The sequence below is a fragment of the Ranitomeya imitator genome, chromosome 6 (genome assembly GCF_032444005.1).
Source record: "Ranitomeya imitator isolate aRanImi1 chromosome 6, aRanImi1.pri, whole genome shotgun sequence".
NCBI classification, from domain to species: domain Eukaryota; kingdom Metazoa; phylum Chordata; class Amphibia; order Anura; family Dendrobatidae; genus Ranitomeya; species Ranitomeya imitator.
Window position 1 is genome coordinate 305,829,184 of NC_091287.1, and position 144,179 is coordinate 305,973,362.

General features: G+C 43.1%; 1 protein-coding gene across 1 annotated transcript; it reads left to right on the forward strand.

The window, feature by feature from the left end:
- Positions 1 to 10,058: 10,058 nt before the first annotated feature.
- On the forward strand, positions 10,059 to 87,723 carry RPP40 (ribonuclease P/MRP subunit p40). Its single transcript, XM_069730714.1, has 8 exons — positions 10,059 to 10,261; positions 35,631 to 35,775; positions 57,093 to 57,161; positions 61,777 to 61,872; positions 61,959 to 62,084; positions 71,270 to 71,462; positions 71,654 to 71,788; positions 87,355 to 87,723. The coding sequence occupies exons 1-8, from the start codon at positions 10,145 to 10,147 to the stop codon at positions 87,551 to 87,553; spliced, it is 1,080 nt and encodes a 359-aa protein (XP_069586815.1). The 5' UTR covers positions 10,059 to 10,144; the 3' UTR covers positions 87,554 to 87,723.
- The last annotated feature ends 56,456 nt before the right edge of the window (positions 87,724 to 144,179 follow it).

Here is a 144,179-nt window from a genome sequence, read left to right on the forward strand (position 1 = left end):
CTAACCCTAGCCCTAACTCTAACCCTAGCCCTAACCCTAGCCCTAACCCTAATGGGAAAATGGAAATAAATACATTTTTTTAATTTTTCCCTAACTAAGGGGGTGATGAAGGGGGGTTTGATTTACTTTTATAGCGGGGTTTTTTAGCAGATTTTCATGATTGGCAGCATTCACACTCTGAAAGACGCTTTTTATTGCAAAAAATATTTTTTGCATTACCACATTTTGAGAGCTATAATTTTTCCATATTTGAGTCCACAGAGTCATATGAGGTCTTGTTTTTTGCGGGACGAGTTGACGTTTTTATTGGTAACATTTTCGGGCATGTGACATTTTTTGATCGCTTTTTATTCCGATTTTTGTGAGGCAGAATGAAGAAAAACCAGCTATTCATGAATTTCTTTTGGGGGAGGCGTTTATATCGTTCCGCGTTTGGTAAAATTGATAAAGCAGTTTTATTCTTCGGGTCAGTACGATTACAGCGATACTTCATTTATATCAGTTTTTTATGTTTTGGTGCTTTTTTACGATAAAAACTATTTTATAGAAAAAATAATTATTTTTGCATCGCTTTATTCTGAGGACTATAACTTTTTTATTTTTTTGCTGATGATGCTGTATGGTGGCTCGTTTTTGGCGGGACAAGATCACGTTTTCAGCGGTACCATGGTTATTTATATCTGTCTTTTTGGAAAAAATAAAAATTCCTAAATAAAGAAAAAAAATATTATTCCCATAATTACATTTCTTTATCTAAATAAAAAAAACAAACAATAAAAGTACACATATTTAGTATCGCCGCATCCATAACGACCCGACCTACAAAACTGGCCCACTAGTTAACCCCTTCAGTGAACACCGTAAAAAAAATGGGCAAAAAACAACGCTTTATTATCATACCGCTGAACAAAAAGTGGAATAACACGCGATCAAAAAGACGGCTATAAATAACCATGGTACCGCTGAAAACATCATCTTGTCCCGCAAAAAACGAGCCGCCATACAGCATCATCAGCAAAAAAATAAAAAAGTTATAGTCCTCAGAATAAAGTGATGCAAAAATAATTATTTTTTATATAAAATAGTTCTCATTGTATAAAAGCGCCAAAACATAAAAAAATGATATAAATGAGGTATCGCTGTAATCGTACTGACCCGAAGAATAAAAGTGCTTTATCAATTTTACCAAATGTGGAAAGGTATAAACGCCCCCCCCAAAAGAAATTCATGAATAGCTGGTTTTTGGTCATTCTGCCTCACAAAAATCAGAATAAAAAGCGATCAAAAAATATCACGTACCCAAAAATGGTACCAATAAAAACGTCCCGCAAAAATCAAGACCTCACATGACTCTGTGGACCAAATATGGAAAAATTATAGCTCTCAAAATATATAGAGACGCAAAAAATATTTTTGCAATAAAAAGCGTCTTTTAGTGTGTGACGGCTGCCAATCATAAAAATCCGCTAAAAAACCCGCTATAAAAGTAAATCAAACCCCCCTTCATCACCCCCTTAGTAAGGGAAAAATAATAAAATTTTAAAAATGTATTTATTTCCATTTTCCCATTAGGGTTAGGGTTAGTGTTGGGGCTAAAGTTAGGGTTAGGGTTGGGGCTAAAGTTAGGGTTGGGGCTAAATTTAGGGTTAGGGCTACAGTTAGGGTTGGGGCTACAGTTAGGGTTGGGGCTACAGTTAAGGTTAAGGTTGGGGCTAAAGTTAGGGTTGGGGCTAAAGTTAGGGTTGGGGCTAAAGTTAGGGTTAGGGCTACAGTTAGGGTTGGGGCTACAGTTAGGGTTAAGGTTGGGGATAAAGTTAGGGTTAGGGTTGGGGATAAAGTTAGGGTTAGGGTAAGGATTAGGGCTAAAGTTAGGGTTGGGGCTACAGTTAGGGTTAGGGTTGGGGCTAAAGTTAGGGTTTGGGTTGGGGCTAAAGTTAGGGTTAGGGTTGGGGCTAAAGTTAGGGTTAGGGCTACAGTTAGGGTTGGGGCTACAGTTAGGGTTGGGGCTACAGTTAGGTTTAAGGTTGGGGATAAAGTTAGGGTTAGGGTTGGGGATAAAGTTAGGGTTAGGGTTGGGGCTAAAGTTAGGGTTGGGGCTACAGTTAGGGTTAGGGTTGGGGCTAAAGTTAGGGTTTGGGTTGTGGCTAAAGTTAGGGTTAGGGTTGGGGCTAAAGTTAGGCTTAGTGTTGGAGCTAAGGTTAGGGTTAGGATTGGGGCTAAAGTTAGGGTTAGGGTTGGGGCTAAAGTTAGGGTTTGGATTGCATTTACAGTTGGAATTAGGGTTGGGATTAGGGCTAGGGGTGTGGTTAGGGTTATGGTTGGGATTAGAGTTAGGGGTATGTTGGAGTTAGGGGTGTGGTTAGGGTTAGGGTTAGGGGTGTGTTGGGGTTAGGGGTGTGTTGGGGTTGGGGTGTGGTCGGGAGTAGGGCTAGGGGCATGTTCGGGTTAGGGGTGTGGTTAGGGTTATGGTTAGGGTTGGGAATAGGGTTAGGGGTGTGTTTGGGTTAGGGTTTCAGTTAGAATTCAGGGGTTTCCACTGTTTAGGCACATCAGGGGCTCTCCAAATGCGACATAGCACCCGATCTCAATTCCAGCCAGTTCTGCGTTGAAAAAGTAAAACAGTGCTCCTTCCTTTCCGAGCTCTCCCGTGTGCCCAAACAGGAGTTTACCCCAACATATGGGGTATCAGCATACTCAGGACAAATTGGACAACAACTTTTAGGGTCCAATTTCTCCTGTTACCCTTGGAAAAATACAAAATCGGGGGCTAAAAAATAATTTTTGTGGAAAAAAAAGGATTTTTTATTTTCACGGCTCTGTGTTATAAACTGTGGTGAAACACTTGAGGGTTAAAAGTTCTCGCAACACATCTAGATATGTTCTTTGGTGGGTCTAGTTTCCAATATGGGGTCACCTGTGGTGGGTTTCTACTGTTTAGGTACATCAGGGGCTCTGCAAATGCAACGTGACGCCTGCAGACCAATCCATCTAAGTCTGCATTCAAAACGGTGCTCTTTCCCTTCTGAGCTTTGCCATGCATCCAAATGGTAGTTTCCCCCCCACATGTGAGGTATCAACGTACTCAGGACAAATTGGACAACAACTTTTGTGGTCCAATTTCTCCTGTTACCCTTGGGAAAATACAAAACTGGGGGCTAAAAAATCATTTTTGTGTAAAAAAAAGATTTTGTATTTTCACAGCTCTGCATTATAAGCTGTAGTGAAACACTTGGTTGTTCACAGTTTAACACATCTAGATAAGTTCCTTAGGGGGTCTAATTTCCAAAATGGTGTCACTTGTGGGGGGTTCCAATGCTTAGGCACATCAGGGGCTCTCCAAATGCGACATGGCATCCCATCTAAATTCCAGTCAATTTTGCATTGAAAAGTCAAATGGCGCTCCTTCCCTTCCGAGCTCTGCCATGCTCCCAAACAGTAGTTTACCCCCACATATGGGGAATCGGCGTACTCAGGACAAATTGCACAACAACAATTGGGGTCCAATTTCTCCTGTTACCCTTGGGAAAATTCAAAACTGGGGGCTAAAATACAATTTTTGTGGAAAAAAAAAGATTTTTTATTTTCATGGCTTTGTGTTATAAACTTTAGTGAAACACGTGGGGGTTCAAAGTTCTCACAACACATCCAGACAAGTTCCTTGGGTGGTCTATTTTCCAATGGGGTCACTTGTGGGGAGTTTCCACTGTTTAGGTACATCAGGGGCTCTCCAAACGCGACATGGTGTCCAATCTCAATACCACCCAATTTTGCATTGAAAAGTCAAATGGTGCTCCCTCTGCCATGCGCCCAAAAAGTGGTTTACCCCCACATATAGAGTATCAGCATACTCAGGACAAATTTCACAACAACTTCTGGGGTCCAATTTCTCCTGTTACCCTTGGGAAAATAAAAAATGTGGGCGAAAATATCATTTTTGTGAAAAAATATGATTTTCTATTTTTATGGCTCTACATTATAAACTTCTGTGAAGCACTTGGGGGTTGAAAATGCTTACCACACATCTACATAAGTTCCTTAGGGGGTCTACTTTCCAAAATGTTGTCACTTGTTGGGGGTTTCCACTGTTTAGGTCCCTCAGGGGCTCTCCAAATGCGATAATGGCATCCGATCTCAATTTCAGCCAATTTTGCATTGAAAAGTCAAACAGCGCTCCTTCCCTTCCGAGCTCTGCCATGCACCGAAACAGTGGTTTACCCCCACATATGAGTTATCGGCGTACTCAGGACAATCGTTCAAAAACTTTTGGGGTCCAATCTCTCTTGTTACTCTTGATAAAATAAAGCAAATTGGATCTGAATAAATTTGTTGTAAAAAAGGAAAATGTTGTTTTTTTAAACATTCCAAAAATTGCTGTGAAGCACCTGAAGGGTTAATAAACTTCTTGAATGTGGTTTTGAGTACCTGGAGGGTGCAGTTTTTAGAATGGTGTCACTTTTTGGAATTTTCTATCATATAGACCACTCAAAGTGACTTCAAATGTGATGTGGTCCCTAAAAAAAATGGTGTTGTAAAAATGAGAAATCACTGGTCAAATTTTAACCCTTATAACTTCCTCACAAAAAAATTTGGTTCCGAATTATGCTGTTGTAAAGTAGACATGTGGGAAATGTTACTTATTAAAGTATTTTGTCTGACATATCTCTGTGATTTAAGGGCATGGAAATTCAAAGTTGAAAAATTGTGACATTTTCAAAATTTTTGCCAAATTTCCATTTTTTTTCACAAATAAACGCAAGTCATATTAAAGAAATATTACCACTAGCGTGAAGAAAAATATGTCTCGAGAAAGCAGTGTCAGAATCACCGGGATCCATGGAAGAGTTCCAGAGTTATTACCTCATAAAGGGACAGTGGTCAGGATTGTAAAAATTGGCCCGGTCATTAACATGAAAACTGCCCTTGGGGGTTAAGGGGTTAATAGCAGTCTACAAATATCTCAAGGGCTGTCACACTGTAGAAAGATCATCTTTATTCTCATTTGCACAAGGAAAGACTAGAAGCAATGGGATGAAACTGAACGGGAGGAGACACAGACTAGATATTAGAAAAGCTTTTTGACAGTTAGGGTGATCAATGAGTGGAACAGGCTGCCATGAGAGGTGGCGAGTTTTCCTTCCATGGAAGTCTTCAAACAGAGGTTGAACAGACATCTGTCTGGGATGATTTAATGAATTCTGCTTTGAGCAGGGGGTTGGACCAGATGACCCAGGTGTTCCCTTCCAACTTTACCATTCTATGATTCTATTAGCTGCATGTGTGCCTCAGTTTAGTAACACTGATAGGAGACTCATTGGGATTACTAAGGTAAGGCACATCTAGGGTTGCCATCTTGCTGGTAGATTACTAGCATAGCCGGTATTTCTACTCAATAAAATAACCAATACCGAAAAGAACCTTCACAAGAAAACCAGATAATAAAATACAAAAATAATCTTTATTGAAAAACACATAAAAAAACATACAAATACTGGGACAGTAACCACCGGTGCGGAAAAAGACACAGTGGGACCCACACATGGACCAACCTCACAAAAGCAGTATAATATTGACTATGTCAGGCTAGCTGTAGATACAATATACATTAATCTCAGTAAAATAACAACTCCATTAATAAGCACAAATAAATATAAACGGAGAAAGGCGCCTGAAAAATAACGCTATAAAATATGCAACATATGAATGCAACATTGCGAAACGCGCGTCGGGTGTGGTGGGTCCCCGGGTTCCTCCTCCTGGTAACTATACTGATACTTTACTCCGGTTGCAGTACTGCTTATATGTTTTTTCAGGCTGTTGTATTCATATGTTGCATATTTTATAGCGTTATTTTTCAGGCGCCTTTCTCCGTTTATATTTATTTGTACTTATTAATGGAGTTGTTATTTTACTGAGATTAATGTATATTGTATCTACAGCTAGCCTGACATAGTCAATATTATACTGCTTTTGTGAGGTTCGTCCATGTGTGGGTCCCACTGTGTCTTTTTCCGCACCGGTGGTTACTGTCCCAGTATTTGTATGTTTTTTTATGTGTTTTTCAATAAAGATTATTTTTGTATTTTATTATCTGGTTTTCTTGTGAAGGTTCTTTTCGGTATTGGTTATGTTTCCCTTCATGACCTTGTTAGGGATATTATTTGGTGTTTCTTACTCAGTAAAATAGCAAAAGCTACTTAATATTTGCATTGTCAAAAGTATGTAGTTACTACCTATATGGCTCATTTGTCAGGCCATCCAGCCCCATAAATGTCAGCACTAGGTAAATTGTTGGTATAACATCAAGGGTTGTATTGGGCCTGACCGCAGATAGGTGAAAACCATACAGTGCCTTCTGACATAGAAAGCAGAGGCAAATACTCACTTAGGGCTCTTTCACACGTCCGTGTCTTCGGTATTTGTGGTGGCAGTTTTTACATGTACTGGATACACTGACACTCGTAGACCCATTCAAGTGAACGGGTCTGTGTACATGTTAGTATGTTTTCACGGCCCACGTGTCCGTTTTTACCATCAGCATGAGCCTAAAATGTCCCGCACACGTGCACATGGATAACACACATGGATGTCATTCGCGTGACACACACCGCTGCCAGGGAAGAAGCGCTACAGTAAGCACTGTTCCACGGCACCGGGTGCAGATGGCTCTCATCATTCTCCCCTGCTCTGCCAGTGATCAGTGTGAGCAGGGGAGAATGATGAGATATATTCAAGTAATAACAATGACTATTACTTTCATCAGCCTTCACCTGCTGCTGTTAATAACAGTGACAGCAGGAGGGGCTCATCAGCCACTGCTTGCGCTATGAACAAATGAAAAACCCGGCATGGGTTCCACTGTATTTTCTATAACCAGCCAGGCAAAACTCACAGCTAGGGGCTGCCACCCTCAGCTGTCAGCTTTAGCAAGGCTGGTTATCAAGAAAAGTGGGGTCCCCATGCTGTTTTTTTTTAATTATTTAAATAAATAATTAAAAATTACGGCGTGGGGTCCCCCCCATTTTTGACAATCAGCCTTGCTAAAGCCGACAGCTGGGGGCTAGTATTCTCAGGCTTGTAAGGGGCCATTGATTTTGACCCCACCCAGCCTAAAAATAGCATGCAACAGCTGCCCAGAAAAGGCACATCTATTAGATGTGCCAATTCTGGTGCTTTACCTGGCCCTTCCCACTTGCTTTGGAATGGTGGCAAGTGAGGTTCATATTTGTGGGGTTGATGTCAGCTTTGTATTGTCCGGTGACATCAAGCCCATGGCTTAGTAATGGAGAGGCGTCTATAAGACACCTCTCCATTACTAATCCTATAGTTACATGGTAAATAAAGACACAGCCAGAAAAAAGTATTTTATTAGAAATAAAACAAAGCACAGTTTCAATTTTTATTTAAAAATAACAAAAACAGTTACAATCACCTATGCCTATTACACCTAATCGTTCGTCTCCTGTAATAAAACTAAAATAAAAAATGCCATTATACAGGCTTCCAGCACCGAACAGCTTTAGAAGGCTATCATCCTGTAGATTAACCCATATATGCAAGTTAGGCTGGTTTCACATTAGCGTTTGGCTGGGCTGTGGATGGCTGCATACTTCCTCCTTTCTTCCTCCCTTAAGCTCCGCCTACGCTCCGCCTACTCTGCATGCATCCTGCATACCTATCTTTAACATTGGGTACTGTGATGCAGTGACCCATGATTCAGCCAGGGGGCGCTGTGTGGGCTCCTCAGGATAAGCATGGAGGCACAACTATTTGTGAAACAGGGTCTTGCATGATTGTAAATGGCTGGTATGTGTGGCAGAAGGAGTCTGCGCTGGAAGGCTACGTTCACATTTGCGTTGCTGGGCGCAGCGTCGACGCATACCGACGCATGCGTCATGCGCCCCTATCTTTAACATGGGGGGCGCATGGACATGCACCATTATGCGTTGTACTGCGTTTTACGACGCATGCATCATATAGACGCACAAGACAGGGTGCAGAGGACGCTACTTGTAGCGTTTTCCCTGCGCTGAAAGTCTTGATCTGTAGGGTCTTATGACAACTACTGCGTTGTGTATTTGCGTTGTTGGTTGCGTTGCGTCGTGTCGCCGACGCTGCGCCCAACAACGCAAATGTGAACGTAGCCTGAGCCAGTATTGTTGTTTTAGGACCTGTAGTCCCACAAGTATTTGTGTAGCTTTAAAGGGAGGCTTACAGGGTTAGTTGGAGAGCTGGGTGGGACTAACTAACCACACACACCTCCCACCTATGGGGGTGGTTACAGGTACATAATGTGAGCAGGGTTTGGGTCACATATTCAGAGTGTCTGGACCGGAATGGTCAGAATGTGAGGTCCTGGATGGCCTGTGTGTAGGAATGTCCTGGAGTGGACTGGATTCCTGGAAGCACATGGTGACGCCATGGACTGATGACCTGTGTGTTGGAAGTGCCTGGGACTGGACTTCCTGAATAGCACACGGAGAGGCTGTATCTGCAGAGCCTGTGATGGCCACTGTGTTGGGGAAGCTACCGCTTCTTCTGCGGGTCTGGACTATCTGAAGTGCCCTGTTCACAAGGACAGTGATCCCAGAAAGGCAGCTTCCCTGGGAACCAGGACGGACAGGAGTCAGTGTGTGGAGCAGGAGCTCCTCTAAGGTAACTCCAGATACAGGGGGTTACGGGCAGAGAAGTATCTGCCATTGGAACAGACTGTCGGTGGTTAATGTGTTCCGTTGATGTATATAATGAACTGTTTGTGACGCAGTTTATGAGTCTAAATAAACCGGAATAGACTGTTTTTGTGAGAACGTGCCTGAGTGCTTTAATCCCGTTGCCAAGCGAGTGTCCCCCAATGCACTCAGGGAGCGCTATCTCACAGTACGCAGAGACATGCGTTGTATGCGGATGCGTCCGCATGCTGCGTTTTGACGTCTCCGGCAACTGCACAGGAATGCAAAATTTTGCGTTCCCGTGCGGTCACTGGACACGTCAAAAACCCGTATGTGGACGCATCTGTATACAATGCATGTCCCTGTGTACCCAATGTTAAAGATAGGTACGCAAGATGCATGCAGAGTAGACGGAGCTTAAGGGAAGAAGAAGGGAGGAAGTACGCCGCCATCCGCAGCCCAGCCGAACGCTAATGTGAAACCAGCCTTAATAGTGTTTTTTTGACATGCCAGATTCCCTTAAAGTCTTGCATCTGTGCACCATGGTCAGTGTTTTTTAGCTGTATTTATTTTATACAAAATCACAGACTACTTAAATATCACTGTTAATCTGTGACAGTGAAATTTAAATGGCACAAGTGAGACATGGAGCTTATTCCGATGCCCATCGCACCCTTCCAGGCAATTGAGGTAAGCCGACGAGTTGCCATAACAATCATATATAGCCTGCTGAAAGCCTCCGTTGGTGCTATCACTGTATTCCTGTGAAGCCCAACCGCAGGTTGGAATTCATATGAAACATAGTTTTTCACTATTTATTGAAATATGAAAGTATTGCGGTATATAAAACGAGCTATCAAATGATCGCAAGTTCAAGTTGCCCATGGAAACAAAAAATTACAGTGAAAAGTAAAATATTTAGAATTGAGAGTCCTCAGTGGTTGATACCTTTTAATGGAGGACTCTCAATTCTAAACATGTTTCTATCTACTGGCTAACACGGTACCAAGATATATATCTTTCCTGCAGTGAAAAGTATACATTCTTTAAATTTTAAAATGCCTTCAAACAGCTCTATTTACTGAAAAAAATCAGAGTATTTCTTCCACCACTTAAATAATAAAATAAATATACAAAATTATGACCGCTGCATTCTGGATTGTCTGCCAGCAGGTGGCAGTGTGGTACACCCAACATCTGTCTTCATCATTGGCTGCATGAGCGCTCGTTATAAAATTCTGATCTCTGGACTGTCCGCCAGCAGGCGGCAGTGTGGTACACTCGACATCAGTCTTTATTGCGCTCACCGTAAAACTGATGGCTGCACTTTTGACTATCCGCCAGCAGATGGCAGAGTGTTACACCCAGCAGGCAGGATATGGCGTGTGATCACCGCCCCTTCCGCGGCAGTTTGAGCTTTTTTTTTTTATAATTTATCCACTAGTGTCCTAATAATCTGTGTGGACAGGGCAGTCACGATGCTCCCCTTACTGCAGGCGTGTCCTCGGCATCTGCTGGTATGTGAGAAGTCCAGCTTCCTGCAGGAGAAGTCCCGGCACAGCGCCCACGTGCAGACTCATCACTACAACTACAGTGTGAGTACGCGGCGCGGCCATGTCTGTGACGTCACTGATGTGTGACCCGTCACTGATGTGTGACCCGGCACCGCACGTGGAGCCCACAGGCTCTGTGACCCGTGCCTACATATGAGTGCTGTGGTCCGCCACCAGCAGCCAATAGGAGCCCGTGTGTTATAGTGTTCAATGAAGCATGGAAACTGAAAACCGAAGTCTGATTGGTTGCATCATCATCGTTGCTTCCCTGGTCTGTACTGTGCTCTCATTGCTGCTATTTAAAGGGGTTGTCCACTACTCCTACACAGCCTTCTAAATCCCTATTTCCCTCCAGTAAAATAATAAATTCCACTCCCCTCCTGTGCCAGCACCATTCCAGCAGTGGTGGCACCCCTAAAAATGTCACCCAACACCTGTGGCCAATCAGCAATGGTTTTGCTCTTCCCACCTTCGGAGAAATCGGATACATCGAGTGAAACCATTGCTGATTGGCCACGGGTGTTGGGTGACATTGTTAGGGGCCAGCCAGTGCCGACACAACTAGAACAGCGCCCACTCCTGCACCCAAAATGAGCATACCTATCACCATTAAAAATAAATATTGTCTCAATGTTCTCGAAAAATCGTACGTAATCAGTGCTTTACGTGTGTAGCCTAATATACGTGTAATTTGGTAACAAATGGAATATTGTAAATAAAATAACACCCTGAATGAAGTCCTTTATCATATATCTAAAAACGAGTGTGTGTATCGAAGATGTCATAATGGTTGCCATGACGACGATGTAATAATAGGTTGTAATGGTGACTTATGTCAATGGTTGCCGATGATGTTGTAATAGGTTGCCATGGCGACTATGGGATGGAGGATACGTATGATGAGGATATGGGCACGGGATTATGGGATAGAGAATATGTATAATGGGTATATGGGCACGGGACTATGGGATGGAGGATAATCATAATTTGGTATAACTAACCACAGTTAGTTAATAATAATATAAAAATCTTTATTTTTATATAGCGCTAACATATTACGCAACGCTTTACAGTTTGCACACATTATCATCACTGTCCCCATTGGGGCTCATAATCTAAATTCCCTATCAGTATGTCTTTGGAATGTAGGAGGAAACCGGAGAACCTTGAGGAAACCCACGCAAACACGGGGAGAACATACAAACTCGTTGCAGATGTTGGTGGGGTTTGAACCCAGGACTCCAGCGCTGCAAGGCTGCTGTGCTATCCACTGCGCCACCGTGCCGCCCTAAATATGCGCATATTCATCACTGTAATGAGCGGTACCATGTGACCGCTCACACAGGACCTTCTGTTGGCGCTGAGAGGAGACATCGCAGGAGCTGGGTGAGTATTTCTCTGCAAGCAGGCAGGCGCACAGGGGATGGGAGGCGGGAGGTGACCCCCAAACTTTATTTTTAACACAAACAAACAAAACCTTGATTTTTCATCTCTTGTCTTCTGCAGAGGGCAAGAGATGAATGCCGTCTTCAGCACCACACGCAGTGGGGACAGCGCTTACTGTAGCACTGTCTCCTGCGCGCAGTACGTGCACACGGAGGAGAGTGCACACTGTTCTCCGTGTGCACGTGTGCAGAGCACACAGACACGGATAACTCTGGTACCGATTTCTCCGGTACCGAAATTATCTGGACTTGTGAAACCGGCCTTAGTGGTATAATTTCCCTGACATTACTTGAGTTTATTTGTGAAAAAAACAGAAATTTGACGAAAATTTTGAAAATTTTGCAATTTTCCTACTTTGAATTTTCATGCCCTTAAATCACAGAGATACAGTACAGACCAAAAGTTTGGACACACCTCACTTAAAGATTTTTCTGTATTTTCATGACTATGAAAATTGTAAATTCACACTGAAGGCATCAAAACTATGAATTAACACATGTGGAACTATATACTTAATTTCAGTTGTTTCACACTTTTTTGTTATGTCTTATATTCTAGGTTCTTAAAAGTAGCCACATTTTTCTTTGATGACTGCTATGCACACTCTGTAGTCTCGAAAGCTTGCAATTTATTACCATCTTTTCAGTTGGCCATTAAAAGGTATCAACCACTGAGGACTCTCAATTCTAAATATTTTGCACACTCTTGGCATTCTCTTGATGAGCTTCAAGAGGTAGTCACCGGGAATGGTCTTCCAACAATCTTGGAGTTCCCAGAGATGCTTAGCACTTGTTGGCCCTTTTGCCTTCACTCTGCGGTCCAGCTCACCCCAAACCATTTCGATTGGGTTCAGGTCTGGTGACTGTGGAGGCCAGGTCATCTGGCGTAGCACCCCATCACTCTCCTTCTTGGTCAGATAGCCCTTACACAGCCTGGAGGTGTGTTTGGGGTCATTGTCCTGTAGAAAAATAAATGATGGTCCAACTAAACGCACACCGGATGGAATAGCATGCCACTGCATTGACACACGTCGCAACCGTCGTGCGACGGTTGTGGCGGACCGCCGGGAGCAAAAAACGTTACATGTAACACTTTTTCCGACCGCGCATGCGTGGCCGGAACTCCGCCCTCACCTCCCCGCACCTCACAATGGGGCAGCGGATGCGCTGGAAAAATGCACCCGCTGCCCCCGTTGTGCGGCGCATTCACTGCTAGCATCGGTACCTCGGCCCGACGCTCTGCGACGGGCCGAGTCCGACGCTAGTGTGAAAGTAGCCTTAAGGCCTCTTTTCCACTTGAGAGAAAAAAACGGTCCGTAATCTGGACCGAAAAAAAGGGATGAAAAGTATGCGTTTGTCATGCGAGTTCAATGCGATTTTTTTTTTTTTTTTTAATCGCACCATCCATTTTACATCTTTTTTTTTTTTATCTCTGCAACTATTTTTATAGTCATTTACAGGACTATTTATAGTGTTCTATGCCACAGAATGGTAAGGTATCCGTAAAAAACGGATGGAATACGGATGGTCCGTATTCCATGCGTTTTTTTTCTCGCACCCATTGACTTGCATTGGCGAGTCTCGTCCGAGACTCGCAGCAAATCGCAGCATGCTGCGATTTTTTTTCTCAGTCAGATTTCAGCTGGGAAAAAAATCGCAAATGGAATGTCACCTATTGAATAACGTTGGTCCGAGTGCAATCCAATTTTTTTTTTTTTTTTTTTTTTATCGGATTGCTCTCGTCCGTTTTTCTCGCAGGTGGAAAAGAGGCCTAACAGTTGTTGTAGAGATGCGTCTGCTGCTAGAACTCTGTGTGGCATTGACCTGGTCGCTAATCTGAGCTGCTGTTAACCTGCGATTTTTGAGGTTGGTGACTCGGATAAACTTATCCTCAGAAGCAGAGGTGACTCTTGGTCTTCCTTTCCTGTGGCGGTCCTCGTGTGAGCCAGTTTCTTTGTAGCGCTTGATGGTTTTTGCAACTGCACTTGTGGACACTTTCAAAGTTTTCCCAATTTTTCTGACTGACTGACCTTCATTTCTTGAAGTAATGATGGCCACTCGTTTTTCTTTACTTAGCTGCTTTTTTCTTGCCATATTACAAATTCTAACAGTCTATTCAGTAGGACTATCAGCTGTGTATCCACCAGACTTCTGCTCAACGCAACTGATGGTCCCAACCCCATTTAGGCCGGCGTCACACTCAGCGTATAAAAATACGGTCCGTAACGTACGGCCGTAATACGCTGAAAAGTCCCCAAAATAGTGGTCCGTATCTCCTCCGTAGGCAGGGTGTGTCAGCGTATTTTGCGCATGGCATCCTCCGTATGTAATCCGTATGGCATCCGTACTGCGAGATTTTCTCGCAGGCTTGCAAAACCGACATACGGATATACAAGGGATCCATGTGCTCAAAAAATAATAAAAACATATACACTGTATGTATATGTGTGTGTGTGTGTATATATATATATATATATATATATATATATATATATATATATATATATATATAAACACATTATATTAATATTTCATCCAGCGCGAGATAGCTTAAAAGCCGGTAATTCAATTGCCGGCTTTTGCTATCTCCTTCCTAAACCCGACATGATATGAGACATGGTTACATACAGTAAACCATGTCATATCCCCCTTTTTTTGCATATTCCACACTACTAATGTTAGTAGTGTGTATGTGCAAAATTTGGCCGTTCTAGCTATTAAATTAAAGGGTTAAATGGCGGAAAAAATTGGCGTGGGCTCCCGCGCAATTTTCTCTGCCAGAGTAGTAAAGCCAGTGACTGAGAGCAGAAATTAATAGCCTGGAGAGGGTCCACGGTTATTGGCCCCCCCCTGGCTAAAAACATCTGCCCCCAGCCACCCCAGAAAAGGCACATCTGTAAGATGCGCCTATTCTGGCACTTGGCCACTCTCTTTCCATTCCCGTGTAGCGGTGGGATATGGGGTAATGAAGGGTTAATGCCACTTTGCTATTGTAAGGTGACATTAAGCCAGATTAATAATGGAGAGGCGTCAATTCTGACACCTATCCATTATTAATCCAATTGTATGAAAGAGTTAAAAAAAACACACATTATTAAAAAGTCTTTTAATTAAATAAACACACCGTTTGTTGTAATATTTTATTGTACGCTCAATCCACTCGCTGAAGACCCTCGCTCTGTGACAAAGAAAAAATAATAAACCAACAATATACATACCTTCCGTAGATCTGTAACGTCCCACGTTGTAAATCCATCTGAAGGGGTTAATTTTTTTTTACAGCCAGGAGCTCTGCTATAATGCAGCTGTGTTCCTGATTGTAAAACCCCAGCGAATGAATGGAAACTAGGTCAATGACCTGTAGTTACCTTCATTCGCGGTGAGGCGCCCTCTGCTGGTTGTCCTCATTTGAACTCGAGCCTGGGAACTTTTCTGATTTTTTTTTTTTCCCACGCTCGAAGGACATCCAGCAGAGGGCGCCTCACCGCGAATGAAGGTAACTACAGGTCATTGACCTAGTTTCCATTCATTCGCTGGGGTTTTACAGTCAGGAACACAGCTGCATTATAGCAGAGCTCCTGGCTGTAAAAAATATTAACTGTTGTGGATTCTGTTTTTGGGCTCCCTCTGGTGGTTACAGATGGTACTGGGTGACTTGTGTTTTCTGCGGTCTCTGGTGTCCACCTGTTCTATCAGGATATGGGAGTTTCCTATTTAACCTGGCTTTCTTGTCATTTCCTCGCCGGCTATCAATGTAATCAGTGTGTCTTGTTACCTCTGCTTCCCGCTTCTGTAATCTTCAGGACAAGCTAAGTTTTTGATTTTCCTGTTCCACGTTTTGCTTAATTTTTGTCTTAGTCCAGCTTGCAGATATGTGATTCCTTTTTGCTGGTTGCTCTAGTGGGCTGATATTACTCCTCATGTTCCATGAGTTGGCACATGAGTTCAAGTAATTTCAGGATGGTTTTTTTGTAGGGTTTTTCGCTGACCGCGCAGTTCACTTTTGTATCCTCTGCTATCTAGCTTTAGCGGGCCTCATTTTGCTGAATCTGTTTTCATAACTACATATGTGCTTTCCTCTCATTTCACCGTCATTACATGTGGGGGGCTGATATTTCTGTGGGGTGTTTCTCTGGAGGCAAGAGAGGTCTGTGTTTCTTTTAAAGGGGAAGTTAGTCCTTCGGCTGGCGCGAGACGTCTAGGAATCATCGTAGGCACGTTCCCCGGCTACAGCTAGTTGTGTGTTTAGGTTCAGGATCGCGGTCAGCTCAGTTTCCATCACCCTAGAGCTTGTTTTGTTTTTTGTGCTTGTCCTTTTGTGATCCCCTGCCATTGGGATCATGACAGTATAGCCGCCCAAAAAGTGGTAATCGTATTGGCTGAAGTAGGAGGAAAAGTAGTCTGAGGAAGTTTTTTTTTTTTTTTTCCCCTCAGAGTTTGCTGCCTAGCCTTAATTGCAGCCTGGCTGCGTCTTACCTCCTCTTAATCCTTGAATGGCTCTGACCTCAGCTGTTTATCATGGACGTCCAGAGTTTGGCTTCCAGCCTGAATAATCTTGCTGCTAAGGTTCAAAATATACAAGATTTTGTTGTACATGCTCCTATGTCTGAACCTAGAATTCCTATCCCAGAGTTTTTTTCTGGAGATAGATCTAGTTTTCTGAATTTTAGGAACAATTGCAAGTTGTTTCTTTCTTTGAAATCTCGCTCCTCTGGAGACCCTGCTCAGCAAGTCAAAATTGTTATATCTTTCCTGCGGGGTGACCCTCAGAATTGGGCATTTGCATTGGCACCAGGGGATTCTGCGTTGCTCAATGTGGATGCGTTTTTTCTGGCATTGGGTTTGCTCTATGAGGAACCTAACCTAGAGATTCAGGCTGAAAAAGCTTTATTGGCTCTCTCTCAGGGGCAAGATGAAGCAGAAATATATTGTCAGAAATTTCGGAAATGGTCGGTGCTTACTCAGTGGAATGAGTGCGCCCTGGCTGCAAGATTCAGAGATGGCCTTTCTGAGGCCATTAAAGATGTTATGGTGGGGTTCCCTGCGCCTACAGGTCTGAATGAGTCTATGGCTATGGCTATTCAGATTGATCGGCGTTTACGGGAGCGCAAACCTGTGCACCATTTGGCGGTGTCTTCTGAACAGGCACCTGAGACAATGCAGTGTGATAGAATTCAGTCCAGAAGTGAACGGCAAAACTATAGGCGGAAAAATGGGTTGTGTTTTTATTGTGGTGATTCAGCTCATGTTATATCAGCATGCTCTAAACCAGGGGTCCCCAACTCCAGTCCTCAAGGCCCACCAACATGTCATGTTTTCAGGATTTCCTTAGTCTTGCCCAGGTAATAATTGCATCACCTGTGCAATGCAAAGGAAATCCTGAAAACATGACCTGTTGGTGGGCCTTGAGGACTGGAGTTGGGGACCCCTGCTCTAAACGCACAAAAAAGGTTGATAAGTCTGTTGCCATTAGTACTTTACAGTCTAAGTTCATTCTGTCTGTGACTCTGATTTGTTCATTATCAGCCATTTCCGTCGATGCCTATGTGGATTCAGGCGCTGCCCTGAGTCTTATGGATTGGTCATTTGCCAACCGCTGTGGGTTTAGTCTGGAGCCTCTGGAAGTCCCTATTCCTTTGAAAGGAATTGACTCTACACCTTTGGCTATGAACAAACCTCAGTACTGGACACAAGTGACCATGCGTATGACTCCCGTTCATCAGGAGGTGATTTGCTTCCTGGTACTGTATAATTTACATGATGTCTTAGTTGTCTGCCATGGTTACAAACTCATAACCCAGTCTTGGACTGGAAAACGATGTCTGTGTTAAGCTGGGGATGTCAGGGGTTCATGATGATGCACCTCCGATTTCTATCGCTTCATCTACTCCTTCTGAGGTTCCTGTATTTTTGTCTGATTATCGGGATGTTTTTGAGGAGCCTAAGCTCAATTCGCTTCCTCCTCACAGGGATTGCGATTGTGCTATAGATTTGATTCCTGGCAGTAAATTTCCTAAAGGTCGTTTGTTCAATCTGTCAGTGCCAGAGCATACTGCTATGCGGGATTATGTTAAGGAGTCCTTGGAAAAGGGACATATCCGTCCATCTTCGTCCCCTTTGGGAGCAGGTTTTTTTTTCGTGGCCAAAAAAGATGGTTCCTTGAGGCCTTGTATAGATTACCGTCTTTTGAATAAGATTACAGTCAAATATCAGTATCCTTTGCCATTGTTGACTGATTTGTTCGCTCGCATTAAGGGGGCTAAATGGTTCACTAAGATTGATCTTCGGGGTGCGTATAATCTTGTGCGGATAAAGCAGGGTGATGAGTGGAAAACCGCATTTAATACGCCTGAGGGCCATTTTGAGTATTTGGTGATGCCTTTTGGACTTTCTAATGCTCCTTCTGTCTTCCAGTCCTTTATGCACGATATTTTCCGTGAATATCTGGATAAATGTATGATTGTGTATTTGGATGATGTTTTGTTTTTTTCTGATGACTGGGAGTCCCATGTTCAGCAGGTCAGGAAGGTGTTTCAGGTCCTGCGGGCCAATTCTTTGTTTGTAAAAGGTTCAAAGTGTCTCTTTGGAGTCCAGAAGATTTCTTTTTTGGGGTATATTTTTTCCCCTTCTACTATTGAGATGGATCCCGTCAAGGTTCAAGCTATTTGTGACTGGACCAAGCCTACATCTCTTAAGAGTCTACAGAAGTTCTTGGGCTTTGCTAATTTTTATCGTCGTTTCATAACTAATTTTTCTAGTGTTGTTAAGCCTTTGACGGATTTGACTAAGAAGGGTGCTGATGTTGCTGATTGGTCTCCTGCGGCTGTGGAGGCCTTTCAGGAACTTAAGCGCCGGTTTTCTTCTGCTCCTGTGTTGCGTCAGCCAGATGTTTCGCTTCCTTTTCAGGTTGAGGTTGATGCTTCCGAGATTGGAGCGGGGGCTGTTTTGTCGCAGAGAAGCTCCGATTGCTCAGTGATGAAGCCATGTGCGTTCTTTTCTAGAAAGTTTTCGCCCACTGAGCGGAATTATGATGTTGGTAATCGGGAGCTTTTGGCCATGAAGTGGGCATTTGAGGAGTGGCGTCATTGGCTTGAGGGTGCTAGACATCGTGTGGTGGTCTTGACTGATCACAAAAATCTGATTTACCTTGAGTCTGCCAAGCGTCTGAATCCTAGACAGGCTCGTTGGTCACTGTTTTTCTCCCGTTTCGATTTTGTGGTTTCATACCTGCCAGGTTCAAAGAATGTGAAGGCGGATGCTCTTTCTAGGAGTTTTGTGCCTGACTCCCCTGGAAATTCTGAGCCCACTGGTATCCTTAGGGATGGGGTGATTTTGTCGGCTGTCTCCCCAGACTTGCGACGTGCTTTGCAGGAGTTTCAGGCGGATAAACCTGATCGTTGTCCGCCTGAAAGACTGTTGGACCAGTAGAGTCATCTCCGAGGTCCATTCTTCTGCGTTGGCAGGTCATCCTGGAATATTTGGTACTAGAGACTTGGTGGCCAGGTCTTTTTGGTGGCCTTCCTTGTCGAGGGATGTGCGTTCTTTTGTGCAGTCTTGTGAAGTTTGCGCTCGGGCTAAGCCTTGCTGTTCTCGGGCCAGTGGATTGTTGTCACCTTTGCCTATCCCAAAGAGGCCTTGGACGCACATTTCCATGGACTTTATTTCGGATCTCCCTGTCTCTCAAAAAATGTCCGTCATCTGGGTTGTGTGTGACCGCTTTTCTAAGATGGTTCATCTGGTACCCTTGCCTAAGTTACCTTCCTCCTCTGAGTTGGTCCCTCTGTTTTTTCATAACGTGGTTCGTTTGCATGGGATTCCGGAGAACATCGTTTCTGACAGGGGATCCCAGTTTGTGTCTAGATTTTGGCGGACATTCTGTGCTAAGATGGGCATTGATTTGTCCTTTTCGTCTGCATTCCATCCTCAGACGAATGGCCAGACGGAACGAACTAATCAGACCTTGGAAACTTATTTAAGGTGTTTTGTTTCTGCTGATCAAGATGACTGGGTTACCTTTTTGCCGCTTGCCGAATTTCCCCTTAATAATCGGGCTAGTTCTGCTACCTTGGTTTCTCCTTTCTTTTGTAATTCGGGGTTTCATCCTCGTTTTTCCTCTGGTCAGGTGGAGCCTTCTGATTGTCCTGGAGTGGACATGGTGGTGGATAGGTTGCATCTGATTTGGAGTCATGTGGTGGACAATTTGAAGTTGTCCCAGGAGAGGGCTCAGCAGTTTGCTAATCGCCGTCGCCGCGTGGGTCCTCGACTTCGTGTTGGGGACTTGGTGTGGTTGTCTTCTCGTTTTGTTCCTATGAAGGTCTCTTCTCCTAAGTTCAAGCCTCGGTTCATCGGTCCCTATAGGATCTTGGAAATTCTTAACCCTGTGTCGTTTCGTTTGGATCTCCCGGCATCGTTTGCTATTCATAATGTGTTCCATCGGTCGTTGTTGCGGAAGTATGAGGTACCTGTTGTTCCTTCGCTTGAACCTCCTGCTCCGGCGCTGGTGGAGGGAGAATTGGAGTATGTTGTGGAGAAGATCTTGGATTCTCGTGTTTCCAGACAGAAACTCCAATATTTGGTCAAGTGGAAGGATTATGGTCAGGAGGATAATTCTTGGGTGGTTGCCTCTGATGTTCATGCTGCTGATTTGGTCTGTGCATTTCATAGGGCTCATCCTGGTCGCCCTGGTGGTTCTCGTGAGGGTTCGGTGACCCCTCCTCAAGGGGGGGTACTGTTGTGGATTCTGTTTTTGGGCTCCCTCTGGTGGTTACAGATGGTACTGGGTGACTTGTGTTTTCTGCGGTCTCCGGTGTCCACCTGTTCTATCAGGATATGGGAGTTTCCTATTTAACCTGGCTTTCTTGTCATTTCCTCGCCGGCTATCAATGTAATCAGTGTGTCTTGTTACCTCTGCTTCCCGCTTCTGTAATCTTCAGGACAAGCTAAGTTTTTGATTTTCCTGTTCCACGTTTTGCTTAATTTTTGTCTTAGTCCAGCTTGCAGATATGTGATTCCTTTTTGCTGGTTGCTCTAGTGGGCTGATATTACTCCTCATGTTCCATGAGTTGGCACATGAGTTCAAGTAATTTCAGGATGGTTTTTTTGTAGGGTTTTTCGCTGACCGCGCAGTTCACTTTTGTATCCTCTGCTATCTAGCTTTAGCGGGCCTCATTTTGCTGAATCTGTTTTCATAACTACGTATGTGCTTTCCTCTCATTTCACCGTCATTACATGTGGGGGGCTGCTATTTCTGTGGGGTGTTTCTCTGGAGGCAAGAGAGGTCTGTGTTTCTTCTAATAGGGGAAGTTAGTCCTTCGGCTGGCGTGAGACGTCTAGGAATCTTCGTAGGCACGTTCCCCGGCTACAGCTAGTTGTGTGTTTAGGTTCAGGATCGCGGTCAGCTCAGTTTCCATCACCCTAGAGCTTGTTTTGTTTTTTTGTGCTTGTCCTTTTGTGATCCCCTGCCATTGGGATCATGACAATTAACCCCTTCAGATGGATTTACAACGTGGGACGTTACAGATCTACGGAAGGTATGTATATTGTTGGTTTATTATTTTTTCTTTGTCACAGAGCGAGGGTCTTCAGCGAGTGGATTGAGCGTACAATAAAATATGGGTTACGGGTAGCTATGAGAGATGGGAGGGTCTGGCTACCCATATACCTCACCCCTGGGTAAGGGGCATAACCGTGCCTATCTATGTTTGTTTCAGGACCTGTGGTGATGTCAGAACCACATGTCTAATCATGTGATGGGTTCCTGGGTGTGGTCTCACCTATGTAAAGAGGTGTGTGTGTGTGTAGCACATGGTGAGAGTGTGTTTGGGAGTCTGTCAGGGTGGACACACTTCCATGTGTCCTGGCTGGACACTTCAGAGTGGCCTGTGTGTTGGACGGTTCCAAGTGGGGACAGACGTCGTGAACAGCACACAGAGACCATATTTAGGCTGGAGAGCCTACGTGCTGGACATAGCACAGTCTGTGCGCCTACAGGTCTGAGAGAGAGCGGAGCTCTAATATGGACATTGAGGATTCAACTGTCTGAAGTAAGACTGTTTACCTGTTGTTCCTGTTGCTATGTGGTTTATGGAGCAATAAACCTGTGAACTTTTAATGAAACGTGCCTCCAGAGTGTCATCCGCCGCACCTGAGCGAGTACAATCCCTAATATATATATATATACTAGCTGAAGAGCCCGGCGTTGCCTGGGCATAGTAAATATCTGTGGTTAGTTATAGCACCTCACGTCTCTTATTTTCCCATCACGCCTCTCATTTTCCCAATCACATCTTTCATTTTCCCCCTCACACCTCTCATTTTCTCCCTCACTCCTCTCATTCCCCCCTAACACTTGTCATTTCAACATCACATCTGTCATTTTCTGATCACTCCACTAATTTTCCTCACTCCTCTCATTTTGCACTCACACCTTTTCATTTTCACCTCACACCTCTCATTTTCACCTCATCACCTCAGTATATACATGTTTGTCATCTCCCTTATATATAGTATACATCTGTATGTCATCTCCTGTATATAGTATATACCTGTATGTCATCTCCCCTGTATATAGTATATACCTGCTGTCATCTCCCCTATATATAGTATATACCTGTATGTCATCTCCTCCTGTATATAGTATATACCTGTGTGTCATCTTCCCTGTATATAGTATATATCTGTGTCATCTCCTCCTGTATATAGTATATACCTGCATGTCATCTATATAGCATATACCTGTATGTCATCTCCTCCTGTATATAGTATATACCTGTAGGTCATCTGCTCCTGTATATAGTATATACCTGTGTGTCATCTCCTCCTGTATATAGTATATACCTGCATGTCATCTTCTATATATAGCATATACCTGTATGTCATCTCCTCCTGTATATAGTATATACCTGTAGGTCATCTGCTCCTGTATATAGTATATACCTGTGTGTCATCTCCTCCTGTATTAGACCTTGTTCACACGTTATTTGCTCAGTATTTTTACCTCAGTATTTGTAAGCTAAATTGGCAGCCTGATAAATCCCCAGCCAACAGGAAGCCCTCCCCCTGGCAGTATATATTAGCTCACACATACACATAATAGACAGGTCATGTGACTGACAGCTTCCGTATTTCCTATATGGTACATTTTTTGCTCTTGTAGTTTGTCTGCTTATTAATCAGATTTTTATTTTTGAAGGATAATACCAGACTCTTGTGTGTTTTAGGACGAGTTTCATATGTCAAGTTGTGTGTTGAGTTGCGTGTGGCGACATTGCATGTGACTGGTTAGTGTAGCAAGTTGTGTGCGGCAAGTTTTGCACATGGCGAGTTTTGCGCATGGGGAGTTTTGTGCATGGCGAGTTTTATGTGTGGTGCCTTTTGAGTATGTGCAAGTTTTGTGTGAGGCAACTTTTGCATGTGTTGCAACTTTTGTGCATGTGGCAATTTTTCCGCGTGTGGCGAGTTTTCCATGAGGTGAGTTTTGCACTTGTGGCGAGTTTTGCGTGAGCCTAGTTTTTGCATGTGGCGAGTTTAGCGGGTGGCGAGTTCTGAGCAGCGACTTTTGTGTTTCGACTTTTATGTGGCGAGGTTGGTGTATGTGTGGTGAAATGTGTGCTGAGGGTAATATGTGTTCAAGCACGTGGTAGTGTGTGGCGCATTTTGTGTGTGTGTTCATATCCCCGTGTGTGGTGAGTATCCCATGTCGGGGCCCCACCTCGCTCCCACTCTTTAAGTCCCCCTTGTTCACATCTGGCAGCTGTCAATTTGCCTCCAACACTTTTCCTTTCACTTTTCCCCATTATGTAGATAGGGGCAAAATTGTTTGGTGAATTGGAAAGCGCGGGGTTAAAATTTCACCTCACAACATAGCCTATGACACTCTCGGGGTCCAGACGTGTGACTGTGCAAAATTTTGTTGCTGTAGCTGCGACGCCTCCAACACTTTTCCTTTCACTTTTTCCCCATTATGTAGATAGGGGCAAAATTGTTTGGTGAATTGGAACGGGCGGGGTTAAAATTTCACCTCACAACATAGCCTATGATGCTCTCAGGGTCCAGACGTGTGACTGTGCAAAATTTTGTTGCTGTAGCTGCGACGGTGCAGATGCCAATCCCGGACATACATACACACATACAGCTATATATATATATATATATATATATATATATATATATATATATATATATATATATATATATATATATATATATATATATATATATATATATATATATATATATATATATACCGTATATACTCGAGTATAAGCCGACCCCCCTAATTTTGCCACAAAAAACTGGGAAAACTTATTGACTCGAGTATAAGCCTAGGGTGGAAATGCAGCATTTACCGGTGAATTTCAAAAATAAAAATAGATCATTCTTGCCTCATAGCTGTGCCATATAGTGCTCTGCACCTTTCATTATTGCCCCATAGCTGCCATATAGTGCTCTGCACCGTTCATTATTGCCCCATAGCTGTGCCATATAGTGCTCTGCACCGTTCAGATTTCCCCATAGCTGTGCCATATAGTGCTCTGCACCGTTCATTATTGCCCCATAGCTGTGCCATATAGTGCTCTGCACCGTTCATACTGCCCCATAGCTGTGCCATATAGTGCTCTGCACCGTTCATATTTCCCCATAGCTCTGCCATATAGTGCTCTGCACCGTTCATATTTCCCCATAGCTCTGCCCCATATAGTGCTCTACACCATTCATATTTCCCCATAGAGCTCCACATATCTGTGCCATATAGTGCTCTGCACCTTTCATATTGTCCCATAGCTGTGCCCCATATAGTGCTCTGCACTGTTCATATTGTCCCATATCTGTGCCCCATATAGTGCTCTGCACCGTTCATATTTCCCCATAGAGCTCCACATATATCTGTGCCATTGCTGCTGCTGCAATAAAAAAAAAACACATACTCACCTTTCTTGCTTGCAGCTCCCGGCGTCGGGTCCCGGCGTCTCTCTGCTCTGACTGATCAGGCAGAGGGCCCGCGCACACTATATGCGTCATCGCGCCCTCTGACCTGAACAGTCAGAGCAAGAGGACGCGAAGACCGAGCGGCTCCGGGAAGATGGAGCGGCGCCCGGCTGCTGGAACGCGGACAGGTGAATATGACATACTTACCTGGTCCCGGCGTCCGGCTCCCTCTGCCTGTCACAGCTGTCTTCGGTGCCGCAGCCTCTTCCTCTATCAGCGGTCACCGGCACCGCTGATTAGAGAAATGAATAGGCGGCTCCACCCCTATGGGAGATGGAGCCGCTTATTCATTTCTCTAATGAGCGGTCCCACGTGACCGCTGAAGAGGGGAAGAAGCTGCAGCACAGAAGACCGTGGGACGGCAGGGGGAGCGCCAGGATCGCTGGAAGCAGGTAAGTATGCCTCAGCGCCCTCACCCCCTCACCCGCTGACCCTGCCACCCACCTTGACTCGAGTATAAGCCGAGAGGGGCACTTTCAGCCCAAAAATCTCGGCTTATACTCGAGTATATATATATATATATATATATATATATATATAATAATTTTTATTTATATAGCGCCAACATATTCCGCAGCGCTTTACAAATTATAGAGGGGACTTGTACAAACAATAGACATTACAGCATAACAGAAATACAGTTCAAAACAGATACCAGGAGGAATGAGGGCCCTGCTCGCAAGCTTACAAACTATGAGGAAAAGGGGAGACACGAGAGGTGGATGGTAACAATTGCTTTAGTTATTCGGACCAGCCATAGTGTAAGGCTCGGGTGTTCATGTAAAGCTGCATGAACCAGTTAACTGCCTAAGTATGTAGCAGCACAGACACAGAGGACTATTAACTATTCTATGTGTACACATTTATTCCACCTATTCTATTGTAAGCTGTCAGTGTGATTTTACTGTACACCGCACTGAATTGCCGGCTTTTCTCGCTAACACCGCTGCGTATTACTCGCAAGTCACACTGCTGGACCGTGTGTAATCCGTATTTTTCGGGCCCCCATAGACTTGCATTGGCGATTTTTTTTTTTTTTTGCGCAATACAGTGACAAATGCAGCATGCTGCGATTTTCTACGGCCATAGAAAGCCGTAAAATACGGCAGATAGGAGCAGGGGCATAGAGAATAATTGGGCCGTGTGGAATGCGTGTTTTACGGACGTATTTAATGCGCTCATATGTCCGTAAAACTCGCTAGTGTGAGGCCGGCCTTATAAGGCAAGAAATCACACTTATTAAACCTGACAGGGCACACCTGTGAAGTGAAAACCATTTCCGGTGACTATCTCTTGAAGCTCATCAAGAGAATGCCAAGAGTGTGCAAAGCAGTCATCAAAGCAAAAGGTTGCTACTTCGGAGAACCTAGAATATAAGACATACCATAATTTCAGTTGTTTGACACATTTTTGTTAAGTAAATAATTCCATATGTATTAATTCATAGTTTTGATGCCTTCAGTGTGAATGTACAAATTTCATAGTCATGAAAATAGAGAAAAATCTTTAAATGAGAAGGTGTGTCCAAACTTTTGGTCTGTACTGTATGTCACACAAAATACTTAATAAGTAACATTTCCCACATGTCTACTTTACATCAGCACAATTTTGGAACCCCAATTTTTTTTTTGTTTGGGAGTTATAAGGGTTAAAAGTTGACCAGCAGTTTCTCATTTTTACAACACCATTTTTTTTTTTTTTTTTAGGGACCACATCACATTTAAAGTCACTTTGAGGGGTCTATATGATAGAAAATACCCAAGTGTGATACCATTCTAAAAACTGCACCCCTCAAGGTGCTCCAAAACCACATTCAAAAAAATGTAATTCTGATCCAATTTGTTTTATTTTACCAAGGGTAATAGGAGAAATTGGACCCCAAAAGTTGTTGTACAATCTGTCCTGAGTACGCTGATACCCCATATATGGGGGTAAACCACTGTTTGGGCGCATAGCAGAGCTCAAAAGGGAAGGAGCGCCATTTGACTTTTCAATGCAAAATTGGCTGGAATTGAGATGGGACGCCACGTCTCGTTTGGAGAGCCCCTGATGTGCCCAAACATTGACATCCCCCACAAGTGACACCATTTGGGAAAGTAGACCTCCTAAGGAACTTATCTAGATGTGTGGTGAGCACTTTGAACCCCCAAATGCATCACAGAAGTTTATAACGCAGAGCCGTGAAAATAAAAAAGCTTTTTCCACAAAAATTATTTTTTAGCCCCCAGTTTTGTATTTTCCCAAGGGTAACAGGAGAAATTGGACCCCAAAAGTTGTTGTCCAATTTGTCCTGAGTACGCCGATACCACATATGTGGTCGAAAACTACTGTTTGAGCACATGGCAGAGCTTGGAAGGGCAGAAGTGGCGTTTTGGAATGCAGACTTTGATGGAATGGTCTGTGGGAATCACGTTGCGTTTGCAGAGCCCCTGATGTACCTGAACAGTAGAAACCCCCCATAAGTGACCCCATATTGGAAACTAGACCCCCCCAAGGAACTTATGTAGATGTGTGGTGATCACTTTGAGCCTCCAAGTGTTTCACTAAAGTTTATAACGCATAGCCGTGAAAATAAAAAATCTTTTTTTTTTTTCCACAAAAATTATTTTTTAGCCCCCAGTTTTGTATTTTCCCATGGGTAACAGGAGAAATTGGACTCCAAAAGTTGTCCTGAGTACGCTGATACCCCATATGTGGGGGTAACCCACTGTTTGGGTGCATGGCAGAGCTCGGATGGGAAGGAGCACTGTTTTTCTTTTTCAATGCAGAATTATATGGATTGAGATCGGACGTCATGTTGCGTTTGCAGAGCCCCTGGTGTGCCTAAACAGTGGAAACCTCCCAATTCTAACTCCAACCCTTACACCCATAGGCCTAATCCCAACCCTAACCACACCCCTAACCCCAACACACCCCTAACCATACTCCTAACCCTGACACACCCCTAACCCAACCGTAAATGTAATCCAAACCCTAACTTTAGCCCCAACCCTAACTTTAGCCCCAACCCTAACCCTAATGGGAAAATGGAAATACATACTTTTTTTATTTTATTATTTTTCCCTAACTAAGGCGGTGGTAATGGGGGGGTTTGATTTACTATTTACAGTGGGTTTTTATGTTTGGCAGCTGTCGCACACTAAAAGACGCTTTTTATTGCAAAAAAATATTTTTTGCGTTACCACATTCTGAGAGCTATAATTTTTCCATATTTTGGTCTACAGAGTCATGTGAGGTCTTTATTTTTGTGGGACGAGTTGACGTTTTTATTGGTATCATTTTCCGGCACATGACTTTTTTTGATCGCTTTTTATTCTGATTTTTGTTAGGCAGAATGAATAAAAACCTGCAATTCGTGAATTTCTTTTGGGGGGGCGTTTATACTGTTCCGCGTTTGGTAAAATTGATGATGCAGTTTTATTCTTCGGGTCCGTACGATTACAGCGATAACTCATTTATATCATTTTTTTATGTTTTGGCGCTTTTATACAATAAAAACTTCTTTATAGGAAAAATAAGTGTTTTCACATCGCTTTATTCTGAGGGCTATAACTATTTTATTTTTTTGCTGATCACGCTGTATGGCGGCTCGTTCTTTGTGGGACAAGATGACGTTTTCAGTGGTACAATGTTTATATCCGTTTTTTTGATCACGTGTTATTTCTCTTTTTGTTCGGCGGTATGATGATAAAGCATTGTTTTTTGCCCAGTTTTTTTTTTTTCCGTTCACTGAAGGGGTTAACTAGTGGGACAGTTTTATAGGTCGGGTCATTACCGACGTGACAATACTAAATGTGTACTTTTGTTGTGTGTGTGTGTTTTTTTTTTTTACATAGAGAAATGTATTTATTGGAATAATATATATTTTTTTTATTGATTTTAGGATTTTTTTTTTTTTACACGTAAATATTTATTTATTTTTTTTACTTTGTCCCAATGTGGGGCATCATGTTATAGTGTCAGATCGCTGATCTGACACTTTGCAATGCACTGTGTCAGATCAGCGATCTGACAGGCACTGCAGGAGGCTTGCCGGCGCCTGCTCTGAGCAGGCGCTTGCAAGCCACCTCCCTGCAGGACCCGGAAGGAGCCCCACGGCCATCTTGGATCTGGGGCCTGCAGCGAGAAGGACGGAGGAGATTGTGATCGCGTTGCTCCAAGGGTCTCAAGGGAAGCACGCAGGGAGCACCCTCCCTGTGCGATGCTTCCCTATGCCGCCTGAACACTGCGATCATGTTTGTCCGTGACCGCTCCTGGCACATTGTGCCGGATGTCAGCTGTGATAGCTGACTCCCGGCCACCATCGGCCACGCTCCCCCAGTGAGCAGGGCTGATCGCGTTAGATGTACTATCCTGTCGGTGGTCATACAGGTCCATACCACCTCGACAGGATAGTACGTCTGTCAGAAAGGGGTTAAAAAAAAGAAGTTGTCTGTCTTTCAAATAAAAGACTTTATTTAGGCTGTTCTTTATTTGCAATATGACTATGGGGTTAGTGATGGGGGCGTTTAATAGATGCCAGTCCATTACTAACCCCTGGGCTTGATGTCAGCTGACATTACAAAGCTGACATCAACCGCAACCTTATTATCCCCCATGCCAATGCACCAGGGCAAGTGGGAATACTCGAGGATAAGCACCAGAATTGGTGCATCTTATGGATGTGCCTTTTTCCGAGGTGGCTGAGAGCTAATGTCTTTAGTATAGGAGGGGGCCAATATCCATGACCCCATCCTTGGCTATTAATATCACCCCTGCCTGCATAGCCTCTGCAGGTTGTTAATTATAATAATGACCATAAGTCATGTTTTAATTTTTTTTTTTATTGGGGTCCCCAATTTTAATGACCAGTAGAACTAAGTATACAGCTGTGAGCTAATATGAATAGCCTGGGAAGCTCCATGTGAATTACCCCCTTCCCAGCCTATAAACATCCGCGGACCCCCATCTGTCCGCTTTCCTCTGGTTAATGAAAGTTTTGGCAATTCCATTTTTTTTTCTGGTTTTTATTAAATACATGTGCAGTAATCTACACAAGCTCTGTACTAATTATATATGTGACTGACATCTTTAGATCTATTCTATTCTGACTTGTCGTACTGTGATTTTACTGTGCGTGACTTATGAAATGTTGGGTTTTCAAGGAGATAGATGTGTAAAAATTGTGATGGCTCGCGCATATGCTTTGTGATATGCATTATATATTTTTTTCCCTCACATGCAGTGACTTGCATTGGCAAGTCATCCGATATAAGAGGACAATCGCAACATGCAGTATTTTTTTTTTTTCCCTCAGTCCAATCTGAGCTGAGAAAAATTTGCAGAGGAGTAGGGAATCCTAGAATAACATGAGGCATAGTGCAATCCAATCTTTTTATTTTTAATTTTTTCTATCGTATTGCACTTTTCTGGTTTACTCACAAATGAATGAGCCCTTTGTGGTTTTTTTTTTTACAGAGGGCAAAAATAGGGATTAAGAAGGGGTTGTCCTAGTAGAGTATAAGCCCTTTAAAGCAACTTTGTGCAGAAAGAAGTTGCACTGAAGGAGGTAAGGATCTGACTAGCTCCAGAGCAGCGCTCACAAGCAGTAAAGCTTGTAAGTAGTGTAGCGTGAACGTGTACGGAACAGGTGTTTTCTGACCATGCTCTGGTGCTAACAGAGTATCTTCAGCGTGCTCAAATACTGTGCTTGAGTCCCTGCGGCTATATGTCTCATGGCTGTTCGACAGCCGCAATACATGCAAGGATTACCTGTTCAATCCCTGTCAATCCCTGCATGTCTTGTGGCGGTTGAATAGCCACGGCGACTCGAGCATAGTATTCGAGAATGCCAAAGATATTCTGTTAGCAGCAGAGCATGCTCGGCTAACACGTTCGCACAACACTACTTATAAGCACTTCACAAGTTTGGTCACCAGTGCTAGCCTGCGTAAGTGGCTGGTAATTAATTTTGCTTACAGTAAAAAGAATTTAAATTAAAAATCCCTTTTGTTCTTAAGAATGGAAAGGAATTTTAATAACAGCATCCTTTCCCATCAAAGGACTTGTCATACTCACTGGTGGGGGTCCTGTGCCTGAGATTGTTATGAATTGGGGTTAGTATTTCGCTTGATCCAGATCATGTTTGGGGTGGGTGGGAGAGTCCTGACAGGATATTAAATGTATGCTGGTGAGTCGGTAGGAAGACCTTTTTGCCAAAGTAATTGATATTCAGATGACACCTATTATATGTGAACTACATGGTGGCCCGATTCTAACGCATCGGGTATTCTAGAATATGCATGTCCATGTAGTATATAACACAGGCCACGTAGTATATAGCACAGGTACGTAGTATATAGCACAGGTACGTAGTATATAGCACAGGTACGTAGTATATAGCACAGCCACGTAGTATATAGCACAGGTACGTAGTATATAGTACAGCTACGTGTATATAGCATAGCCACGTAGTATATTGCGCAGCCACGTAATATATTGCGCAGCCACGTAGTATATTGCGCAGGCACATAGTATACAGCAGACACACGTAGTATACTGCCCATAAAATACTAACAGCACTGATAGAGATGAATGGTACTGTTTCCTGAGGTCGCAGCATGTCCGCAGTGCACACCGTGCAGCCTGGAGATGCCGCCAGGGGCGGAGCGTTCCCGGACACATGCTCTACACCGGGGGTCCCGGGATAACACGGCCGCGCTTCCCCGTGCTGGATGAGAGGAGCGCCCCCTGCCGGCGGGTGCTGGCAGTGGAGGCTCTAGTTCAGCACATGTAGTGCTCTTACCGTTACCGGAGCGTGTATTCCGGCGCAGAAGATGGCGTGACTGTGCCCAATGCTACAGCCGCGGCCAGCGTGACGGCGCCGTGGGCCGAGAGGTACATAGAGCACCTGGTCTGCCCCGGAGACACCCTGCAAGGCATCGCTCTCAAGTACGGGGTGACGGTAAGCAGAGGACGGTCCTGGGAGGCTGAGGGCGGTGTGCCAGGCTGGTGGGAGTGTGGAGCCCACCACCTGAGCTGTTTGCGGGCAGGAGACTGGCACTGCCGGGGTCTGCGGGGGGAGACTGGAGGGTAGTATGTGGACGCCGGGCACTGACTGCAGGGGAGTAGGGAGGGACTAATCGGACTGTGGTCATCGCTGATTGGTCGCGGCAGCCATGACAGGCAGCTGGCGCGACCAATCAGCGACTTAGATTCCATGATGGACAGAGGCTGCGACCAATGAATATCCATGACAGAAGGACAGACAGACGGAAGTACCCCTTAGACAATTATGCATGTAGATGGGCCATTCCTGATTTCTATTGAATCCCTACCCTGCTCTAAGTGCAACTCTCAGGAGGTGGTAGGGAAATTTGAGCAATTGGGCGAAGTCCCTGGACTGATGTGTTTGAAATTATGGGAGGCACTCGCATATGAAAAAGCCTGATAAATGTTATTTTACTCTTTAACACAAGGGAAGGATCCTAATAAAAGAAATGTGGAAGCAATACTTGCCTTCAGAACACTCCAGCGCCTCCACTTCTATGTGGTCTGTGAGGAGCTGAGTTGATCAGTGCGGTGTTCCGCCTGCTGCTGCTGGACTTCTCTTATACTCTTATCGGTAACTAGATGGTGGCCCGATTCTAACGCATCGGGTATTCTAGAATATGTATGTATGCAAGTATATAGCAGCCACATGGTATATAGTACAGGCCACATAGTATAAAGGAGCCATGTAGTATATAGCAGACATGCAGTATATAACACAGCCCATGTAATATATAGCACAGCCCAAGCAGTATATAACACAGGCCACGCATTATATAACACAGACTACGCAGTATATAACAGTGGCCACGCAGTATATAACAGTGGCCACGCAGTATAAAAGGGTATGTGTCCACGTTCAGGATTGCATCAGGATTTGGTCAGGATTTTATGCAAGCAAAATCCTGACCAAATCTGCACCTGAGGTCACTGGCAGGTCACCTGCGCTGTCCTTGCGTTGTTTCTGCAATGTAAGGACATGGAACCAAAATCAAAATCTGCTCTATTATGGGTATACCTTGGCGATTGGTGGAGCAGCTTAACATACATTTTTTTGCAAAAAAACGTATTAACTAAATACCCTGTATTTTTTTCATTTTTTTGACTAGCACTTGCTTATTTACTGTGTTTTTTTTACAACAGAGTATTTTTGACCTCTCTGTGCGTTTTTGTATCTTCAATGTAAGGACATGCTGCATTCTTAAAAGACGCGCCGCATGTGCATTTTCGCGGGTATGCCGCATGCTTCTTTTAATGCATAGTGGAGACGGGATTTCATTAAATCCTATCCACTATGCTGTAACATCTGGACGCTGCATTTTTGACGCTGCGGCTCAATGCAGCATCAAAAACGCAGCGTTTCCTGAACGTGGAAACATACCCTAACAGTGGCCACGCAGTATATAACAGTGGCCAAGCAGGGATTAGCAGCACGCAGTATATAACACAGCCCACATAGTATATAGCAGTGTGGGCACCATATCCCTGTTAAATAAAATAATTAAAATAAAAGAGTTATATACTCACCCGCCGGCGTCCAGCGAAGCTGTCCCGATGCGCGCGCTGCTGCCTCCAGCTTCCGTTCCCAGCGATGCATTGCGAAATTACCCAGATGACTTAGCGGTCTCGCGCGCGCATCGGCGGACGACGGAAGGTGAAAATAGCAGGTTTTGTTTTTTTTATTATTTTTAACATTAGATCTTTTTACTATTGATGCTGCATAGGCAGCATCAATAGTAAAAAGTTGGTCACACAGGGTTAATAGCAGCATTAACGGAGTGCATTACCCGCGGCATAACGTGGTCCGTTAACGCTGCCATTAACCCTGTGTCAGCGCTGACTGGATAGGAGTATGGAGCGAGCGCCAGGCACTGACTGGACGGAAGTAGGGAGGGACTAATTCTCGGCCGGACTGTACCCGTCGCTGATTGGTCCAGTCCATTGGACCAATCAGCGACACAGGATTTACGTTACAGACCGACAGACAGAAGTACCCCTTAGACAATTATATATATAGATGTATAAATCATCCTATTCCCTAAAGCCCTGCGGTCAGTTTGAGGTAGGTTTGTTTGGATCGCTAAACTCCGGCTTGGTTAGTTTCCTTTAAATGTGGGCCTTTTTGAGATACACTGCCTTACGAAAGTATTCGGCTCCCTGGAACTTTTCAACCTTTTCCCACATATCATGCTTCAAACATAAAGATACCAAATGTAAATTTTTGGTGAAGAATCAACAAGTGGAACACAATTGTGAAGTTGAATGAAATTTATTGGTTATTATAAATTTTGTGGAAATTCAAATCTGAAAAGTGGGGCGTGCAATATTATTCGGCCCCTTTAACTTAATACTTTGTTGTGCCACCTTTTGCTGTGGTTACAGCTGCAAGTCGCTTGGGGTATGTCTCTATCAGTTTTTTACATCGAGAGACTGAAATTCTTGCCCATTCTTCCTTAGCAAACAGCTCGAGCTCAGTGTGGTTTGATGGAGATCATTTGTGAACAGCAGTTTTCAGCTCTTTCCACAGATTCTCAATTGGATTGAGGTCTGGACTTTGACTTGGCCATTCTAACACCTGGATATGTTTATTTGTGAACCATTCCATTGTAGATTTTGCTTTATGTTTGGGATCATTGTCTTGTTGGAAGACAACTCTATCCCAGTCTCAGGTCTTTTGCAAACTCCAACAGGTTTTCTTCAAGAATGGTCCTGTATTTGGCCCCATCCATCTTCCCTTCAATTTTAGCCATCTTCCCTGTCCCTGCTGAAGAAAAGCAGGCCTCAACCATGATGCTGCCTCCACCGTGTTTGACAGTGGTGATGGGGTGTTCAGGGTGATGAGCTGTGTTGCCTTTACGCCAAACATATCATTTGGCATTGTTGCCAAAAAGTTTGATTTTGGTTTCATCTGACCAGAGCACCTTCTTCCACATTTTTGGTGTGTCTCCCAGGTGGCTTGTTGCAAACTTTAAACAACACTTTTTAAGGATATCTTTGAGAAATGGCTTTCTTCTTTCCACTCTTCCATAAACGCCAGATTTGTGCAGTGTACGACCGATTGTTGTCCTATGGACAGACTTTCCCACCTCAGCTGTAGATCTCTGCAGTTCATCCAGAGTGATCATGGGCCTCTTGGCTGCATCTCTGATCAGTCTTCTCCTTGAGATGAAAGTTTAGAGGGACGCCCGGGTCTTGGTAGATTTGCAGTGGTATGATGCTCCTTCCATTTCAATATGATCGCTTGCACAGTGCTCCTTCGGATGTTTTAAAGTTTTGGAAATCATTTTGTATCCAAATCCGGCTTTAACCTTCTCCACAACAGTATCACGGACCTGCTTGTTGTGTTACTTGGTCTTCATGATGCAGGTGCATTTATACGGATACTTGATTACACACAGGTGGATTACATTTATCATCATTAGGCATTTAGGACAACATTGGATCATTCAGAGATCCACAATGAACTTCTGGAGTGAGTTTGCTGCACTGAAAGTAAAGCGGCTGAATAATATTGCATGCTCCACTTTTCAGTTTTTGAGTTTCCACAAAAATTTAAAATAACCAATAAATTTCGTTCAACTAAACAACTGTGTTCCACTTGTTGTTGATTCTTCACCAAAAATTTACATTTGGTATCTTTGTTTGAAGCCTGATATGTGGGGAAAAGGTTGAAAAGTTCCAGGGAGCCAAATACTTTCGCAAGGCACTGTATCTCAAAAAGAAATAGATCAGCTCTGCTCACACTTTTAAACTTTTGTTAGTACCTTGGATAGGGGATCCTAGAGGGGGCACATTGTAAGTTAATATGTGTGTGTATATACAGTGACAATCTATTTTGCATTCTTTATTTTATGAGTTTTGGGTAACTTTGATGTCAGTCATTGAAAGAAGATGGAATGAGCAGCCCATTCTGTCAGAACTCGTACATTAATGTTATTTTATTGTTCCAGGTGTCTGTTTTGCTACCTGAATGTAGACATTTACCTGAAAAATTAAAGTATATCATTGATGGAATGGGAACCTATCATTTAATAAGAAACTTGCCTCTACATGAATTTCTAAAACAGGAATTTAATGAGCAATTTATAAAGAAAGGTAAGAAAACTCAAACCACATTTACCATTTTGATCATGTTGTGGTATATAATGTGCATGTACAGTATAACCTGTGTGACGGGGTCACTGGCACTATATGTGAAGGGAGATGTGTCACGAACATTGCTTTCTTCTGTGATCTAGAAACCCATAAGTTTCTCTCCAGCATGCTGTGTGCTGAAGGGGCTAATCTGCCATAAGGGACCGGCTTTTTAAGTAAGTAGGTCAGAGATGGGCGGGATGCCTACTCACCATATATCCACCTCAAGGCAGTGGATGGGGAGTTAAAGGGAACCTGTCACCTAAATTTGGCGGGTTCAGTTTTTGGTCATATGGGCGGAGTTTTCGGGTGTTTGATTCACCCTTTCCTTACCCGCTGGCTGCATGCTGGCCGCAATATTGGATTGAAGTTCATTCTCTGTCCTCCGTAGTACACGCCTGCGCAAGGCAAGATTTATAATGTAGATCATAATGAGTCACATTTTTCCACAAAAATGTTTTTAGCTTCAAATTTAAATTTTCACAAGGCTAACAGGAGAAAATGCGACAAGCATTTTTATGCATGTGTGACAGCACACATGAGAAAGTAGGATCCAGCCCTAATACTGGACAGGAAGCCCCGATCACAAAATAAAATGGCAACTCCCACTCCCTCCTTCAATGTGGTTTCCTGTCCTCTGGATTTAGGAGCCTTGAGCACACAGTTGGAGCTGCTGTGAATCATGGAACACGATTGTGTTCTATAGCAACCTCTAGTAAGAAAGGAAGTAAGTACAGGAGCCCAGTTGGGCTCTGAAATGCTAAAATCAGTCTGGGAGAATCTACATTTAATGATTCAGGTATTTACCCAAGCAAAGTCTCGGCGATACTTGATACTCTACAGAAGGTGGGGTTTTCTATAAACAGGAAGAAATGTGCCATGGGAATGGAGGAAGCTAAATACTTAAGCTATGTCATTGGAAGAAACGAAATAAAGACCCATATAAAGTGGACGCGATCCAGAGTTGGCCACAACCCCTCTCAAAGAAACATGTCAGAGCTTTCCTGGGCATCGTGGTAGCCGACCCTGTGACGCATTTCCTTGAGGTGGTTGGTTATGGCCAAGTGGTCTCCAAAAGCTGAGATGGCTTTCAATGAATTGAAGCAAACCCTGTGTGTTTAAAAAAAAAAAAATAAATAAAAATAAAAATTTGGAAAAGACAAGCTTTTTCATCATGTCGCTGAACAAAAAGTAGAATAAAACGTGATCAATATAAATAAAAATGGTATCTCTGTAAACCTCATCTTGTCCTGCAAAAAAACAAGCCGCCATGCAGCTCAATAAGATATGGCGATGCAAAAATGTTTTTTTTCTCTATAAAATAGTTTTCACTGGGTAAAAGCGCCAAAAAATTAAAAATAACAAATGTGGGGTCGCTGTAAGGGTGCAGCCCTGAAGAGAGAAAGTTCTTGAATTGCTGTGTTTTGTTTTGTTTTTTTTTTGTCACTGAAAACGGTCCAATAAAAACCTCAACTGGTCCCACAAAAAACAAGCCCTCACATGACTCTTGTTGGACGAAATATGGGAAAATTGTAGCTATCTAATTATAGTGATCAAAATAATAGTTTTGGCACTGAAAAGCATCTTTTAGTGTGTGACCGCAGCCAAACATAAAAAAAAAATTATATAAATCTGGTATCGCTGTAATTGCACCTGCTGTTGATTTATTCATTCTGCCTCCCAAAGATCACAGTAAGGCTTGGGCTCACATTTATCCTGGCTCTACACTGTGCGCTTACACCGGGGTTTCCATATAAATTTCTGAAATAAGTGATTCAGACGGAACCGTAGGCGGAAGATTCCCTATAATAAAGACAGATAGTCACTGTGGACTCTGTCTAGCTTGTGATCTGGCTGTGTCCGTCTTTTTTGGCTAGTATAAAAGCGCGGTCAACCACTTTTTCGTGCCCTTCTGAAAAAAAGGAAACTGCTGAACAGAGGCAAGACGAGTCCAGATTAACTCTGCTGCCTCATTGTAGTAAATGAGCCCTCGGGGGGGGGGGGGTTCATCTGAATCATGTCACTCAGAGATTTAGATTGAAACCCCAGAGAAGGTGCTCAACGTAGAGTGCCGGATAAGTGTGATCCCAAACATTATGTAAAATGTTCCCATTAAACCTTCAACTCAATCCACACACAAAAAGGGCAAGTCTCCACTCGGGTCCATCATCTGTCAATGGAAATATAGGGGGCTTCCACGTTACTGATAGCACAAAGGCTCTGGAAAAGCACCCCAAAAGAAATCCAGCGAATTCTGTGCTCCCAAATCCAAAATGTAACCCCTCCCTTCTGAGCCCCAATGTGCCTGAACCACATTTATTGCCCAAACGTTTGGCATTTCTGTAGCGATGAGAGCTTGCCTACTTTACGGATACACTCATACAGGGTTTTACGGTCAGTATACAGCAATACTACCGCTTAACCCCTTCACGACCTTGCCCTTTTCCGTTTTTACCTTCTCGTTTTTCGCTCCCCTCCTTCCCAGAGCCATAAGTTTTGTTTTTGTTTTTTTTGTTTTTTTTTCCCGTCAATATGGCCATGTGAGGGCAATTGCGCAATTTTCCAATACCCGTAGCGTCTCCATTTTTCGTGATCTGGGGTCAGGTGAGAGCTTATTTTTTGCGTGCCGATCTGGCGTTTTAATGATACCATTTTGGTGCAGATACATCCTTTTGATCGCCCGTTATTACATTTTAATGCAATGTCGTGGCAACCAAAAAAATGTAATTCTGGAGTTTCTCATTTTTTTTCTCGCTACGCTGGTAAGCGATCAGGTTAATCTTTTTTTTTTTTTTTTTCTTAATTGATCGGGCGATTCTGAACGCGGTGATACCAAATGTGTAGGTTTGATTTTTTTTTTTTTTTTTTTTTTGTATTTTATTTTGAATGGGGCGAAAGGGGAGTGATTTAAACTTTTATATTTTTTTTTTTAAACTTTTTTTTTACTTTTGCCATGCTTCAATAGCCTCCATGGGAGGCTAGATGCTAGCATAGCCTGATCGGCTCTGCTACATAGCAGCGATCTGCTGATCGCTCCTATGTAGCTGAATTGCAGGCTTGCTATGAGCGCCGACCACAGGGTGGCGCTCACAGCAAGCCGGCATCAGCAACCATAGAGGTCTCAAGGAGACCTCTGGTTGCTATGCCGACGCATCGCTGACCCCCGATCATGTGATGGGGATCGGCAATGCGCTCATTTCCGGCCGTGCGGCTGAAAGCGCCGGTTAAATGCCGCTGTCAGCATTTGACAGCGGCATTTAACTAGTTAATAGCGGCAGGTGAATCGCGAATTCACCCGCCACTATTGCGGGCACATGTCAGCTGTTTAAAACAGCTGACATGTCCCGCCTTTGAGGTGGGCTCAGCGCCGGAGCCCACATCAAAGCAGGGGATCCGACCTCCGCTGTAATAGTACGGCGGAGGTCGGTAAGGGATTAACGAGGAGCTAGACTGTGAGAGGATATCGTTAATTTCACTAGAACAATGGTGTCACCAGATTTGTTACTGAATAAAGTGTGCCACCAAAAATAACATATGTAATACTAAAATAATATTATATAGAGTGTGTCACTGAAAATGCAATTAGTGAGGTTAAACTGTTACCTTCGGCTTGAACAGCTGATTGCTGGGAGAGCTGGATACAATGATCTCGCTAACACCGGGAAAGCTGGGTACAATGAGTGCGGCCTGTATCGTGGAGAGACAACGCCTGAGGTGGTTGAGGGAATGCCTGCCCATGTACGAGGTTGGAGCACACGCAGCATTGGTTGAAACAGTCTGGTGTGCAGGGGCGGGCCGCCAGGCGCTAATGGAGACACGCGGTGGATGTCACGGGAACTTCGCGGTCTGTAAGGAGTAGGTGGAGACTGCGTGAAATGTATCTAGGCGACTCTGGATAGTGATACAGTATTCTTAAGTTCTACGAATTATGTTCCACTGACCAGTATGTGTCTGTCTATAGTAGTTCAATAAAATGTGAATGGCTTTCTCACAATAAAACATACAAAAACAAAACCAAAATGGATTTTCCTGGGAAATATGTTAAGGAACAGCCTTTACAGGGTAATGACTTGTATATAAGGCAAAGTAAATAACCAAAAACAAAAATGCTCCTCCACACCTTAGGCTATGTTCACACATCGCGTTTTTGATGCGTTTTTCAACTTTAGTATTGCTTTCAACTAAGGCCTCTTTCACACTTCCGTCGTTTGCAATCCGCCGCAATCCGTCGTTTAGGACAAAAAACGGATCCTGCAAATGTGCTCGCAGGATGTGTTTTTTTTGCCCATGAACTTGCATTAGCGATGGATCGCGACGGATTTCTACACATCGCGTCCGTCGTGCGACGGATCTGTCGTGTTTTGGCGGACCGTCGTCACAAAAAAAGTTCAATGTAACGTTTTTTTGTGTGTCGCGTCCGCCATTTTCGACTGCGCATGGGCGGCCGGAAATCCGCCCCTCCTCCCCGGACTGCAGAATGGGCAGCGGGTGCGTCGAAAAACTGCATCCGCTGCCCACGTCGTGCAAAGAATTCATAACGTCCGTCGGTACGTTGGCCCGACGCATTGCGAAAGAGGCCTAAGACAAATGCATTCACTGGGAAATGTAATTTTAACATTTCACAATCTTATCTGGCCATGTGTGTGACACATCAGACACATCCTGTTTCATTTATGGAGGGACTCTGGAAAAAAAGGCAAAAAAGTCACAAAGCCAATTTTAATAAGGCCATCACGCGGCCTTTACTATTCTTAAAGGGCCAGCAGTCGGCCCTCACTATTCTTAGAGAGCCATCAGCCGGCTATGCTTTGCTGTTCCCATTATTAAACAGTGAGTCTCCTATACAGTTATTGCGTGTCCAGCTTGGATACCCAATAATTATAAGGCACAGAGGAAGCACGGAGGACATTGGTTCTCCCTCAGCATCTTCCCAAACTTTGCACTCCTTGTGAGAGTACCCTATGCCTCAGGGCCTGTGTGATGGGAGGGTCAGAGAAAACTCTCCCAGAACTTTGCCAGTGTTCCCCTGCCTCTGCTGGATTGGATTTGTGTCGCTCTCGCCTGTACTCCTTGGTTGTCCAACGAACCGTGACCTCTGCCATCAGCGTTTTCAGATGGGATTTTTTGTAATAATTCCGCAACAAGGGCCTTCTGGTACTGCCCCATTTTATTAGACCTGTCCCCCTCAGGAATAAGAGATAGAAAGTTCTCCTTGTAGCGTGAGTCTAGAAGTGTCACCAACCAGTAATGACTCTCACCCAAAATTTTGAGAACGTGAGTGTCACGGGAAAGGCAGTGTAACATAAACTCAGCCATGCGTGCCAGACTGCTAACAGGCAAGACTTCCGTGTCCTCACCAAAAGGACGACTGACCATGTCGTCCTCCTTCTCCTCCTCCTCTATAGTGCATGAAACTAGCTCCTGTTCTTCCTCCTCTTCCTCCTCCTCCTCTCTATAGTGCATGAAACTAGCTCCTGTTCTTCCTCATTGTCACCCAATCCACGTTAGGATGAGATGAGGCTGGGCTGGGTGTAATCACCCAGTATGGTTCCTTGCTCCATCTCATCGTACTCCGCATTCAATTCATGGTACATATTTTATTAACAGCGGGGGGGCGCACAGGGGGTGGGAGGGGGTTGGGGACAGGGATCTTTATTTTAAACACCCCCCCCCCCAAAAAAAAAAAAAAAAAAAAAGATTTTTCATATCTTCTCTCCAGCGAACGATGCTGGAGAGAAGAAATGAATGGTTGCTTCAGCACCAGATGCAGGGGACAGCGCTTAACTGTAGCGCTGTCTCCTGCACAGCACACGGACTGCACACGGACAACATCCGTGTGCGGTGCGTGTTTTACACGGACCCATTGACTTTAATGGGTCCGTGTAATACGTGCGCTTCCACGAACACTGACATGTCTCTGTGTTTTCCAAACGGACACACGGTCCGTGAAAACACGCTGACGTGCAGAGACACATTGATTTTAATGTTCCACAACTTCTGCTTCTGTATGGTGACAATGACATGAGAACGTTTTATTTTAGACCTAGGGTATAAAGTAGCTTGCATACATACGTTTTTTATGACTTTACGAACTCCCACTTAGGACCGATACTGCATACATAGAAATCTTCATACCCTTAATACCCATCAATATATGAAGAATTTACAGTCTTCATTGTCCCTTATTTTTTCCCTCCTTGTCCAATTTAGCTGCAAAACATTAGAATAAGTGTCCTCGAAGAAGCTGCACCTCCTACACAGAGAACAACTGGGCATAGATGTCTGCAACTCTGACACAAACATTGTTTTCAGCTGTTCTCTCAAAGTGCTGAACATTGCTCTAAGCCAGGGGTGGGGAACCTCAGGCCCCAGGGCCATATACGACCCTCGATGACCTTTTCTCAGGCCGCCGAGCAGATTCTCAGGGACCGCATTCTTGGGCAGGGAGCTTTATTTTGATTAGGACAAGCTCATTAATTTCTTCTTGCTCTGTTGGCACACACATGCAGTGTTCACCACTGAACACTGAAGGGCATGCAATGAAAGATTACGTCCTGAAACCACTGCTAGAGTCAGGGTGTACTTTGTGGGCGGAGTGTGTACAGCCCCCGAAGGATGGTATAAATATCCAAATGGCCCTTGGCAGAAAAAACAAGATTCCCCACCCCTGCTCTAAGCTCATAATTTACCGTATTTTTCGGACTATAAGACGCACCGGACCATAAGACGCACCTAAGTTTTAGAGGTTGAAAATAGGAAAAAAAATATTTTGAAGCAAATAACGGGGTAAAATATTTAATAACATATTTCACCAATGCAAATGTAAACAGAACTCAGTAGCAACATTAACAACCATTACTGATTTAAGTACAGAAACTCCTCAGTTATCAGGGAACCCCAAGAACTCCTCATCACTACTGTCCGTATTTATGAAGCTCGGTTCCTCAGAATCACTAGTATCACTGTCTTCACTCTGTTCATAGAGGATGTCCTCTTCAGAGCCATCTAAGGCATTGCTGATGCCACATTATTTGAAGGACTTCACAATGGTTTCATTCGGACTGCCATGAGGCTTTCACTCACTCACAAACTTGGGTGATTGTGAGCCTCTTCATTCGTCCAGTTGGTGTCAGATCATGGTTTCCAGCAGCCATCCATTTATTCCACTCTTCTCTCATGAAAACTTTAAATGGCTTGTTGATGGAAACATCCAAAGGTTGCAACTGACTGGTAAGCCCCCCAGGAATTACGGCAATATGGGTTTTCTCTACTTTTAAATCTCCTTTTTGTGGCTTCAGTGATATGTGCCCTAAACTGGTCCAGCACTAATAGAGCAGTTTTTTTCAGAAGCCCTCCAGGACGTTTGGACCACACTTTTTCTATCCATATCTTCATGCCATTTTCATCCATCCGTCCCTTGTCGTGAACATGAACAATGACTCCTTTTGGGATTGCCTCTTTTGGCATGGTTTTTCTCTTGAAAATCAGCAGTGGAGGCAATTTGGTGCCATCTGCACAGCAGGACAACGCAACTGTATAATAGGTTTTCTCATATATATATTAAAAAAAAATCAAATTTTCCCCACAAATGTTTTCAGCAAAAAATATTGCATTTTCATAAGGGTAACAGGAGAAATTGCACCATACAATTTGTTGTGCAATTTCTCTTGAGTACGCCAAATACCCCATATGTGGGGGTATACTACTTTTGAGGCACAGTGCAAAGCTCAAAAGGTAAGAGGCGCCATATTGGAGTTCAGATTTTTCTGGAATGGTTTGAGGGTGCCATGTCACATTTTCAGTGCCCCTGAGGTGCCAGAACAACCGAAACCCCTATATGTGAACTGATTTTACAAACTACACCTCAATGAATTCAGCTAGAGGTGCAGTGACCATATTGACACCACGGGTGTGTCTCAGAATTTTGTACCATTGGGCATTAAAGAAAAAATAACTACATTTTTACCACCAACAGTATGTTTTAGCCCCAGATTTTACATTTTCACACAAGAAATGGGTAAAAATGGCACCAAAATTTGTCCCACAATTTCTACTGAACGTGGCAAAACCCCATATGTGGCTGTACAGTACTACTTAGCCATACGGAGAGACTCTGGAGGAATGGAGCACTATTTGCCTCCTGGAACACAGATTTTTCTATTCGCCACGACAGCACCCACTAGAGAGAGGGGATCCGCCCCTAGGAACAGGAAACCTACAGAGAGATAAAAGGGGCGGCCCCCCCTCGCTCCTCAGTTGGTTTCCTGTTCCTAGAAGGGAACCCACAGAGAAGAACTCTATGGCTAAGAAGAGGAAGACCTGCCTGGGCTACCGCCTGTATCGACTCTGCTGAGCGACAGGGGTCCCAGAGCAGGTAGACAGTGTCGGGGGAATGTTCCTGCGGGCTCCCCCCTCATCTGGTGCGGCTGACAGGGAAGCCTGAAGGTACCAACGGTCTCCCTGCTGGGACACCGTTGGGTAAGTGCTAATGAAAGGCACGGCGCAGTGTGGATACCTGTGGTAATGCCCTCCTGAGTGGAGCTGAGCAGCGGTGTGGTATCCCTGGGCGGAATCTTCCCTCCGTTTCCTCCAGAGGTAAGAGGCGACATGGTGGGAAGCAGCGCTGAGAGCGCTTCCGGTTTGCAGAGACGCGGGCGCATGCGCAGTAGCGTCGGCGTCCCATGGAAGGAAGCTTGAACTTCCGGGGTCGCGGTGTCAGAGTACCATTTCCGGGGGAACCGCCATATTGGATTCCCCCATGCGATCCCAGCGTCTGGATGCCGGACTTGTGAGTAAAAAAAAAAAAAAAAAAAAAAAAAACAGGATGGGGATGTATGCAGGAGTGGCTACACTATAAAAGTCAGGATGAGAAGTGCAGTCAGTGTGCATTATGTCATCCCAAGAGGAGGTCCGTGTGCACTCCATGGAAGAGCCACTAGTACCTAGTAGCGAAACCAGGAAAAACAGCAGTGGACACTTTAAGTTAAGTGACTCCACTGATAAATCGGGAAGAAAATCATCCCGTTCCACATCCCAAACTAAGACAACCCCGCAGCCGGTAAAATTAATACGCTGGGTGAGTGTACGCATACTTCACTGAAGTATATATTGATTCCTTTGCTTGTATTATTTTAGGCAAAAAGGACGGGAAAGAGTAAGCACAAACAATGTGCTATATGTACCGAACCCCTGCCTGACTCCTATACTAAGAGTCTATGTCAGGCATGTATAGATAACACCTTACGGCAGGAGGAATCGGTGAAAATGAACGAGATACGGCTCATAATTAGGGAAGAACTTCAGTCGTTAGGAGGCGGTTCTTCCTCGATTAATACCGAGAAAAAGAAAAGAAGAGTATCCTCACCTAGAGCCGACACGTCAGCAGAGAGTGGGGAGGTCGACTCTGAGGTCTCTCAACTGTCTGATTCTTCAGGGGAAGAAGACTTTGTTTGCTTTCCAACTGAAGGCATAAACAACTTGGTTAAATCGGTGAGAAATACGATGGGGGTATCGGAGTCAAAAGAACCCCAAACACCACAGGAAATCATGTTTGCTGGTCTTTCCCAACGGAAAGGCCACGTGTTTCCAATAAACCAGGCCATAAAGGACCTCGTTAAGAAGGAATGGGGTAAAGGTCAAAAAGGTTTTGTACCAATACCCTGTAAAAGGCGCTACCCATTTGATGACGAAGATTTAAGTACATGGACCAAAATACCAAAGGTCGATGCTGCAGTTGCATCTACATCTCGCCGGTTCTCCTTGCCCGTGGAAGATGCAGGTTCCTTAACAGATCCCATGGACCGAAAATCAGATGCGCTCCTTAAAAAATCGTGGGAGGCCTGTGTCACGGCATTCAAACCGGCAATTGCAGCCACATGTACTGGCAGATCAATGTTAGTCTGGCTGGATCAGCTGGAGCAAAATATTAAAAATGGTGTATCCAGGGAGAAGTTACGAGCATCTATCCCTTTGATCAAGGGTGCGGCTGCCTTTATATCGGATGCCTCTATTGACTCCCTACGTCTGGCGGCCAGAACAGCTAATATCTCCAACACGGCTAGGCGGGCTTTATGGCTAAAAAACTGGAAAGGAGATGCCCAATCTAGATCAAAATTATGTGCCATACCCTGTCAGGGTGAGTACCTGTTTGGAACAGTCCTTGACGATATACTCAAGAAGGCAGGTGAAAGGAAAAAAGGATTCCCTAATCCCTTTGTTCCATCTTACAGAAGGGCCTTCAGGAAGCCACCATTCGGAAAGAAGGGAGGCTTCAGAGACAGATGGAACAATAAGGATTTTAAACAAAAAGGAAACCTGTTTAATAAACGTCCATTCAAGCCAGCCGACAAATTCCAGTAATTATATTCCTCCAGTGGGTGGAAGATTAAAACAGTTTAGGCAACAATGGGAAGAGATAACAATAAATACTTGGGCCATTAAATTAATATCTTCAGGCCTCACATTAGACATTATTAGAACTCCACCGGACTCCTTCCTCCTTACCACCTTAAGATCCAGGCCTCAGCAAGAGGCACTTGAAACAGAGGTTAAAACCCTCCTACGCAAACAAGTCCTAGTGGAAGTCCCATCTTCCCAGAGGGGGAGGGGATTTTATTCTCCCTTGTTTCTGATTAATAAGCCGGATGGCTCTTTCAGAACCATAATTGATTTAAGAAAGCTGAACTCCTTTATAAGGCCTAAAACATTCAAAATGGAATCCATTCGTTCAGCCATAAAGAATTTATTTCCAAACTGTTACATGGTAGTATTGGATCTTAAGGATGCTTACTATCATATTCCTATACATCATTTATTCCAGCAGTTCCTTCGGGTAGCAGTCTGTATAGAGGGACAAATTCGTCATCTACAATATAAGGCGATGCCCTTCGGATTATCCATGGCCCCAAGGGTTTTCACAAAATTGCTATTGGAAGTTATGTCTTTCCTAAGAGTAAAAGATACTTTAGTCATTCCATATCTAGATGACCTATTGATTGTGGGTAAAGACCCCCTACAGTGTGAGCAGAGGTTACGGGAAGTAGTGGTTTCCTTACAATCCCTGGGGTGGCTGGTTAATTGGGAAAAATCTAGACTTCAGCCGGTTAAGTGTCAGAAATTCCTAGGGCTCCTTCTAGATTCAGCTGACCAGATTTGTAAGCTGCCTGAGGATAAGAAAATCTCCATAGTTGATAAGGTATCTTTAGCAATAGAAAATCGTAGTATGTCACTCAGACAGAGCATGTCATTACTAGGTTCTCTGACATAGTGTATCCCTGCGGTCCAGTGGGCACAGGCTCATACTAGGCCTCTACAAAAATTTATATTAGAGGAGGACATTAAGAATAGAGGCTGTCTGGATAGAACAGTTTATCTAACAACGGAAGTATTACACTCCCTTAGGTGGTGGTTAAATCAGAAAAACCTTTCAAAAGGGGTTCTCTGGATAATTTCCCCCTCTAGTATAGTGACCACAGATGCTGGTCCTAAAGGCTGGGGGGCACATTTTAAGGATCAGTGGGTTCAGGATCTTTGGTCTAGTTCGGAACTAGATAGTTCTTCAAATGTCAAAGAGTTGAGGGCAATATATTATTCCCTACTTCACTTTCTTCCTCAGCTCAGCGGCTCTCACACAAGAGTGTTCTCCGACAACACCACGGCAGTAGCTTACTTAAACCATCAAGGAGGTACGCGGTCGGACAGACTCAGGCAGCTGGCATCAGACATCATGAAATTAGCCGAAGGTCATCTGCTATCACTATCAGCAGTTCACATCAGGGGCACAGACAACTTTCGTGCCGATTTTCTGAGCCGTCACACCCTTCATCAAGGGGAATGGATGCTAAACAGGAAAATTTTCAAAATGATAACAGCGCAATGGGGTATTCCTCAAATAGACTTGTTTGCCACAAGAGCCAACCGACAGGTCAGGATGTTTGCCTCTCTAAACAGAGAGGACAAGCCGGACATACTCGATGCCCTCCAAGTGCCCTGGACTTTCGACCTGGCATATGCTTTTCCTCCATTGAATCTACTACCTTTGGTAATAAGAAAAATAAGAGAAGAAGGAGCAAGAATTCTATTAATAGCCCCATTCTGGCCCAAAAGGCCATGGTTCTCATGGCTGAGGGCGATGTCAGTGTCGGACCCGTGGATTCTGCCTCAATCCAAGGACCTGCTCTCTCAGGGTCCGTTCCTTCATCCTCAGGCAAAGGGCATGAATTTAACTGCATGGAGTTTGAAAGGCAGTTACTAAATCTCAGGGGGTTTTCTAGTGGGTTAATAGATACTCTGATGAAAAGTAGAAAACCCTCAACTACCAGGATTTATGTCAGAATTTGGAGGAAATTCCTTCAATTCCATACTACACAACTTTCCGCTGATATTCCTATATTTCCAATATTGGAATTTCTACAAAAAGGTCTGGAATTAGGACTCTCTGTAAGCACTCTGAAAGTGCAGGTGTCAGCCTTAGGAGCTCTTTTTAATTTTGATGTAGCAGGTAATAAATGGATATCTCGGTTTATATCTGCCTGTGAGAGATCGAGACCAATTAGCATACCTCGGGTCCCTCAGTGGGATCTATCAATAGTCCTAAATGCATTGACTCAATCACCTTTTGAGCCTCTCCATGCAGCCTCACTAAAAAATATTTCTTTAAAAACGGTATTATTAGTGGCATTAGTTTCTGCCAGAAGAGTAAGTGATCTTCATGCTTTATCTATAGATCCTCCCTTTTTTGTGGTAACATCAGATAGGATACTTTTAAAAACAGATCCTTGTTATCTCCCTAAGGTGGCTTCTACCTTTCATAGATCCCAGGAGATCCAGTTACCTACATTTTATGAGAACCACTCAACTCCAGAAGAAGAAAGACTTCACACCCTAGACGTAAAAAGGACTGTCTTAGCCTATTTAGAGAGAACTAGGGACTGGAGGAAGAGTAGGGCTCTCTTTGTGTCTTTTCAGGGTAAAACCAAGGGTGCCGGAGTCACAAAGAACACATTATCTCGCTGGATCAGAGAGGCAATAATCTTGGCGTATAAGGCTGGAGGGAAAGATCCTCCAATACATGTGGGAGCACACTCTACAAGAGCCTTGTCGACTTCCTGGGCAGAAAGGGCGAATGTGCCAATAGACCTTATATGTAAGGCTGCAACTTGGTCTTCACCGAATACCTTCTATAAGCATTATAGATTAGATCTATCCTCTACTTCTGATCTCACCTTTGGTGTATCGGTCCTTGACTCAGTAAACCCACCCAGTCTATAGTCTCTGCAATTCTCTCTAGTGGGTGCTGTCGTGGCGAATAGAAAATACCGGATTACGTACCGGTAATGCTCTTTTATAGAGCCCACGACAGCACCCGTTCACATCCCTCCCTTTTCTGTATATAGTTGCACATGGTGCTGGTTTGGTGAGGTGTAAATATTAGAAAATATAGTATGAGGTTGTAAATATGTATATATATGGATATACCCGAACCTGTTAACTAAAACCTGGCGGCGGTTCCTCCTATTCTCTGTAAAACAACTGAGGAGCGAGGGGGGGCCGCCCCTTTTATCTCTCTGTAGGTTTCCTGTTCCTAGGGGCGGATCCCCTCTCTCTAGTGGGTGCTGTCGTGGGCTCTATAAAAGAGCATTACCGGTACGTAATCCGGTATTTCCTAGAACAGTTTGTGGACTCCATATACAGAGCCCCTATTGCTAGAAGAGCAGAATCCCCCCTCAAGTGACCCATTTTGGAAACTATACCCCTTGGGGAATTTATCTACAGGTGTAGTGACGATTTTGACTCCATGGGTGTTTTCCATAAACAAGCAGCAATGAATGTTGCTGAGTGAAAATTGCAAACTGCCGTTATAGTGACCAGTACGCTGTAGTAACCAGTATGTTGCAGTTACCAGTACGTTATGCCCAGCCCATGCTTCTGGAGGCATGCACCCTTAAGTTAGGTGGGTTCTCATTGCTTTCAAAAATGCCAAACGTGGACACAATATGTGGTTTAGGTACACTGTGGGGCTCTTAAGGGAGGGGGGCATTTAGATTTGAGAGCGAAGAATTTGCTGAATTTCTTTTGGCGGGTGAGGAGCCATTTTGCTTTTTCCAGAGCCTTTGTACTAACAGTAATGTGGAAGCCACCCATATTTCTGTTAACAGATGGCAGACCTGGGTGGAGACTTGCTTTTTTTGTGGATTGAGTTTAAGCTTTATTGGGAATATTTTACATAACATTTTGGATCAACAGTTATCCGGCGCTCTAGACTGACCACTTACTTTGGGGGTTTATATTTAAATCTCTGAGTGACGTGATTCAGATGAAACCCCCTGAGGGATCCATTCACTATAATGAGGCAGCAGAGTTACTCTGGACTCCGTCTGGCCTCTGTTCAGCGGTGTCCTTCTTTTCAGAATTGCACAAAACTGTGACCCACTGCACGTTTTATGCAGTCATAAAAAGATGGACACCGCCAGATCACAGGTTTGATGGCGTGCACCGTGCCTCAGTCTGTCTCATTATAGGGAATCTTCCACCAGAGGTTCCATCTGAATTATGTATTTCAGAGATTTACACGGAAACACCGGTGTAATCGCTCAGTGCAGAGCTCAGGATAAATGTGCGCTGAGCCTTACTGCGATCTTTGGGAGGCAGAATGAAAAAATCAACAGCAGGTGAAGAATTGGTTTTACTTATTTTTTACACCGCTCCTCATGTGGTATAAGTGATTAGGCGACTTTATTCTTCGGGTCGGTGCGATACCAGATTCATATCGGGTTTTTATGTTTGGCTGCTGTCACACATTAAAAGATGCTTTTTATTGAAAAAAATAGTTTTTGCATCACCATATTTTGAGAGCAATAATTTGTCCATGTTTTGGTCCACAGAGTCATGTGAGGGTTTGTTTTTTGCGGGATGAGTTGACTTTTTTTATTGGTACCAATTGTCACGGATCCCTTCTCCGTGGTGTCACTTATTCGTCACGTGCCTGCTATCACACGTGACTTGGGGTTGTGCCTGCAAGGGTTAATCTATCTCCCCACTCTCAGTCCAGCATTCAACCTCTGTCCTATGCTGTAATGGGAGCATAAATCACACACCGACCCAGGCCACACACCTGCTCATACACTCTGCCACCACTCACCGAATACACGGGCGATGAGTCCCGGAACTAATAATACTAATAATGTCTATCCCTCATAAGGCTCACACACCTTAGGCTATGGATTCTTTCAGAACATTCAAGGTTCAACTTGTTAAAGTTTTATACTTTAATAACCAAAGGTTCAATGCTTACAATAAAAGGTATAAAAATATGATAAAAAGACATACAACTTATGCAAAACCGTATAAAAGAAAGAGGAGAACTTACAGAAATTATCTAACTGGTAGTTGCTTCTGCTACCTGAGGGTAGGACAAATGGAGATTGGATTACACCAGCTTCTCAGGCTGCCCCCATCATGTGAACACAATTCTCTGTCTGCAGCCTAAATTTATAACTTTGCACAACATGATTGTACAACATATTTAAAAAGCATGAACAACACGCTAAAACAGAATAAAATCAAAATGATGGAAAAATATAAATGAGGGGGATAGGTGTGTAGACCGGCCAGTAAGGAATCATTATACAACGGTTATAAATAAAATAATTAAATAAGTAAATAATTATAGGAACTCATGATGGTAACAATAATAAATATAAATTGTACTGGATTAACATATAATGCCTAATAAGTATATAGGTAAAATTAATATAAGAATATATAACTGATGGACACTAGTGTGTATATGTGTATATGTATGTATATATATATATATATATATATATATATATATATATATATATATATATATATATATATATATATATATATATATATATATATATATATATATATATATATATAATCTCCATGCATAGTGCAATATATTAAAGAAGTAATAAGACTACTACAGTATATAATAAAAATAATGTTCACCAGACAAATTCATATTTATAAAATGCACGGTGCAATCAATAATAATGGTTGCCAAAAGATATTAGTAACTGCATCACTAAATGGCAATAAATATGATTGGTATCAAATTCATGCGAGTCAGATAGAACAATGCAAAATGCAGTTAATGGTGTCCATAATATATCACAGAGTAAACAGTGAAGCAGATGAAAAGAATTTTGCATTGTTCCATCTGACTCGCATGAATTTGATACCAATCATATTTATTGCCATTTAGTGATGCAGTTACTAATATCTTTTGGCAACCATTACTATTGATTGCACTGTGCAATTTGTAAATATGAATTTGTTTGGTTAACATTATTTTTATTATATAGTAGTATTATTACTTCTTTAATATATTGCACTATGCATGGAGAATATATATATATATATATATATATATATATATATATATATATATATATATATATATATATATATATATATATATATATATATATATATATATAATATTAGTGTCCATCAGTTTTATATATTCTTATATTAATTTTACCTATATACTTATTAGGCATTATATGTTAATCCAGTACAATTTATATTTATTATTGTTACCATCATGAGTTCCTATAATTATTTACTTATTTACTTATTTTATTTATAACCGTTGTATAATGATTCCTTACTGGCTGGTCCACACACCTATCCCCCTCATTTATATTTTTCCATCATTTTGATTTTATTCTGTTTTAGCATGTTGTTCATGCTTTTTAAATATGTACAATCATGTTGTGTAATGTTTCAGTAAATAAAATTTATATGTTATATGGTTTTTGGATACTTTTGGGTTTGTGTTTTTTAGTATCCTATTTCTTTACTTAGTGTCACTATTGGTATTTCTTTTCTATGTAGGTTTAATTAATACATTTATAACTTTGGTCTGGAGGTCAGGTTTCTAGACCGGCCCCTCAGGTTAATATCATAATTGCTGGCTTTCTGATTGGCCACGGCCGCGCTACTAATGAATATATTATTTTTCTCTTGAGACCCTTGTGAAAAGGTTCTCAGGAATAGATACCCTCAGGCCGCAATTAACATCTCCCCTCCAAGACCTAGGAGGTGCCAAATGTTACCTTTCTTCTTGGCCCTAGCTAGACCTCCTGGTGAGATATGGAGACACAATTTCTACTAGTCCCAAAGAAGTACCTATTAACACCTATGTGCGACTTGCCTTCAGGACAGATGTTACATTATCACTAGTCACACATATAATCCCAGACATATGTCACTATATACAGTGGGGCAAAAAAGTATTTAGTCAGTCAGCAATAGTGCAAGTTCCACCACTTAAAAAGATGAGAGGCGTCTGTAATTTACATCATAGGTAGACCTCAACTATGGGAGACAAACTGAGAAAAAAAAATCCAGAAAATCACATTGTCTGTTTTTTTAACATTTTATTTGCATATTATGGTGGAAAATAAGTATTTGGTCAGAAACAAAATTTCATCTCAATACTTTGTAACATATCCTTTGTTGGCAATGACAGAGGTCAAACGTTTTCTGTAAGTCTTCACAAGGTTGCCACACACTGTTGTTGGTATGTTGGCCCATTCCTCCATGCAGATCTCCTCTAGAGCAGTGATGTTTTTGGCTTTTCGCTTGGCAACACGGACTTTCAACTCCCTCCAAAGGTTTTCTATAGGGTTGAGATCTGGAGACTGGTTAGGCCACTCCAGGACCTTGAAATGCTTCTTACAAAGCCACTCCTTCGTTGCCCTGGCGGTGTGCTTTGGATCATTGTCATGTTGAAAGACCCAGCCACGTTTCATCTTCAATGCCCTTGCTGATGGAAGGAGGTTTGCACTCAAAATCTCACGATACATGGCCCCATTCATTCTTTCATGTACCCGGATCAGTCGTCCTGGCCCCTTTGCAGAGAAACAGCCCCAAAGCATGATGTTTCCACCACCATGCTTTACAGTAGGTATGGTGTTTGATAGATGCAACTCAGTATTCTTTTTCCTCCAAACACGACAAGTTGTGTTTCTACCAAACAGTTCCAGTTTGGTTTCATCAGACCATAGGACATCTTCTCAAAACTCCTCTGGATCATCCAAATGCTCTCTAGCAAACTTCAGACGGGCCCGGACATGTACTGGCTTAAGCAGAGGGACACGTCTGGCACTGCAGGATCTGAGTCCATGGTGGCGTAGTGTGTTACTTATGGTAGGCCTTGTTACATTGGTCCCAGCTCTCTGCAGTTCATTCACTAGGTCCCCCCGCGTGGTTCTGGGATTTTTGCTCACCGTTCTTGTGATCATTCTGACCCCACGGGGTGGGATTTTGCGTGGAGCACCAGATCGAGGGAGATTATCAGTGGTCTTGTATGTCTTCCATTTTCTAATTATTGCTCCCACTGTTGATTTCTTCACTCCAAGCTGGTTGGCTATTGCAGATTCAGTCTTCCCAGCCTGGTGCAGGGCTACAATTTTGTTTCTGGTGTCCTTTGACAGCTCTTTGGTCTTCACCATAGTGGAGTTTGGAGTCAGACTGTTTGAGGGTGTGCACAGGTGTCTTTTTATACTGATAACAAGTTTAAACAGGTGCCATTACTACAGGTAATGAGTGGAGGAAAGAGGAGACTCTTAAATAAGAAGTTACAGGTCTGTGAGAGCCTGAAATCTTGATTGTTTGTTTCTGATCAAATACTTATTTTCCACCATAATATGCAAATAAAATGTTAGAAAAACAGACAATGTGATTTTTCTGGATTTTTTTTTCTCAGTTTGTCTCCCATAGTTGAGGTCTACCTATGATGTAAATTACAGACGCCTCTCATCTTTTTAAGTGGTGGAACTTGCACTATTGCTGACTGACTAAATACTTTTTTGCCCCACTGTAATATATATATATATATATACACACACACATATTTCACCACACCTCGCTCCTTATGAACGTGCATGGGGTTGACTTATAGGTCAGCTCCCGAGCACGTATCTGGTTCCGCCCCATCTTGGTGAGAAAGGCCATCAGCATTGCCATGATCAACTCCCTTCTTGTGCTGAATTGTGAAATCATGTTGCTGAAGTATCAAACTCCATCTAAGCAATTTCCCATTGTCCCCAATTACTCTGTTGAGCAAACTCAATGGGTTATGATCTGTGATCACGGTGAAGTTTCGCCCATAGAGGTATGGTTGCAGCTTCTGCAGAGCCCACACAATTACCAAACATTCTTTTTCAATGGAGACATAAGCCACTTCTCTGGGCAGGAGTTTCCTGCTTAGGTACAGACCTCTACTTAGTTCCATGATGGTGAGGTACGATGCTTTAGCTAGCTGCTCTAACAGCTCATCTATCCTCGGCAGGGGGTAGACCTCACATGTAGTCAGTACATTTAATTTCCTGTAGTCTACCATTTTTGGGCACAGAACGTTTTGCTATTCCGACTTTTGGGAGGCACAATGAACAAAAACCAGAGGGTTTATGCCGCTCCGTGTGTGGTAAAATTGATAAGACAGTTTCATTCTTTGGGTCAGTACGATTGCAGCGATCCCATATACATATATATATTTTATGTTTTGGCGCTTTTACACAATAAAAACTATTTTCTAGACAAAACACCGTAAAGACCCGAGTATAAGCCAACCCGAGTATAAGCCGACCCGAGTATAAGCCGGAACCCCTAATTTTGCCACGAAAAAACTGGGAAAACTTAATGACTCGAGTATAAGCCTAGGGTGGAAAGTGCAGCAGATACCGGTAAATGTCAAAAATAAAAATGGGTACCAATAAAAGTAAAATTAATTGAGACATCAGTAGGTTAAGTGTTTTTGAATATCCATATTGAATCAGGAGCACCATATAATGCTCCATACAGTTCATGATGGGCCCCATATAATGCTCCATACAAAATACGCCCCATATAATGCTCCATACAATTTATGATGGGCCCCATATAATGCTGCACAAATGTTGATTATGGCCCCATAAGATGCTCCATACAGACATTTGCCCCATATAATGCTGCACAAATGTTGATTATGGCCCCATAAGATGCTCCATAGAGATATTTGCCCCATATAATGCTGCACATGGCCCCATAAGATGCTCCATAGAGATATTTGCCCCCATATAATGCTGCACATGGCCCTATAAGATGCTCCATAGAGATATTTGCCCCCATATAATGCTGCACATGGCCCCATAAGATGCTCCATAGAGATATTTGCCCCATAGACGCGGCGATGCCAAATATGTATACTTTTATTGTTTATATTTTTTCATTCAAATATTTGTTTATAGATATATCTTTTAATTTTTGTTTTTAAATAATAAAAATATTTTTAAAAAACTTTTTTTACTTATTCCCACAGTTTTTTTCAGTCTAATCGCTTCTGCAGCATGGGGATGACTGTGCATCAGCAAGTTTCCTAGCTCTGGTGACCCAACGATGTCGGGTCACCATGGCAAATATTGGGACCCCACGTCACACCGCAGGGTCTCAAAGCCAAAGGCAGAGGGGCTGTCAGCATGTTGCAATCTCATTTGATCAAAGCATTGTGGGGGTAAAAGTGCCGGGAACGGTGCGTGACCACTCCTGGCACTTAGTGAAGGGTGTCAGAATCAGCTGACATCCAGCGGCGATCGATTGCACACCACCTGTGTGCGCGGGTGATCGCGCCGACGTAATAATCCATCCCTTGTTAGATAGACCCAGGTCACATGGACGGATTATTGCTCATGATGTCGGAAAGGTGTTAAGGAAAATGAATATTTACCACTCCCCATGCCCATAGTTCTGGGTGTGGGGAGCAGTGAATATTCCGGCAGCTGACGTCGGCGTGTGGGGGCGCATGGCTTTGACATTATGCACTGTGCCGCTTACACGCTGAAGTCAGTTGCAGGCAGCAGAAGAAGACGCCGAAGTGCGAGTGAGTGCAGGGGAAGGTATATAGAATTGTTTTCTTTTATGTGTGTGGCGTGATGATGGCCAAATATATCAAGATGGGGGACATTGCGCCTATGAGTGTCAGCAGCAGAACACACTCCCTCCCCCATTAACAGTGCGTAATATAAGATTATATGAATGGGGTACACATTAATGAGTGTTGTACTAGATTTCACACATCATTGTCCAAGTATGGATGGCGATTCACAGACTAGCCACTGGTCTCTAACTCAAACTTCACAGCATCATATATGCACTTGAGGATTTTGAGTTTGGGTCAGGAGTCACAAGAATGGGTAAATGAGTGCCAACAGCTTTTGATAACTTTTCATTGCTTTTATACATGTATCTTTTTTTTTTTCTAGGCTTGTTTTATGCACTTTCATATAACACAAGAATTGATCAAGATAATGTTGCTGCAGTTCTGCCAACAGGTATCTATTTGTTTCCTACAAAGTTTAGAACTTAATTGTGGATATAATAAGTGAATATGAAAATTCTAGTTGTCTCCTTTTGTACACCAAGAAAACCGACCAAATATTCCATGAGTCACTCCAATTTAAGGAATAAGTATTTTTAATGATTAAGATTACAGTGGATGGACAAAACAGAGAGCGCACATCCTCACAGGGGAAGGCTTTTGCCGAAACGTGTGTCCGGTTCATCATACTAGGAATTTGCTACTTATACAGTATGTACTGTTTTTTGAAATAATGATGTATTTCTGATGTGTTTGACAGCGTTGACTAAAATATATGGTTGATGCATGGATAAAAATTGGACAATAGAAGCATGCACACTGTATAATTAATTTTGCCTATATCTATACACTCATTGTTATATATGTGCATAATCCATTATATAACCCACGGCTTTCCATACTCCATATTTCAGTGTTTCGCGTGTAAGTGGTATGCCAACTATCGATCATATGCCTGCATTCAACTACACACCCCCCTACAAAAAATATGATGTTTTTATAATTGCATCTACATTTGGGTAGGCATCTTCTTTCTGTTTGTACATCCACTGTATGCCATCGTGATCTCTAATAAAGTGTTTATTCCTTAAATTAGAATGATTCATTGACAATTTGGTCAGTTTTCTTTTCTTTACAGGTTTTGTGCATTTTTTGCAGCGTTGTCTGATTGGCACTGTTGTCCGTTAATATGTATGCCTAAGACATAGCTAGATCTAGAAATATTTGGACAATAATCGAATTTTAATGATGTTCATTTTTAATACTTTGCCTGCAAAAGATTCTCTACAATGACTGCCTGGCTTCTTGAGATGGTTTTTTTTTTGGCAAAGTCTAATCTGGCCTTTCTATTTTTAAGGCTGATTAGTGGTTTGCACATTGTGGTGAACCTTCTGCATTTACTCACATTAAGTCTTCTTTTTATTCCAATAAATACATTTCTTTATCTAAATAAAAAAAAAACAATAAAAGTACGACCGTAACGACCCGACCTATAAAACTGTCCCACTAGTTAAACCCTTCAGTGAACACCGTAAAAAAAAAAAAGAGGAAAAAAACAACGATTTATTATCATACTGCCAAATAAAAAGTGGAATAACACGCGATTAAAAAGACGGATTTAAATAACCATGGTCCCACAAAAAATGAACCGCCATACAGCATCATTAACGAAAAAATAAAAGTTATAGTCCTCAGAATAAAGTGATGCAAAAATAATTATTTTTATATAATAGTTTTTATCGTATAAAAGCGCCAAAACATAAAAAAAAGATATGAGGTATCGCTATAATCGTACTGACCCGAAGAATAAAACCGCTTTATCAATTTTACCAAACGTGGAACGGTATAAGCGCCCCCCCAAAAGAAATTCATGAATAGCTGTTTTTTGTTCATTCTACCTCACAAAAATCAGAATAAAAAGCGATCAAAAAATGTCACAGGCCCGAAAATGGTACCAATAAAAACGTCAACTCGTCCCGCAAAAAAACAAGACCTCACATGACTGTGGACCAAAATATGGAAAAATTATAGCTCTAAAAATGTGGAGACACAAAAACTATTTTTTGTAATAAAAAGGGTCCTTAAGTGTGTGACAGCTGCCAATCATAAAAATCTGCTAAAAAACCCGCTATAACAGTAAATCAAACCGCCCTTCATCACCCCCTTAGTTAAGGAAAAATAATAAAATTTAAAAAAATGTATTTATTTCCATTTTCCCGTTAGGGTTGGGGCTAAAGTTAGGGTTTGGGCTAAAGTTGGGGTTGGGGCTAAAGTTAGGGTTTGGATTACATTTACGGTTGGGAATAGGGTTAGAGGTGTGGTTAGGGTTATATTTGGGATTAGGGTTAAGGGTGTGTTTGGGTTAGGGTTCCAGTTAGAATTGGGGGGTTTCCACTGGTTAGGCACATCAGGGGCTCTCCAAACGCAACATGGCGTCCGATCTCAATTCCAGGCAATTCTGCGTTGAAAAAGTAAAACAGTGCTCGTTCCCTCCCGTGCGCCCAACATATGGGGTATCAGCGTACTCGGGACAAATTGGACAACAACTTTTCGGGTCCAATTTCTCCTGTCATCCTTGGGAAAATACAAAACCGGGGGCTAAAAAAATTTTTGTGGGAAAAAAAAAAAAAAAGATTTTTTATTTTCATGGCTCTGTGTTATAAACTGTAGTGAAACACTTGGGGGTTCTCACAACACATCTAGATAAATTCCTTGGGGGGTTTCTACTGTTTAGGTACATCAGGGGCTCTGCAAATGCAATGTGACACCTGCAGACCAATCCATCTAAGTCTACATTCTAAACGGCGCGCCTTCCCTTCCGAGCTCTGCCATTCACCCAAACGGTGGTTTCCCTCCCCCACATATTGGGTATCAGCTTACTCAGGACAAATTGGACAACAAATTTTGGGGTCCAATTTCTCCAGTTACCCTTGGGAAAATACAAAACTGGGGTCTAAAAAAATAATTTTTGTGGAAAATTTTTTTTTTTTCACGGCTCTGCGTTATAAACTGTAGTGAAACACTTGGAGGTTCAAAGTTCTCACAACACATCTAGATAAGTTCCTTAGGGGGACTTCTTTCCAAAATGGTGTCACTTTTGGGCGGTTTCAATGTTTAGGCACATCAGGGGCTCTCCAAACGCGACATGGTGTCCTATCTCAATTCCATTCAATTTTGCATTGAAAAGTCAAACTGCGCTCCTTCCCTTCCGAGCTCTGCCATGTGCCAAAACAGTGGTTTACCCCCACATATGGGGTATCGGCGTACTCAGAACAAATTGAACAACAACTTTTGGGGTCCAATTTCTCCTGTTACCCTTGATAAAAATAAAACAAATTGGAGCTGAAGTAAATTTTTTGTGAAAAAAAGTTAAATGTTCATTTTTTTTTTTTTTTTAAACATTCCAAAAATTCCTGGGAAATATCTGAAGGGTTAATAAACTTCTTGAATGTGGTTTTGAGCACCTTGAGATGTGCAGTTTTTAGAATGGTGTCACACTTGTGTATTTTCTATCATATAGACACCTCAAAGTGACTTCAAATGTGATGTGGTCCCTTAAAAAAAAAAAAAAAAAAAAGTGTTGTAAAAATGAGAAATTGCTGGTCAACCCTTATAACTCCCTAACAAAAAAAAAATTTGTTTCCAAAATTGTGCTGATGTAAAGTAGACATGTGGGAAATGTTACTTATTAAGTGTTTTGTGTGACATATCTCTGTGATTTAAGGGCATAAAAATTCATAGTTGGAAAATTGCGAAATGTTCGCCAAATTTCCGTTTTTTTTTTCACAAATAAACGCAGGTAATATCAAATAAATTTTAACACTTTCATGAAGTACAATATGTCACGAGAAAACAATGTCAGAATCATCAGGATCCGTTGAAGCGTTCCAGAGTTATAACCTCATAAAGGGACAGTGGTCAGAATTGTAAAAATGGGCCTGGTCACGAACGTGCAAACCACCCTTGGGGGTAAAGGGGTTAAGCCAATATTGATTATAAAACTGTGTCTTAAATATGTTTTAGTAAATGGCTAAATTGCTTAAACCTGTGTCACTGTCCAAATATTTCTAGATGTAACTATATTTTCCTTTTATACATACTGATCTTTACTGTTCACATTTTTTGGTATTATATATATTACGGTATATTATGGGCATAAAGTCGCTGTTCTGATGATTTTAGGACGTACCTTTACTGTAGAAATCCGCTGCCTGGGTATTGTACACCAATAAGTTTTCATGCAACAAGCTGTGTATCGGGCCTGTGGGTAGGGTCGGACTGTGGGTAGGGTCGGACTGTGGGTAGGGTCGGACTGTGGGTAGGGTCGGACTGTGGGTAGGGTCGGACTGTGGGTAGGGTCGGACTGTGGGTAGGGTCGGACTGTGGGTAGGGTCTTTTTCTGCCACGGCTCCCCAGCTGCCTCTGCTGTAAGGATATAAATGCTGTTTAAAATTCCGTGTCTGCTACGTCCCAGTTGTGGACAGCGCTTGCACAGATCGATCTGGTGAAGAGGTGAAAAATTATATATACGGTATGTGAGCATGTGAATGAAATGTGAGATTCCCTGTTCTCTTGCATTAGATTTTTATTGTCAGTAGATATGGGCACTCAATGTCTGCCTTTTAGAGAGGTTTTTTCCAATATGCAAAAAGTTCTGTCCCAAAGTGAATTGTGCAGTAAAAAAAAAAAACTTTAGTCACCCACCCCGGGTACAGTGCCATGCCTGCATCGACAGTGACAAAATGTTAATCTCGGGGAGGGTGAGTAAAGTGTTTTGGGTTTTTTGTTTTGCTACAAACTCCATCTGGGACATTACTTTTCTGAACCTGGAAAACGCCTTTAACCTTCCTCAAATTGTCAGCATTTGAACATGAAGGAAATTGAAACCAGACATAGGTGGTCGGCATATACTGTTCATTGTAATCTGTTTCTATATGTTCCACATTGCAATGTTCTTGTGCCCATTCATGATACAGCACATGATACTGAATAATAATTATAGAGATTTGTACATCTCAAACTGCATTGTGCACGATCTGCATATTCACAGTGATGTGTTTTTTCTTTAGGAAAGCTGATTATCTCTGTAAATAAAGACACCTACGAAGAGTTGGGTCTGCAGGGCAAGCCCTCTCTATATTCGGGGAAACATGCCATGCGGTATAGTAAGTTTCGGGAGTGTGCTTATTGTATGTTACTGGACCTGGAATTCATTCTGCTTCACTAGTGACCCTTTCCCTTCATTTTACAGTTATTACAATTGATCTCACAGACAGTGCCATGTCACCAGATGGTAAAAAGTTCCAGCGTGTGAGGTGGGCCTTGACTGAGAAAAAACCTCTGAGTTTTGATTTCTTGGTTGCTTGGGATAATTCAGGTAGGCCACCTGTCTAACACAATAACGACTGGTATTTGTATGTGGCGCCATTTGACTTTTCGTTGGCATACCCTTTCGAAATGATATTGGAGCATCCCTTGTCCCAACTTAGGTGGACAGTTAAAACATCACCACTTATTCATTTTCAATGCAACATGTTGGAAAGGATCATGTCATGTTGAAAACTGGTCAAAAAACACTACCTGGGATATTGGAGCTCAAGTTAAGAAGGCGCATATGCTACATATATTCTTAAAATATTCATTCTTTATTATAAATTCATATCAAATTTGAAAAATTAAAAACAAGCAAGGATTACTCCATTGTAGCATACAGATATCATGGGAGTATGCACAAATGTGATTCTCAACGCACAGTTATCAATGATGATGAAAATAAAGTACTTAATGCCGAACTATATATGGTAAAAAAAAATAAAGTGCCAGTGCCTATGTACCCAAGAAGGTTCTGCTGGCTAGAGTTTGTTTTCATCAGTAAATCATATTGAGGTAGAGAGTCTATTTATTATTATTATTACTGTTATTATTAAGGGCTCACAAACTACAAGGGATGGGTAAGGATACAGTAGGTGAGGGTATTTAAAGTGATGTGTGATTCTACTTACAGCCATACAATGTGAAGTCTTCATGTCTTCATGTATAAAGGCTACCACCCCCAATGCCGCCAATTCACTATGCTTCTCCCAGGGGGCATGCTTGTATTTCATTTTTGAGAGAGAGAGCGAGATATTTTTGCCTTCTTAACCTAAGATCAAATATCCCAGGTAGTGTTTTGTTTTGTTTTCTACCTTAGTTTGGAAGGGGTGTATATGTATAATAATAATAAAAAGGGGAATGCATAATTTGCTACTGTGACTAAGTGTGTTTGGTATGTTGAAAATGGTATCTGATCTGAAGGCAGGATATTATGCTGAGGAACAGAGTAGATTGTTGTCACGCTCGCTCCCAGACTGGTTGGCGCGGGGTGTGACCCCACTGTGCCACAGACCACTACCCTGGAAGGGGCGTAACTAAGTAGCTTCCTTGGTATTCGCTGGAGCCTCTGATGGTGAGGTCAGACTTGTGCGGCAGGAAGCTACCAGGTGCCACTCCAGGGTGGTGTCTGGCTGTGGCTGCTGATCCCACGGGGGGAAACGGAACATAGACAGGCAAGTGGGCACGGCTGACACTCTGGCTGACGGGCGGGCACGGCTGGGACACAGGCAGGCGGACGGGTACAACAGAGACACTGGCAGGCGGGCACGGCTGGCTCTCTGGTAGACAAGCAGGTACGGCTGGCTCTCTAGCAGGACAGGCGGACAAGACTGGTACACTGGAAGAACCGGTAGGGACCGGTCTGCTGGCAGGTATGTAAAACAGGTAAGAAAATGTTCAGACAGGAGGGTATATGAGAAACAGGTAGAGAAAGACCGCAAGGAGCAGAGCAAAGCAGAAATGCAGGAGGCGGAGCCAAGAACAGAAACACAGGAGGCGGAGTCAATAACAGGCGGAGGAGCCAAGAACAAACACAGGAGGTGGAGCCAATAACAAACGCAGGAGGCGGAGCCAAGAGCAGAGACGCAGGAGGCGGAGCAGGGAAGAACCGCCAGGAGCGGGGCAAGGTAGAGCCGCAAGGAGCGGAACCGCAGAGAGAGAGCCACAGAGTGCAGAGCTGAGAGCAGAGCAAAGCTACAGAGAGCAGAGCCGAGAGCAAAGCAACAGAGTGCAGAGCTGAGAGAAGAGCAAAGCTACAGAGAGCAGAGCTGAGAGCACAACCACAGAGTGCAGAGCTAGGTCACAGAATGCAGAGCAGAGAGCAGAGCCAAAAGCATAGCAAAGCATGACACAGTGTAGAGCCGAGAGCAGAGCAAAGCAAGACACAGAGTACACACAGCAGAGAAAGCAAACCAAGACAGGGATATAAACGAACACAGGAACAGGACTAGACTAAGACAGAGTCAGGAACGGGACAAGGCACAGAGACAGACACAAGCTAGAGTACGACACCCCACTGGGTGGCGGACACAGACCAGGGTGCTATGCCCCACTGGGTGGAAAACACAGGACACAGACCAAGGTACAACGCCCCACTTGGTGGTGGACACAAGAGTCACAGAGACTGGGCCAGGCACCTCAACAGCTAAGAACTGACTGAGGGAGTAAGTTGCACAGGCACCCACCAATGGTTGGGGATGTCTTAAATGCAGGAAGCCTCATGGCAATTGGCCGGGGACACCTTAGCAAGGTGCACACAGTCTCTATAAGGCACAGGAACTGCCAGCGCCACCCCACTGTGCACACAGACAGAGCAAGCAGCAGACATGAGGAACACAGCATGGAGCTGGCAGCAGAGAACTCAGAGCATGGACCGGAGAAGTGAGTGAATTTGAGTGAAAAGCAGGTGGGGGATGGGAGGCCATGCAGTGATGCCAGCAGGGTTGTTACAATTGTACATTTATTTGGGAAACGTAACAGTAACCTTTCATTATATTCATTGAATTCTGTTTCTTAGGATAGGAGTCCAGTGAGTGGTTCTATCCAATGATTGACTGTCTTTCCTGAATAACTGCATGCAGAGGTCATTGAGAATCGGAGTAGGACCACCCACTGGACCTCTATACGTACAAACACTGGGGATTTCAAATAACAATTCACAAGTTATGTTGAACCTTTCCAATTAAACTAAAAATCATTCTGCTCGACCTCTCCTTCTCTTCTACATCATGCTTGTACAACATGAGATATTCCATTTAACTTGCCCACACCAATTTAGACTTCCTCGAGGCATCATAGGGCTTAGTGTTAAAGGGAACCTGTCACCAGGTTTGGCCGATACGAGTTACAACTACCCCTTCTATAATGCTGTATATAAGCCCCTGATCCGACCTGCAAAAGAAGAAAAATAACTTTTATTATACTCGCCTGCAGCGCAGTCCAGTCCGATGGGTGTCGCAGGTCCTGGTCCGATGCGTGTCGCAGATCCTGCTACGGCGCCTCCCATCTTCTTGCGATGCCGCCCTCATGTTTGCTTAGGCTCCCCAGCATTGCGCTCCTGTGCAAGCGTACTTATCTGCCCTGTTGAAGGCAGAGTAAATTCCTTCAATTTGCAAGTGCTGGTCCTCTCTGACCTTTCCCGGCGCCTGCGCACTGCAGTACTTTGCTTTGCCCTGAACAGGACAGATAAGTATGCCTGCGCAGGAGCGCGATGCTGGGGAGCCTGTGTGGATGACGCAGGGACGCGTCATCCACATGAAGCAAGCAGGAGGGCAACATCGCAAAAAGATGGGAGGCAGTGAACCAAGACCAGCGACACCCGTTGGACCGGACCGCCCCCCAGGTGAGTATAATAAAAGTTATTTTTCTTCTTTTGCAGGTTGGATCGGGGGCTTATTAAAGCATTATAGAATGCTGTAGACAAGCCCTGAAAGGCGGTGGCTATAACTCGTATCGGACAAACCTGGTGACAGGTTCCATTTAAAGAGAGGACATATGTCACGGCACTACAGAAATGTGGGGAAAGAGTCATATTTTCCCCAGGAACCTCCAAGAGAATAAATATGACCATCCTCTTACCGAAAACACATTCTATATTTACCACACTTGAATATGATATATCCTTAATTCAGGGAGCTGCTGTTATCCTGTGGGTTTCCAGCTACTAACACTTTTTTGCAATTTTTTTTACTCAGTGATGCCAATATGTTCTTTAATCATGGATATATCCATGGATTATGTCAAACTGACATTTTATATCCATGGATTATGTCAAACTCACATTTTATAGATATGGCATGAAAAATACTTCCATTACCATGTGAGGTCTCTGAAATGGAGCTGGATCATCTGCCTAAGGCCAGTGTCACACTTGCATGTGCAGTGCGAGAAACTCGCTTCAATACCTGGCACTGCCGCGAGCGGTTCAGACTGGGGTCTTCAGCTGCATAGAAATACATCCAGCCGCACACTCTGGTCCCGAGTGCTGGCGGCAGTGCCGGGTATTGATGCGAGTTTCTCGCATTGCACACGCAAGTGTGACCCTGCCTAAGGGGCAGATAACGTCACCGTGTGTTGATTAGCACCTCTTTGATAATCAGTTGGCCCTTCCAACAACTGTCATCTACTTTTTAATTACCGTATATACTTGAGTATAAGCCGAGATTTTCAGCCCATTTTTTGGGGCTGAAAGTCCCCCTCTCGGCTTATACTCGAGTCATACCCAGGGGTCGGCAGGGGAGGGGGAGCGAGGGCTGTCTAATTACACTCACCTACTCCTGGCGCGGTCCCTGCACGTCTTTTCCCCAGCGCCCCAGCTTCTTCCTGTACTGAGCGGTCACATGGTACCGCTCATTACAGTAATGAATATGCGGCTCCACCCATATTCATTACTGTAATGAGCGGTAACGGTGACCACTCAGTACAGGAAGAAGCTGCGGGGAAGCAGGGACTGCAGAGCGCCAGGTGCAGGTGAGTATAACGGGGAGGGGAGCACTGCACGATATTCACCTGCTCCCCGTTCCGGCGCCGCACCGTCTTCAGCATCTTCTGCAGTGACGCTCAGGTCAGAGGGCACGGTGACGTGGTTAGTGCGCGCCCTCTGCCTGAACGTCAGTGCAGAAAACGCTGAAGATGGAGCGGCGCCGGAAAGAAGTCAGGTGAATATTGAAAGTGCCGGGGGGCCTGAGCGACGGAGAGGTGAGTATGTGATTTTTTTTTTTTTTTTTTTTTATCGCAGCAAATGGGACAAGTGTCTGTATGGAGCATCTTATGGGGCCATAACGTTTGTGCAGCGCTATATGGGGCCATAACGTTTGTGCAGCACTATATGGGGCCATAACGTTTGTGCGGCACTATATGGGGCAAGTGTCTGTATGGGGCCATAATCAACGTTTGTGCAGCACTATATGGGGCAAATATCTTTATGGAGCATCTTATGGGGCCATAATCAACATTTGTGCAGCATTATATTGGGCAAATGTGTCTATGGAGCATCTTATGGGGCCATTATTAACCTTTATGCAGGATTATATGGGGCATATTTTAATATGGAGCATCTTATGGGGCCCATCATGAACTGTATGGAGCATTATATGGGGCTCCTGATTCAATATGGATATTCAAAAACACTTAAAGGGAACCTGTCACCCCGAAAATCGCGGGTGAGGTAAGCCCACCGGCATCAGGGGCTTATCTATAGCATTCTGTAATGCTGTAGATAAGCCCCCGATGTTACCTGAAAGAGGAGAAAAAGACGTTATATTATACTCACCCAGGGGCGGTCCCGCTGCTGGTCAGGTCGGATGGGAGTCTCTGGTCCGCTGCGGCGCCTCCCATCTTCATTACAAGACGTCCTCTTCAGATCTTCAGCCACGGCTCCGGCGCAGGTGTACTTTGCTCTGCCCTCTTGAGGGCAGAGGATAGTACTGCAGTGCGCAGGCGCCGGAAAGGTCAGAGGCCCGGCGCCTGCGCACTGCAGTACTTCGTCTGCCCTCAACAGGGCAGAGCAAAGTACGCCTGCGCCGGAGCCGTGGCTGAAGATCAGAAGAGGACGTCTTGTAATGAAGATGGGAGGCTGTTGTGAGTTCTGTTTTTGGGCTCCCTCTGGTGGTTACTGATGGTACTGGGTGACTTGTCTTTCCTGGGTTTCTGGGTTCCACCTGTTCCATCAGCATATGGGAGTTTCCTATTTAACCTGGCTTTGCTGGCATTTCCTCGCCGGTTATCAATGTATCCAGTGTGTCTTGTTACCTCTGCTCCCTGCTCCTAGAACCTTCTGGACAAGCTAAGTTTGGATTTTCCTGTTTTGTGTTTTGCTTAATTTGGTTTTTAGTCTAGCCTGCAGATATGTGATTCTCTGCTGCTGGTTGCTCTAGTGGGCTGAAATTGCTTTTCATGTACCATGAGTTGGCACATGAGTTCAAGTAATTTCAGGATGGTTTTTTGAAGGGTTTTTCGCTGACCGCGCAGTTCACTTTTGTATCCTCTGCTATCTAGCTTTAGCGGGCCTCATTTTGCTGAAACTGTTTTCATACTACGTATGTGCTTTCCTCTCATTTCACCGTCATTATATGTGGGGGGCTGCTATTTGCTGTGGGGTATTTCTCTGGAGGCAAGAGAGGTCTGTGTTTCTTCTGATAGGGGAAGTTAGATCTTCGGCTGGAGCGAGACGTCTAGGATCATCGTAGGCACGTTCCCCGGCTACTTTTATTTGTGTGTTAGGTTCAGGGTCGCGGTCAGCTCAGGTTCCATCGCCCTAGAGCTTGTTTGTATCTGTGCTTGTCCTTTTTGTGATCCCCTGCCATTGGGATCATGACAGGAGGCGCCGCAGCGGACCGGAGACGCCCATCTGACCTGACCAGCAGCGGGACCGCCCCTGGGTGAGTATAATATAATATCTTTTTTCCTTTCAGGTAACATCAGGGGCTTATCTACAGCATTACAGAATGCTGTAGATAAGCCCCTGATGCCGGTGGGCTTACCTCACCCGCGATTTTCGGGGTGATAGGTTCCCTTTAACCTACTGATGTCTCAATTAATTTTAATTTTATCGGTATCTATTTTTATTTTTAAAATTTACCAGTAGCTGCTGCATTTCCCACCCTAGGCTTATACTCGAGTCATTAAGTTTTCCCAGTTTTTTGTGGCAAAATTAGGAGGGTCAGCTTATACTAGAGTATATACGGTACTCTGTGTGCACACTCCATGTATGTTCTTCATCAGTCTGCAGGCAGTGATCCTATGCCTTCATTCTTTGATTTATTTAACTCTTACACCAATTTATGACACGCAACATGTTAAAACTCAGTATACCGAAAGAGAAATTGTGCTGATTTTCCCCACAGAATTGCATCAAATGTGGAAAATTTGCAGATAAAAATGCATATGCATTTTTAGTGCCTTTCCTCTGCGAAAACACACTGAAAACTCATGTAAACTACACATGACTGTATTAATAAAGTTTTGTCAAAGCCAAGTACCAGGAAATGTTAAAATCAAAGCTGATGTATTGAAAATTAGACTTAACAAGAAGTGACACAAACCACACAGTAAAAAAACAAAAAAAACAATTAAAACTCATGTAATTGTGAGCCCTCGCGGGCAGGGTCCTCTCTCCTCCTGTACCAGTCGTGACTTGTATTCTTTAAGATTATTGTACTTGTTTTTATTATGTATACCCCTCCACACATGTAAAGCGCCATGGAATAAATGGTGCTATACTAATAAATAATAATGTTAAAAAAGAATGCAAATAACCTAATTTAGCTAAATACTCATCTTAAAGGGTTATTTCCAATTCACAGATTTATAGCATATTGCAAAAATATGGTATCACAGTGCAATTGATACTGGTCTCGTTACTGGGACATTTGCTGCTTTTGAGAGTAAAGGGTTACATTGCTTATGCGCCACTTATATTTCATTGCAATTTTTCCAGCCACCTGATGTGCATGGAACTGACGAAAACTCCAAGAAAAACCACATTGTAGCTCCTTACAGAGTTATTGTCCTTTGGTGTAACTGTTGAGTGACCGAATCCTACAACCCCTTAATTCTCAGGATTGCAGGGGGTCCCAGGAACCAGGCTTTCACCCCGTCAGTATATTACAATGGGAATAACCCTGCCCTAATTCAAGTAAAGCTAATTTTCTCATGGTTTATCATCATCCTGTAATCTAATATAGAATTGATGTGATAAACAATAAAAACGACCATTCCATGATGCTTATCAGGCATCTCTAGTTTTCATAGTGGCTATGACTGCAGTTATGTTCCATTCGCTTGGGACTTAATTGATGTGAGCTACAAAACCTGGCACAAGGCTCATGCAATATAGAAAAATTGACTTTGTCAATGGGAAACAAAATGAGCCATCATTGCCCTTTAATAAGCTGATTGCTGGGGGGGGGGGATTTCTCCAGATCTGGCTTTTGATTGCCTATTGTTAGGAAATTGCATCAATTTTGCTGTTCCAGAAAACCCTTTTTAACCATAAAGAAATGGAAACCTTGATGCATTAAACCACTTCTTTATCTTTAAATGCACATAGTTTATTGTTCCTAATGTATACATTCCTCCATCATGGCCTATTCACACCTTACAGCAAAAAGAAAGTCCATCAGCACAGCCATTGCACAGCGACTTCTCTTAATACATTTCCAAAATGTGTCCACAAATGCCAGCACAATGTTCCTGACAAAAATAGAGTGTGAATTTCTGCACCAACAAATTAATAGCAATAACATGATCAGTATGGAGGGATTAAAAACCATGACGAGCTGACTCGTTTCTTAACCTGCAGTTCTGATTATTCCATGGACTTTGAGTAAAGACCACAGGGTCATAAACGTCTGTATTAGGTAGAGTACTTTCCACAATAGGGTAACTTACTGGGGTGCAATTTTTAGAATGGTGTCACTTTTGAGTATCTTCTTTCATATAGACCCCTCAAAGTGACTTCAAATGTGAGGTGGTCCCTATAAAAATGGTTTTGTAAATTTTGTTGGAAAAATGAAAAATCGCTTGTCAACCTTTAACCCTTATAACTTCCTAACAAAAAAAATTTTGGTTCCAAAATTGTGCTGCTGTAAAGTAGACATGTGGTAAATGTTATTTATTAACTCTTTTGTGTGACATATCTCTCTGACTTAAGGGCATGAAAATTCAAAGTTTAAAAATTGCGAAAGTTTCCACATTTTTGCCAAATTTCCATTTTTTTCACAAATAAACCCAAGTCGCACCAAATAAATTTTACCACTATCATGAAGTGTAATATGTCACGAAAAAATATTCTCAGAATCGCTGGGATCTGTTGGTGTTCCAGAGTTATAACCTCATAAAGGGACAGTGGTCAGAATTGCAAAAAATGTCTCCGTCATTAACATGCAAACCACCCTGTGGGTTAAAGGGCTTAATAAAAATAAAGAAATTATCAAAAACTTGACTTGTCCATTATAAGTGTGTGGGTGGTAAAACAGATCTGTCATATATTTCATGAATCATGTAAAAAAGCAAGATGCCGGTTTCCTTTGCAAAAACAAGCTGATCAGTCAAGAAACTAACTTGTGTAATGTCTTTGACTTCAGCAATTAAATTTTGAGTTAATGATTGAGCTCTGTTACCATAGACCAAATGACAACCTGTGAGAGGGGGATATACTTATACTGTATTTTCTTTTCTTTCATTTCATAGAAGAACCTCCTACAATATCTTATTTTTCAAATTATGTTGTTGAGGAGTGTCCATATAAGACAAGTTCTAGTGTTTCCAGAGATCAGGCCTTTCCAGTGCTGAAGAGTGAAGATCTGCATGGTGAAGAAGGAAAGTCATGTTGTGCACATGAGTTTTTTGATTGGCTTGGTGCCATCAGCAATAATATTGACTGGTAGGTGAATTATTTGTAGTGTTCGATCTAGATTATCATATTGGCTCAGAGAATATGTAAACATATTGTACGTTAGCGAATGCAGCCTTAAACTTCAATTTACCTTCTTTATCACACTATCAGTATTTCTTTAATATTTTGAAATTTTTCCAAATGTGTCCTCACTATTCTAATGTTTTTTTTTTTTTCAGCAACCATGAATCTTCCAGCTTCATATCAAGTTTTTGCTGTCCGGAGCCAAACACTTTAGTTGGCCAAGCACATTTATGTACCATTACTGGATTTATAACACCAGTGAAAATTCAGCAGTTGGTGAATCAGCTACGGTACGTTCCAAAAAATATTTAGAGTGGCTTTTTTCTTAACATTTTTAAAGGGAGGGTGCCGTGATTTTAGTTTTTGTATTAATAATTATTGATTATATAATCAATTATTTTTAATACAAAAGTAAATGTACTACTTTAATACTTTTTTATTTATTCATTTTTACTTTTGCCACTGGAGGCCGCCATTTTCATTAGTGTGGGTGTAAGTGTCTGGGCACGACACTTGCACACCTCACTTACGGCAGCCATGGGCATAGGAGCCAACAGTCGGGCTCCGACCGCTCCTCCTGCCTCTCAGCTGTGACTTGGGCACGCCCACTGGGCTGCTACGTCACAGCTGTGAGAGGAGATCGCGGCCATTTTGTTTTTTATTTTCCTCTGTCATCGCACACACAGCTCAGTGTGTGCGATCATTGCAGGAGCTGCCAGAGAGAAGCTGCTGCTGGGAAGAGAGTTTCGGGGTGAGTATCTGCAGCCAGGAGCTGTGATTGCAGCCTGTACTTAGTATTACAGCACAGGCTGCAATCACTGCTCACTGCGACCCGTTCAGAGCAGAGCAGGGAGATCGTCACACTGCTCTGCCCTGAACATGATTCAGCACTTCCTGGGAGAGGACTGAAGGTAAGTACAGGGTTTTTATTTTCTTATGCATCTACCACTGCTACCTGCTCCTATATACCACTGCTACCAGCCCCTATATACCACTGCTACCTGCCCCTATATACCACTGCTACCTGCTCCTATATACCACTGCTACCTGCTCCTATATACCACTGCTACCAGCCCCTATATACCACTGCTACCTGCCCCTATATACCACTGCTACCAGCCCCTATATACCACTGCTACCTGCCCCTATATACCACTGCTACCAGCCCCTATATACCACTGCTACCTGCCCCTATATACCACTGCTACCTGCCCCTATATACCACTGCTACCTGCTCCTATATACCACTGCTACCTGCCCCTATATACCACTGCTACCAGCCCCTATATACCACTGCTACCTGCCCCTATATACCACTGCTACCTGCCCCTATATACCACTGCTACCAGCCCCTATATACCACTGCTACCTGCCCCTATATACCACTGCTACCTGCTCCTATATACCACTGCTACCTGCTCCTATATACCACTGCTATCAGCCCCTATATACCACTGCTACCTGCTCCTATATACCACTGCTACCTGCCCCTATATACCACTGCTACCAGCCCCTATATACCACTGCTACCTGCCCCTATATACCACTGCTACCTGCCCCTATATACCACTGCTACCTGCTCCTATATACCACTGCTACCTGCCCCTATATACCACAGCTACCTGCCCCTATATACCACTGCTTCCTGCCCCTATATACCACTGCTTCCTGCCCCTATATACCACTGCTACCTGCCCCTATATACCACTGCTACCTGCCCCTATATACCACTGCTACCTGCCCCTATATACCACTGCTACCTGCTCCTATATACCACTGCTACCTGCCCCTATATACCTCTGCTACCTGCCCCTATATACCACTGCTACCAGCCCCTATATACCACTGCTACCTGTTCCTATATACCACTGCTACCAGCCCCTATATACCACTGCTACCTGCCCCTATATACCACTGCTACCTGCTCCCTTATACCACTGCTACCTGCCCCTATATACCACTGCTACCTGCCCCTATATACCACTGCTAACTGCCCCTATATACCACTGCTATCTGCCCCTATATACCACTGCTTCCTGCCCCTATATACCACTGCTACCTGTCCCTATATACCACTGCTATCTGCCCCTATGTACCACCTACCACTGCTACCAGCCCCTATATACCACCTACCACTGCTACCAGCCTCTATATACCACTTACCACCGCTACCTGCCTCTGTATACCACTGCTACCTGCCTCTGTATACCACCCAACACTGCTGCCTGCCTCTATATACCATCTACCACTGCTGCCTGCCTCTGTATAGCACCGCTACCTGCCTCTGTATAGCACCGCTACCTGCATCTGTATAGCACCGCTACCTGCCTCTGTATACCACCTACCACTGCTGCCTGCCTCTATATACCATCTACCACTGCTGCCTGCCTCTATATACCATCTACCACTGCTACCTGCCTCTATATACCATCTACCACTGCTACCTGCCTCTATATACCATCTACCACTGCTGCCTGCCTCTATATACCATCTACCACTGCTGCCTCTGTCCTGTGTAGCTAATCTAGTCCTGTGTAGCTAATCCTGTCCTGTGTACAGTATCACACAAGATAGGATTAGATACACGGCGCAGCACAGTATCACACAGGACAGGATTAGATACACGGCTCAGCAGTCAGTATCTAATCCTCTCCTATGCACTCCTCTCCCCCCTGCGTGTCTTTCCACATTGTGGTTTATTATTTTTGTTGTGGGAGATGAGGGAGTCGAGGATTATGCGTTCGGTATGGTATAAAAAAGATTAATAAAGGACTTTATTCTGGCCGAGTCTTTATTTACAATACATGTGAGATATATGTGGTGGCATTATGGGTGATCTATATGGCGGTATTATGTGAGAAGCATATGGTGGTATGTGAGAACACTGGCGGTATTATGTGTGATCTATATGGCGGTATGTGAGAACACTGGCGGTATTATGTGTGATCTATATGGTGGTATGTGAGAACATTGGCGGTATTATGTGTGACCTATATGGCGGTATGTGAGAACACTGGCGGTATTATGTGTGATCTATATGGCGGTATGTGAGAACACTGGCAGTATTATGTGTGATCTATATGGTGGTATGTGAGAACACTGGCGGTATGTGTGATCTATATGGCGGTATGTGAGAACACTGGCGGTATTATGTGTGATCTATATGGTGGTATTATGTGAGAACTGTATGACAGTATTGTGTGATCTATTTGATAGTATTGTGTGTGATCTATATGGCGGTATTATGTGAGAACACTATGGCAGTATTATCTTCAGAAAGCGGACCCATTCTATGGTGGTTCTGGCTGAGCACCTGCACGTGGGTCTGGGGTAATAGAGGGGACAGCATGACCTCCAGTTAGGTGTAGTCAGGGGAAGGCTGGTGAGGTAGCTGAAGATAGGGGTCTCATTTTTATCGTTACTATATGGCTACAATTTCCTTCCCAGCGTCACCCCAGACTGCGCCTGTCGCCTCGCTTTCACACATTGCAAGGACAGGATGGGGAAGACAGGATCTGAGGAGGGGAATGGGGTCTGCATGCAAAGTCTGGATCAGACCAGGCCATCAATCCGCAGAAATGTTTCCTGGATTTCTGTGAAGCAGACGGTCCATCCATGTGTATAAAAGACAGCTCTGTATGTACAATCCCTGGCTGCTCCGCGCACCAAACAGGGGGCCCCCATAGACCAGCACACTGCTCTCCTGAAATACTCTGTGCTGCTGTCACCCTGCTCCCTCCACCACATATCTCCCAGAATCCTTGCTGCCTGCCATCCTCGGTGACTGTCTACTTGTCAGTATAAGGTTGCTTTCACACTATCATTATTTGGTCAGTATTTTACCTCAGTATTTGTAAGCCAAAACCAGGAGTGGGTGATAAATACAGAAGTGGTGCATATGTTTCTATTATACTTTTCCTCTATTTGTTCCACTCCTGGTTTTGGCTTACAAATACTGAGGTAAAATACTGACCAAATACTGATAGTGTGACGGCTGCCATACTCTGCAGTCACCATCAAAATGGCTGCTCACTGGGTTCCTGAATATCATCCTCTCTAATCCCTTAGCAAACACCCAGAAGGGGAGGAGAGGAGACATCACACACGTCAGCAGACTCCGCCCATAATTACTGCAGTGCAGTAATGTGAGCTATTTGTACACTAGGTTTTTCTGAAATTTCAGCAGCTGCTCCCCCTAGTGTTTAAAAGTGGAAATTCCAAAACTTTTCAAATTATTTTTCATATTTTACTAAATTATAAACAAATGATAATATTTTTTAAGAAAATGTAATCATTAATTCTTTACATTTTTACAATTTCTGAAAAAAAAATTTTTTTGATGGCACCTTCCCTTTAAAGCTAGCCGCCCTTAGTCTGTGTGCACACGTTGCGTTTGTTCCTTGCAGATTTTCTAGATAAACCTGAAGCAGTCTTGATGCCACCAGAGTGAATGAGAAATCTGAAGTGTCATGCACACATTGTTTTCTGCAGTCAAAAATACTCAATCTGCAGCATGTAAATTCTGTCCTTTTTTGACCTGCGTTTTTCAACATTTACTTTACTCAAATCAACCAAACACGCAGGGTAAAAAAGCACCAAAAATGTGTTTTCGCAGCTCCTTTTTTTCCGTCCAAGAAATAGAGAAATGATGTCGAAATTTTACTCAATGTGTGCACATAGCCTTAATATTAAATTGTGTTCCTGCTTCATTTTCCATAAGGTTGGGGTCTGTGGGAAAAAAGATCTTATTGCTCTCAGTAAAGAAACATTGTGGTTTCATATGTAACTAAAAAATGATATTTAACAGCAAGTTTTTGAGATTGATTTGGTCTCTTCATATGCCTGCAAGGGACCATGTTCTGTAAACGTTGTGACAGCTGCACATTGGCCTCGAGGGTAGTCTGCATGAGACAGCTGATGTTAGTGATTGGCTGCAGCAGTCACATACAGGACGTTACCTCTGTAGTCAGGTAAACAGAAGGTCTGCAGTGAGAACTCGGAACACAGTTCTGGTTGTTGAACATTGCAACCCGGTTTGATTCTTTAACTCCTTCACGACCTTTGGATTTTCTGTTTTTGCGTTTTCGTTTTTTTTGCTCCCCTTCTTCACAGAGCCATAACTTTTTTTTTTTCCATCAATATGGAAGTGTGAGAGCTTGTTGTTCCTTTTGAATGACATCATTGATTTTACCATATAGTGGACCAAAAAATGCGGAAAAAAATTCCAAGTGTGGAGAAAAAAAAAAGTTCTATTAAAGAATTGTTTGTTTTTTACCATGTTCACTAAATGCTAAAACTGACCTGCCATTATGATTCTCAAGACAAATCCGAGTGCGCAGATGCCAAACATGTCTAGGTTCTTTATGATGTGGTGAAAAAAAATCCAAATTTGTATAAAGAAATAAAGAAAAAAAAAAAAAGGCACCATTTTCCGAGACCTGTAACGTCTCCATTTTTTGGGGATCTGGGGCTGGGTGAGGCCTTTTTTTTTTTTTTGCATGCTGAACTGATGTTTTTATTAATACCAATTTGAGTAGCTACAATATTTTGATCACCCGTTATTGCATTTTATTGCAATGTTGTGGCGACGAAAAAAATGGAATTCTGACTTTTTTTATTTTTTTTTCTCATTACACCGTTTACTGATTGGCTTAATTATTTTTATATTTTGATTGGGAGTTTCTGAACGCAGCAATACCAAATTTTTTTGTTTTTATTTTGAAAGAGGCAAAAGGGGGGTGATTTGAAATTTTTATATTTTTTTTTTAATATTTTGAAAAACATTTTTTTTTAAAAACTTGCTTCCGTAGTCCCATCAAGAGACTTGAATCTGCAATCTTACTGTTGATAATCTTCATATGTAATATTGTTGATAATACCTATAATATTGTGGCTATTAGGAGGGTTAAATAAAAATTTACATCCAGAGAACTGACATCGGCAGCAGCTCCTGCGCAGTAGCATCTATCTCTTACTGATGGATGCTACTGTGCAAGTGACGCCATTTTGTTAAAGGGGAAAACTTTTTTTTACAAGCGATAGATGCTACTGCACATGTGACGAGGCTTGCGCCATTTTGCTTTAGGAAAAACAAATTTAACCACCATTTTGCTGCATCTTCAACAAAATGGCTTTGCCGGGGGCGATTGCACAGTAGTATCTATCGGTAACAGATGCTACTGCGCAGGTGCCAGTTTTCTGGGTGTAAAGTTGTTTTTTTTCCCAAGTCTCACAATAGCCACAATATTAGAGGTATCATCAACAATATTACATATCAAGAATATTATCAATAGTAATATCAATACTATTATATGCAGTGTGTAAAATAGGAGGCAGGTCACTGAAGGATCAATGACCTGTTATAAGCCCACTAGATGGTTGCCCGATTCTAGCGCATCGGGTATTCTAGAATATGTATGTCCACGTAGTATATTGCCCAGCCACGTAGTATATTGCCCAGCCACGTAGTATATTGCCCAGTGACGTAGTATACAGCACAGAGCCACGTAGTATATTGCACAGCCCATGTAGTATATTGCCCAGCTATGTAGTATATTGCCCAGCCACGTATGACACAGGTTAAAAAAATAAAAAACAAACATATACTCACCTTCCGCAGGCGAGTTGTAGCACTGTCGCCTGTGTGGGGTGCAGGCGGCATCTTCCTGTCCCAGGGTGTGCTGACGTCGCGGTCACATGACCGTGACATCACGGCAGGTCCTTTTCGTGCAGGACCTGTCATGACGTTGCGGTCACATGACCGTGTAGCTGTCACATGACCGTGACGTCATGGCATGTCCTTCTGCCAGACCATCCATGTGACCGGAACGTGCCGGTTGCATCGCGAGGAGCGGGAAAGGCGGCATAGGTGAGTATATAATCATTTTTTAATTTTTTAAATTATTTTTAACATTCGATGTTTTTACTATTGGCGTTGCATAGGCTGCGTCAATAGTAAAAAACTTGGTCACACAGGGTTAATAGCAGCGGTAACTGACTGCATTACACCGCGGCATAACGCGGTCCGTTACCGCTGCCATTAACCCTGTGTGAGGGCAGACTGGAGGGGTGTATGCGGGCGCCGGGCAGTGACTGCGGGGAGTAAGGAGCGGCCATTTTCTTCCGGACTGTGCGCGTCGCTGATTGGTAGCGGCAGCCATGACAGGCAGCTGCCGAGACCAATCAGCGAACGAATAACCGTTACAGAATGACAGACAGACGGAAGTGACCCTTAGACAATTATATAGAAGATTGTAACAATATATAGGTACTAATAAATCTGAGCGTGGGATAAAACCAGTCTGAGAGCAAAGCTGCATAAAGATGTATTTAAACAAAACAGAAATGCTAACAAAACTAAGACAGATATTCCTGCAATTGTAACGAGGTGCACAGCACAATATGATAATCACAGCACAGTGAATAGCGGGATGCGACCGCTAATATGAAAAAGTCCAGCAAGGATATGACGAGGGGGCAAACAAGAAACTTGACGAGGAAGTCCAGTAGGTTATTAGTGGAAATGCACACAGTACTTAACAAGGAAGTCCAGCAAAACTTGATCCCACGTGCGCACAGCACTTGTTTGTGGAAGTTCAATAATATGCAGGTGGTGCATTGAGCATGAAGTCCTGGTGAAAGAGGATGAAGGGAAAAAGAGGGAGAGCGCTATCTTGCGTAGTAGATAAGTAAAACTCTCTTGGTGAGAAAAGCAGCACTAGAATCTTGCTCACCTGGTGTGGTTGTGCAAAGAGGCACAACACTGGGAAAAGTTTAGCAAACAAGGGAAATCCTTCCACAGGTGTGGTGCCCGACACAGCAGTTCCAGAGGTGAGATGCAGCTGAAAGGGGTGAGGCAGACCACCGAGTAGTGAGCAGCTGAAGCAGGGAGTTCCCCAGACCACAGGCAGAAGATCAGGAGCCAGCAGCACAAAATACTCAGGCACAGAACACCACATGACTCGGACTTAAATAATCAGGACAGACAGGAAGTTCCATGACAGGGTGAGATCCAAGACTCCATCTTGGATCAGGGCAAACAGGGACAAGGGAAGTCTGGAATCCTTACACCCATACAGATGCATATGTAAGCAGAGCACCACATAAAGACCAGCCCACAGGCGGCCCCGGTGCATGAGAATCTCATTAACTGAAAATTTCAAATACAGATTAAACAACAACCACAAGATGGATTTCATCAACCAAGGTATCATTTTAATCAGTATAACAGCGCCAATCTGACAGTATCTGTAGTTTACCGAGCAAAAGAGGGATTTAAGTATCACGGCATGCACTGAGAGTCTCATATGAAGCATTATCAAGAAGCAAAGGCTGCAGTTACTGCCCTAATCTCTGTACCCTCCCTGAAATGTAGCATCAGTGACGCTAGTTTCAGGAGCTGGGCTAGTCCCAGCACGATGTGCATTGTGCACAATGACAGAGCACTCTCTGTTGCTGGCTCAGATCAGCAGTAATGAGCCAGCATCCGAGTGTTGTCAGAATACCCAATGAGACTGGTATCTTCACTTCCGGAGACTACGCTAGTCTCTGCATGCTGGGTATCTGTCAACACGCTCTGTTGCCGGCTTGTTACTCCTGATCTGAACTGGCAACAAAGTGTGCTGTCATTGTCCACCTCATGCAAGGACTAGCCCACCCTTGAAATGAGTGCCAATGATGACTCTTTGCTTCAGGGATGGGGCAGGGGCTTCTGCCCCATGATGATGATGCTTTATTTAAGAGTCCCAGGATGCACTAGGATTCTCAAATGAAGAATAATCAAAAAGGAAGTGAAAAGTAGAAATCAGTTAGATAGCGTAGTTAGGAAAACTTTAATTCAACTATATTAAAAATAGTTTAGATTATGGCTGTTAAGAAAGGCAATTCAGTCCTACAATGGACATAGCGGTCAGAGCACATACAGTGATCTGACAATAACCCAAAATCATAGAACGAGCTCTGAGACGTGGGAACTCTGCAGACCGCAATCCCTAATCCTCTCCAAACAACACTAGAGGCAGCCGTGGATTGCGCCTAACTCTGCCTATGCAACTCGGCACAGCCTGAGAAACTAACTAGCCTGAAGATAGAAAATAAGCCTACCTTGCCTCAGAGAAATACCCCAAAGGAAAAGGCAGCCCCCCACATATAATGACTGTGAGTTAAGATGAAAAGGCAAACGTAGAGATGAAATAAATTCAGCAAAGTGAGGCCCGACTTTCTTAACAGATCGAGGATAGAAAAGGTAACTTTGCGGTCTACACAAAACCCTAAAGAAAACCACGCAAAGGGGGCAAAAAGACCCTCCGTACCGAACTAACGGCACGGAGGTACACCCTTTGCGTCCCAGAGCTTCCAGCAACAAATTAGACAAGCTGGACAGAAAAAATAGCAAACAAATAGCAAAGAAGAACTTAGCTATGCAGAGCAGCAGGCCACAGGAATGATCCAGGGAAAAGCAAGTCCAACACTGGAACATTGACAGGAAGCCAGGATCAAAGCATTAGGTGGAGTTAAGTAGAGAAGCACCTAACGACCTCACCAGATCACCTGAGGGAGGAAACTCAGAAGCCGCAGTACCACTTCCCTCCACCAACAGAAGCTCACAGAGAGAATCAGCCGAAGTACCACTTGTGACCACAGGAGGGAGCTCTGCCACAGAATTCACAACAGTACCCCCCCCCTTGAGGAGGGGTCACCGAACCCTCACCAGAGCCCCCAGGCCGACCAGGATGAGCCACATGAAAGGCACGAACAAGATCGGGAGCATGGACATCAGAGGCAAAAACCCAGGAATTATCTTCCTGAGCATAACCCTTCCATTTAACCAGATACTGGAGTTTCCGTCTAGAAGCACGAGAATCCAAAATCTTCTCCACAATATACTCCAATTCCCCCTCCACCAAAACCGGGGCAGGAGGATCAACAGATGGAACCATAGGTGCCACATATCTCCGCAACAATGACCTATGGAATACGTTATGTATGGAAAAAGAATCTGGAAGGGTCAGACGAAAAGACACAGGATTAAGAACCTCAGAAATCCTATACGGACCAATGAAACGAGGTTTAAACTTAGGAGAGGAAACCTTCATAGGAATATGACGAGAAGATAACCAAATCAGATCCCCAACACGAAGTCGGGGACCCACACGGCGTCTGCGATTAGCGAAACGTTGAACCTTCTCCTGGGACAAGGTCAAATTGTCCACTACATGAGTCCAAATCTGCTGCAACCTGTCCACCACAGTATCCACACCAGGACAGTCCGAAGACTCAACCTGTCCTGAAGAGAAACGAGGATGGAACCCAGAATTGCAGAAAAATGGCGAAACCAAGGTAGCCGAGCTGGCCCGGTTATTAAGGGCGAACTCAGCCAAAGGCAAAAAGGACACCCAGTCATCCTGATCGGCAGAAACAAAGCATCTCAGATATGTTTCCAAGGTCTGATTGGTTCATTCGGTCTGGCCATTAGTCTGAGGATGGAAAGCCGAGGAAAAAGACAAGTCAATGCCCATCCTACCACAAAAGGCTCGCCAAAACCTTGAAATCGGTCAATGGTTTGGCAATACTAGAAAAATTGCAGATGAAGCGACGATAAAAATTAGCAAAGCCCAGGAACTTTTGCAGACTTTTCAGAGATGTCGGCTGAGTCCAATCATGGATGGCTTGGACCTTAACAGGATCCATCTCGATAGTAGAAGGGGAAAAGATGAACCCCAAAAATGAAACCTTCTGCACACCAAAGAGACACTTTGATCCCTTCACAAACAAAGAATTAGCACGCAGGACCTGAAAAACTGTTCTGACCTGCTTCACATGAGACTCCCAATCATCCGAGAAGATCAAAATGTCATCCAAGTACACAATCCGGAATTTATCCAGGTACTCTCGGAAGATGTCATGCATAAAGGACTGAAACACTGATGGAGCATTGGCAAGTCTGAATGGCATCACTAGATACTCAAAATGACCCTCGGGCGTATTAAATGCAGTTTTCCATTCATCTCCTCGCCTGATTCGCACCAGATTATACGCACCACGAAGATCTATCTTGGTGAACCAACTAGCCCCCTTAATCCGAGCAAACAAATCAGATAACAATGGCAAGGGGTACTGAAATTTAACCGTGATCTTATTTAGAAGGCGGTAATCTATACAAGGTCTCAGCGAACCATCCTTCTTGGCTACAAAAAAGAACCCTGCTCCTAATGGTGACGATGACGGGCGAATATGCCCCTTCTCCAGGGATTCCTTCACATAACTGCGCATAGCGGCGTGCTCAGGCACGGATAAATTAAACAGTCGACCTTTTGGGAATTTACTACCAGGAATCAAATTGATAGCACAATCACAATCCCTATGCGGAGGTAGGGCATCGGACTTGGGCTCATCAAATACATCCCGGTAATCAGACAAGAACTCTGGAACCTCAGAAGGGGTGGAAGATGAAATTGACAGAAATGGAACATCACCATGTACCCCCTGACAACCCCAGCTGGACACCGACATGGATTTCCAATCTAATACTGGATTATGGGCTTGTAGCCATGGCAACCCCAACACGACCACATCATGCAGATTATGCAACACCAGAAAGCGAATAACCTCCTGATGTGCAGGAGCCATGCACATGGTCAGCTGGGTCCAGTATTGAGGCTTATTCTTGGCCAAAGGCGTGGCATCAATTCCTCTCAATGGAATAGGACACTGCAAGGGCTCTAAGAGAAACCCACAACGCTTAGCATACTCCAAGTCCATCAAATTCAGGGCAGCGCCTGAATCCACAAATGCCATGACAGAATACGATGACAAAGAGCAGATCAAGGTAATGGACAGAAGAAATTTTGACTGTACCGTACCAATGGTGGCAGACCTAGCGAACCGCTTAGTGCGCTTAGGACAATCAGAGATAGCATGAGTGGAATCACCACAGTAGAAACACAGCCCATTCAGACGTCTGTGTTCTTGCCGTTTAACTCTGGTCAAAGTCCTATCGCACTGCATAGGCTCAGGTTTAAGCTCAGGTAATACCGCCAAATGGTGCACAGATTTACGCTCACGCAAGCGTCGACCGATCTGAATGGCCAAAGACATAGACTTATTCAAACCAGCAGGCATAGGAAATCCCACCATGACATCCTTAAGGGCTTCAGAGAGACCCTTTCTGAACATAGCTGCCAGCGCAGATTCATTCCATTGAGTGAGCACGGACCACTTTCTAAATTTCTGACAATATACCTCTATGTCATCCTGACCCTGACAAAGAGCCAGCAAATATTTCTCTGCCTGATCCACTGAATTAGGTTCATCGTACAGCAATCCGAGCGCCAGGAAAAACGCATCGATATTACTCAATGCAGGATCTCCTGGTGCAAGAGAAAATGAGGGTCGCCGCGCAAAAAAGAAATAACAATCAAAACCTGTTGAACTGGATCACCAGAGGAGCGAGGTTTCAAGGCCAGAAATAATTTACAATTATTTTTGAAACTCAGAAACTTAGTTCTATCTCCAAAAAACAAATCAGGAATAGGAATTCTTGGTTCCAACATAGCTTTCTGATCAATAGTGTCTTGAATCTTTTGTACTCTTGCCGAGAGCTGATCCACAAATGAAGACAGACTTCTAATGTCCATCGCTACACCTGTGTACTGAACCACCCAAATGTCTAGGGGAAAAAAAAGGCAAAACACAGTGCAAAGAAAAAAAAATGGTCTCAGAACTTTTTTTCCCTCTATTGAGAATCATTAGTACTTTGGGCTTCCTGTACTGTTAAGAAAGGCAATTCAGTACTACAATGGACATAGCGGTCAGAGCACATACAGTGATCTGACAATAACCCAAAATCATAGAACGAGCTCTGAGACGTGGGAACTCTGCAGACCGCAATCCCTAATCCTCTCCAAACAACACTAGAGGCAGCCGTGGATTGCGCCTAACTCTGCCTATGCAACTCGGCACAGCCTGAGAAACTAACTAGCCTGAAGATAGAAAATAAGCCTACCTTGCCTCAGAGAAATACCCCAAAGGAAAAGGCAGCCCCCCACATATAATGACTGTGAGTTAAGATGAAAAGACAAACGTAGAGATGAAATAGGTTCAGCAAAGTGAGGCCCGACTTTCTTAACAGATCGAGGATAGAAAAGGTAACTTTGCGGTCTACACAAAACCCTAAAGAAAACCACGCAAAGGGGGCAAAAAGACCCTCCGTACCGAACTAACGGCACGGAGGTACACCCTTTGCGTCCCAGAGCTTCCAGCAACAAATTAGACAAGCTGGACAGAAAAAATAGCAAACAAATAGCAAAGAAGAACTTAGCTATGCAGAGCAGCAGGCCACAGGAATGATCCAGGGAAAAGCAAGTCCAACACTGGAACATTGACAGGAAGCCAGGATCAAAGCATTAGGTGGAGTTAAGTAGAGAAGCACCTAACGACCTCACCAGATCACCTGAGGGAGGAAACTCAGAAGCCGCAGTACCACTTCCCTCCACCAACAGAAGCTCACAGAGAGAATCAGCCGAAGTACCACTTGTGACCACAGGAGGGAGCTCTGCCACAGAATTCACAACATATGGCATTAGTTGGGGCTTTAGGATAAAAAATACTTTGGACTTGGGACCACCCTTTCGAGGATCCGCCTATCTTGGGCTAAAAGGGACATATACAGTGTCTTTCAAAAGTTTTCGGCCCCTGGAACTTTTCAACCTTTTCCCACATTCAGGCTTCAAACATAAAGATACCAAATGTAAATTTTTGGGAAGAATCAACAACAAATGGAACACAATTGTGAAGTTGAATGAAATGTATTGGTTATTTTAAATTTTTGTGGAAATTCAAAAACTGAAAATTGGGGCGTGCAATATTATTCGGCCCCTTTAACTTAATACTTTGTTGCGCCACCTTTTGCTGCAAATACAGCTGCAAGTCGCTTGGGGTATGTCTCTATCAGTTTTGCACATCGAGAGACTGAAATTCTTGCCCATTCTTCCTTGGCAAACAGCTCGAGCTCAGTGAAGTTTGATGGAGATCGTTTGTGAACAGCAGTTTTCAGCTCTTTCCACAGATTCTCGATTGGATTGAGGTCTGGATTTTGACTTGGCCATTCTAAGGCTGCCGTCACACTAGCAGTATTTGGTCAGTATTTTACATCAGTATTTGTAAGCCAAAACCAGGAGTGGAACAATTAGAGGAAAAGTATAGTAGAAACATATGCACCACTTCTGCATTTATCACCCACTCCTGGTTTTGGCTTACAAATACTGATGTAAAATACTGACCAAATACTGCTATTGTGACGGCAGCCTAATACCTGGATACGTTTATTCGTGAACCAGAAATTTCTTTCTTCTTTCCACTTTTGCATAAATGCCAGATTTGTGCAGTGTACGACTGATTGTTGTCCTATGGACAGACTGTCTCACCTCAGCTGTAGATCTCTGCAGTTCATCCAGAGTGATAATGGGCCTCTTGGCTGCATCTCTGATTAGTCATCTTTGTTTGAGATGAAAGTTTAGATGGACGGCCGGGTCTTGGTAGATTTCAGTGGTATGATACTCCTTCCATTTCAATATGATCACTTGCACAGTGCTCCTTGGGATGTTTAAAGCCGTATTTGGATACAAAGAGATTTCAAAAACTTGGAACTTCTCCACAACAGTATCACGGACTTGCCTGTTGCGTTCCTTGGTCTTCATGATGCTCGCTGTGCTTGAACAGAACCCTGAGACTATCACAGAGCAGGTGCATTTATACAGAGACTTGATTACACACAGGTGGATTATATTTATCATCATTAGGCATTTAGGACAACATTGGATCATTCAGAGATCCACAATGAACTTCTGGAGTGAGTTTGCTGCACTGAAAGTAAAGGGGCCGAATAATATTGCACACCCCACTTTTCAGTTTTTGAATTTCCACAAAAATGTGAAGTTGAAGGAAAATTATACTTTTGGAAGACACTGTATGTTTTTGTTTTGCATCTTTCTAATAATGCAGTATCTCTTAACATTTATTTTTCTGTGCGTGTACATATGAGGGCTTGTGTTTTTTGTCTTTTGACATCAATTGTATTGGTGACAATCAAAGAAGAGGGGTGGGGTTGGAGATTGACAGCTTTATAGAGCCAGAGAAGGTCGGCACCAGATGGAAAACAAGCAGGAAAGGTGTACTTAATATGTTTGGCCATACCAAAAGTGCACCGAGCTCCTGTACTTGAACAGTTACCTTATGCTGACCAACTCCTTTAAGTTGTTACCGTTCTTGATGAAAGGCCAACCTTAGGAGAAAATACAATCACTTCTTTATTATTTCCAACAGTCTAAATTGTTCACAGAGCAGTATAATTTATTATGGATATCTCAGAAAACCAGGGTCATGGCAGTGAAAAATATGAAGCACCAGACCTGAGCTAAATTTGATGTGTATATAGGCATCGTAAGTGGCAACTGCATTAGGTTGGCATTATCAAGCCTCTATACAGGGAAATTCTGGAAGATGCTGATCTAGTGTTGCAAGCATGCGTTCTGACTATCGCTGCCTTAAGAAATCCTGCAATGTTATTAAGACCTCACTAGTTTCTATGGCAACTATCTTAATGCAGAAGCAACTGCGTCCACCTTTAGAAATCCAGTGCTCCATTTGATATCCCAACCCAGATGATGGCAGAAACCTCAGTGAAATATTCAGATGCTAAACATGAATTATCGTTGACATACACATAGGCATGGAATGATCCTTGTTTTTGGTACCTGGAAAGAGGCTAACCCATACATACTTCTGTCTACTAGAGATGGCGTTACATTTGTTGAAGGCCACACTGTATTCTCACCTCCTTTGTCTGTTCTTATTGCAGTGAATATTTCAGTGAACCAAAGTTGAGTCAGTGGGTATCCCTTGTGGTCCATGGTTTCGCGGACAGTCCTGTATCCTGGAGAGAAAGCGAACATGGTTTCTTTAAAGGTGGTGAAAACTTGTACAGTTTTGTCATATTTAACAATGAGGACTATTGGTTGCAAATGGCTGTTGGAACACATGATAGCTGTCCTCCATAATAAAGATGGTAATTATTACAAGATAGGAGATTTACATTTAACAAAATATATATATTTTTATATTTTCTGTGGATTATTTACTATGTGGCAAATATAATACAACATTTTTCAAAGCTGTCCAAGCACAAATTGTGTGTAATTCCAAATAAAAGAAAACTTTTGCTTCAGTTTCTATTGTAGTTTTAATTTTCTTTTCTGTGAGAATGTTCAAACTTGTTAAATTAGGAGATCTACAGAGCAAGGACTGGAAAGCTGCGCTAACTATAAAAACATACTGTGTGCATAGGAATCAGTCATAATATACACATAAGACTGCCCAAAGTCAAACTGATGTGGAGATCTGGGTTTACTTATGGTTAAAGGAAAATCTGCTCCTTTCATGTGGGGAGGGGGCTATAGGATGCTGATATCCAATGAATGGAGGTAGGTGATAGAGAAGACAATGATATGATGTACAGTGGGTATGGAAAGTATTCAGGCCCCTTTAAATTTTTCACTCTTTGTTTCATTGCAGCCATTTGGTAAATTCAAAAAAGTTCATTTTTTTCTCATTAATGTACATTCTGCACTCCATCTTGACTGAAAATAAAATGTAGTAATTTTTGCAAATTTATTAAAAAAGAAAAACTGAAATTTCACATAGTCATAAGTATTTAGACCCTTTGCTTAGTATTGAGTAGAAGCACCCTTTTGAGCTAGTACAGCCATGAGTCATCTTTGGAATGATGCAACAAGTTTTTCACACCTGGATTTGAGGATCCTCTGCCATTCTTCCTTGCAGATCCTCTCCAGTTCCATCAGGTTGGATGGTGAACATTGGTGGATAGCCATTTTCAGGTCTCTCCAGAGATGCTCAATTGGATTTAGGTCAGGGCTCTGGCTGGACCAGTTAAGAATGGTCAGAGTTGTTCTGAAGCCACTCCTTCGTTATTTTAGCTGTGTGCTTGGGGTCATTGTCTTGTTGGAAGGTGAACCTTCGGTCAAGTCTGAGGTCCAGAGCACTCCTGAAGAGGTTTTCATCCAGGATATCTCTGTACTTGGCCACATTTATGTTTCCTTCAGTGACAACCAGTCGTCCTGTCCCTGCCGCTGAAAAACACCCCCATAGTATGATGCTGCCACCACCATGTTTCACTGTTGGGATTGTATTGGGCAGGTGATGACCAGTGCCTGGTTTTCTACACACACACCGCTTCGAATTATCACCAAAAAGTTCTTTCTTCGTCTCTTCAGTCCAGAAAATCTTATTTGTCAGTCTGGGATTCCTTCATCTGTTTTTTAGCAAACTCTATGCGAGCTTTCATATGTCTTGCACTGAGGAGAGGCTTCTGTCGGGCAACTCTGCCATAAAGGCCTGACTGTTGGAGGGCTGCAGTGATAGTTGACTTTGTGGACCTTTCTTCCATCTCCCTACTGTATCTCTGGAGCTCAGCCACAGTGATCTTAGGGTTCTTCTTTACCTCTCTCACCAAGGTTCTTATCCCACGATTGCTCAGTTTGGCTGGATGGCCAGGTATAGGAAGACTTCTGGTGATCCCAAAACTTCTTCCATTTGAGGATTATGCAGGTCACTGTATACTGCACGAGGAACGGCGTAAAAAATAAATAAAACAAATTCTTACCTGTTGTTGATTTTTTTCCATTCTGCCTCCCAAAGATCGCCGTAAGGCTTGGTACACATTTATCTTGTGCTCTGCACTGAGCGCTTACACCTGGGTTTCCGTGTAAATCTATGAAATACATGATTCAGACAGAACCTTTGGTGGAAGATTCCCTATAATGAGGCGGATGGAGGCACTGTCGACACCGTCTGACCTGTGAACCGGCGGTGTCCGTCTTTTTAGGATTGCATTAAAGTGCCGTCGGCCACAGTTTTGTGTACTTCTGAAAAGGATACCGCTGAACAGAGGCCAGACGGTGTCCAGAGTAACTCTGCTGCCTCATAGTGAATGGATCCCTTGAGGGTTTCATTTGAATCACTTCACTCAGAGATTTAGATGGAAACCCCAAAGTAAGAGCACCGGATAAAAGTGATCCAAAACTTTACGTAAAATGTTCCCAATAAAAGCTTCAACTCAATTCACAAAAAAGTGCCCCTACTGAGGTCTGTCATCTGTTAATGGAAATATAGGGGGCTTCCACATTACTGGTAGTACAAAGGCTCTGGAGAAGTGAAATGGCTCCTCGCAGTGCAAAAGAAATTAAGCAAATTCTGTGCTCCCAAATCCAAATGCCCCACAGTGTACCTAAGGCTAGGTTCACATTGCGTTAGTGGCAGTCCGCTAACGGAATCCGTTACATAACGCCACTAATGCAATGTAACGGATCCGTTAGCGCACCCATTGACCGCAATGTATCTAACGCATCTCTAACGTATGCCATTTTTGGCATGCGTTAGCGATGTCCCGTTATTTTCTGATGGACCTCGAACGCTGCTTGCAGCATTTTTGGGTCCATTCTTGCTAGCGTAGATCAGGCATCTGCGCTAGCAGGATCGCTAAACGCAATCCCTTTTTGTACATTGCGTTAGCGCATTCCGTTAGTGCAATCCGTTTAGCGCATACGCTAACGCAATGTGAACCTAGCTTAAGCCATATACAGTTAGGGCCAGAAATATTTGGACAGTGACACAAGTTTTGTTATTTTAGCTGTTTACAAAAACATGTTCAGAAATACAATTATATATATATAATATGGGCTGAAAGTGCACACTCCCAGCTGCAATATGATAGTTTCCACATCCAAATCGGAGAAAGGGTTTAGGAATCATAGCTCTGTAATGCATAGCGTCCTCTTTTTCAAGGGACCAAAAGTAATTGGACAATGGACTCTAAGGGCTGCAATTAACTCTGAAGGCGTCTCCCTCGTTAACCTGTAATCAATGAAGTAGTTAAAAGGTCAGGGGTGGATTACAGGTGTGTGGTTTTTGCATTTGGAAGCTGTTGCTGTGAGCAGACAACATGCGGTCAAAGGAACTCTCAATTGAGGTGCAGCAGAACATCCTGAGGCTGAAAAAAAAGAAAAAATCCATCAGAGAGATAGCAGACATGCTTGGAGTAGCAAAATCAACAGTTGGGTACATTCTGAGAAAAAAGGAATTGATTGGTGAGCTTGGGAACTCAAAAAGGCCTGGGCGTCCACGGATGACAAGAGTGGTGGATGATCGCGGCATACTTAATTTGGTGAAGAAGAACCCGTTCACAACATCAACTGAAGTCCAGAACACTCTCAGTGAAGTAGGTGTATCTGTCTCTAAGTCAACAGTAAAGAGAAGACTCCATGACAGTAAATACAAAGGGTTCACATCTAGATGCAAACCATTCATCAATACCAAAAATAGACAGGCCAGAGTTAAATTTGCAGAAAAACACCTCAAGAAGCCAGCTCAGTTCTGGAAAAGTATTCTATGGACAGATGAGACAAAGATCAACCTGTACCAGAATGATGGGAAGAAACAAGTTTGGAGGAGAAAGGGAACGGCACATGATCCAAGGCACACCACATCCTCTGTAAAACATGGTGGAGGCAACGTGATGGCATGGGCATGCATGGCTTTCAATGGCACTGGGTCACTTGTGTTTATTGATGACATAAGAGCAGACAAGAGTAGCCGGATGAATTCTGAAGTGTACCGGGATATACTTTCAGCCCAGATTCAGCCAAATGCTGCAAAGTTGATTGGACGGCGCTTCATAGTACAGATGGACAATGACCCCAAGCATACAGCCAAAGCTACCCAGGAGTTCATGAGTGCCAAAAAGTGGAACATTCTGCAATGGCCAAGTCAATCTCCAGATCTAAACCCAATTGAGCATGCATTTCACTTGCTCAAATCCAGACTTAAGACGGAAAGAACCACAAACAAGCAAGACCTGAAGGCTGCGGCTGTAAAGGCCTGGCAAAGCATTAAGAAGGAGGAAACCCAGCGTTTGGTGATGTCCATGGGTTCCAGACTTAAGGCAGTGATTGCCTCCAAAGGATTTGCAACAAAATATTGAAAATAAAAATATTTTGTTTGGGTTATGTTTATTTGTCCAATTACTTTTGACCTCCTAAAATGTGGAGTATTTGTAAAGAAATGTGTACAATTCCTACATTTTCTATCAGATATTTTTGTTCAACCCTTCAAATTAAACGTTACAATCTGCACTTGAATTCTGTTGTAGAGGTTTCATTTCAAATCCAATGTGGTGGCATGCAGAGCCCAACTCGCGAAAATTGTGTCACTGTCCAAATATTTCTGGCCCTAACTGTATAACGTCCACATGTTTGGCATTTCTGAAGCGATGAGAGCCCACCTAACTTACAGGTGCATGTTGCCAAAAGCAAGGGGTGGTCATAACATACTTGTCATTACAACATACTGGTCACTACAACGGCAGTTTGCAATTTTCACTCGCCAACATTCATTGTTGCTTGTTTCTCGAAAATACCCATGCAGTCAAAATCATTACTACATCTGTAGATAAATTCTCAAAGGGGAATAATTTCCAAAATAGTCACTTGAGGGGGGATTTTTCTTTTCTAGCAATTAGGGCTCGGTATATGGAGTCAGCAAACTGTTCTAGGAAAATCAGTGCTCCAGGAGACAAATAGCTCACCGTTCCTCCCAAGTCTCATCGTATGGCTAAGTAGTACTGTACAGTCACTTGTGGTATTGCCACATTCAGCAGAAATTGTGGGACAAATCATGGTGCAATTTTTACCCACTTGTGACAAGATGTAAAATCTGGGACTAAAACAAAATTTTGGTGGTAAAAATGTAGTTCTTTTTTCTTCACTACCCAATGGTATAAAATTCTGTGACACCCATGGTGTCAATATTATCACTGCACCCCTAAATGAATTCAGTGAGGTGTAGTTTGTAAAATGGGGTCAATTAGGGGGTTCTGCTGTTCTGGCACCTCATGGGCTTTCCCAGTGGGTCATGGCACACGTAAACCATAGCAGTAAAATATGCACTATAGTATGGCGCTCCTTGCCTTCTGAGCTTTGCACTGTGCCTGAAAAATATTTCCTGATTTACATGTAGAAAATTGGCGCACTCAGGAAAAAATGGACCTCAGTTTGTTTTAAAAAAAAATTCTTGCTAGCCCTTAGAAAAATTAAAAACTCGGTATCTAAAACAATATTTTAGTGGTAAAAATGTAATTTATATTTTCTTCATCGCTCAATGGTATAAAATTCTGTGAGGTACATGTGGTCTCAATATGATCACTGCACCCCTAGATGAATTCGTTGGGGAGTGTACTTTGTAAAATTAGTTCACATATAGGGGGTTTCTTTTGTTCTGGCATCTCAGGCGCTCTGCCAATGTGACATGGTACCCTCAAACCTTTCCAGGAAAATCTGAATTGCAATATGGCGCCTCTTCCCTTCTGAGCTTTGTACTATGCCTCAAAGTGGGTATTCCCCCACATATGGGGTATCGTACTGAGGAGAAATTGAACAACGAATTGCATGGTGCAATTTATCCATGTACCATTTAGAAAATGCAAAATTTGAAGTTAGGATACATTTGTGGGCAAAATATAATTTTTTATTTTCTCGTCTCAACATTATAAACTTCTGTAAAGCACCTTGGGGGTTCAAGGTGCTCACCACACATGTATATACATTTCTTGAGGGGTCTAGTTTAAAAATTGGGGCCACTTGTGGGGGGTTTCCACTGTTTAGACACATCATGGGCTCTCCAAATAGGACATAACGCCCGCTAATGATTCCAGGAAATTTTACATTCTAAAAGTCAAATGACGCTCCTTCCTTTACGAGCTCTGCTGTGCACACAAACTGGCAAACTCAGGAAAAATTGCACAACAAACAGTTTTTCCTGTTGCCATTATGAAAATGCAAAGGTTGGGGCTAAAAAACATTCGTGGGGGAAAATGTGATTTTTTTTTTTTTTTCATGGCTCAAAGTTGTAAACTTCTGTGAAGCAAATGAGAGTTCAATGTGCTCACCACACATCTTGATCAGTTTCCTGAGAGGTCTAGTTTCCAAAATGGTTTCACTTGTGGGGGATTTTCTCTGTTTAGGCACATCAGAGGCTCTCCAAACGCAACATGGCGTCTGACAAATATTCAAGAAAATTTTGCATTCAAAAGTCAAATGGCTCCTTCCCTTCTGAGCTCTGCCATGTGCCCAAACAGTGGTTTTCTTCCTCATATGGGGTATCTGCATGCTCAGGAGAAATTGCAACAACTTTTGAGGTTCATTTTTTCTTTTACCCATTTTCAAATAAAAGACATTGGATTTGAAGAAAATTGTTTGTGAAAAAAGTTAAATGTTCTTTTTGTTTTCACATTCCAAAAATTCCTGTGAAGCACTTGATGGGTTAATATACTTCTTTAATTTGGTTTTGAGCACCTTGAGGGGTGTAGTTTTTAAATTGGGTCATTTTTGGGTACTTTGTTTTATTGGCCTCTCAAAATCACTTCAAATGTGAGGTCGTCCCTAAAAGAGAAAAAGAGAAATCTTTGGTCAAATTTTAACACTTATAACTTCCTAACAAAAAAAAGGATTTAAAAAAATTGTGCTGATGTAAAGTAGACATATGGGAAATGTTATTTATTAACTATTTTGTGTGACACATTTCTCTGATTTAAGGCCATAAAAGTTTGAAAATTGCAAAATTTTCCACATTTTCACCAAATTTCCATTTTTTCCCCCAAATAAGCGAATGTTATATCGAAGTATGTTTACCACTATCATGAAGTACAATATGTCACGAAAAAATATTCTGAGAATCAGTGGGATTCGTTGAAGGGTTCCAGAGTAATTGCCTCATAAAGTGAAAGTGGTCAGAATTGAAAAAATTGGCCTGGTCATTAACGTGCAAATCACCTTGAGGTGGTAAATGGGCTAATGTTGCTGTACTTATCTTGGCAGCCTTCCAGAACAATATTCTTCTTGTCTTATCAATTTATTAGGGACATCCAGTTCTAGGTGATGTTACTTTGCCAAATTTAAGCCCCTTGTTCATGACTGTCCTGACAGTATTCCGTGGTATATATAGTGCCTTTGCAAAACTTTTTTACCCATCTCCTGACTGATAACTTTCAACAGTAAGATTGCTTGGCTGTTTTATACAATGTTTACTGGCCATGGTCTTTGCTGTAATATGCAGCTAAGGAAATGTTAGAAGACTCCTACTAGAGCATCTAAACTTTATATAGTGTTAATCAGCTTCACCTTTTAAGGAGGGCAGCTGTGAAGTGAATATTAATTAACTTTTAAATGTGATTGGATAATTATGAACACAAGCACATCTTCAATTAAAAGAGGGTGGCACAATAATTTAATTTTCTTATTTTAACAAGTGTGTGTTAACTTTGTATATCTGCTGTACTCTTATAAGTAGTAGCTACAGTGGAGAAAAATGTATTTAGTCAGCCATCAATTGTGCAAGTTCTCCCACTTAAAAAGATGATTGAGGCCTGTAATTGACATCATAGGTAGTCCACAACTATGAGAGTCAAATTAAGAAAACAAATCCAGAAAATCACCTTGTCTGATTTGGCAAGATTTATTTTGCAAATTATGGTGGAAAATAAGTATTTGGTCATTAACAAAATGATCAATGTAAATCAAAATGAATATCCCATGGAGGTCTGGATTTGGAATGATACTCAAAATCAAAGTGGAAAATCAAATTACAAGCTGATCCAACTACAGTGGAAATCCCTCAAGACAAGGAAATGATGTTCAGTTATGTGTGTGTTGCCTCCATGTGCCTGTATGACCTCCCTACAATGCCTGAGCATGCTCCTGATGAGGTGGTGGATGGTCTCCTGAGGGGTCTCCTCCCAGACCTGGACTGAAAGCATCCGCCAACTCCTGGACAGTCTGTGATGCAACTTGACGTTGGTGGATGGTGCGAGCCATGATGTCCCAGATGTGTTCAATCGGATTCAGGTCTGGGGAATGGGTGGGCCAGTCTATAGCTTTAATGCCTTTATCTAGCAGGAACTGCTGACACACTCCAGCCACATGAGGTCTGGCATTGTCCTGCATTAAGAGGAACCCAGGGCCAATCGCACCAGCATATGGTCTCACAAGGGGTCTGAGGATCTCATCTCGGTGAGCGCATGGAGGGCTGTGCAAAGAAATGCCACCCCACACCATTACTGACCCACTGCCAAACTGGTCATGCTGAAGGATGTTGCAGGCAGAAGATAGCTCTCCACAGCATCTCCAGACTCTGTCATGTCTGTCACATGGGCTCAGTGTGAACCTGCTTTCATCCTTGAAGAGCACAGGGCGCCAGTGGCGAATTTTCCAATCCAGGTGTGTGGCTAATGCCACCATCCTGCACGGTGTTGGGCTGTGAGCACAACCCCATCTATGGACGTTGGGCGCTCAGACCATCCTCTTGAAGTTGGCGTCTAACCGTTTTTGCAGACACATACACAGGCATGCTGGAGGTCATTTTGCAGGGCTTTCGCAGTGCTCCTCCTGTATCTCCTTGCACAAAGGCTGAGGTATCGGTCCTGCTGCTGGGTTGTTGCCCTCCTATGGCCCCTCCACATCTCCTGGTGTACTGGCCTGTCTCCTGGTAGCACCTCCAGCCTCTGGACACTACGCTGACAGACACTGCAAACCTTGCCACAGCTCGCATTGATGTGTCATCCTGGATGAGCTGCACTACCTGAGCCACTTATGTGGATTGTAGAGTCCATCTCATGCTACCATGAGTGTGAAAGCATAACCAACATTCAAAAGTGAGCAAAACATCAGCCAAAAAGCATTGGTACTTAGATGTGGTCTGTGGTCCTCACCTGCAGAACCACGACTTTATTGAGTGTGTCTTGATAATTGCCAATCATTTCCATCTGTTGTCTATTCCATTTGGACAACAGCTTGTGAAATTGATTGTCAAACAGTGTTGCTTCCTAAGTGAACAGTTTGATTTCACCGAAGTTTGATTTGCTTGGAGATATATTCTGTTGTTTGTGTTCCCTTTATTTTTTTGAGCAGTGTATATTCTTTTTTGGCAATGACAGAGGTCAAACCTTTTTTGTAAGTCTTCACAAGGTTGGCACACACTGTTGGTGGTATGTTGGTCTATTCCTCCATGCAGATCAACTCTAGAGCAGTGATGTTTTGGTCCTTTCGCTGGGCAACATAGACTTTCAACTCCCTACAAAGGTTTTCTATGGGGTTGAGATCTGGAGATTCGCTAGGCCACTCCAGGACTTTCATATGCTTCTTACAAAGCCACTCCTTCATTGCCCTGGCAATGTGCTTGGGATCATTATCATGCTGAAAGACCCATCCATGTTTCATCTTCAGTGCCCTTGCTGATGGAAGAAGGTTTGCACTCAAAATCTCACGATACATGGCCCCATTCATTCTTTCATGTACAGAAATCAGTCATCCTGGTCCCTATGCAGAGAAACAGCTCCAAAGCATGATGTTGTCATCCCATGCTTCATAATAGGTATGGTGTTCTTTGGTAGAAACAAAACTCGTCATGTTTGGAGGAGACAGAATGCTGAGTTGCATCTAAACAGTTCTACTTGGTTTCATCAGACCATATGACATTCTTCCAGTACTCTTCTGGATTATCCAAATGCTCTCTAGCAAATTTCAGACGGGCGCATACATGTACTGGCCTAAGCAGGGGGACACGTCTGGCACTGCAGGATCTGAGTCCCTGGTGAAGTAGTGTGTTACTGATGGTAGCCTTTGTTATGGTGATCCCAGCTGCTTTATGCAGGTCATTCACTACAGTCATGGACAAAAATTTTGAGAATGAGACAAATATTAATTTTTCCAAAGTCTACTGCTTCATTTGCATATACTCCTGAATGTCAGAGTAATCAGCTTAACAGCAATTACTGTACTTGCAAAGTCAATATTTGCCCAGAAAATGAACTTTAACCCCCAAAACACATTTCAACATCATTGCAGTCCTGCCTTAAAAGGAGCAGCTAACATCGTTTTAGTGATTGATCCGTTAATACAGGTGTGGGTGTTGATGAGGACAGGGCTGGCGATCAATCAGTCATGATTAAGTAAGAATGACATCACTGGACACTTTAAAAGGAGGCTGGTGCTTGGTATCATTGTTTCTCTTCAGTTAACCATGGTTATCTCTAAAGAAACACGTGCAGCCATCATTGCACTGCACAAAAATGGCCTAACAGGGAAGAGTATCGCAGCTACAAAGATTGCACCTCAGTCAACAATCTATCGCATCATCAAGAACTCCAAGGAGAGAGCTTCCATTGTTGTCAAAAAGGCTCCAGGGCGCCCAAGAAAGACCAGCAAGCGCCAGGACCGTATCTTAAAACTGTTTCAGCTGCGGGATCGGACTACCAGCAGTGCCGAGCTTGCTCAGGAATGGCAGCAGGCTGGTGTGAGTGCTTCTGCACGCACTGTGAGGCGGAGACTCTTTGAGCAAGGCCTGGTTTCAAGGAGGGCAGCAAAGAAGCCATTTCTCTCCAGAAATAACATCAGGGACCGACTGATATTCTGCAAAAGGTACAGGAAGTGGACTGCTGAGGACTGGGGCAAAGTCATTTTCTATGATGAATCCCCTTTTCGATTGTTTGGGACATCTGGAAAACAGCTTATTCGGAGAAGAGGTGAGCGCTACCACCAGTCTTGTCTCATGCCAACTGTAAAGCATCCTGAAACCATTCATGTGTGGGGTTGCTTCTCATCCAAGGGAATCGGCTCACTCGCAGTCTTGCTTAAAAACACAGCCATGAATAAAGAATGGTACCAGAATGTCCTCCAAGAGCAACTTCTCCCAACCGTCCAAGAGCAGTTTGGCGCCCAACAATGCCTTTTCCAGCATGATGGAGCACCTTGCCATAAAGCAAAGGTGATAACTAAATGGCTCATGGAACAAAACATAGAGATTTTGGGTCCATGGCCTGGAAACTCTCCAGATCTTAATCCCATTGAGAACTTGTGGTCAGTCATCAAGAGATGGGTGGACAAACAAAAACCAACAAATTCTGGCAAAATGCAAACATTGATTATGCAAGAATGGACTGCTATCATTCAGGATTTGGTCCAGAAGTTGATTGAGAGCATGCCAGGGAGAATTGCAGAGGTCTTGAAGAAGAAGGGTCAACACTGCAAATATTGACTTGCTGCATTAACTCATTCTAACTGTCAATATAACCTATTGGTACTCATAATATGATTGCAATTATATTTCTGTATGTGATATAAACATCAGACAAACACTAATAAAAACCAGAGGGCAGCAGATCATGTGAAAATATAATTTTGGTGTCATTCTCAAAAATTTTGGCCATGACTGTAGGTCCCCCCGTGTAGTTCTGTGATTTTTGCGCACCGTTTTTGTGATCTTTTTGACCCCACGGGGTGAGTTCTTGCGTGGAGCCCCAGATTGAGCAAGATTATCAGTGGTCTTGTATGTCTTCCATTTTCTTATTATTGCTCCCCCAATTGATTTCATCACACCAAACTGCTTGCAAAACACTGAAGATAGAGGGCACCATCAACAACAAGACTTTATGTGCTCAACCTGCAGCATGTCAAATATTGAGACCGTACAAAAAAGCAAAGAAGACATGCACATACGCAGGGATCACCAAGAAAGATTAACAAATTTTATTAATTGCAAAGTCATTTAAACCACATACCGCACACAAAATTTTTAAAACATTTAAAACCAGAAATCACAGAATATACCCCAAAAAAGGGGTCGGGGACCACAGAGTAGGGAGCATGGGTTCAGTCCATCATCAAGTTACATCACAGAAAATATTGTACGCGGTATATTGTCAGTTAAATTCAGTTTATACTGTACAATAAAAATAGCAATCCTATTATAACAGATTGGTACCCAATATAGATATAGAAAGTGCAAAATGCAGTCTCTATAGCAGCCTATGAAGACAAAAATAAATGCCCTAAATGCACATGGAATAATTAATGCTCAAAAAATAGAAAACATCTTAGCAATAGTAATTTCCAAATGGTAAATGCGCCAGATATTTTTCAAAAAGATAGAATTTATACAATATACACCTAATGGTCATGCTCGCATTTGGCTGAAGAGAAATAAGATGAAGGATCAGGAATCAGCTCCCAGATCACCCACCCAACGCGTTACGTCACATTAGTGACTTCATTAGGGGCAGAGTAGTGTCCTATTGCAGATTCAATCTTCCCAGCCTGGTGCAGGGCTACAATTTTGTTTCTCATGTCCTTCGACAGCTCTTTGGTCTTCACCATAGTGGAGTTTGGAGTGTGACTGAGGTTGTGGACAGGTGTCTTTTATACTGATAAGTTCAAACTGGTGCCATTACTAAAGCTAACGGAGGACAGAGGAGTCTCTTAAAGAAGTTGTTACAGGTCTGTGAGAACCAGAAATCTTGCGTGTTTTTAGGTGACCAGATACTTATTTTCCACCATAATTTGCAAAATCGATCTTGCCACATCAGACAAGGTGATTTCTGGATTTGTTTTATCATTTTGACTCTCATAGTTGTGGTCTTCCTATGATGTCAATTACAGGCCTCTTTCATCTTTTTAAGTTGGAGAACTTGCACAATTGGTCGCTGACTAAATACTTTTCTTCCCCTCCAACAGAGTATCAACCCCCACAGAATTATGCCCTCACAGTTCCCTACTCATTATGGACCCTGTACACAGTATGATGGATCCACAGCTCACCACCCAGTATGATGGATGAAGCTGACAGCCCTTCACTTGGTATTATGATCGCCAGAGCCCCCCACACGGTATGGTCGTGCACAATCCCCCAAAAGTTTGATGTCTTCACAACCCTCTGACACGCACACCTTATAATTCTCCCCTGAACCCCCACACAGTATTATGGTCCCCACAGCCATCCACCCACTTACAGACTGATGGCCCCCACAGTCCTCCACACACTATGATGTTCCGATGACCCTCTCTCACTTTGCATATGATGCCCTTACAGTCTCCAACAAAGCAGTTTGAGAGTCCTCACCGCTCCCTACACAGTATGATTCTTTCACACACAACACATTGTCTGCACACAGTAAGATGTGTTCACAGTCTTGCAAAGTTATGATGTTCCCACAGCCCCCCAAATATACAAAACCTACAAAATATACAACATGGTATGATGGCCTCCATACTGTATGATGCACATATTCCATCCAGAAAAGAATGACAATAGGAAAAACATACTACTCACCTCACTCCCATTTCCCCAATACACTTCTTTTTTTTATGTGAGCAGACTGAGGCACCACACAGCAAGCAAGATCTAGTGACATCATTCCGCCTGCTGTACTGAGTCTCATTTGCACAGGTTAAATGGTGGAAAGAGTAGCTGGACTGGCCTAGGTGGAGCAGTACAGAGTATTTTCTATAATCTTTGGCTGTTAGCATGTTCTTTCTAACTTTGGTTAGGACCATATCAGGAAAGTAGAGGTGACAGATTGCAGTTAGTCTAAAAGTGTATTGGATGATATGTAGGGGAAGAGTTCAGGTGGACATATTGTTCAAGAGTTTTTGTGTAAGGGTCATCATGTGAGGTGGCTCTGCTAAGCCTCTGGTCCAGTTGGCACAATGATTACAGGAATTAGTACAGCTTCCAGAGGACACATGGAAATTCAGGAGCCAATGGAGTGGAACCCAGCAAGGATGGATGCGAGTTGAAACACAGTAGTGCACATAATGGAGCATAAAAAGCAAGGAACACAATAGTCTCAATCCCAAGACACAGGTGTTTGTGTCAATTGTCCTTAAATAGATCTGGGGGGATGATGTCATTGATCTACACATCCACATTGATCCACACCTGGATTCCGGGGATAGCTGTGTAAAATTTTGATTGAAATGGGAGTGGTAATATGCGGTGATAGCTGGACAGTGGGTGGTTCAAGGGATGACTTCTTGAGGATGGGTGTGATAGTTGCATGTTTAAAAGAGAAAGGAAATACAACGGAGGTTAATAATAAGTTGTAGAGATGGGCTGGGATAAGGACAGCAGTAAGGTTGTAATTAACAAAATTGCTGTCCAAAAAAGTCAGCATTGGGTAATCATAACATGCATTACAAATTGTCAAAGGCAAATAATCCCTAACTGAGGACTCTAAAATATGCCTTTTATTGATGCTATCAAAGTAAATTATAATTATTAAAACCTGCACTTGTTAGGCTGCCGTCACATTAGCAGTATTTGGTCAGTATTTTACATCAGTATTTATAAGCCAAAACCAGGAGTGGGTGATAAATACAGAAGTGGTGCATATGTTTCTATTATACTTTTCCTCTAATTCTTCCACTCTTGGTTTTGGCTTACAAATACTGATGTAAAATACTGACCAAATACTGCTAGTGTGACGGCAGCCTCAGTGTGTAGAATTGGACACTAGCGTACTAATTATTAGACTCATGTCTTTAAAGGTGCTTACAGTCCTAATCCTAATTTGTAACGGTATTCAGGGATATGGGGTAAGGTGTGGACGCTGCCTAAATCCCCTGAAGATCCCACACTGCACAATCACTGGCTAGTCCCATTAAAATTTGCTCCTAAGCCTTCCAGCATGATTTGCCAGCTAGACTGGCCTCATCGGGGGGTTGAGGCTGAAATGAGCCGAAAAAGAAGTTGCTGGACCTTTTAAGACCTAGGGTCTGATGTCAGAGAAAACGTCAACCAATCACCCAGTACGAGCAGTTGGCCAATCTTGGCTGCTATTACATCCTGACAAAAGGGGTAAACTAGGTATAAATACCCCAAACCTCTGCCACAGGTTTAGGATAGATCTATTTGTGCATTCCATACTCATCATGGTGGGGATTTATCAAATTGTACTTAATTGGGAAGACGCAACTTACACATTGTGAAGGATCTACTTCCATTGCGATACTCGCCTCCAATTAGAAGGACACTACGGGGACTCAAAAAAACGCTATACACAGACTCATATGACCTATCAGCCTCTACTATACTTCTGGGTGTATCTTGCATCCCTTCCAGGTGTACTTACTGACGTGTCCACGGTTGTGCAGATCCGATCATAAGTCTGAGGATACACTGCGCATGTCAGGGTACCAAACTCCGTTTGCACATGTCCATAGTATAATTATATGGTAAGTTAGCTCGCATATGATGCAGAGAATGGTGCATACAGCATTCCCTTCATATATTCATAGAATTCTCATTCAGAGTGATCCCCAAGTATGGGTAATGAACTTTGTATACGTACACAGATGTTTAACTATATGGCCCTTAACTGTAATACATAAAAATTTATAAGGTATGAGTATACCTCCTCCCTTTCTAAAAAGGGTGGGGCAAAACATGCCCTCCTACACTACATGAAGCGGGGAAGTATCATATATACCAAAAAAGGCATAACGTTAACCAGCTTAAAGGGACACTGTCACCTGAATTTGGAGGGAACAATCTTCAGCCATGGAGGCGGGGTTTTTGGGTGTTTGATTCACCCTTTCATTACCCGCTGGCTGCATGCTGGCTGCAATATTGGATTGAAGTTCATTCTCTGTCCTCCATAGTACATGCCTGCACAAGGCAATCTTGCACAGCGCAGGCGTGTACTATGGAGGACAGAGAATGAACTTCAATCCAATATTGCAGCCAGCATGCAGCCAGCGGGTAATGAAAGGGTGAATCAAACACCCAAAAACCCCGCCTCCATGGCTGAAGATTGTTCCCTCCAAATTCAGGTGACAGTGTCCCTTTAACCTCAAATAGAACAAAAATCATCCCAATAGATAACTACCTGACAGGAACCTATAAAACCATCTCAATCCCTTAAACCACAATTTTATAAATTATACTCCCATCATAGGTTATCAATAATAATCATATTATTCTTATTAACAGATAGTGGGGTTATCAGAAGGTCAAAACAGATACCCAACAAAAAGCCACCATGACAGAAATCAATTATCAAGAAAAGCCAAATACGTGAAGCCCTCATTAAGACCAGTGGGGCTCCGAGATTTTTATCTGAATATCCATCTGCATTCTTCCTGCAGTAACAGCTGATCTAAATTGCCCTTATGGGGCCCAAGTACCATGTCTCAAACCCCATATTTGGAGATCAAGAGGATTTGTGGAGTGCACATATATGTGCTGCTAATGGTGTATCTATGCCCGTATTGATCAAGCTAATGTGCTTATACAGACGTCTCCTCAATTTCATTATTGTTTTCCCTACATACAGCTTAGGGCAGGGGCATGTTATCACATAGACAACACCTCTGGTCTTATAATTGATGCTGTCCATTCAATAATACTCCCTATTGTCTACAGGATTGACAAAATTGTTCATTCTTGGTAAGTATTTACAGAACATATCCGAGCCACAGGGATATTCTTTCTACCTTATTGGCTGGATCTTCTTTTGTGAAAAAATTACTATGTGTCAAATAGTTCCTCAAATTTTTGCCCCTATAAGTGACAGATGGATATCCTCCGATAACATCCCTTAAGGTACCGTCACACTAGATGATATCGCTAGCGATCCGTGACGTTGCAGCGTCCTGGCTAGCGATATCGTCCAGTGTGACAGGCAGCAGCGATCAGGCCCCTGCTGTGCTGTCACTGGTCGGGGAAGAAAGTCCAGAACTTTATTTGGTCGCTGGACTCCCCGCAGACATCGCTGAATCGGCGTGTGTGACACCGATTCAGCGATGTCTTCACTGGTAACCAGGGTAAACATCGGGTAACTAAGCGCAGGGCCGCGCTTAGTAACCCGATGTTTACCCTGGTTACCATCCTAAAAGTAAAAAAAAAAAACACTACATACTTACCTACCGCTGTCTGTCACCAGCGCTATGCTCTGCACTCCTGTACTGGCTGTGAGCGTCGGTCAGCCGGAAAGCGGTGACGTCACCGCTCTGCTTTCCGACCGCTGTGCTCACACAGACAGTACAGGAGGAGTGCAGAGCACAGCGCTGGAGGACAGACGGCTGTAGGTAAGTATGTAGTGTTTGTTTTTTTTACTTTTAGGATGGTAACCAGGGTAAACATCGGGTTACTAAGCGCGGCCCTGCGCTTAGTTACCCGATGTTTACCCTGGTTACCGGCATCATTGGTCGCTGGAGAGCGGTCTGTGTGACAACTCTCCAGCGACCAAACAGCGACGCTGCAGCGATCCGGATCGTTGTCGGTATCGCTGCAGTGTCGCTAAGTGTGAGAGTCCCTTTAGGCCGGGGTCACACGCGAGTTCAATGGGAGAAACTCGCGCATCAATTCCAAGCACTGCCGCTGGTGGTTTGAACCGGAGCTTGCGGCTGCATAGACATACATGCAGCTGCACAATCCTAGCTAGCGGTAGTGCCAAATATTGATGCAAGAGACTCGCACGAGTTTCTCGCATTACACACGCAAGTGTGACCCCAGCCTTAAATCGGGATCGGCTCTCAATATCCGCCAATATTTGCATATAACACTATATCAAGTAGTCACTTTTGCATCTTATGTCCCTATGAGTCCTATAATATGATCCTCCACCTTTCTGGAAGCTACATCTATCAGTACACCTCTGTTTGTCACTTTAGCCCAATTAAATGCCCTATGTAGCAACCTCTTAGGGTAACCCCTTACAGAGAATCTCTGGAATACCTTTAGACTCTCTTCCGGAGAGGACATCACTAGAGCAATTACGCCTCGCACGAAGGTACTGCCCAACCGGTATGGTAAGGTAGAAGGTTATCAGGGTGGTTATTGGGGATTATAGAATCTTTCTCTAATGTGATTATTCTTGTATGTGAAATAGGAGTCAAAGTCCTCTGCTGAAATGAGAGAACCGGGAGGTGGCATCACGGGAACAAAGTAGGGAATTTAAAGTATTAAATAATGGGTTGTGGGATAGAAAATATGAGAGTTGTGAAGTAGAACCGTTTAGCAGAGTTGAATGCAGACTTCAATTTAAAAACAACTTGATTGAATGTGATAAAGTCTTTGTTTTTGTGCAGCACAAAACAGAAATGCTGGCACTGCTACCACATCTATTCAGCACTGAATCAGGAGTCACCATAGGGAAAAAAAGTAAAGCGGTCGACCAGATCAGGTGGTGCTCAGCCCAAAAACAAACAGCGTCTAAAAATACAAATATAAGCACTAAAAAAAAGCAGCACTCACCACCAGTATATGAATTGTCAGCACTTTATTCATTCCTTACATGAGAGGAGCAGACACACAAAGAGTGAATGTACAACAGCTGTTTTGAGTAAATTACTCTTCTTCTGGTTTCTTGTAGGGCACCATTCTGCAACCCTGGAATCCTGCCTTGGCTTTTTTATTAGTTCAATGTGCTAGGGTTGCTTCTTAAGTCATCGGCTTCAAATATTCATGAAATAGGTGACCAAACAAGAGATGAGGTGATTGTGGTGGTAAAGAAAACAATGGCTGTGCCATAGAGTTAGGATATGGTGGAGAATAGAATAGAATGTGTAAATGATATAAGAAACCAGAGTGTTAAGCCCACGGTTAAAGAAGAACAGGCATTTGGTGGGACAGTTCCTGGTCCATGCTGTTTTGGCTAGCGGACCGGGGCTCCTGCAGGAAAAGTCTAGTTACTCAACGTTAAATGTCCAAGCAAATCTAATTTTGCCATTATGATTAGTGTAATGGGAGTTTTAATTTTTATTTTCACCTTCTTTTTAGAAAAGTAACATATTTAATTCTCCTGAGAGATTAGTTTTTAAATATGAGTATGTTTTCTTTTTTACTGGGGTGTATGTTCTAACTATTCATAATTGGAATGGTTAAGCAGTAGTGTTGAGCATTCCGATACTGCAAATATCGGGTATCGGCCGATATTTGCTGTATCAGATTTCCGATACTGAGTTCCGATACTTTTAAGATATCGGATACCGGAATCGGTAGTTCCTATAGTGCAATGATGCACTATAATGGAGTGTGAGCGGTGCGTGGGCGGAGACTGCATGTCTGTGTTTGCGGGCGTGTCTGTGCGTGACCGTGGGTGGGTCTGTGTGGGCCTGCCGGGGGTCAGTACGGACGGGCCTGCTGGGGGTCTGTGCAGCCTGCCGGGGGTCTGTACGGGCCTCTCGGGGGTCTGTGCGGCCTGCCGGGGGTGTTTGTGTGCAGGCATCCTCCGATGGGACTACAAGTCCCATCGGGCTATGCCTGCTACAATGGCAGTAATTGACACATTAGCCAATGATGGGACAGGAGTAGTCCCATCATTTAACTAATGTGTTGAATGTAAAAAAAACCCACATACAACATACTACATACATACAACATACATACTACATGCATACTACATACATACTACATGCATACTACATACTACATACATACAACATACTACATTCATACATACAGCATACTACATGCATACATACAACATACATACTACATACATACATACATACTACATACATACAATATACTACATACATACTACCGTATATACTCGAGTATAAGCCGACCCGAGTATAAGCCGACCCCCCCTAATTTTGCCACAAAAAAATGGAAAAACTTAATGACTCGAGTATAAGCCTAGGGTGGGAAATGCAGCAGTTACCAGTAAATGTTAAAAGTAAAAATAGATACCAATAAAAGTAAAATTAATTGAGACGTCAGTAGGTTAAGGCTACTTTTACACTGACGTTTTTTGCAATACGTCGCAATGCGTCGTTTATGGCAAAAAAACGCATCCTGCAAAGTTGTTTGCAGGATGCGTTTTTGCCCCATAGATTAACATTAGCGACGCATTGCCACACGTCGCAACCGTCGTGCGAGAGTTGCGCCGTGTTGTGGCGGACCGCCGGGAGCAAAAAACGTTAAATGTAACATTTTTTGCTGCCGACGGACCGCTTTTTCCGACCGCGCATGCGCGGCCGGAACTCCGCCCCCACCTCCCCGCACCTTACAATGGGGCAGCGGATGCGCCGGAGAAATGCATCCGCTGCACCCATTGTGCGGCGCATCAAACGCTAGCGTCGGAATCTCGGCTCGACGCAATGTGACGGGCCGAATCCAACGCTAGTGTGAAAGTAGCCTAAGTGTTTTTGAATATCCATATTGAATCATGAGCCCCAGATAATGCTTTATAAAGTTTATGATGTGCCCCATAAGATGCTCCATATTAAAATATGCCCCATATAATCCTGCATAAAGGTTAATAATGGCCCCATAAGATGCTCCATAGACACATTTGCCTAATATAATGCTGCACAAATGTTGATTATGGCCCCATAAGATGCTCCATAAAGATATTTGCCCCATATAGTGCTGCACAAACATTGATCATGGCCCCATACAGACACTTCCCCATACAGACACTTGCCCCATATAGTGCTGCACAAACCTTATGGCCCCATACAGTGCTGCACAAACATTATGGCCCGATAGATACTCCATACAGACATTTGCACCATTTACTGTTGCTGCGTTAAAAAAAATCACATACTCACCTCTCCGTCTCTCAGGCCCCCGGCACTTTCAATATTCACCTGCTTCTCGTTCCGGTGCTGCTCCATCTTCAGCGTCTCCTGCACTGACGTTCAGGCAGAGGGCGTGCACTAACCACATCACTTCACCCTCTGACCTGAGCGTCACAGCTGAAAACGGAGCGGCGCCGGAACGAGGAGCAGGTTAATATCGCGCAGCGCTGCGCTCCCCTCCCCATTATACTCCCCTGCTCCTGGTGCGGTCCCTGCACATCTGTTCCCTGGCGCCGGCAGCTTCTTCCTGTACTGAGCGGTCACCTTTACCGCTCATTACAGTAATGAATATGCGGCTCCACCTCTATGGGGGCCAATATTTGTAGCCTGTTATGAATATCAGCCCGCAGCTGTCTGTGTAGCCTTTACTGGCTATTAAAATAGGGGGACCCCCAAAAAATGACATGGGGTCCCCTTATATTTTATAGCCAGAAATGCTACGCAGACAGCTGCGGGCTGATATTCATAGCCTAGAGAGGGGCCATGGATATTGGCCCCCTGGCTACAAATACCAGTCCGCAGCCACCCCAGAAATGGCTCATCTGTAAGATGCAACAATTCCGGCACTTAGCCCCTCTCTTTCCACTCCCGTGTAGCGGTGGGATATGGGGTAATAAGGGGTTAATGTCACCTTGCTATTGTAAGTTGACATTAAGCCTGGTTAATAATGGAGAGGCGTCAATAAAATCCAATACTAGTAAATAGTTAATAAAACACACACACATTAGAAAAAAAGTATTTTAATATTCTTCATTTAACCATACTTCAGCACCTGCAAAAAAAACGTAAAATAACAAACCGTATACTACCTGGCCGCCGTAGTCCAATTAATGAGTGTCACACGACGATCTCCCCTATAGAACAGTGACATCGGATGATGTCATTGCTCTATAGGACCTTCAGTGACACACTGACAGGAGACAATGGCTCCTGCAGTGCATCACTGAGAGGTTACTAGAGTTCAGAGTCTCACTTTATGACAATTGCTATGTGGGAAAATTTCTCACACAGCAATGCCAAAAGTGAGACAAGGGACTATTTTTTTACAGCGGCAGAGGAATACAGTGCGGAAGGATACCTTCCTCCCGTCATTGTATTCCTGGAGCCCCTAGAGAGTGGTCGCATCAGCTGATGCTGCCGTTCTCCACGGGAGATCATCGTGGGACCCTCGTGGATTTCTGCGGATCAGGGAGTATATTGTTTGTTATTTTCATATTTATTTCAGATGATACTGGCTTCGGGGATCAAAATGACGAGTGATGGTGAGTATGTAATCTATGTTATATGTACTGTATGTCTATATGTATGTATTGTATGTAATGTATGAATGCATTGTATGTAGTATGTATGTAGTATGTATGTATGTAGAATGTATGTAGTATGTATGTATGAATGTATGTACGTGGTATGTATGTAGTATGTTGTATGTAGTATGTATGTAGTATGTATGTAGTATGTAGTTTGTTTTTTTGTTTTTTTTTTACATTAAACACATTAACCGGATGATGGGACTACTACTGTCCCATCATTGTCTAATGTGTCAATCACTGCCATTGTAGCAGGCATAGCCCAATGGGACTTGTAGTCCCATCGGACGATGCCTGCACACAAACACAAAGACCCCCGGCAGGCCGCACAGCTCCCCCAGAGGCCCGTCCAGACCCCCAGCAGGCCGCACAGACCCCAGAGAGGCCCGTACAGACTCCCGGCAGGCCGCACAGACCCCCGAGAGGCCCGTACAGACCCCCGGCAGGTCACACAGACCCCCGGCAGGCCGCACAGACCCCCGAGAGGCCCGTACAGACCCCTGGCAGGCCTGCACAGACCCCCACGGTCCCACACAAACACGCAGTCTCCTCCCACGCACCGCCCACACTCTTCCCCCCTCCAAAACAAGATGAAAGGGCTTATTTTCATTCCGATATTTGTGTCCCATTGACTTGCATTGATTTCCGGTATCGGCGATATCCGATATTTTTTGGATATCGGCCGCTTCAATCCGATCCCGATATTTCCGAATATCGGAAGGTATCGCTCAACACTATTAAGCAGACAACTTTACCCTGCGCTTTACAGATAATATGTGGCAGAAATGCACGGCTTAAACTTGGACCACCAATTGAAAAGTGGGTCTGCACCATAATATATCTTATTTACATCCATTTCTTGCAGAATGGTATCACATTTTCTGTTAAAATGTAATCGTGTGGAGACAGTTTATTTTTTTACTTAAATGCATGTGTTTTGAGCTAACAATGTTTGCATTTTAGTTTCATTGAAAATTTTTTGCATAATTTGACTTTACAGGCTTTTTGCTTCTCTGCATGTTGCTTGTTGCTGAATAAATTAACTGAAAATCCGTCAATGAGATCTGACAGTAGAGTTTGTAACTCTTTATTCTTCTTTTTTTCCTAGCTTTGATGTGGTCTCTGGTCATAAATCCGCACAGAGGAGTTCAGAGATAAATAGATAAAAGAGTTGCAAACTCTCCAGTTAAAAGGAGCTCACTAGTGGATTCTTAGATATCTCATTCTACTGTGAGCAATATACAGTGAAACATAAAGGTCATAGAAGGCAAACGGTGAAAAAGATTCAATGGAGCCCAAATGCAAAACTGATTTTTAGGAAAAAGCTACATGCATTTAAGTAACAAGAAATGCCCCCAAATCTGAATATCCCATAAGCATGGAATCCTCAATAAACCCTGACTAAATCCTCTGTGTGTGATCATGGCCTTCAGGGGCTGACACTGACAGCTTGGGGCCTCTGTGTAAGAAATGTGTTTGGGCCCCGCTCCATTTATGGCGACAAAGCTACAGATATACAGCTCTGGCAAAAATTAAGCGACCACTGCAAAATTTTTAGTTTATCTGATTTTTATCTTTATAGGTATATTTCTGAGTAAAATGTACATTGTTGTTTTATTCTATAAACTACTGACAACATGTCTAAATCCAAAATTCAAAGCTAAGAATTTCGTATTTATTTGCAGCAAATGAGAAATCGTCAAAATAATAAAAAAGTATCAGTGCTTTCAGACCTCAAATAATGCAAGGAAAACAAGTTATTATTATTTTAAAAACAACAATACTAATGTTTTAACTCAGGAAGAGTTCAAAAATCAATATTTGGTGGAATAACAATGATTTTTAATCCCAGCTTACATGCGTTTTGGCATGCTTTCTACCAGTCTTTCACACTGCTTTTGGGTGACCTTATGCCACTCCTGGCACAAAAATGTAAGCATTTTTTCTTTGTTTGATGGCTTGTCACTATCCTTCTTCCTCTTGATTACATTCCAGAGGTTTTCAATGGGGTTCAGGTCTGGAGATTGGGCTGGCCATGACAAGGACTTGATGTGGTGCACCTTCATCCACACATTGATTGACCTAGCTGTGTGGCATGGGGCATTGTCCTGCTGGAAAAAAACAGTCCTCAGAATTGGGGAACATTGCCTGAGCAGAAGGAAGCAAGTGTTTTTCCAGAATAACCTTGTATGTGGCTTGATTCATACGTCCTTTGCAAAGATTAACCTGCCCAATTCCAGACTTGTTGAAGTATCACAAGATCATCACGATCCTCCACCAAATTTCACAGTGGGTGCAAGACACTGTGGCTTGTATACCTCTCCAGGAATCCTTCTAACGTTTAGACGACCATGTGTTGGGCAAAGCTGAAAATTAGACTCATTAGAGAAGATTACCTTACTCCTGTTCTCTATGGTCCAATCCTTATTGTCTTTGGCAAACTTCAGCCTGGCTCTCCTTTGCTTCTCATTGATGAAAGGCTTTTTTCTAGCTTTATATGACTCGAGGCCTGCCCCCAGGAGCCTGTTATGAACTGTACTTGCCGTGCACTTCACCCCAGCTCTCATTTCCTTTTGTAGGTCACTTGATGTCATCCTGCGGTTGCTGAGTCACATTCGAATAAGATGACGGTCATCCCGGTCAGTGGAGTGTTGCTTTTGCCCCCTGCCAGTCTTTAGCTTTGTTGGTCACCAATATCTGCTCATCGACCTTGTTGTAATGGACTGCTGTCTTCGAACTTTTAAGGATGGAGGCAACATGTCACTCACTGTATCCCTCTGCTAGTAAAGCTAGAATTGAGCCCTTCTTTTCCTCACTCAAGACTTTTCTTTTCAACTCCTTTGGCATGGTTAAAAGTTAGTTTTTCATTCAAATTAATTTTGGGCTATCCCTAGCACTTGTTTTGCCATCCAGCTTGTCCTATTGCAAGAGGATTGTGAAGACCACAGCAGTGTTTTTTATACTTTCCTTTGTTAAATAAAATTTGGTTCAGGTGATCACCTAATCAGTAGCACATTAAGTAGAATGAGGTGTACTCTGGTTGGAATTCAACTGACACCGGAATGGAATGGCTGTCAGACATGTAGGGATGCTGATTTTTAGAAAGCTGTGCAGTGGTCTCTTAATTTTTGCCAGAGCTGTATATATTGCCACACACACATATACAGCATATATATTTTACATTGTCTCCTTTATTATGTATATTGCAATCCCTAATTACACAGTGCCATCTCTTATGTACAGCTTCATCCCTTACATATCGGATTATATAGAGCCCTTTTTTTTATTATATACTGTCGTGTCTTATTAGATATATAATGCAATGATGGCTGATGGAGCATTGGAAGGCTTCTTTTTACTGGTCTTCTGGTCACCGGCCGCTCCATCAGCAGTCATTTTATATCTAACAAGAGAAGACCATGTAATAAGAGGGCGCTGTGAATAACAAAAATAACAAGCATACACTATGTAATAGACAGCACTGTATATAACAGCAGAGGAAGCTATATAATAAGCAATGCACCATATATAACTAGAGAGGATGGTACAAAAGTAGGGACAGTGTTATACTTAAAACCAGGGCCATTTTCCGCGTTTGCGTTTTCATTTTCTGCTCCCCTTCTTCCCAAAGCCATAACTTTTTTATTTTTCTGTCAATATGGCCTTGGGAGGGCTTGTTTTTGGGAGGACAAGTTGTACTTTTGACAACACTATTGGTTTCAATATATCTTGTACTGGAAGATGGAAAAAAAAATCCAAGTGCGTTGAAATTGCAAAAAAGTGCAATTCCACAGTTGTTTTTTTTTACCATGTTCACTAAATGCTACAACTGACATGGCATTATGATTCTCCATTTTATTACAAGTTCACTGACACCAAACATGTATAGGTTCTTTTTTATATAAGTGGTGAAAATAAAATCCAACAATAGTTTAAGAAAAAAAAAGTGCCATTTTCTGAGACCTGTAGCGTGATCTGAAGCTGGGTGAGGGCTTATTTTTTGTGTGCCAAGCTGATGTTTTCATTCATACAATTTTGATGTAGATACAATGTTTTAATTGCCGTTATTTCATTTTATTGCAATGTAGCGGTGACCAAGAAATGTAATTCTGGTGTTTTGCATTTTTTTCGCATTACGCCCTTTAGCGATCGGGTTAATTTTATTTTCATATTGATTGGGCAATTCTGAACGTGGTGATACAAAATATGTGTATATTTGATTTTTGTTATTTTATTTTGAATGGGACGAAAAGGGGTGATTTTTTAATATTTATAAAAACATTTTTAGAAGCTGCAGTACATTAATCGCTTCTGTTATACATTGACCATGATCAGATTATCTGTGTGTAGTAGAAATGCTCACTTGCTATGAGTGCTTCCCCATGGTAATGACAACCACAGAGGTCTGCTGCAGACCTCTGGTTGTCATTACGATCCATCGGTGACCCGCGATCATGTGACGGGTCACCGATGGGCAGAATTAGTGATGTGCTTCCTGTAAGCGCAAGTTAAAGGGACTCTGTCACCTGAATTTGGCGGGACTGGTTTTGGGTCATATGGGCGGAGTTTTCGGGTGTTTGATTCACCCTTTCCTTACCCGCTGGCTGCATGCTGGCTGCAATATTGGATTGAAGTTCATTCTCTGTCCTCCATAGTACACGCCTGTGCAAGGCAATCTTGCCTTGTGCAGGCGTGTACTATAAAGGACAGAGAATGAACTTCAATCCAATATTGCAGCCAGCATGCAGCCAGCGGGTAATGAAAGGGTGAATCAAACACCCGAAAACTCCGTCGGGTGACAGGTTCCCTTTAAATGCCGCTGTCAGAGATTTAACTAGTTAACAGCCGCTGGTGGATTGTGATTTCACCTGTGGCTGTTGTGGGCACATGCCAGCTGCATAAATCAGCTGTCTTGTGCCCGGATAGGCGCAGGCTCAGCGCTGGAGCCTGCACCAAATGGGGAATCCAACCAGTGCATACTATTGCAGCACATGTCAGAAAGGGGTTAATAAAAGGAAACTATGTAAGGATGGTGCTATACATAATAAGTGAGTACACTATATAGTAAGGGACTGCTGTACATAAAAAGTCAGTACCCTATATACTAAGGGACAGTGCTATACATAATACGTGAGTACACTATATACTAAAGGACTGTGGTATACATAAATATGGCTGCATTCCTGCATCCGTGTGAAGTGTCAGTGTGCTGTGCGCTTTTACAAACGCATTGAGTATGTCCTATTCTGATCCTCAAAATCGGATCAAAAGAGGATATTATCTGATCCTCACGGATCTAATTTTCAGATCCATAATTTTCATGGATATGTGAATGGACCTATAATACTCTACGAGTCCGTGTGCCGTCTGATTAAAAAAAAAATCTGGAAGCACACAGACGTTTCACATAAACGTGAGAATGTAGAATAAAGGATTTTTCAGATAACATTATTACTCCAAGTCACACAGTGCAGATACAGAATAATATTTACATCCAGGAACTTACCGCTGACTTCTCGTCTGATTAGTTTCTTATCACTCTGGTCACACCTTCATGTCGATATCTCTCAGCCACGACTCTTTTTGTCACGATGATCATCACAGCCCTGAAAATAACAAAGTTAAAGGTAGAATTCCGTCACAGGAGCGCTGAAAAGAGACACTGACACTGGATAAAGTTTTGTCACAACGCTTTTCAATGGACATGCTGTCTTCATCAGGGGGGATGAAACTCCCACCTGATGAAGACGGCATGTCCATTGAAACTCGCTGTGGCTAAACTTTATCCAGTGTCAGTGTCTCCTTTCAGCGCTGCTCCTGTGACCGATTTCTACCTTTAACCCTGTGTCTATCCTCCTTTGGAGGTCTTCGGCTGGAGCTTTGGCGGTTCCTGGCACTTCCCTTATCCCTGGGGCTGCCTCCTCAGCGCTCCTAATTGACGCCCTTACATTGACTCTGAAAATAACAAGGTCACATACATTGTACACATACATGTGCCTCCCCCCCTGAATACAGATATGTACCCCACCATTAAAATATATAAAATAATAAGCAGCGCTGTGCCAACCATTACCTATAATCCCTGCCACCCAATAATATAAATAATTCAGTCTGTGACTCTCCCCAATTAACTCTAATTATGTAACTGTAACTGCTATGTGCACACTGAAAATATGCAAGGTTTTACAGTACAAGCAAAGTGAATGAGATAGATCCCTGAAGTCTCATGCACACGCTGCTTATTTTTTCAATGCAGGTTTGCAGCAGATTCAAATCTGCATAATGTCAAATCTTAGTTAACAAGAACTGACATCTCGGAAACACATAAACATATGTAGTCCCCACGCATGGGAACTACTAGAGCAACTTCCTGAAAATCATATTATCCTATAAAGAGCAAAAAGGAACAAGAGCTCACACCGAAAAATATAATAAACTGAGTCAGAATAATTATAATAAAATATACAAATAATCTTTATTAAACAATAACTTACACAAAAAGAGTATGGGCATAAATAGCCCCAAATGCAAACACAAGACTAGAATAGAAGAGGTGAGGGAATCAAACTGCACTGGTAGTACTGAACCTCTTGTGCCTACTAATAGTGTGTAAAGATATACACTGAGCACCCCAACAGATGTATAAGCCAACTTCCAGAAAACATGACACAACCAAATTTACGTATGTCTATAGTCTGTCCATGTGGACAAAATAGATAGCTAATAGTGCCCATAGCTACCAGAGACTAAAGTGCCTCTCATAGTGCATAAAAGGGCTACCGCTTCATATGGGAGACAGGGATCAGACCAGTGCATGCACGCCAAAGCCCCAACATGCTTTTTGTGTGGTATTGTGCTTCCTCTGGGGGCCAAGATGAGAAAAGAAGGGGTGAGGGAACCAAACAGCACTGGTAGTACTAAACCTCTCGTGCTTACTAATAATATGTAAAGATATGCACTGAGCACCCCAACAGATGTATAAGCCAACCTCCAGAAAACGGGATACAATCAAATGTATGTCTATAGTCAGTCCATATGGACAAAATAGATGATATAGCTAATAGTGTCCATACCTACCGGAAAATAGAGTGCTGCTCAGAGTGCATAAATGAGCTATCGCATACCCACAGAGAGGGATCAGACCAATGCATGCATGCCAAAGCCCCGACGCACGTTTCGTGTGGTATTGCTTCCTCAACTTGTGTTTGCATTTGGGGCTATTTATGACCATAATCTTTATGTGTAAGTTATTGTTTAATACAATTATTTGTATATTTTATTATAATTATTCTGACAGTTTATTATATTTTTTCTGTGTGAGCTCTTGCTCCTTTTTGGACTTTATAGGATAATAATGTCAATTCTTATGATGATGGTGATTGATGATGATGATGGAGCACACCAAACATAGGGCTAGAGTCTCAATCTCAAGACCCAGGTGTGTGCCTAAATAAGCCTTGAATAGGTCTAGAGAGGTGACGTCGTCCTTGATCCACTCAGGGCAACTTGCAAAACCCAATGTGAAGCACAACAGAGGGCAGCAGATTCAGACAACATGAAAGAGAGCCAACATAAAGTAAACCTACAATATGGCAGGGCAAACAATGGAACTCCTACAATACATCCAGTCACAGTGCTTTATAAAGTAGCAGCAGTACATCACAGCTGTTTCAGACTATTACACAGCCAGATACAGTGGCTCCATAGCAGAACCATACACCGTACCCTTATAGAAAAACTCCAAGGGTAAAACTAACAGCCATACACAATGCACAATACTGCTGTCATCATTACCCTCATAACTTTCAGATGTGCACAAAGAGTGATGCTACCCCCTATTTGTTGTACTCTTTATTTAATGTGAAATGAAAAGGCCCAGAGCCTCATAGTGGACTAATTCCTTTTCTTGTGCACTGGAAAGCTGAAGAGAGCAGCTGGAACGCAATCTGCCTGACATTTGGGAGATACATCAATGATTTTTGCATCTCAGTTTGCTGGTGCCTTCAGTGTTTGGTGTAGCACATTATTTTTTACAGCATTTAATAAATATGGGATATAACATTTTTTATGAAGATATAAAGAAAACTATCTACAATCTAACACAGGAATGATGGTATAGATACACATGCAACTTTTCATAAACAAATTCTTAGGAAAGGAAAATCACTGATAAAAAATGTAGCTCTGGGCAATCTTCCAAGAAAAGACTCACCAAATAATTGGAAGATAGAAATGAGGATTATTATTTTGTTTCTTTCCTAAACTTGATTACTGTGGTAAGATTTGAATATGACATAATACCGTAAAAATGTATTCATGTATATATATCTTCCACTGAAACCTTGTTACGGTTTTATTTAACTATATACAGTGTATATTAACAATGGTGTTGTGAAAACACATTGGGGCTCCATCACCATGCTCCAGCTCTACAAAAAGTAGTGTTATCAAGAATTGCAACTGAGCATGCTATCAGCTGAAAAGTAATTAATGTACATGTTAACCCCTTCATGACCCAGCCTATTTTGACCTTAAAGACCTTGCCGTTTTTTGCAATTCTGACCAGTGTCCCTTTATGAGGTAATAACTCAGGAACGCTTCAACGGATCCTAGCGGTTCTGAGATTGTTTTTCGTGACATATTGGGCTTCGTGTTAGTGGTAAATTTAGGTCAATAAATTCTGCATTTATTTGTGATAAAAACGGAAATTTGGCGAAAATTTTGAAAATTTTGCAATTTTCACATTTTGAATTTTTATTCTGTTAAACAAGAGAGTTTTGTGACACAAAATAGTTAATAAATAACATTTCCCACATGTCTACTTTACATCAGCACAATTTTGGAAACAAAATTTTTTTTTGCTAGGAAGTTATAAGGGTTAAAATTTGGCCAGCGATTTCTCATTTTTACAACAAAATTTACAAAACCATTTTTTTTAGAGACCACCTCACATTTGATGTCAGTTTGAGGGGTCTATATGGCTGAAAATACCCAAAAGTGACACCATTCTAAAAAACTGCACCCCTCAAGGTGCACAAAACCACATTCAAGAAGTTTATTAACCCTTCAGGTGCTTCACAGCAGCAGAAGCAACATGGAAGGAAAAAATGAACATTTAACTTTTTAGTCACAAAAATGATCTTTTAGCAACAATTTTTTTTATTTTCCCAATGGTAAAAGGAGAAACTGAACCACGAAAGTTGTTGTCCAATTTGTCCTGAGTATGCTGATACCTCACATGTGGAGGTAAACCACTGTTTGGGCGCACGGCAGGGCTTGGAAGGGAAGGAGCGCCATTTGACTTTTTGAATGAAAAATTGGCTCCACTCTTTAGCTGACACCATGTCACGTTTGGAGAGCCCCCGTGTGCCTAAAAATTGGAGCTCCCCCACAAGTGACCCCATTTTGGAAACTAGACACCCCAAGGAACTTATCTAGATGCATAGTGAGCACTTTAAACCCCCAGGTGCTTCACAAATTGATCCGTAAAAATGAAAAAGTACTTTTTTTTTCACAAAAAAATTCTTTTAGCCTCAATTTTTTCATTTTCACATGGACAACAGGATAAAATGGATACTAAAATTTGTTGCGCAATTTCTCCCGAGTACGCCGATACCTCATATGTGGGGATAAACCACTGTTTGGGTACACGGCAGGGCTCGGAAGGGAAGGCGCGCCATTTGACTTTTTGAATGGAAAATTAGCTCCAATTGTTAGCGGACACCATGTCGCGTTTGGAGAGCCCCTGTGTGCCTAAACATTGGAGCTCATCCACAAGTGACAGGGGCAGCACGGTGGCGCAGTGGTTAGCACTACAGCCTTGCAGCGCTGGGGTCCTGGGTTCTAATCCCACCCAGGACAACATCTGCAAAGAGTTTGTATGTTCTCTCCGTGTTTGCGTGGGTTTCCTCCGGGCACTCCGGTTTCCTCCCACATTCCAAAGACATACTGATAGGAATTCTAGATTGTGAGCCCAATCGGGGACAGTGATGATAATGTGTGCAAAACTGTAAAGCGCTGCGGAATATGTTAGCGCTATATAAAAATAAAGATTATTTATTTATTTATTTAAGTGACCTCATTTTGGAAACTAGACCCCCCAAGGAACCTATCTAGATGCATATTGAGCACTTTAAACCCCCAGGTGCTTCACAGAAGTTTATAACGCAGAGCCATGAAAATAAAAAATAATTTTTCTTTCCTCAAAAATGATTTTTTAGCCTGGAATTTCCTATTTTGCCAAGAGTAATAGGAGAAATTGGACCCCAAATGTTGTTGTCCAGTTTGTCCTGAGTACGCTGATACCCCATATGTGGGGGTAAACCACTGTTTGGGCGCACGGCAGGGCTCGGAAGGGAAGGCACGCCATTTGGCTTTTTAAATGGAAAATTAGCTCCAATCATTAGCGGACACCATGTCACATTTGGAGAGCCCCTGTGTGCCTAAACATTGGAGATCCCCCACAAATGACCCCATTTTGGAAACTAGATCCCCAAAGGAACTAATCTAGATGTGTGGTGAGGACTTTGAACCCCCAAGTGCTTCACAGAAGTTTATAACGCAGAGCCATGAAAATAAAAAAAAAAATTTCTTTTCTCAAAAATGATTTTTTAGCCTGCAATTTTTTTATTTTCCCAAGGGTAACAGGAGAAATTGGACCCCAGTAATTGTTGCTCAGTTTGTCCTGAGTATGCTGGTACCCCATATGTGGGGGTAAACCACTGTTTGGGCACACGTCGGGGCTCGGAAGTGAGGGAGCACCATTTGACTTTTTGAATACAAGATTGGCTGGAATCAATGGTGGCACCATGTTGCGTTTGGAGACCCCTGATGTGCCTAAACAGTGGAAACCCCTCAATTCTACCTCCAACACTAACCCCCCCACACCCCTAACCCTAATCCCAACTGTAGCCATAACCCTAATCCCAACCCTAACCACAACCCTAATTCCAACCCTAAGGCTATGTGCACACGTTGCGGATTCGTGTGAGATTTTTCAGCACCGTTTTAGAAAAATCCGCGGGTAAAAGGCACTGTGTTTTACCTGTGGATTTACCGCGGATTTCCAGTGTTTTTTGTGCGGATTTCACCTGCAGATTCCTATTGAGGAACAGGTGTATAACGCTGCGGAATCCGCACAAAGAATTGACATGCTGCGGAAAATACAACGCCGCGTTTCCGCGCGGTATTTTCCGCACCATGGGCACAGTGGATGTGGTTTTCCATAGGTTTACATGGAACTGTAAACCTGAATGGAACACTGCTGCGAATCCGCAGCGGCCAAATCCGCACCGTGTGCACATAGCCTAATTCTAAAGGTATGTGCACATGCTGCAGAAAACGCTGCGGATCCGCAGCAGTTTCCCATGAGTTTACAGTTCAATGTAAACCCATGGGAAACAAAAATCGCTGTACAAATGCTGCAGAAAAACTGCACGGAAACGCAGCGGTTTACATTCCGCAGCATGTCACTTCTTTCTGCAGATTCCGCAGCAGTTTTACAAATGCTCCAATAGAAAATCGCAGTTGTAAAACCGCAGTGAAATGCACAGAAAAACCGCGGTAAATCCGCCATAAATCCGCAGCGGTTTAGCACTGTGGATTTATCAAATCCGCAGAGGATCAGAATACGTGTGCACATATCGAAACCCTAACCTTAGTGGAAAAAAAAAATGTCTTTATTTTATTATTGTCCCTACCTATGGGGGTGAAAAAGGGGGGGGGGGTCATTTACTATTTTTTTTATTTTAATCACTGTGATAGGTTTTATTACAGTGATCAAAATGCACATTGGAACGAATCGGCCAGCCGGCAGATTCGGCGGGTGCACTGCGCATGCGCCCACCATTTTGGAAGAAGGCGGTGCCCATGGAGAAGACGGACGGACCCGGGAGGCTCGGTAAGTATGATGGGGTGGAGGGAGCACGGGGGGGTGGATCGGAGCGCGGTGGGGATGGATTGGAGCACGGAGGGGTGGATCGGAGCATGGGGGGTGGATCGCAGCACGGGGGGTGGATCGGAGTGCAGGGGGGTTGGATCGGAGCACGGGGGGATTGGAGCACGGGGGGAGCAGACAAGAGCACGGGGGGAGCGGACAGGAGGACGGAGGGGAGCGGAGCACTGTGTACAGGACAGATCGGTGGCTTGGGGGGGCAAATCGGTGGGGTGGGGGCACATCAGTGTTTCCAGCCATGGCCGATGATATTGCAGCATCGGCCATGGCTGGATTGTAATATTTCACCAGTTTTAATAGGTGAAATATTACAAATCGCTCTGATTGGCAGTTTCACTTTCAACAGCCAATCAGAGCGATCGTAGCCACGGGGGGGGGGGGGGTGAAGCCACCCCCCCTTGGGCTGTACTACCACTCCCCCTGTCCCTGCAGATCGGGTGAAATTGGAGTTAACCCTTTCACCCGATCTGCAGGGACTCGATCTTTCCATGACGCCACATAGACGTCATGGGTCGGATTGGCACCGACTTTCATGACGCCTACGTGGCGTCAAAGGTCGGGAAGGGGTTAATGGGCAAAAGCTTAGTATATAAAATATGTTTATTTAAAAATATTACAAAAATTAAAAAAATTGTCCTGTGAAAAACTGTTAAGTTTGTGTGCAAAAAAAAATGCACAGTAAAAAATTTATTTGCAGTAATAAATAGGATAGACAGTAAGAGTAAGAATCAGCTAACTCACCGTAGAACTCTATACTTATTAAAGGTTAAAATATAACTTTAAATTCATATCAATAAAATCTCAAAAATATACATAACGTGACAGCAAACACCAACACCAAGAGACTAGAAAGTACAAATACCACAGGGAGATACTTGCCCCTGTATAATACTGAACCACCCTACCTGCCAGCGGGGTTGCAACCCTACATACAGTACCTGCGCAAAGGCACTCCCGCTCTACGATGGCTCACCCTGTTGACCCTTTTTGGCCCTAGTTGGGGCAGGGGAGCAGAAAAATTCTTGATAGGTAAAGACTAGAGGATATGTGAAAGATATACTGATATGTGAAACATGATTCATGTAATCCTAATGGTCTACATAGATAAAATGACTACTGGCACATGTGTCATAGCATATAGAGACACAGAACGAGAGCAACATATGTAGATATTTCCAATCTGTCCCTATGTTCTGGTTGGCTACCTGGCTGAGGGGGTTGGCACATAGAGACACAGAATGAGAGCAACATATGTAGATATTACCAATCTGTCCCAATGTTCTGATTGGCTACCTGGCCGAGGGGGTTGGCACCCTATGATGAAGAGATTGGCGCCCCCGCTCGTTGGCGGCTGTCCCTACTCTCCCTCTCATTTAGGTTAGAAGGTGAAATGATAAGGAAACCGATAGAAAGGACTAAAGTAGTTAGTGCTTTAACGGATGAGAAGACTCAACAAGTGGAACACAATTGTGACTTTGAACGAAATTTATTGGTTGTTTTAAAATTTTGTGGAAATTCACAAACTGAAATGTGGGGTGTGCAATATTATTCAGCCCTTTACTTTCAGTGCAGCCAAGTCACTCCAGAAGTTCATTGTGGATCTCTGAATGATCCAATGTTGTCCTAAATGCCTAATGATGATAAATATAATCCACCTGTGTGTAATCTAGTCTCCGTATAAATGCACCTGGTCTGTGATAGTCTCAGGGTTCTGTTTGAAGCACAGAGAGCATCATGAAGACCAAGGAACACAACAGGCAGGTCCGTGATGCTGTTGTAGAGAAGTTTAAAGCCGAATTTATATACAAAATGATTTCTAAAACTTTAAACATCCCAAGGAGCACTGTGCAAGTGATCATATTGAAATGGAAGGAGAGACACATGGCGCAGGATCATGAGGCAAGATGGAGACAGATATGGCAGGATGGAGACATGTGATGTAGGATGGAGACAGATGGGGCAGGAACATGAATCACGATGGAGGCACATGGTGCAGGATGTTGACACATGGGACAGGATGGAGACACATGGTGCAGGATTATGGTGCAGAATGGGGCAGGAACATGGGGCAGGATGGATAAAGATGGCGCAGGATCATGGGCCAGGATGGAACAAGATGGGGAAGGAGCATGGACAGGATGAAGACACATGAGGCAGGATAATGGGGCAGGATTGAACTAGATGGGGCAGGATCATGGGGCAGGATGGAAACAGGGTAAATGGACATGGTGCATGGTGGAGACACATGGTGCAGGATGAAGACAGAAAGGGCAGGAACATGAGGGAGGATGAAGAAAAATGCTGCAGGATCATGGAGCAGGATGGAGGCAGATGGTGAAGTAAGGTGGGGCAGGATGGAGACATGGTGTAATAATAATAATAATCTTTATTTATATAGCACCAACATATTCCGCAGCGCTTTACAGTTTAACAGTTTCAAACACAACAGTCATAAGTAACAACGTTAACAATACAATAATTAAAGCGAAATAAGACGACCCTGCTCATGAGAGCTTACAATCTACAATGAGGTGGGGGAGATACAAAGCACAGGTGTGTATTTACAATGATGTATTTACAATGATGGTCCAGCCATCTTCAGGGGGTGGGGGATAGATGGAGATAGTGAATGGGCTACACACACACACAAACATAGCATGACTTTGATTAGTGAACATGATAGGCCGCTCTGAACAAATGTGTTTTGAGCGAGCGCCTAAAACTATGCAAATTGTGGATGGTCCTAATATCTTGGGGTGGAGCATTCCAGAGGATTGGCGCAGTGCGGGAGAAGTCTTGGAGTCGGGAGTGGGAGGTACGGATTAGTGCAGAGGTTAGTCGAAAGTCATTTGCAGTGCGCAGCGGTCGGTTAGGCCGATAGACCGAAATGAGGGAGGAGATGTATGGGGGTGCCGCACTGTGGAGAGCTTTGTGGGTGAGAACAAGTACTTTGAATTGTATCCTGTAATGAATGGGCAGCCAATGTAACGACTGGCGAAGAGCGGACGCGTCCGAGTAATGACTAGCAAGATGGACGACCCTGGCTTCTGCATTAAAGGGAACCTGTCACCTGAATTTGGCGGGACTGGTTTTGGGTCATATGGGCGGAGTTTTCAGGTGTTTGATTCACCCTTTCCTTACCCGCTGGCTGCATGCTGGCCGCAATATTGGATTGAAGGTCATTCTCTGTCCTCCATAGTACACGCCTGCTCTGTGCAAGATTGCCTTGTGCAGGCGTGTACTATGGAGGACAGAGAGTGAACTTCAATCCCATATTGCAGCCAGCATGCAGCCAGCGGGTAAGGAAAGGGTGAATCAAACACCCGAAAACTCCGCCCATATGACCCAAAACCAGTCCCGCCAAATTCAGGTGACAGAGTCCCTTTAAGGATGGACTGCAGAGGGGAAAGTTGAGTGAGGGGGAGGCCAATTAATAGAGCATTACAGTAGTCCAGGCGGGAGTGGATCAGGGCGACAGTGAGGGTTTTTGTTGTTTCCATGGTGAGAAAAGGGCGGATTCTAGAGATGTTCTTTAGGTGTAAGCGGCACGAGCGGGAAAGAGATTGTATATGGGAGGTGAAGGAGACATCGCAGTCAAACATAACACCCAGACAGCGTGCCTGCTGCCGGGGTGTTATTATGGTGCCACCCACAGAGAGGGATATGTCAGATTTAGGGAGGTTAGTAGATGGTGGGAGCAGAAGAAGTTCAGTTTTGGAGAGGTTGAGTTTCAGATAGAGAGCAGACATGATTTTGGAGACTGCAGACAGACAGTCAGTGGCGTTCTGTAGTACAGCGGGGGTAAGGTCAGGGGAGGATGTGTATAGTTGTGTGTCATTGGCAGAAAGATGGTACTGAAAGCCAAATTTGCTGATGGTCTGTCCAATTGAGGCCGTGTAGAGAGAGAAGAGAAGGGGGCCAAGGACTGAACCCTGAGGTATCTCGACAGTGAGAGGAAGAGGAGATGAAGTGGAGCCAGAGAACAGAACACTGAAGGAGCGGTCAGAAAGATAGGAGGTGAACCAGGAGAGAGCAGTGTCCTTAATGGCTAGTGACTGGAGCCTAGAGAGTAGGAGAGGGTGGTCAACAGTGTCAAAAGCTGCAGAAAGGTCAAGAAGAATGAGCAGAGAGTGGTCACCGTTACGTTTTGCTGTCAGAAGGTTATTTTGAGTGCAGTTTCTGTCGAATGTAGGGGACGGAAACCGGACTGTGAAGGGTCTAGGACGGAGTGAGTGGAGAGGTAACGGGAAAGGCGGGAGTATATCAGGCACTCCAAGAGTTTAGAGATGTAGGGGAGATTGGAGACTGGTCTGTAGTTTGTGCAGGATGGGTTGAGGGTGGGTTTCTTTAGTAATGGAGTAATGATAGTGTTTGAAGGAGGAGGGGAAAATGCCAGAGGAGAGGGAGAGATTAAAGATTGTAGTTAGGTGAGTTGTGACGACTGGAGAGAGAGACTGGAGGAGATGTGAGGGAATGGGGTCGGTGGTGCATGTAGTCGGACGAGAAGAGGAGAGGAGCCTGGAGACTTGTTCTGTGATGGGATCGAATGTGGAGAGTGAGCCAGGGAAAATGCAGGGCTGTTTCACTCTGTGTTTGGAGGTTCTGAGGGTGAGGGGAGCTACTTGGTCAAAGGTGCTTCTAAGAGTGTCATTGAAGTGATGTACAGCCAGATCAGGACGGGAAAAATAAGAGATTGGGGACAATGATGAGTGTAGGGAGTCTGAAAGTGTATGAGGGTTAATGGCTTGTAGATTTCTGACTGAATGGTAGGTAGGAGGGTGCTGGGGTGAGCGAGGATTTGTGAGTGTGAAGGAGAGAATGTTGTGGTCAGAGAGGGGAAGCGGTGAGTTATCTAGGTAGGAGATTGAGCAGAGCTGGGTGAAAACCAGGTCCAGGGTGTTACTGTCTTTGTGTGTTGCAGAGGTTGAGTGCTGTGAGAGGCCTAGAGAAGTGGTTAGTGATAGAAGCTGGGATGCAGATTTAGAAGTGGGGATGTTAATGGGGATGTTGAAGTCTCCCAGGATAAGGGTTGGTAGTTCTGAGGACATGAAGTGCAGCAGCTGTTATGATCTGGTGATTAGGGAGCGACATGCGTCTAGCTCTGAGCAGGTGGCAACTATACTGACCGCCTTCCCTAAGCTCAACACAACACTAGAAGTAGCCGTGGAATGCTCCTAACTCGGCCTAGGCATCTCGTCACAGCCTAAGAGCTAACTACCCCTAAAGATAGAAGCAGGAAAACTATCTTGCCTCAGAGAAAATCCCCAAAGGATATATTAGCCCCCGACAAATAATGACTGTGAGAGGAGAAGGAAATGACATACGTAGTATGAAGCAAGATTTAGCACAGGAGGCCACTTCTAGCTAAATAGAAATAGTACAGAACAGAACGCTGTGCGGTCAGTAAAAAAAAACTAGAAAAAGTCCACCGCAGAGAAATGCAAAAATCTCCACACCTGACTAAAGGTGTGGAGGGCAAACTCTGCTGCCCAGAGCTTCCAGCTTAACTGAAAAGATCAATACTGAAAAGCTGGACAAATGAACAAAAACAAAGAAAGTGCTGAACAACAAAGTCCACAACAAGAGAACCGCAAAAGGACAAGCAAGGACTTAGCTTTGATGAACTGGTCAGAGTGTCAGGAAAGTCCTAAGAGCAATGACTCCAGGCAGGAACAATTGACAACTGGCATTGAATGAGGGATAAGGCCAGACTAATATAGCCGAGCCAGAAAGACGATCAGTGAAAACAGCTGCTGAAGCTAAATCCAAGAAGCAGCCACACCACTCAAAACCACAGGAGGGAGCCAAAGAGCAGAACTCACAAAAATGCTACTTACAACCACCGGAGGGAGCCCAAGAGCGGAACTCACAACAAGCAGCCAGGCAGAGAAATGGTCCAGGAAGTGGGTAGGTGAGCCTGGGGGCCGGTATATGACCGCTACTCTAAGGGAGAGGGGACGAAAAAGCCTGATGGTGTGAACTTCAAAAGAAAGGAATGAGAGTGATGGAACTGGGGGGATGACCTGGAAAGTGCATTGTGGGGTGTAGGATGGAGACAGATCTGGCAGGAACATGGGTCATGATGGAGACACATGGTGCAGGATGTCAACACATGAGGCAGGATGGAGACACATGGTGCAGGATCATGGGGCAGGATGGAAACACATGGTGCAAGATCATGGGGCAGGATGGTGACAGATGGGGCAGGATGGAGAAAGATGATGCAGGATCATGGGGCAGGATGGAGACAGATAGGGAAGGAACATGGGGCAGGATTGAGCCAGATGGGGCAGGATCATGAGGCAGGATGGATACAGATGGGGAAGGGATATGGGTCAGGATGGAGACACATGGTGTAGGATCGTAGGGCAGAAACATGGGGCAGAATGGAGACAAGGTGCAGGACGGAGACAGAAAGGACAGGAACATGAGGCAGGATGGAGAAAGGTGGGGCAGGATCATGGGGCAGGATGGAAACAGATGGGGCAGGATCATGGAGCAGGATGTTGACAATGTAGACACATGAAGAGGCAGGATCATGGGACAGATGAGGCAGGATGGAGACAGAAAGGGCAGGATTATGGGGCAGGATGGAGACAGATGGAAAGTTAGGTAGGGCAGGATCATGGGGCAGGATGGAGATGATGTATACACATGAGACAGGATCATGGGGCCGAATGGAGACAGATGGGGTAGGATGGGAGATCATATGGGGCAGGATGGGACATCACAAGGGGGCAGAATACATGAGTGCAGGATGGGCTGGCCTGAAATGAATAGGCCCTGGTGGTGACCTTCTGGCAGGGTCTATCCTTTTAAATTAAGGATGTGTTGTCAGGAAGAGATCTACCATCCTCTCTGGATGCCCTTATATACCTCCCTACTAGGATTGATCTTCATTTCCATGAGAAAGCTCTGGGACAGGCTCAAGTGTGTTCGCTTTTTAGCTCCAACCTTTTGGTGCCCCTTGCTGCTATAAGCACCACCTCCTGCAATAGAGTAAGTGTGCAGGTAGAGCAAGCCAGATTCTGTGTACAAGAGTGACAGAAAAGGAATCGTGACAATGTGTGCATGTACTTTGGTGACAAAAGCCAGTTAGTGCCCCGAAAAGCCTGGAGAACTCCTGCTTCTAGTGTTGGTCAGAAGGGTGACCATAAGTAAGAGAGATTGCTCTCCAAAACTGTTGGTCGAAGGTACTCTATCCTGGCAGGAGAGGTCCCTCTCCACTGTTGCAGAAGAGGTTCCTCTCCAGCAGTGTGGGCAACTTCATCCATGTGAATCTGGTCAACTTCAGCTCCCTACACAACAGCTGGATAACCCCTCAGTCTATTTCCTCCATTGAAGGAAAACTCCTGGCAGAACCTATTCATTATATCACGCTGCCAGTTGCCCTGTAGATCATAATTCAGCATTCCGAAAAAAATATTTTTACATACTACATAAGTCTGTAATTCAGCATGATATAATATGTTTTGTTGCCTTTGGATCGGAAGCGATTCCAACTCACAAGGATAAAATCTAAATAATTTTCATTCAATATCAGAATTTAAAAAAGCAAATAAAATTATTGATAAAAAGACAGGGCAAAAAACCTCCAAGAAAAGAGGGGAAAACACAAAGTAAAATTAGGTATCTGGTAAGAAGTGGTGGGATAAAATGTGAGGGTAGTCAGGAAAAGAACCCACTGATGTTAACACTTTTGGGGAAAGCAACAAAAAATATAGCCTGCAGAAGAAATTATTGATTTAGAAGTGTCTAACGCTTATTATTGGAAATATAGGTATGATACTACATAAGTCTGTAAACTCTGTTCTTTTAGGCCTTCCATGGTTCTGTCGACATTCACCAGTTGTTGACTGGTCCGCCGGCCAGGTGCTTCAATGGCGATCTTATTGTTCTACCACCTGTCTTGCCAAGATCATGCCCAAGATTCCTCCTTCTGCGCCTTTGGGCCTTTCTGCTCCATCCCATGGCCGGGTGTTTTATTTTTCCCTGTCTGAACCTCGTGTCTGGTCTCGATCCTTTGATATGACTGATTCGGAGGAGGAACCTCAACATTTCCCTTACCCGGCTAGGGACAGTCCTCCAGATAAAATCTTTGTACCTTCGGCTAGGAGGAGGAGATGTCTGTCCGAGGGACATGAATCCAGCTGTTTGGCCATGTGGGAATATGCAAGTCCTCCAGAAACAAGCCTACTGGGTCCCTTCTGCCTCTATCATTACCTCCTGTCCCTGTGGTACATATGTAGAGACGCCTCCAGAAGAAGCGAACACGAAACGCGTGTCGGGGCAGAGGGACGCCGGGGCACTCACCCAGGACGCACAGCAAGGTATCGTGTTTACATTACCCACTACATATGTACCATATAGGACTAAGTCACCATTGATTAGAGCTGAATTGCAAATTGGCTATACCCACTAGGGAAATTTTCTATCTTAATATGCACTATTGCATGGTTTTCCATAGCTCTTAACAATGGGGACTTTTGTATTGGTTTAGGCTGGTTTTGTAGATGGTTTATCATGATTGTATGTGCAAGTGCTCATCTTGGCTTCTGAGTTTGCCTATGGCAGTATAGTAACATAGTAACATAGTAACATAGTTAGTAAGGCCGAAAAAAGACATTTGTCCATCCAGTTCAGCCTATATTCCATCATAATAAATACCCAGATCTACGTCCTTCTACAGAACCTAATAATTGTATGATACAATATTGTTCTGCTCCAGGAAGACATCCAGGCCTCTCTTGAACCCCTCGACTGAGTTCGCCATCACCACCTCCTCAGGCAAGCAATTCCAGATTCTCACTGCCCTAACAGTAAAGAATCCTCTTCTATGTTGGTGGAAAAACCTTCTCTCCTCCAGACGCAAAGAATGCCCCCTTGTGCCCGTCACCTTCCTTGGTATAAACAGATCCTCAGCGAGATATTTGTATTGTCCCCTTATATACTTATACATGGTTATTAGATCGCCCCTCAGTCGTCTTTTTTCTAGACTAAATAATCCTAATTTCGCTAATCTATCTGGGTATTGTAGTTCTCCCATCCCCTTTATTAATTTTGTTGCCCTCCTTTGTACTCTCTCTAGTTCCATTATATCCTTCCTGAGCACCGGTGCCCAAAACTGGACACAGTACTCCATGTGCGGTCTAACTAGGGATTTGTACAGAGGCAGTATAATGCTCTCATCATGTGTATCCAGACCTCTTTTAATGCACCCCATGATCCTGTTTGCCTTGGCAGCTGCTGCCTGGCACTGGCTGCTCCAGGTAAGTTTATCATTAACTAGGATCCCCAAGTCCTTCTCCCTGTCAGATTTACCCAGTGGTTTCCCGTTCAGTGTGTAATGGTGATATTGATTCCCTCTTCCCATGTGTATAACCTTACATTTATCATTGTTAAACCTCATCTGCCACCTTTCAGCCCAAGTTTCCAACTTATCCAGATCCATCTGTAGCAGAATACTATCTTCTCTTGTATTAACTGCTTTACATAGTTTTGTATCATCTGCAAATATCGATATTTTACTGTGTAAACCTTCTACCAGATCATTAATGAATATGTTGAAGAGAACAGGTCCCAATACTGACCCCTGCGGTACCCCACTGGTCACAGCGACCCAGTTAGAGACTATACCATTTATAACCACCCTCTGCTTTCTATCACTAAGCCAGTTACTAACCCATTTACACACATTTTCCCCCAGACCAAGCATTCTCATTTTGTGTACCAACCTCTTGTGCGGCACGGTATCAAACGCTTTGGAAAAATCGAGATATACCACGTCCAATGACTCACCGTGGTCCAGTCTATAGCTTACCTCTTCATAAAAACTGATTAGATTGGTTTGACAGGAGCGATTTCTCATAAACCCATGCTGATATGGAGTTAAACAGTTATTCTCATTGAGATAATCCAGAATAACATCCCTCAGAAACCCTTCAAATATTTTACCAACAATAGAGGTTAGACTTACTGGCCTATAATTTCCAGGTTCACTTTTAGAGCCCTTTTTGAATATTGGCACCACATTTGCTATGCGCCAGTCCTGCGGAACAGACCCTGTTGCTATAGAGTCACTAAAAATAAGAAATAATGGTTTATCTATTACATTACTTAGTTCTCTTAGTACTCGTGGGTGTATGCCATCCGGACCCGGAGATTTATCTATTTTAATCTTATTTAGCCGGTTTCGCACCTCTTCTTGGGTTAGATTGGTGACCCTTAATATAGGGTTTTCATTGTTTCTTGGGATTTCACCTAGCATTTCATTTTCCACCGTGAATACCGTGGAGAAGAAGGTGTTTAATATGTTAGCTTTTTCCTCGTCATCTACAACCATTCTTTCCTCACTATTTTTTAAGGGGCCTACATTTTCAGTTTTTATTCTTTTACTATTGATATAGTTGAAGAACAGTTTGGGATTAGTTTTACTCTCCTTAGCAATGTGCTTCTCTGTTTCCTTTTTGGCAGCTTTAATTAGTTTTTTAGATAAAGTATTTTTCTCCCTATAGTTTTTTAGAGCTTCAATGGTGCCATCCTGCTTTAGTAGTGCAAATGCTTTCTTTTTACTGTTAATTGCCTGTCTTACTTCTTTGTTTAGCCACATTGGGTTTTTCCTATTTCTAGTCCTTTTATTCCCACAAGGTATAAACCGCTTACACTGCCTATTTAGGATGTTCTTAAACATTTCCCATTTATTATCTGTATTCTCATTTCTGAGGATATTGTCCCAGTTTACCAGATTAAGGGCATCTCTAAGCTGTTCAAACTTTGCCTTCCTAAAGTTCAATGTTTTTGTGACTCCCTGACAAGTCCCCCTAGTGAAAGACAGGTGAAACTGCACAATATTGTGGTCGCTATTTCCTAAATGCCCAACCACCTGCAGATTTGTTATTCTGTCAGGTCTATTAGATAGTATTAGGTCTAAAAGTGCTGCTCCTCTGGTTGGATTCTGCACCAATTGTGAAAGATAATTTTTCTTGGTTATTAGCAGAAACCTGTTGCCTTTATGGGTTTCACAGGTTTCTGTTTCCCAGTTAATATCCGGGTAGTTAAAGTCCCCCATAACCAGGACCTCATTATGGGTTGCAGCTTCATCTATCTGCTTTAGAAGTAGACTTTCCATGGTTTCTGTTATATTTGGGGGTTTGTAACAGACCCCAATGAGAATTTTGTTACCATTTTTCCCTCCATGAATTTCGACCCATATGGACTCGACATCCTCATTCCCTTCGCTAATATCCTCCCTTAAAGTGGACTTTAGACAAGACTTTACATAGAGACAAACCCCTCCTCCTCTACGATTTTTACGATCCTTTCTAAACACACTGTAACCCTGTAAGTTAACTGCCCAGTCATAGCTTTCATCTAACCATGTCTCGGTTATTCCCACTATGTCAAAGTTACCTGTAGATATTTCTGCTTCTAGTTCTTCCATCTTGTTTGTCAGGCTTCTGGCGTTTGCGAGCATGCAGTTTAGAGGATTTTGTTTTGTTCCAATCTCCTCACTGTGGATTGTTTTAGAAATGTTCTTACCTCCCTTCTGAGTATGTTTTCCTGGGTCGTCTTTGTTCAAGTCTAATGTTTTTCTTCCCGTCCCTTTTATATCTGAACTTTAATAAAATTGTTATTTTACATCAAGTACCATAGTGGAGATCATTTTATTCTTTTGGTCACACTGTTTGTGAGGGATATATTGTTAGCTGGTACTTCACCCTTTGTTTGGGAGGGATGTGTTTAGTACTTTGTGAGCAACCATTTGTGAATATAAGGTATTTAGGTTAGACATTAAAAAAAATGTATATTGAAATTAATGTTTTTGCAATTTGATTTTTCCCATATTCCATAAGCTGTAATTGATGTTAGAGGGGGCAATACCCGGTATTAAGAATTGGGGTATATGAACTTTTGATAAGGGTAATTTGGATGTTTTGGGTTGTCATTATGATTTAAAAAGAGAAAACACAGTCGTTTGACAATAAATGGCTTCATCCAACCACCAAGAATGAGTGAAGAAAAAGTTTTGGTGTTATCATTCATATTCTCTGAAAAAAAAGGCAGAGAAAGCAAAAATTATGCCGGGGTATGTAAACTTTTGAGCTCAACTGTATGTGTTTTTGGTGCATTTTGGCTGCAGAAATGCACTAAAAACACATGTAGTCTATACATTACTTTATCAAAGATGTTTTGCCCAAGCTAAATACCAGGAAGTATAAAAAACAAAGAAGCTTAATTTAAAACATGGCACATCAGAAAGAGACAAAGAATGCAGCGTCAAAAATTAGATAAAAAATACTCATGTAAAAAAAGCACTAAAAAAAATGTAAAAAAATGTACAAATAACCTAATATGTGCAGAAATGCTGCAAAAAAATCTGCCACATCAAAACTAACCATATACCCATCATGGAAACCTAACCTAATTGGGTTGTCTACTACTAGACAACCCTTTCTTAAAGTTCCCCATCTTGTGGTCAAAAATTTTGAGACTAACACAAATTTTGGCTATCAAAAAGCCTGTGGTTTCAGCTTTCATAGTGGCAATTAGCAATAACTCAAGATTATTATGAACAGTGATCAGGTGAACTATGGTTCTTACATTTTACTGATCCCATCTGTCTACAGCCTTTGCAATTGTAGCTGGTTCTGAATTTTGAAGCTTAGTATGTCTTTAATGGGGAAGTGAGTATTCGATGTAGCTGTTACCATCTGCATTTTGTTAAATTGGGTTTGTAGTTTTCATTCAGTTCTTTTCCACAAACAAATCAAGATCCGATAAATGAACCATAGCCACGCAATAAACAAAATCTATTAACTTCTTTTAATTATCTTCTAATTTTCATTGCCCCTATACACTAAAAACAACCATTAATGAACTGTTTCAAAAGCACACTATTATTCTCTAAAGGTGCATTCCTTTAATAATACTAAGTAGCAAAGAAATAAGTGCTGGCACCGCGTAGCACACAATCAATTGCACAAGGGAGTTGTCTCGCGTATCAACGTATTCAGACTCCACGCTAAGGTACTGTTTCTTCGAGAGACGGAAAAATTATATTATGCGAAACAGCTATTGCTTGTTCACTTTGTTTCACTGTATTTCGGTAATACATCTGCTGACTGAATAAACTGATTTTCATGGACATGTCAGTGGTGAATGCCAGTTTCCACTCCTCTTTACTTCAGCGTTTATTTATACCACATGCTGGTATTTTTTTTATAACACTGTTCTACAATCAAAATGGCTCAGAGACTAAAACAGTTGAACCTAACTTTCTTTGGTGTGGTGGTACTGAAAATGAATAAGATGCTTATGCTGATCGGCTCTAATTTTCAAGATCCAGTGGAGGTTATAATTACTTATGACACCTTTCTTGCAGGCTTATAGAAAAATTGCTTCTTTAATACTTCATCATTATAGCAATGCTAGTAGCTAATCTATTACATCATCTATTTAGTCTATTGAACCTTAAGTATTCTATCATCTTAGGGTGACCAATCAAAAAACGCCAACTCAGCTCCTAATTACAGTTACAACACCTACTTTTATAAATGCTCTCTGTGTAAGGTATACAGTTTTAGGATTTCATATTATATTCACGTTTCTATAGGTTTTTCAGATATGCCTCGTTCTTGTATCAACAAAGCGGATAGTTTTTGATATATATATATATATATATATATATATATTACAGTACGGACCAAAAGTTTGGACACACCATCTCATTTAAAGATTTTTCTGTATTTTCATGACTATGAAAATTTTACATTCACACTGAAGACATCAAAACTATGAATTAACACATGTGCAATTATAGACTTAACAAAAAAGTGTGAAACAACTGAAATTATGTCTTATAGTCTAGGCTCTTCAAAGTAGCCACCTTTTGCTTTGATGACTGCTTTGCACACTCTTGGCATTCTCTTGATGAGCTTCAAGAGGTAGTCACCGGGAATGGTTTTCACTTCACAGGTGTGCCCGGTCAGGTTTAATAAGTGGGATTTCTTGCCTTATAAATGGGGTTGGGACCATCAGTTGTGTTATGCAGAAGTCTGGTGGATACACAGCTGATAGTCCTACTGAATAGACTGTTAGAATTTGTATTATGGCAAGAAAAAAGTAGCTAAGTAGAGAAAAACGAGTGGCCATCATTACTATAAGAAATGAAGGTCAGTCAGTCCGAAAAATTGGGAAAACTTTAAACATGTCCCCAAGTGCAGTTGCAAAAACCATCAAGCGCTACAAAGAAACTGGCTCACATGAGGACCGCCCCAGGAAAGGAAGACCAAGAGTCACCTCTGCCTCTGAGGATAAGTTTATCCGAGTCACCAGCCTCGGAAATCGCAGGTTAACAGCAGCTCAGATTAGAGACCAGGTCAATGACACGCAGAGTTCTAGCAGCAGACCCATCTCTACAACAACTGTTAAGAGGAGACTTTGTGCAGCAGGCCTTCATGGTAAAATAGCTGCTAGGAAACCACTGCTAAGGACAGGCAACAAGCAGAAGAGACTTGCTTGGGCTAAAGAGCACAAGGAATGGACATTAGACCAGTGGAAATCTGTGCTTTGGTCTGAGTCCAAATTTGAGATCTTTGCTTCCAACCACCGTGTCTTTTTGCGATGCAGAAAAGGTGAGCGGATGGACTCTACGTGCCTGGTTCCCACCGTGAAGCATGGTGGAGGAGGTGTGATGGTGTGGGGGTGTTTTGCTGGTGACACTGTTTGGGATTTATTCAAAATTGAAGGCATACTGAACCAGCATGGCTACCACAGCATCTTGCAGCGGCATGCCATTCCGTCCGGTTTGCGTTTAATTGGACCATCATTTATTTTTCAACAGGACAATGACCCCAAACACACCTCCAGGCTGTGTAAGGGCTATTTGACTAAGAAGGAGAGTGATGGGGTGCTACACCAGATGACCTGGCCTCCAGTCACCAGACCTGAACCCAATCGAGATGTTTTGGGGTGAGCTGGACTGCAGAGTGAAGGCAAAAGGGCCAACAAGTGCTCTGGGAACACCTTCAAGATTGTTGGAAGACCATTCCCGATGACTACATCTTGAAGCTCATCAAGATAATTCCAAGAGTGTGCAAAGCAGTCATCAAAGCAAAAGGTGGCTACTTTGAAGAACCTAGAATATAAGACATATTTTCAGTTGTGTCACACTTTTTTGTTAAGTATATAATTCAACATACATTAATTCATAGTGTTGATGCCTTCAGTGTGAATGTACAATTTTCATAGTCATGAAAATACAGAAAAATCTTTAAATGAGAAGGTGTGTCCAAACTTTTGGTCTGTACTGTATATACAAAGAATTAACTTTTATATCACAAAGGTGAATCTTGTCTACCATGATAAAGAAAGCCTACAAGCTGTATTTTGGCTGTAGAATAGGAGACCGAGACAAGAGTTGAGCTCCACACATATGCTTCAATAAATGTGCATCACATCTTACTCAGTGGTTGCATGGGAAGAGGCAGTTTATGCCATTTGCAGTCCCAATTATCTGGAGAGAACCAACAGACCACCCTACCAATTTCTATTTCTGCATGGTGTCCCCATTAGGAAAGGAGTTTCAAGGAAGAAGAAGTGGACTTTACAGTACCAAAAAATTACATCTGCAATATGCCCAGTACCACATACAGAAGAACTGCCGGTTTCAAGAGCACTAGAAACATTTTCAATCAAGTCAAGTGAGGAAAATGAGGGTGCTTGGTGTAATTAAGCATTTTCCTCTTATGACTCAGACTTTCTGTCAGTAACCTCAACTGAACCACAACTAACACAAAGTGAACGGAACGATTAGGTTAGATATTTGGATCTGAAGCTAAGCTCTTAGGTTCCATGTTACAGCAGTGGAATCCCCTAGCAGGCTTCGGATTTCTTTGCTCCTCAACAATTATAAAGATCTTGTCCAATATTTCTTCATGGAGGTGTGTCACCCCAGGGTCCTGGTTGTCACAGTGGAGTTGCTTTCCTCACGGGGAGAGTGATGTCACGCTTGGAAGCGATGGAAGATTCCTTTTGACAGGTAATTAGCACATACAACACCTTTCTGACTCCAGACCAGAAGGGGCAGCTCTGCACCCGACTTCAGGGTAGCTGCTCTCTCTAGTCGGGAGGAGGAGTTCGTTGCTAGGCAGTTAGGAAGAATTAGACAGTTGGTGCCAGACAGCAGATTGGAGCAGTCTGAGGCAGAGGGACGGGTGAGGAGCCATACAGCCTGCTGTAGCTCCTAGATAGCGAGATACAGAAGGAAGGATAGCCTTTAGCTAACGTGCTGGAGAGTGAAGCACAGGAGAGTGACAACAACGGAGAACAGCTGCGACAGAGCTTCCTCCCTGATAAAGCGCAGATACCGGTAACCGGTATCTTTGTCTTTTGATATAATGTACGGTATGTTGGAGTACCAAAGTTATTGTGGTTTTCATATTTGTGATTACACCACGGGTCACAACAATATCAGCGTGGCGGCGGTCCCCCATGTTCCACAGCGGCTTCCGCTCTCGGACTAGATCGATAAGGAGATCGATGTCTAGACCTGCCTCCTCACCATCAAAGTTGTGAGCACGCTGTAAAACCTGTTAAAAAAAAAACAAAACATTACACTCATATCATCCACATGAAGTTGAAAAATACAAAAACCAAAAAAAAAGGTGCTTACTCTCTGCTGACTGCCCCGACGCTCACACCGATGACCCTGAGAGGCGCCTTGAGGACCTCTACACTGAGTCGCAGAATCGGAAGACTATAAAAAAAAAACATTATGTGCTTGGATGTAGGCTTATATGTTGTGTGAACTGTGATGTCTTTGATGTTCTGTTTTTTATGTGTTGTGTGTACTGTGATGTCTGTGATGATCTGTTTCTGCGATGCATGTAAGAAACTTACACTCTGCAAGCCCGCTTCGGGTCTTTCTTCCCTTTCGTCTCCTTCTGGAAGCACATCTGATGCTGCAGCTTCCTGTTAAACAAGAATGAATGCATATATTGTTATGTGCACAAAAAATGTTAACAACACAAAAAAGAAAAACATTTTTTACCTCAGTTTGCTGACGATGTGAGAGAGGGCTCCCAGAAGAAGACATATTTACTGAGACTGGCTGGCCTGGTTGTGTGGCTGGTAGGGCTGGCTGTGTCGCTGGTAGGCCTGGCTGGGTTGCTGGACACTGCAACTCCTGCTGGCTGGTCTCGGGCTGGCTGGACTCCTGCTGGCTGGACTTCCGCTGGTTGGACTTCCGCTGGCTGGACTCCCACTGGCTTGCTTACTAGGACACGGATGAGTGAAGCCCTACCTGGCAGGTTTATATACCTTTCCTAATTGGGGGCTGGCTAATTGGATCCTAAATAAATTGGAGCATGCTCAGTAAAAAAAAATCCGGCGACGGATTCCATAATTTGACGGATCCGTCGCCTATAGGCTTTTATTCGAGCAAACGAAGGACGGCAACGGATCCGTCGCTGTCCGATTTTTTGACATACACAAAAAACGTTAATTTGTCCGTCGTCTCTGGCCGTCGCACAAACAATTTTCAATGGATCCGACGAATGACGGATGAAACGTGAGGCCATCCATTGCAATTTGTCGCTAATACAAGTCGATGAGAAAAAACGAAACTGGTGACATCAGTTGCTGGATTTGTTTTTTTCAAAATTCGACGGACTGCAGATAGCAAAAAACTGATGTGTGAAAGGGACTTTAGTGTTAACAAATTTTTTGGGGAACTCAAGAGCAGATAATAATAATTTTATTTATATAGCGCCAACATATTCCGCAGCGCTTTAGAATTATAGAGGGGATTTGTACAGACAATAGACATTACAGCATAACAATAAACACCGATCAAAACAGATAACAGGAGGAATGAAGGGCCTGCTTACAAACTAAGAGGAAAAAGGGGAGACACGAGAGGTGGATGGTAACAATTGCTTTCGTTGTTTGGACCAGCCATAGTGTAAGAATCGGGTGTTCATATAAAGCTGCATGAACCAGTTAACAGCTTAAATATGTAATAGTACAGACACAGAGGACTATTAAATGCAAAAAGCGTATGAGCACATGATGCGAGGAACCTGATTATGGTTGAAGTTTTTTGAATGGGCCACACAGGGATAGTTAGGTTAATGCGTTGAGGTGGTAGGCCAGTCTGAACAAATGCGTTTTTAGGGCACGCTGTGAGGATTGGGGATTAATCATATTAACCTGGGAAGTGCATTCCAAAGAATTGGCGCAGCACGTGAAAAGTCTTGGAGATGGGCTTGGGAGGTTCTGATTAATAAGGATGTTAACCTCAGGTCATTAGCAAAACGGAGGGCACGGGTAGGGTGGTAGACAGAGACCAGGGAGGAGATGTAGGGTGGTGCTGAGCCATGGAGAGCTTTGTGGAATAGTTTTGTACTGGATTCTGGAGTGGATGGGTAACCAGTGTAATGACTGGCACAAGGTAGAGGCATCAGTATAATGATTGGTGAGGAATATGATCCTGGCTGCAGCATTCAGGACATTGGAGAGGGGAAAGTTTGTTAAGAGGGAGGCCAATTAGTAGAGAGTTACAATAGTCCAGACGAGAATGAATGCGCCAACATATTCCGCAGCGCTTTACAATTATAGAGAGGATTTGTACAGACAATAGACATTACAGATAACTATGACGAGTTGGTGAAAAATCTACTCAAAAGAAATAAGGATCTTCACTGTAATATATCCTTAAAGATTAAATTCTTACATTTGCATCTAAACTTTTTTCCACCAAACTGCAGAGCAGTGAGCGATGGGCACATTGAGAGATTTCACTAAGGCCGGTTTCACACGTCAGTGGCTCCGGTACATGAGGTGACAGTTTCATCACGTACCGGAGCCACTGACACACGTAGACACATTGAAATCAATGCATCTGTGCAGGTGTCATTGATTTTTTGCGGACCGTGTCTCCGTGTGCCAAACACGGAGACATGTCAGTGTTCGTGGGAGCGCACGGATTACACGGACCCATTAAAGTCAATGGGTTCGTTTAAACCACGTACCGCACATGGACGTTGTCCGTGTGCAGTCCGTGTGCCGTGCAGGAGACAGCGCTACAGTAAGCGCTGTCCCCCCCACTGGTGCTGAAGCCCCATTCATATCTTCCCTGCAGCAGCGTTTGCTGTAAAGAAGATATGAATAATCCTTTTTTTTTTGTTTCTCGTGTTTAAAATAAATATCCATGTCCCATATTCGTTACTGTAAATGAGCGGCCCCACGTGACCGCTCATACAGTAGAAGGTGCGGCCAGGACAGGAAGCAGCGCCAGCCAGCGAGGGAGCCGGGTGAGTATTTTAAGAACAGCGGGCGGGCGCAAAGGGGGTGGGAGGGGGGTGGGGACATGGATATTTCTTTTAAACACGAGAAACAAAAAAAAAAGGATTATTCATATCTTCTCTACAGCAAACGCTGCTGCAGGGAAGATATGAATGGCGGCTTCAGCACCAGATGCAGGGGACAGCGCTAAACTTTAGCGCTGTCTCCTGCACGGTGCGTGTGGTACCCAGTGGGCACACGGGTGGCACACGTGTGCCACACTGATGTGCCACAGAAACGCACGGGCACACGGACACGGATAATTCCGGTACCGATTTTTCCGGTACCGGAATTATCTGGACGTGTGGGACTGCCCTAAGAGATTGCTGCTATGGAGAAAAGATATCAAAGAAAATGGAACCTATTAATGTTTGCAGATTACTGTTGGACAATTGTAAGAGATGAGCCTATGCAGGAGTACAATAGACAAGCAAAAAAGAGTTGTTGTCACTGAATGAGGACCAAATTTGAAGTGCAATTTCTGTAACTGTTTATACAGTAATTTGCAATAGTGTTTAGACATGTTTTAGTTATTTGAAATGTTGCTAAGTTTTCTCTAAATAAATATCAGAAAAATTGGCATAACAAAATATTCTTCATCTTTCTTTTTGCAACTTTTATGTATTAATTATATGTAGCAGTAAAAAGAAAACTAATTTGATATAATTTGATATAATGGAAACAAGACCCAACTAAAAGTTTTCATTGTCCGCTTTAAATTCAGGAGGTGAAAATAATTAAGAAAATTGATCATTTCATAAGTGAACCTGACAACTTTTGAAAATATGTAGAACAGTGTAATTAGTTCCTTTACCTCCTTAATGAAGCGACATCCTAATTCAAATTTTATTGTGTTGCAATGTTTGTAATGCACAGTGTCGCACATACACTTTCCCAGCATATAACATGGGTGCGGCTGTAAGAAGCTAATTAATTCCCATTTAACTTCCTGTCAGGTTGCAAATTAAGCATAAATTACACCCCAACATAATCCAACATAATCCAAACCCCAGATGCGCAATTTACTGCCACTACCTACTGCATATACATGTGTATATATATAGAGAGAGAAAAAAAAAAACAACCAGCACTCCTAATGTGAACACGTGCAAGCTGCAAACTGCAATATAGATAAAAAAGGACACAGCAGCACATGTACATGAATCTAGGTCATGTGAAAACACAGACAAATATTCAATATGAATTATACTTCTCAAAAATATTTTTTCACAAATTGTTTCAAAAAATTTTTTTTTTCATAAAACTTACAGTAATAGATGAAATGAAGATTCTTAGTGCATAAATTGGCCAATTCATGTGTGCCCATCAACCACGGCAAGGTGATCTCCTTCTGATGGATCCTACTCTACCATACATGCCACTCTTGGGCCACCAGCCTACAACTATGGACAAAACATGTCACTCTGGGCTAAACCTACAATATATGGGCAGGTAGAGTTGATTACCGCCACCTGCAAGGTCAATGGGAGTAAGAACAGTCTGGATGCAGCCAACATACAGATAACTGCGCTGATCATTCAGATCTTGGTTAAAAAATTCCCACACTGCACTCTTCCTACTATCGAATACCTTTTCAGGCATTGCACGCTGTTCTCCTGTCACCGGATGACCACGCTGTCCTAAAAGTGTTTTTGGTTTTGTCAAACGTTTTTGGCCACATACAGGCCTGCCAGATGACAGCTGTTGCAATGTAGATGGCTGCTGCGGATCATTCTCCTCCACTTCAGAGCTACTGGTAGCGGCACCGTCTTTCCCCAATGGCTGCCAATCTGGGTCAACAACTGGGTCATCTATCACCTCCTCTTCAATGTCATGTGCACCTTCCTCTGTGTCACCGTGTAAGGTGCTATAGCGTTTGGGACGGGGCACCATAGTCTCATCAGGGTCAGATTCTGGCTCAGTACACTGCGAGGGCAATGTAGTGATCTAAGTCAATGGAACAGCATAATAATCTAGCTGTGGCTGTGCATCTGTGCACTCCATGTCCGATTCATCTTGTAATGGGCTGTTAACTATTTCCCTTTCTAACCTTGGCATGGTATGTGTAAAGAGCTCCATGGAGTAAACTGTAGTGTCGCCTGCCGCATCCTTCACTTTTGCTTTGGGTAAAGGACACAAGGAAGTGACTTGTTCCTGACCGTGAGCATCCACTGACGACTCGCTGCTTTTATATTTCAAACTTTCTGAAGAGGAGGCGAAAGAGCTAGAGGCTGAGTCAGCAAGGAAAGCCAAACCTTTTTCCTGCTGCTCCGGCTTTAAAAGCGGTTTTCCTACTCCCAGATAAGGGAGCCTTCGAGGCCTTGTGTAGCCAGATGATGACACTGGCTCAACACCTCCAGCCTTAGGTGCTATTTTGCTTTTCCCACTACCACCAGATGCAGCACCACCACCACCATCAGTACCAGCTGGCAACGACCACCCACAGCCTCTTCCACCAGACTTCCTCATTTTTGGGGAAAATCTAACCAAAATAACAACTGTTATATGGTACTGTTAAACAAGGTAAAAGGTGTATAGAAACTTGTCAGCAATTTAAATCTCCCTTTTTTTTTTTGGGGGGGGGGGGAGACCGCAGCAAAAAACAGGCCCTGTGTATTACACTACACAATGTAAGAGGCAGAACGTGGCTGGCAGATATACAGTACAGACCAAAAGTTTGGACACACCTTATCATTTAAAGATTTTTCTGTACTTTCATGACTCTGAAAATTGTAAATTCACACTGAAGGCGTCAAAACTATGAATTAACACATGTGGAATTATATACTTAACAAAAAAGTGTGAAACAACTGAAAATTTGTCTTATATTCTAGGTTCTTTAAAGTATCCATCTTTTGCTTTGATGACTGCTTTGCACACTCTTGGTATTCTCTTGATGAGCTTCAAGAGGTAGTCACCAGAAATGGTTTTCACTTCACAGGTGTGCCCTGTCAGGTTTAATAAGTGGGATTTCTTGCCTTATAAATGGGGTTGGGACCATCAGTTTTGTGGAGCAGAAGTCTGGTGGATACACAGCTGATAGTCATACCGAATAGACGGTTAGAATTTGTATTGTGGCAAGAAAAAATCAGCTAAGTAAAGAAAAACGAGTGGCCATCATTACTTTAACAAATGAAGGTCAGTCAGTCCGAAAAATTGGGCAAACTTTGAAAGTGTCCCCAAGTACAGTTGCAAAAACCATCAAGTGCTACAAAGAAACTGGCTCACATGAGGACCACCCCAGGAAAGGAAGCGTCATCTCTGCTTCTGAGGATAAGTTTATTCGAGTCACCAGCCTCAGAAATCGCAGGTTAACAGCAGCTCAGATTAGAGACCAGGTCAATTCCACACAGAGTTCTAGCAGTAGACACATCTCTACAACAAGTGTTAAGAGGAGACTTTGTGCAGCAGGCCTTCATGGTAAAATAGCTGCTAGGAAACCACTACTAAGGACAGGCAACAAGCAGAAGAGACTTTTTTGGGCTAAACAACACAAGGAATGGACATTAGACCAGTGGAAATCTGTGCTTTGGTCTGATGAGTCCAAATTCGAGATCCTTGGTTCCAATCACCATGTCTTTGTGCGATGCAG

Excerpts from the sequence above, each read along its gene's own strand:
- RPP40 (XM_069730714.1), top strand. The coding sequence starts at position 10,145 with ATGCTCCCCTTACTGCAGGCGTGTCCTCGGCATCTGCTGGTATGTGAG. Across the intron at positions 62,085-71,269 it reads GGTTGCTTGGGATAATTCAG|AAGAACCTCCTACAATATCT; the intron begins GTAGGCCACCTG and ends TTCATTTCATAG. Across the intron at positions 71,789-87,354 it reads CAGTTGGTGAATCAGCTACG|TGAATATTTCAGTGAACCAA; the intron begins GTACGTTCCAAA and ends TTCTTATTGCAG.